General features: G+C 37.3%; 2 protein-coding genes across 3 annotated transcripts; one reads left to right on the forward strand and one right to left on the reverse strand.

Annotated features, from left to right (window-relative positions):
* Positions 1-16309: 16309 nt before the first annotated feature.
* Positions 16310-17331, forward strand: LOC131061658 (glycine-rich RNA-binding protein GRP1A). The gene is made up of 2 exons (XM_057995463.2): positions 16310-16556; positions 16660-17331. The coding sequence occupies exons 1-2, from the start codon at positions 16443-16445 to the stop codon at positions 17095-17097; spliced, it is 552 nt and encodes a 183-aa protein (XP_057851446.2). The 5' UTR covers positions 16310-16442; the 3' UTR covers positions 17098-17331.
* A 30804-nt stretch (positions 17332-48135) lies between these two features.
* On the reverse strand, positions 48136-112370 carry LOC131061656 (uncharacterized). Of its 2 annotated transcripts, XM_057995461.2 has the most exons (17): positions 112170-112365; positions 111890-112003; positions 110549-110599; positions 110238-110413; positions 110054-110131; positions 109838-109949; positions 109613-109697; positions 109460-109511; positions 109259-109320; positions 109030-109145; positions 108706-108827; positions 108517-108585; positions 108363-108420; positions 108052-108125; positions 49524-49590; positions 49352-49431; positions 48136-48464 (listed from the first exon to the last, which is right to left on the reverse strand). In XM_057995461.2, exons 1-17 carry the CDS (start codon positions 112186-112188, stop codon positions 48396-48398), a joined length of 1404 nt encoding a protein of 467 aa, XP_057851444.2. In that variant the 5' UTR covers positions 112189-112365; the 3' UTR covers positions 48136-48395. The 2 variants fall into 2 exon arrangements, with proteins under 2 accessions (XP_057851444.2, XP_057851445.2); XM_057995462.2 differs by lacking the exon at positions 49352-49431 and having other exon boundaries at positions 112170-112370.
* Positions 112371-144179: the final 31809 nt, after the last annotated feature.

A 144179-nucleotide genomic window follows, 5' to 3' on the forward strand; every position in this document is an offset into this window, starting at 1 on the left:
CCACATAACAATATCTGCAATCAAGGGAGTGCCCAGTCTCTCAATCACAAAAACAAAATAAAAAATGGATGTAATGGTGAAAACCATTTAATGGTAGTGTTAGATCGCAAAAAATAAAAAATAAAAAATAAAGGACGTATCTGAAGGTGAAAACCTTTTTGAGGCACCTAAAGATGGGAGACTTGACACTCTTCCTGAACATTACTAGGAGAGATCACCAATATTGATTGAGCCAACTCAATCAATAAATATCAGCATTGAAGTGACAACCAAAACCATACATTTGGCAGAATTACTCACAGAAAAAGAAAAACCAGATTTTGTTAAATTCTTCATGGAGAAGCATATCAATTTTGTTTGGTCTTATGCTGACATGTCAGGGGTAGATCCGAATCTAATCATGCATCACTTGTCCATCACTCCTGGAGCTAAACTTGACAAACATAAATTAAGGAAGATGAATCCACATATAGCATTATTCGTCAAAGCAAAACTGAATAAGTTATTAGATGTCGGATTCATCCAACCTATAGACTATGTCAAATGGATCTCAAACATTGTACCAATTTCTAAACTAGATAAAAGCATAATGATTTGTACAGACTTCAGAGACCTCAACAAGGCATGTCCAAAGGATGAATTTCCTTTGCCAAGCATCAACACCATTGTTGATCTAACAACAGGGCACGCAATGTTATCTCTCATGGATGGCTTCTCTAGCTATAACCAAATCAAGATAGCTCCAAAGGATCAAGATAAAACTGCATTCACATGTCCATGGGGAACATATTGCTAGAATGTCATGCCTTTTGGCTTGAAAAATGCTAGTGCAATTTATCAAAGAGCCATGACAATAATTTTCCATGATATGATGCATACTTTCATGGAGGATTATGTGGATGATTTGCTAGCTAAATCATTCACAAGAGTTGAACACCTGGACATCCTAGATAAAATCTTTTGACGATTGAAGTAATTCAATGTCAGATTAAACCCTAAGAAGTGTGTCTTTGGGGTCACATCCGACAAACTTTTGGGCTACATTGTATCAGAAAAAGGCATCAAAGTGGATCCAACAAAGGTTCAGGCTATCATGGAGATGCCACCTCCTAAAAAAATTAGCCAGCTACGATCTTTGCAGGGCAGGCTACAATCCATCAGACGATTTATTGCTCAGTTAGCTGATAAATGTCTTCCATTCAATCATCTGCTTCATAAGAATATACCTTTCAGATGGGAAGACAAATGTGCATAATCATTCCACCAGCTCAAACAATATATGATGAATCCACCAGTTTTGGTACCATCGATAGCAGGCAAGCCACTCATCCTCCATATATCAACAATAAAAGTATCTTTGGGGGCACTGCTAGCACAAGAAGATCCAGCAGGCAAAGAAAGGGCTATCTATTACATCAACACAACTTTGAATGGATATAAACTCAATTATACATTCATCAAAAAGGCTTGCTTGGTAGTGGTGTTTGCTTCTCAAAAGTTCCACCACTATACGTTAGCCCACACAATCAAGTTGGTATCAAAGATCGATCCTCTCAAGTATCTACTCAACAAGGCCACTCTCATAGGAAGATTAGCTAAATGGGTTATGATCCCAAGTGAGTTCGACATTCGGTACACAAAATGACGGGCTATCAAAGGACAAGCAATTGCAAATCAACTGGCATAAGCACCACTACCAGACCAACACCTACTACAAGTGGAATTTACAGATATAGATGTACTCACTATCACATCCAAGCAATGGACCCTATATTGTGATGGATCCTATACACAAAATGGATCGAGTGTCAACATCGTGTTTGTCACTCCAGAAGGGCACATAATTTTGAGATCTTACAGACTAATGTTTCCATGCACCAACAACATTGCTAAATACGAAGCCCTGGTAACATGAATCAAAGTAGTTGTAGAATGGAGAATCACAGAATTAAGAGTCTACGGAGATTCTCAATTAGTTATCAATCAGATCAATGATGACTATCAGATGAAAGACAATAAGCTAATGGCTTACAAGAGAATGGTGGATGACTTCAAAAAGTACTTTGTGCATATCACCTTTGAGAAGATTCCAAGATTGGAAAACAGAGTTGCAGATGCAATGGCCACTATTGCCTCGCTTCTACAAATTCCAGATAAACATAATCGTTACGAATTCCTGGTGGAGCAATTGTTTTCCCCAACTTATGACAATTCAACATCCCAAGTCATCTGTGCCCTGACCGGTTCTAATTCCCCTCTATACGGGAAGATTTATTACTATCTTAAAAATAATAGCCTCCCACCCGACCTATCTCGCAACCAAAAATGAAGCTTCATCTGAAAAGCCGCCCACTATACCTTAACCGCTGATACAATTTATTGCTAAGGTCTAGATGGTACTCTTCTTCAATGCATCGATTGTAACGAATCTGACTCCACCTTACACGAGCTTCAATGAAGGTATTTGTGGTACACATTCAAGTGGTCCTACTCTCGCCAAGAAACTTCTGAGAATGGGATATTACTGGCTGACAATGGAAAGAGAGTCCTATCAAATTGCTAGGAAATGTCATAAATGCCAGATTCATGGTAACCTCGTATATGCATCAGCACAGGAGTTGCAACCATTCACCACATCTTGGCCTTTCTGTCAATAGGGACTTGATCTAGTGGGAAAGATTCATCCTTCCTCTTCAAATGGACATAAGTTCATTATCACCACCATGAAGTACTTCACCAAGTGGATTGAAGCAGTCCTAATGATCACCGTGACTGGAAAGCAAATCTCATCATTCATCCTCAACTATCTCATTTGCAAATATGGCATTCCTAGTTCCATCATCACAGATAATGGATGTCCTTTCAAGAATCAAGATGTGCAAGAGCTATGTGAATGATTCAAAAACCAACATCGCTTTTCCACACCATACTACCACAAGGGAATGACCAAGCATAAGCATCAAACAAAACAATCCTGAAAAATCCTCAAGAAAATAGTGAATGATGCTGGCAAGGATTGGCATGTACAACTCAATCTGACACTTTGGGCCTATAGAACGAGTATCTGCACACTCACAGGGGCTACACCATATTCATTGGTGTATGGTTCAGAAGAAATTTTGCCTCTTGAGGTGGAAATCCCATCTCTCTGAGTGTCTTTGAAGGGCCTCATACCAAATGAGGAATATCAAGTGAACAGGTTGCAGGAACTAGAGCTTCTTGATGAAAAATGACAACGTGCCTATGACCATCTCAAGGCGTGTCAGCAACGAATGTACAAAAGCTATAATCACAAAGTCATCCCAAGGGCTTTCCAAATTGGTGATCTAGTCCTAAAAGAAAATCTCAGAAATCAACAAGACCGAGAGAAGAAGGGGAAATTTGAACCTAATTGGTTGGGACCCTTTGTCATCATATCAGCCTATGGATCAGGAGCATATCAGTTATCAAATTCAGAAGGGGACGTGCTTGACGAACCAACCAACAACATCCATCTAAAGAATTTCTACACTTGAGTCATCCAATACACGAATCAAGCAAAAAAGCAAAAAAAAAAAAGTATCAAAAAATCGTCACTATGGTAAAAACCTGGCAAACAGGCGCCTTCTGACACAAAAAATAATAATAATAAATCAGAAAAATACAAAAAAAATGAAAAAACAAATTAAAAAAGTGCAATAAAAACAAGTGGTGAAAACATGGCAACAAGTGCTATTTGTGAGAGAACAACTCCTCTATATATTGGTACTCACATCGTATATTTAATCCATCTGATCTCATCCCATAGCCATCACAAAACACTTATACACACAACAATATCCCAGGCATACTTAGTGTAGTCACTATCCTTTATTATCTAAACAATTATCCATATCACATCCCACCATGGATTGGTGATCAATGTATATATCGACATCAACAAGTGTCCATAACTAGGGGCATCATTCATCTCTCTTTAACATTCAGACAACAAACAAGGATCGCAGCATACTAAGGAACCCAATGTCAAAACTGCTTATCTAACTGGAAAACAGGATCATTATCCAACTACAACTTCAACACACACACGATGGATGATTTATTCTGAATTATGATTTGTTTAAATTTGGCATGAAGTTTTGACTATTTGTATCTTGAATTCTGAATCATTAGATCTCCTGAGCTACTCAAGGATGCACTAAGCTAGAGAAGCAATGAAGGAATCTAATATTTTGTTTTGTTTTCTATCTATGAGGCGATCATTTGTAAGGTGCAAATTTGTCTCGAGACATGATCAAAAACATATCATTGAAGACATTTTCTATTTTACACGTAAAAATGGTTAACTCTTGTTTGTTTTACGCAAGCAAAACTTAGGTCATCTTGGTTCAATTATACCTCAATGCTCGTGTCATCTTGCAATATAAAAAATCATGTAAGTTATACTCTAGTCATCATGGTTTAAATTCTACCATGATGCTTGTATTAACTTTCAACATATCAAAAGCTAAATGATGACAAAAAGAGCACAAACAAAGTGACTAATAGGAATGACAACGACAAGATTACAATGATGAAAGTGATAGAGTGGATTGGGATTTAATGATGAAAGTTCTCTTGGCTTTTGGTTTTTGCTCTAGAAGTATTAGTCTTGTTAGGCAATTAGTCTCTTCGACTTCTTATCTGTCTTAATTAATGGGTCTCCTTTTCCTTTTTTCAAGTCCTCAAGGGGACTTAGACGGGGAGATCCTCTATCTCCGGTTATTTTTATTATCATGGCAGAATGTTTGGGGAGATACATTGGAAAGCTGGTTGAGAAGGGGGAGTTTTGTGGATTGAAACCATCTTCAGCCGATCAAGTTTGCTCCCATCAGCAGTTTGTGGATGACTCTATAATTATGGGGAAGGCTTCAGTGCAGGATTCTAGGAGTTTAAAGAAAGCATTGGACAGTTATGGGTCAGCTACTGGGCAACTTATTAATTGGTCTAAAAGATTTGTTTATTTCATTAATACTCCGGAGAGAAGAAAGATAAAAATAAGAAATATTTTTGGGTGTCAACTGGGGAGTCTTCCTGCTTCCTATTTGGGGCTCCCCTTATGCCAAGATCCTCCTGATACTTTATGGGGAGCTTTGGTGGACAAATTCCACAAGAAGTTAGCTGGTTAGAAGGACTCTCTCCTTAGCCAAGCTGGTAAGGTTCAGCTGTTGAAATCAACTCTTCAAAGTATTCCTCTTTATGCCATCAGTCTTTTTAGAATTCCTGCCAAGTATGCGGAGACTATTGAAAAGATCCAAAGAACTTTTTTGTGGACAGGGGTTGAGGAGAAGAAGAGAATGAATATGATTGCATGGGACAAGGTTTGTAAGCCTATAAGAAAGGGAGGTCTGGGTCTAAGAAGAATAAGAGACATGAATGAATTCCTTATGGCCAAGCAGATTTGGAGAGGGTATAATAACTAGGGAGAATGGAAAGTGATATGGGACAACAAGTACAAAAGGCATTATCCTACACTCTTAAGTTTCCTCAATGCAGAAGATATCCCAATTGGATCCAATATCTGGAAAAATGTGTCTAAAACAAGAGATCTTATTGCCAAAGGTGTGAAATGGAAGATGGGGAAAGGGAACCTTATCAAATTCTGGGAAGACTCTTGGTTACTCGAGTCCCCTTTGAGTGAAAGTCCAGAGTGGAGTAGATTTCAGAACCAGTGCAAGGAAAAATATGGATCAATGGTGGGTGACTACTGGCAAGAAGGACAGTGGAAGGATTTATCTCAAGTTGATCCTTCCTTGGGAAGTTTGAACAAAATTATGAACTCCATGGTGGTGGTGGAAGATGAAGATCAATTAATCTGGAAACTCACAACAAATGGTAAATTCACTGTGGCCTCTCTTTATTATCAACAAATTTCTAAAATGGAGAGGCCTTGTTGGGATAAGGCCTGGGTGAAAGGCCTAACCCCTAAAATTAATATTTTCTTCTGGACAACCCTTCAAGATAAAATTCTAACTATTGATAACCTCATAAAAAGAGGAATGTGCATGCCTAGTGTTTGTTTTCTTTGTATGCAGAACGAGGAGACCATCAACCACCTGCTCTTTCATTGTTACTTCTCTAATGTTGTCTAGGGAAGATGTCTAGATCGCTTCAATATCAGTTGGAGTTTCCCGGAGTCAGTTCAAGAGGTTTTTAATTCTTGGCAGCACCCATCAAGGAATAAATCCACTATTTTGTTGTGGAAATTGGCTTTACCCCATATGTGCTGGGGTATATGGAAAGAGAGAAACGGAAGAGTATTCAGAGAGAAGGTGTCTAAGGATCAAATTGTGTTTGAGAAAATAAAAAGAAGTATATTGGAAAATATGAATATCATAGGTGGTATTGATAAGCCTCAAGACAAGAATGATCAAATTATCTTCAATAAGTGGGGATTAAAAGGTAGTAATCATGTTCAGACCAATCCTAAAGAGGGTGTGATATGGGAATGTCCTCCCAAATGGTTGGATGAAAATAAACTTTGATGGAGCCTCAAAGGGTAAAGGGTAATCCTGGTATTGCGGGATGTAGTGTGGTCCTAAGGGACGAATGGGGAAAATGCAAAATTATTAAATGCATACCTATAGGAAATCAGACAAATCATGTTGCTGAGGCTATGGCAGCTTATCACGAGATGGTCCTAGCAAAGGAAGCTAATTGCACCAGAGTCTAGTGCGAAGGAGACTCATTGAATATAATCAATTGTTTGAACAAGAAGTTCCCGCCATCATGGTCAATAAACAATGCTATTAAAGCAGCTAAGAAAATAAGTGAGACATTTGAAATGTGTGTTTTTACACACGTGTACAGGGAAGAAAACTCGTGTGCTGACTGGGCCGCCAACCTGACCTGTCAAACGGAGGAAATCATAACTATTAATGGTGAGAGCGAACTCGCATGTGAAGCAAAATCCTTGCTCGATCTGGATCGTATCTAGACGAGGCAATGTGGCACCATCAACCATAATTTCTAAATGCCTCTTCCACTCATTACGAAGCAAGTTTACAACGGAGGTGATGTGCATTTATTTAAGTGTCTTTTCATAATTGCTTGGCATGGATTTAGGGCAACTACAGAAACCAGAGAAGAAGACTCAGAGCCGAGAGAAGGAAATTCAGGGATTGCGAAGGTAAAATGGGAGGGAATAAAAAAAGGTTTGAACCTACCTCTTGCCTGGAATGGAGGAAGAATAGGGAAGTTTGGGAAATTCTTCAGGAGGGGGATCTGAGTGTGTTTATGGAGAGACTTAATGGGAAATATCCTATGGTCACTAAACACTTTATCCAAAATTGGAAGAATGGCAAAATTTTGTTGGGGAGCCAGATGATGACTGTGGACAAGGAGATTATTGTTGAAGCCACGGGGATGATGACAAAGGGTATGAAATTTTATAGAGACCGTAGCATCTTTGATAAGGCAGCGGACAAATTTCCTATCATGGAAGGTGAGAAGAAGAAAATGGTGAAGGTCGACAACTCCTATCACTCCCCAAAACGTATATGCAGGCCATGGAGGTTCGTTTTATTTGCTACAATTACCTATATAACTTTCGATGGCAGGTTCATGAGAGCTTACGGACACCACTTTGTTTTGCTCAATCATTTTCGCTATGGGGAAAAGGTGAGTTTGCCATATCATCTTGCATGTTCCATGGACAATACTATCAAAGACATACAAAAAGATCCCAAGGGCGACCATGCTCTTCACCAAGGTCTTATGGCTCTTGTTTATAAAGTGTTGAAAGGTAAATGCATTGAAAAACCTATTAAAGGTAAGAATGCAAGAGATGAGGACATAGAGAGTGAGGTTAGTGGTTTTAACTTCAACTCGGAGATTGAAGGCGATTCAGAGGAGCCAAGTAAAAAGGGGAGGAATAAGGCAAAGAGGAAAAGTATTGTGGTGGATTTAGATATTTTAGAGTCTGAGGCCGAGTCCTTCGAAGGTAAATTCATCAAAAATAAGAAAGGGAAAGGTACCGACAAGCAAACCCAGGGGAAGAAGAACATCAACAAGCGAGGGAACAAAGATATTAATCAATTTTTGATTAATTCTGATGAAGAGGCAGAGGAGAATAAAAATGATGATGGGAAGGATAAGGAGGGGGGAGAGATGTCGGTTGTGGGCAACAACGAGGATTTGAGCACTCAAGGTCTGCAGAAAGAGGATCAAGAGGACAAAAGGGGTAAATCTAGGGATTGTGTTGGAGAAAATGCGAGTATTAAGGGTTTCTATGACACTGTCAACACAATGGTGAAAGACATTGGCAACCCGAAGAAAGATATGAATGTTGTCAAAAGAGCAACGATAGGCGACAAACCCTTGACTGAAAATGTTAAAGAGTTGGCAGTAGCAATTAATAATGTTGAAGCCATTGAAAGCATGGTGAGTAAAATTATTGCAACTGAAAATAAGGTTAAGGAGATGGCAGAGAATAAGGGGGTGAAAGGGATGGAAATTTCTATGAACAATCTGGGCAACATAATTGACAGGATGGAACTCACTGTAAAGAAGATAGTTGAACATAACTTCCAAATTATCAAAGCCTTAGTGGACAACATGAACATTTTGATTAACGGATTTGACAACATCAAAGAGAAAGAAGGCGACAAGGATCAGCTGGACAAAAAAGGTCATGAGAAGAGGACCAGAGCTAATACCAGGAATAAGGGCGACATCAAAGGTTGAGAGTTGGATGATTTAAAGACCTCTGCAGACAACATGAAACAAATGGTGGTCCATGTTGAAGATATCATGAAAAATATCTAGCTGTTTCAGTTTCGATCTCAGTCCAGGTCTCTGTCTTTGTGCTGCCTTTTTGCTTTCCTTTCACTGTCTTTTTCTGGTTCTTCATGTTATGTGTGTTGAGATCCCTTTTTGTTCGAATGGGATCAGTTTTTGTTTCTGAAGTGATCAGGCACGATTTTTTCTAGTTCTTTGACTCTCCTGCTATGTAAAAGGTTCGGGTTCCTATCAAAAACCTGTTTTTACTTAATCAAGACAAGATTACAATGATCATTTAGTGGCGTTTCATACTCAGTTGCATTCATTTAGCTGCATTTATACATCTCATATCATTATCATTATCATTATCATTATCATTATCATTATCATTTACATCTCATTTTCAAGATACATCTCATCATCATCATATAGTCACATTCATCATTGCATCCCTCACATGCATATCTATCAAATTATCATGGAATTTTTCTTCACTTTCATATCTTCATCATTCATCCAACTCTCATATATCATGTCTTATACAGGATGTATCTTTCTTGAAACCAGACGTTTTGATCAAGTCTTATATAGGATATATCGTTCCTGAAACTAGATGTTTTGATCATCTTTGTCTTATACAGGAGGTGTCATTCTTGAAACCAAACTTGATCTCAATCTTATCAATTCTATCAACCCATTTCATCTTATCCATTCTATCATGTCTTATACAAGATATATATTTCCTGAAACCAGACGTTTTGATCAAGTCTTATATAGGATATATCGTTCCTAAAACCAGACGTTTTGATCATATTTGTCTTATATAGGAGGTGTCATTCCTGAAACTAGACTTAATCTCAATCTGATCAATCTTATCAATCCAATCAATCAAATCAAAATAATCAAACCCATGCATGTCATCAACTATCCACTCTTCTATCTTTCAAATAACTTTCTTCTTCTTTCGAGAGATCATTCATGCCTTTAGTGCACGAATGATCTCCCGAGGGGGCATTATCATATCAAATCTCCATATCAATTTCATACCAGTTTCATATTGACACTAGCTTCATATCGACTTTTCATATCAAATCAATTCTTCATATCTGGGGCATAATATCGAATCTCGACATCAATTCCATATCAGTCTCATATCGACATCAGTCTCATATCAAATAAATTCTTCATATCTGGGGCATCATATCGAATCTCAACATCAATTTCATATTAGTCTCATATCGACATCAGTCTCGTATCAACTTTTCATATCGAATCAATTCTTCATATCTAGGAAATCATATCAAACATTTTGACACACAACATCATATCGATAAAATTTTGGCAGCATATCCAACAATTTTCTTTGAATCAACATGTGGTCACACGTTAAATCATAGAGGGGCAAATTGTAGACGTATAAATCTGACCACCTTAAAATAAATATTTAATATTTATTTTAACCCTATCCCTCCTATTAATTAAATCCTATTTAATTAATTTCTTCATTTTCATCTATTTGATTAAGTGAATTACTCAATTTATTTAATTAAATTCACCTAAACCTTTTCTAGCCTTTAATTAAATAAATTACTTTATTTAATTAATTCCTCTTTCTTCCTTTTAATTAAATTTACATTTAATTAAATCCCCCCACTTGCATTTTCCTACATCTCCCACTTGCCTCTTAAACCTCTTCTAGAGCCTTCTAGATTCTTCTAAACTATCTGAATTGGCCTAATCAACTCCTAATCATGTCGTTTCCCTAAATTCGAGGAAGTCACTTCTCAAGTTTGGAGAAAAGTCTTCTAAATGCATTTAAGGCTATATTTCTTCAACAAGCTAACTTGTTGAGTTCCCCCAAATTTGGAAGGACTCTTACAAATTTGTCCCCAAATTCTTCCAAACTATTAATGGTTAACTCAACCCTCCCCTCATGGTTAGATAATCTCTCTCTAACTTAACCCTCATCTAACCCAAGGGTCTCATCAAAGCACTTATGGCTTTGACCCTAGTTATCCTATTAACCCTTGCACAAGAGTTTACCCCTTGGGTAAAAGCTTTATCCAATGGATAACTCTGACCTAACCTTAACCTTACCTCTTAAGGTAACCTTCATGTATCCTCAGGCATTTAATGCCTCTTACATCTCCTCTCAAGCCACCTGTTGTTGACAATTGTCACCATTTCATTAGTGAAAATTGTAAACATGGATTGAGTAACTTTCAATCCTATCCATTGTTAAGATTATTCAATCTTAACCATCCATTGCCCTATTTTCCCTGTAAATAGAGCTCACATTCCTCATTCTCAAGATCCAAGTTTCATGCATCTACATTATAGTCTAATTTACTAAGAATTTTAGCCTCTCTTTGTTAAGATATCATCATAAACATTTAGAAGCATTTCATTTCATATCATATAATATCCATGCTAGTATATCATATTAGGATAATTTGTTAATCTTATTATCATATTACTATCTTCGTCTTAACTTAATCATCATAGCTTTAATGTATCATATAAATCTTAGAATGCATTCATGCATATAGAACACAATATCATTCGTTCTTGGAGTTGTCATTCCTAAGTCATTTGCTCAATGATCTGAGAGCAAAACACCGGCTTTAGGGATCCTGTGAGATAGAGAACAATGGGACACCCCTGGTGAAGTTAAACTAGTTTAAATTAGTTTATACTTGCACTAAGAGTCTCATTGGTATGCAGGTCATCTGATCTCGATTTATTCATTTTGATCACCATGTTTTCCTAGGTACAATAGCTATTTATGGTTAACTCACCTTTGACCTTTGGTTAGAGACTTTCCTCTAACTTAACCATCCTTTTAACTCATGGGTATCTTCAAAGAATTTATTTCTTTGACCAAGGTAACCATTTAACCCTTTCACATTCATTTATCCCTTGGATAAAAGGAATATCCATTAACCTAACCCTAACCCAACCTCCTAGGGTAACCATCATGTCCCCTCAAGCATTTAATGCTCCCTATCTCTCCTCTCAAGCCTCCTCATGGTGACACTTGTCAACATGGGATTGGGTAGAAAGTGTCACGTGGATTGAAGATCATTCAATCCCAACCCTTATTAAGATTGCTCAATCTTAACCATCTAACTCCCCATTTCTTTTATAAATAGATCTCATTTCCTTCATTATCATGATCCCAGGTTTTTGCATCTAGGTTATGCTATTTTCTTGTGTGCAAGTTATCAAGGAGTCTCATTTGCCTCTCTTTTCAATATTAAGCATTTAGGAGCATTCTAGTATTAGAATTATCATGTTAGCATAATATAATAGCATTATCATAGCATGTTAGTTTCTTTATTATGACTTAGCATTATCATAGCATTATCATGATAGCATACCATACTAGCATAATCTTCATTCTAATCTCATCATCTTGCACCATATCATAGCTTTTCATATCCATATCATGCTAAGATCTTATTTGCACTTGCATTTAGATCTTTTATCATATATCCCCTGTTCTTTAGGTAGTCATCCTAGAGATCAAGTGCTCTTCCAAGCTGAGAGCCACCTTGATTTGAAGGATCCTTGGAGATAGAGAACAATGAGATGTGCTTAGAGATTTTGTTTCATTTACTTATGTTTTATGTTTCATTGATCTCTAGCGTAATGTTTCATTGGTGTTCTTGAGTTGTTTGTGTCTTATTTTGTAGATTGCACACTTTTTCAGGTATACAGGTACTATCAGAGATATTCTCAGACTCATCTCTGGTCTTGACTCTTTTCGCATTAGCCATGTCCATAGAGAAGGAAACTAGGTTGCTAATGCTCTTGCGGCCCATGGGCTCCTGGAATAGTGTCTGAGATGTTAGAGGAATTCTAATTCCTTGCCTCTTAGTATTACCCCACTCCTGCAAGGAGAGTTCACTAAAATTATCCCCCATGGATAAGCCCCCCATTGATTCTACCCGCCCTTTCCTTTGGGCTTTCAAGGGCCTAAAGAGGGATTCAAATTTAAAAAATCTTAACCTTTTACTAATGGGCACTAATGGTCAAATGAGGTGGATTGCCAACGAGGCCAAGAAATGTGTTGTTTGCATCATCATCATTAATTGCCATAGTTTCCTTTTATATCTGCTCATAATGTAGTTGGCCTGTGTAATCACTCATGTGAGAACTACGAGAAAATGTGTGTTCTCTGAATGAATTAGGCCTAATGTGACACATGGATCTTGCATTAATGATTATTTCTCATGCCCTGACCCCAAGATGGCTTTCTTCATGTCCAATGCCACATCGAAAGGTTTGAGTTACCTCCCACACGTTTTTCCTTGTCCAGAGGATAACTATGTCAATTATTTCACCAAAGGTATGCATGATCGTCAAATATCCATCAAAATCTCTAGCATTTATGTTAAGTGTAATTCCATTTTGTTAAAGCTTTGTCTTTTGGCTAAGTTCTCTACTTCTACGCATATGCCTCGAGCTTGTGAAAAAACTCTGGCTATCAATATCTTCCATTTGGCTATGGGAGGTGATAGAGTCTGTTATGAACCTAATAAAATTGACGAATTGAAGCAAGATGTTGTGGTCTGGAACTACTATGTGGAAGGAGGGGTGGCAAAATTCATGGAAAATTTGCGTGGTCATGATGAGCAGTTATCTATCCAATTTGTGGTTTCCTGGAATAATAGAAGGGTTATTGTTGGTGGGATTTCTTTTGAAGTCACTGAGGAAACCATTGCCCGGGTGACTGGCCTTTCTCTGGATGGAAGAAGTGGAAAAGGGCAAGCCATGTTGCCAACAACGAGGGGCTGAACACATTTTTCAAGGGTAAGGAAGAATTGGTTAAATTGTAAAGTGGGTTTGCTAGAGAAGAGCTCAAATACCTCGGGACCTGATTTGCCTGATGATTATGAAGTATTTCACTGTTAAGGGTTGCCACAAGGTATACTAATACTACCATTTGCCCTTGTCGAACCATTTCAGAAATAATGATTTGTTATGTTTGCCCTTTTATCCTTTGCGTTCCATGGAAAATTATATCAAGGAGGCCCTTAACTTGAAGAATGCCGATAAGCCTCCCATCCCCCTTCAATAGGGCTTGATTTATAGGCTTTATTGCTACCACTTGTCTCTTTACCCTCCTAGGAATATCATGCTCATCCAACCTCCGCTACCTGTCTCTCATCCTCTAGCTACCTATGTTAGTGGCTTGGCCCCCCCTCTAGACTGTTTCGATTTTCAAAATGAAGCTTTTGTTTCCTCCCTGATTCCCTTGTCCCTTGTTTCTATTATCAAGCTAAGCCCTCCCACCTCCCCCTCCCCCTCTACCAGGAAGGACAAGAAACCCATTTCCTACAAGGTAAAAGGAAAGTCTCTTATGAAACACAAGAGAATTATCATTGATAATTCTTCCTCTGAGGAATGGGAAGAGGAAAACCCGACTCCCAAAATAGATGCTAGAAGAAGATCTCACAAGCTTGCCTCGAGGGGTTCAACTGAAAAGAAGGCTAAACCCCAACATGCTACGGATACCGAGGAAGACCTCGAGGAGGGCAAGGGTGGTGGTAATTTGAATGAGTTGGTGGGAGAAGAGGCTGCTAATGCTTTTATGGACATGGTTGACACATATAACCTTGGGCCCCCTCTGGGTCCTGAGAATTTGAACCTAGACATTGAGGAACCTGTTGATAAAATTGACCTTGTGGACTCGGACCAAATTATGGATACAACGGACCCTATTATTTGTAGGGCTTCTGAGCGGGATTCTGGGGCTCATGTTGATGTGAGGGTTGCTATTGATGATGAGGTTAAAGACAAGAAGATCGATAGGGATGGAAAGGAAAAGGAAGGTGGGATGGGTTCACCCAAAAAGGAGTAGCATAAGGATATGTAGAAGGAAGAGGTTGTGGAACCCAAGGATGGATAAGCTATAGGCCCTTAATAACTAGGTCCGTGAGTTGTTGAACTGCATTGATAGCTTGGGGCCAGATTTGGAAACTAAGAAGCTAAAAGAGGAAATCAATGAAATCAAATGCAAGTTGGATACTAGAGACAAACAACTGGTCAACATTAACAAATTCAGCATTTGGGTACTTCGCAGCTCTGCGCTGACGCTCTCTCTCTCTCTCTTGCGTGACAAGATTGCTATGGGCGAAGTGGACAAACAAGCAACCAAGGAACTCTACAGGTTTCTCTCTGATGATTGGGAAAAAAGTTATAGATATGATTGAGATTCGTAATTCGGCCCCTTAGGTCTTAAGCTGTTGGTCTTTGTGCTTTTTAATTTAGATTTGGGATTTGGCCCAACTATTTTTTTTCTTGCAAACTCTCGTTGCTCTTTATGTTTTTGATTTTTTGAAATTCTTCTAGTGTTGTTGATAGCTTATGGCTATGTTAAGGGTTAATGCCCTAGTTAACGTTGCTTTTTTAATAAAAAAACATTACAATCTAAAAAGATTATAGTATGTCATCAAAGGGCAACAATAACAAGCAGTTGAAAGCAAAAACATCACAAAATGATAAGGATTACAAAAGGCCAACAAATGACATTATATATAGGGGAAGCGTACCCGTAGTCATTATAGCTAACTTCATGCATCCACAAGTCTTAAACGATACATCAAATTTCAACGATATTTGTTGTTGTTTGTGTATGCAATTTAATTGCTTATAGCTATTGTTTTGCCATGGTAGTAATGACACGCAAGTGTGACATTTGTTATGCATGCAAGAGTAAAAAAGTACACATTTCAAAGCGTCACTCAATACCTAAATTACCAATACTTATGCACAAATTGGCCAATTATAGTTAAAAAAATGCTAAAAAATGAGCAACTATTAGTACATGTAAAATTTATGAGTTTTTAGTTCTCTTTTTTTTTTGTTTCTTTAAAGTTAGTAATTGGGAGGTTGGGTGCACAAGGAGTAAAAGACTACTGGAAGTATAATGACTATTGGTGCTCTTCCCCTTAAAGACATTACATAACCTAAACACTTAACAAAAATCTATATTACAATTACTAGGAAATTGACTACCCTAATTTTGAATTTGACCAAATTATACCATAAAAACTGTGAAAACACAAAATACCCTGTAAAACTTAATTGAACAATTTTAATTGTACATCTCATTGATTCAAATTCTACCGTCCCATTTATCACATGGACTCATTTATTGACAACTAATACCTAAACTAAATCATATGAATTCTTGCAACTAAAAATTGAGTAAGTTGCAAATTTTTCTCCCTCCACATTAACAAATTAAAGCGAAGGATGGTGGCCCCATGAAGATTAAACTGCCTTTCTTTGGGCCGGCAGGGTAGGGAATTGAAATGGATAATACCTAATTCTCAATCTCACAAAATATCTCACAAAATATCAGGAAACTTTTTCCACGTATGCATCATTTTAACACTGGTTAAGAGCTGATCAATGCCTCTATGGTCTTTTTAACCACGGGTTGAGAAGTGTAACGGTTCTAGCGGAAGGCCATAAACTAGAGTTGTACGAGTTCCTTGGATTGCGTTGATTTAAACCACAGGTCACGGCGGGTTAAGAGTTAGGGTTTTAAATAGCGTGGAGGTGAAAGAACTAAGGCACGCTCTCGAGACTGGCTCCTGCCGTCTCATACTTTGTTCTCTGGTTCGGATCCCCAATAGTTAATAGTTAAAAGTAGTAGAATAGGTCTGTAGGATTCTCTATAGATCTTAAGTATGGCTTCTGCCGATGTTGAATTCCGCTGCTTCGTTGGTGGCCTTTCCTGGTCCACTGATGACAGGAGCTTGAAAGATGCCTTCACGGCTTTCGGCGAAGTCATGGATTCTAAGGTCATTTCGAGTTCTTTATTTGCTTGTGGATTGTCTCTTGAAGTTATGTTATAAATCTTTAGTATCTGTGATTAATGGATTGTTGTGTGTGTGAATATTGCAGGTTGTGAGCGATCGAGAGACCGGAAGATCCCGAGGATTTGGATTTGTAACTTTTATGGATGAGCAGTCCATGAGAGATGCCATTGAAGGTATGAATGGACGGGATTTGGATGGAAGAAATATTACTGTAAACCGTGCCCAAGCCAGAGGAGGCGGCGGCGGCGGCGGCGGCGGTGGCGGTGGCGGTGGCTATCGTGGAGGCGGTGGTGGCAGCGGAGGATATGGTGGTGGCGGCAGTGGTGGCTATGAAAGTCGTCGAAGTGGTGGTGGAGGAAGTGGTGGTGGAGGTTATAGTGGAGGAGGCCGTGAGCGATCTGAGCGCGGTTATGGTGGCGGAAGCCGCAATGGAGGAGGATATGGTGGTTATAGCGGTGGCGGCGGCGGCGGCTCTCGTTACGGGGGAGGGGGTGTGTCTGATGACGGTGGCTGGAGAAGTTAGTTAGGGTTTGTTCATTTTTAGCTTTTTAGCATGTTTCTGTAGGGTTGTGGTGTATAGGATGACTATGCTGAATGAAGTCACTGCTATCTCTTTCTGATGGTACATCGAGGAGTGCCAATCTATATCGGTTTTTGATATGGTTACAGTGAGCATATACTAGATCTATGATGAGATTCTATATGACTACCTTTATGTTTTGATTATGGTTCAAAAAAATTTCCTGTTCTGTGATTATGAACGCTTGCGGTTTTTATGACGTTTCAGAATCTGGTTTTTGGCTTCCACAAATATGCCGTTTAAACGGCTGGGCTTTATACATGCATTTCTGGTTTTAAACAAATATGCCATTTAAACGGCTGGTTTTGTATACATTCATTTCTAGGGTTACTTGCGTAGTTTGTATGGTGGAAGCTTTATGGTCTTCCTGTTGTTCTGAACCGAGTCTTTGTTTTGATTATACACAATCCTTTATTTCTGAAGACAACCTTTTTTAAAGCTAAGGCTTTCTGATGTTCGCAAGATCTTAGGGTTTATACATAGGGCTTTATCTACGTAGCTGTTGCGTGTGTAGTTTGTATGGTGAAGCTTTATGGTCTTCCTGTTGTTCTGAACCGAGTCTTTGTTTTGATTATACATAATGCTTTATTTCTGAAGGCATAACCTTTTTTAAATCCAAGGCTTTCTGATGTTCGCAAGATTTAGGTAGCTATGTAGCTTTTCAAAGCCAAAAGCCTTTATTGGTTTAAATTCAACGAACTATTTTCAAAGCCAATTCCAAAACTAAGGTTGTATTTAAATGATGATTTTGAATAGAGAAAATATTAATAATATTAAATGACTGTTAAATCGTAAGTGCTGAAAAATAATGTCGGCGCTCTAATCTTAGTATTATTAGTGAAGTATTGGAAAATAAAATGGGCGCTCATTCACGAACCCTTGAGGTCAATATTCTCACAAACAACATTTTCACAAACCCTTGTTTAAGGGTTTTGATCAAGGTCCTCGAAAGGAGGGTTCCTTAGTAGTAGACGCGCTCTTCTCTGGAAATAGACGATATATTTTTCGAGTGTCGCTTGGCTCGTTATTTGTCTGTATATTTGTTTTCAGGTTCTAGTTTTCATTTTCCTGGTCGTTTGTTGGGTTCTTCATATACTCTATTTTGAACCAGCTTGAATCATTATCATAAGCATTGTTTTTCAGATATCCTTGTTTTGAAATAGTTTGAATTATTGTTGTACCTAAAAGGGAATCATATCCAAATTTTTGAACAGCTAGCTTGAATCATTATTATAGCTGTTAGTTTGTAGATCCATATTTTAAACCTATAAATTTAACAGCCAAGACATTTCTGTATGGTGTTGAAGGGACCATGTTTTAAGTTAGGTTAAAATTCTTGGGAGGGGGTGGGTATGGAAAATTTTCGTGACAACAGGTTTTGAGAAGGTGTTTGGTATTTGTGAAAGGGATGTAGGGTTTTGAAAAGGGCTGTGTATGTAGTTTTAGGGAAGCAAAATTTTGAAAGGGGGACTAGAAGGGAAGTTTTTCAAAAGGGTTTGAGGCTGCGGTCTTCTGAATTTTTGTAGTGTTTTTCATTTCAAAAATTCTTTGAAAGGGATGTAGGGTTTTGAAAAGGGCTGTGTATGTAGTTTAAGTTTTAGGGAAGCAGAATTTTGATTTCAAAAGGGATTGAGGCTGGGGTCTTCTGAATTTTTGTAGTGTTTTTCATTTTAAAAATTCTTTTTATATTTAATAAAGAAGTCTTCTGAATTTTTGTAGTGTTTTTCATTTTAAAAATTCTTTTTATATTTATTAAAGAAGTGGCTCCTAAATATGATATCTTTATAGTGCATAATGAAGTGAATAATTTATTTCATTAGAAAGTTAGATGTGCATCTCTAAACCTCCTCTAAACCTCTATAAGCTGGTGAAGTTTTTTATAGATTTTAAATGATTTTTAAATCCTCTTTCTAAATCTTCTGTAAGGAAAGTTTGCTTTTTGCGAAGATTCCATATTTAGTAAGTTTTACTAGGTAAATATCACTAATTATAGGGAAGCTTTAATAACAAACATTGTCATAAGGTTTCTGATATTTTTACTAGGGTTCAATTGTAAGGGAATGTTTATAGCTAACAGGTCTCTTGGAAGGTTAAGGAAGGTTTTTGTCAGTGGAAGGGAAAATTTCAACCGTGGTTGCAAATATTTCTGAATTTTGAAACAGTGAGTGATATATTTTTAAGGGTTTTATTTTTGAAGGAAAAATTTGCATCTGTTAGTGGGTTTCAGTGGGTTTCAGACATGGTTGCAAACATTTCTGATTTTTTAAAGTTTGTCTCAGACTTGGACATCTTTGGGATGATTTTGGGATGATTTCAAAATTGGCTGCAAACATTTCTGATATTTAAAGCTTGTCTCGGAGACTTTGAAGATTCTAGGATGGTTTCAAACATGGTAGCAAACATTTTTAAAATGTCATTTCTGATTTAAAAAAAAAAGGTTTGTCTCAAGACTTTGGAATGAGTTTGCCTTGTATCTCTCAAAATCTCACCTTCATATGTAGGTCTGGGAAGGTCCAAACATGGTAGCAAACATTTTAAAAATGCCATTTTTGATTTTTTTAAAAAAGGTTTCTGAGTTTGGAATGAGTTTGCCTTGTATCTCTCAAAATCTCACCTTCATATGTGCTGAATCATATGTTCTGTAGGTCTGGGAAGGTCCATATGTACTATACCTTGTGTGAAGGTTTCTGATGTGGTATAAACATTTTTTATTTTTTGAATCAGTGAAATTCAGAGATTAACGTGATTTTTGGTTATTCTGTTAATAATTTTTTTTTTTTTTAAATTCCTCGAATCCATATTATCTCGGTAATTCAGTAAAACAATTTCTTAATAGAATGTAATTTATTTTTTGATTCTTATTTTTCTTTATTTCTAAGTTTAAGATGACAGGAATAAAAAATAAAATTTAAATCAATTTAATGATTATTAGCTAAAATGTCTTAGTGTCTATAATCTTAATTAAATAAAATCATCAACACGAATATATGTTTCAATGCACCTATCTTTTTAAATATAATTTGAGGATTTTTCCTTATTTCTAAGTTCAAGGACAGGAATAAAAAATAAAATTTAAATCAATTTAATGATTATTAGCTAGACATTTATAATGTCCAAGTGGCTATAATCTTAATTAAATTAAATCATCAACACGAATATGTAGTGCTACACTATAGGTTTGACCCCAGCAAAACAATTTAATAAAGTAAAATTGAATAGTGTAATAGTGTATGGCCACTTCAATATATGAGTGATTATCTCACTATCATGGTTATAAATAATATTTTTTTAGGAAATGTGTTTATATATTTGTTTATAAATTTTGAAGTAATACTGAAAAAATATTGTATGCAATAAGTACATTAGATAAAATTTATCTTATGATATCATGTTCATCATTAGGTGCTGTTTTATATGAAGAATAGATGACTTAAACAAATTAGTTTTTTAATGAAAAATCAAGTAATATAAAATGTATATCAATATATAATTATATGTTTTTTTATTAAAATAATTTATAGTATAATATTGTTATATTCATATTTATTTATTAAAATAAATTATATTGTTTTTTTGTTTGGATTAGGGTTATAATAAGAGTTAGGGTTAGCATCAATGTTAAGGTTTGGTTTTAGCTTAGGATTATGGTAATGGTTAAGGATATGGTTACAGTTTAATATTAGGGTTAAATTTATGGTTAGGGTTGGTAACATCAAAGTTAGGGTAAGGGTTAGAATTATAATTGGGGGTATGGTTAGGATTAGCATTCGGTTTATGGATATGTTTTGGATTAGAGTTAAGGTTAGTATTATGGTCAGGGTTAAGGTGTACATTATTGTTATGATTAGGGTTATGGTTGTGGTAACGGTTAGGATGTATTTCATGGGTAGTGTTATGATTAGGGTTAGGGTTTAAGGTTAGTGTTATGATAATGGTTAGAAGGTATATCATGGTTAAGGTTAGCATCAAGATTAGGGTTTGGTTTTGGTTTAAGATTATGGTTAGGATAAGGGTTTAGTGTGAAGGTTAAGTTTATGGTTAGGGTATAGTGTCAAGGTTACAATTATGTTAGAGGGTTAACATCAAAGTTAGGGTTAAAATTAGGGTTATAGTAAGTTAGAGTTAAATTAGTGTTAAGTTTAATTACGATTAGGGTTTGAGCTAGACTAAAGGTAGGAATAAATTAGGATTGAAGTACAATTTGGGTTAGGGTAGGATTATTGTTAGGTTAGTGTTTTTGATTAAGGAAAAACAAGTTTTTAAGGGACCATAAACCCTTTACAAGACAGGTTTTAGGAGGACCTGAAACAGAAGACAAAAGACGCTGCAAAAAACCAGCAGTCCTAATCCAACCAGGAAGGATCAAGAATTTGTCCCAACCAGGAAGGATCAAGAATTTGTCCTATTGTTGTGGAATCGAAGGGTCATATCAAAAGAGGACTGGGACAATGGATCCAACATAGAGGCTAGGATGCGGGAGAGTCATCCATTAAAGGAGAAGATCTAGCATTTTTAAGATCTAGCATTTTTCAAACGATCAATCGAGATGCCACCGCAAGCATCCACACGTTCCTGAGGAACAAAGGCAACAACCAGAGGCTCATCGACTTGAGGAGAAGCTTTTCTTTTTAACCAAATAGTGTTAAGAGGATGCACCCTTTCACCAAGTAGTAGCTCTTTTTTTCTTTTTATCTGTTTTACACCGTGCAGCAACATGTCTAGCAACATGTTCAATTGGAACCCTTTTAGAGACATCAATGTTAACCAAAATCTGAGCATAAGTAGAGTGATAAATTTGGAAAGAATCTTTATCAATCATTAGGAATTCGCCTAAAGCCTCCCCCACTTCCTCTAGCAGAGAGTTTGTCCATAGATGAAGAGGAAGGTTAGGGAGCCTAACCAAAATAAAATCTCATTAAATGAATCAGTAGATGGGTTAAAACCCTGGTTGGTTAAAACCCGACAAATTTGGCAATGAAAAAACACCCTTGGCTGAAGGAAAAATGTTAACTGAACCTTTTATGATCGGTTCCCAGCTTTGAGAAATCCAAGTGTGCAGCTGAGGAAGGCTTGGCCAAAAACCTCGAAACTTGCAAATCAAACCATGAGCTTCAAACACAGAGGAAGTGTGGATGATCTCCATATCAATATCAATGAACACCTTGAAAACCAGAGGTTTGCAAATAGTAACAGCCACAGGCTTCAAGCCACAGGCATCCCGATCAGCAGCAGAGGGCGCTGGAAGCACCATATCTCCATCCTTAGAGGAAACCCCCGCAGAGCCCTTCACAACACCAGGCGAAACCCCCGCAAAGCCCCTATTCATAGCACCGGGCAAAGCAGTCTCACCAGCCGCACCAGGGGGAACAAGGAACGATGGTTTCGCAGCAACAGACTACCTTAGGGCAGCGGTAGCAGCAGACACAGGCGGCCTTAGGGCAACGACGGCAGATGCAGATGCAGACGCAGACGACATTGCTTAGGGCAACGATAGATGCAGAGTTGTCTTTAGGTTAGTGTTATGATTAGGGTTAGGGTAAGGATTATGATTGGGGTTATGGTTAGGTTTATTATTTACATCATGGTTGAGTTTAAGGTTAGGATTATGATAATAGTTAGGATGTATATCATGCTTAAGGTTAGCATCAAGATTAGGGTTTGGTTTTGGTTTAGGATTAGGGTTTGGTTTTGGTTTAGGATTTAGGATTATGGTTAGGATAAGTATTTAGTGTGAAGGTTAAGTTTATGGTTAGGGTATAATGTCAGGTTTACAATTACGTTTATGGTTAACATCAAAGTTAGGGTTAGAATTAGGGTTATAGCTCAATAACTTTAGAGTTAGGGTTAAATTAGTATTAGGGTTTGAGCTAGACTAAAATTAGGAATAGATTAGGATTAAAGTACAATTTGGGTTAGGGTTAAGTTTAGGGTAGGATTATTGTTAGGGTTAGGGTTTAGGATTATGCTTAGGTTAGCGTTATGATTAGGGTTAGGGTTATGGTTAGGTTTATTATTTACATCATGGTTGGGGTTAAGGTTAGGTTTAGGATTATGGTTTACATCATAGCTAGGGTTAGGGTTAGGGTCATGATTATCATCATGGTTATGCTTAGGGTTAGGGTCATGGTTATGGTTTGGGTTAGGGTTTAAGGTTAGGTTTAGTATTATTGGTAGGATTTAATCTTAGGATTAGGGATAGGTTTCGAGTTATGGTTAGGGTTAGGGTTCAGATTAGGTTTTAGGGTTAGGGCTAAGGATTATGGTTAGGTTAGGGTTAAGGTTTAGAATAATGGTTAGGATTACGGTTAGGGTTATGGATTAAATCATGGTGGGGGTTGGAGTTAGGATTAGGTTTATGGTAAGTCGTAGGGTTACATTTATGGTTAGGATTATGGCTAGGGTTAGTGTTTACATCATGGTTAGGGTTAGGGTTAAGGGTTAGTGTTAGGATTAATGTTAGTGTTTCTGTCATGGTTATGGTTAGGGTTAGGATTTGCATCATGGTTAGGGTTTAGGGTTTGGGTTATAGTTAGGTTTAGGGTTATAATTGTGGTTATGGTCAGGGTTAGGGTTAACATCATGGTTAGGATTAGGGTTAACAGGGTTAGGGTGTACATCATGGTTAGGGTTAGGTTTAGGGTTATTTTTAGGGAAACAACTATCCAACCCTTAGGATGCACCAAGATATTAATACCCTTCATATATTATTAATACATTGTAATAGATTATTGGTGCATCCTAAGGGTTGTAGAGTCATTCCCTATTTTTAGAGTTAGGGTTTAGGGTTATGATTCGGTTAGGTTAGGGTTAGTGTTAAGGTTATGATTAAGGTAATGGTTTAGAGTTGTGGTTAGGACTATGGTAAAGGTTATGGCTTAGATCATGGTTTAGGTTAGGGTTAGGGTTAACATTAGTATTATAGCTAGGATTATGGTTTATATCATGGTTAGGGTTAGGGTTAAGGTTAAGGGTTACACCATGATTAGAGTTATTGTTAGGATTATGGTTAGGTTTAGGGTTCGAATCATGGTTAGGGATAGGGTTTAGGATTAGGATGATAGTTAGGGTTTACATCATTATTAAGATTAGGGTTTTTTAGGGTTTTGGTTACGATTAGGTTTAAGGTTATAATTATGGTTATTGTTAGGTTTAGGATTCACATCTTGATTAGGGTTAGGGTTAGTATTACAATTTATTTGGGGTTTAATTACAGTTAGAGTTAGCAAGTATTCAAATAGGGTTAGGGTTTAAGGATAAAGCATGGTGTGAGAGTTAGGGTTATATAATAAAGCTTGATTTTAAGGTCAAAGTTAAGGTTTAATTAGGGTTATGGTTAGGATAAGTCATGGTGAGAGTGAGGGTTAGTATTAAATTAGGATCAATAAGGGTTAGGGTTAGATTAAGGTTGAAGTTGTAGGTGGGGTTTATTTCTATGGTTAGAGTTAAATTTAGGGTTAGGTTAGGGTTAGCATTCAATTAGAGGGATTAGAGTTAAGGGTTAAGGCTGTCCTTAATTAGAGTTAGGGTTCAAATATGATTAGGGTTTGATTATGGTAAGGGTTTGATTATGATTAGAGTTTAATTAGAGTAAGGATTAAGTTTAGGCTAGGATTTAGTTATGGTTAGATTAGAGTTCAAGTTGTAGTTAGGGCTTATTTGTAGGGTTATATTTAAATTTAGGGTTAGGTTATGGTTAGGTTTCAATTATGGTTAGATTAAGGTTGAAGCTTAGGATTACGTTATGGTTTAGGGTTGAATAAGGTCTAGATTAGGGATATTGTCAAGGTTAGGGTTTGATTATGGTAAGGTTTTAATTATAGTCAGGGTTCGTATAAGAGTTTGATTATGGTTATTGTTAGGGTTAGCATTATGGTTAGAATTAGCTTTAAGATTCAATTACATTAGGGTTACATTTAAATTAGGATTGAAGTTTAGTTAGGGTTAGGGTTTGGGCTAGAATTTAATTGGGATTAGGGTTTAATAAAGAGTTTGGATTAGGTTAGGGTTTAATTAGGGTTAAATTAAGGTTGAAGTTGTAGGTATGGTTTAATTCTATAATTAGAGTTATGCCTGGAGTTAGGTAATGGTTGGAATTCAATTAGGGTTATATTTAAGTTTAGGGTTATGGTTTGGGTTAGGGGATAGTGCTAGGATTAAGATTATTGTTTGGGTTTGCATCATGTTTAGGGTTTGGGTTAAGGGTTAGTGTTAGGATTAGGATTATGGTTTGGGTTTACATCATGTTTAGGGTTTGGGTTATGAACAAGTTTATGGTTAGAATTATGGTTAGGTTAGGGTTAGAGTTTGGGTTTAAATATTGGTTAGGGTTAGGTTTAGGGTTTACATAATGGCTATGTTTAGGTTAGGGTTAGGGTTAGTGTTAGTGTTAGGATTAAGTTAGGGATATGGTCAACATCATGGTTAAGGTTAGGAATAGGGTTAAGGTTAGAGATACATTTTGAGTTATGGTTAGGGTTAGGACTAAGGATTATTATTAGGGTTAGGGTTTTGGGTTATGGTTAAGTAAGAGTTAGGTTTAGGGTTAAAGGTCAAGGTTATAGTTGATTAGAGTTAGGGTTCAATTACACTTAGGGTTTGATTATGGTAAGGGATTAATTAGGATCAAGGCATGGGGTGGGTTAGGGTTAGGATTTAATAAGGATTAATGTCCAATTATGATTGAAGTTTAATTAGGGTTGAGGCTAAGCTTAGGGTTAGAGTTCAATTAGGGTTAGGGTTAAATCTAGGGCTGTGGTTCAATTATTGTTAGATTATAGTTTAACTTGTAATTAGGGTTTAATTCTAGAGTTGTAGCTAAGTTTAGGGTTAGGTTATGGATATTGTCAAGGTTAGGGTTTGATTATGACAAGTGGTTGACCATAGTTATGATTAGTATTAGATTTCAATTAGGGTTAGAATTATGATTATGATTTAGTATATTTAGGCTTAGGGGTAAATTAGGGTAAGGGTTTGGCCTAGAATTCAATTAGGTTAGGGTTCAACGAGGGTCACTTTTAATATTAGGGTTAGATTAGGGTTCAAGTTCTAGGTAGTGTTTAATTCTAAGGTTAGAGTTAAGTTTAAGTTTAGGTTTCAATTATGGCAAGATTAAGTTTAGGGTTAATATTATGTTACAATTAGGGTTAAAATTGCAAGATTATGTACATTTTTTCAATACTTATATAAAATAAATACCTTTAAACATTTTTTCTAATAAAACTAAGACATTTTAAAATAGCTTAATTTTTTTTTTAATTAAAATTATTTTCTTTTAACCTTTTAAATTTTTGATAATTAGCATAATTTTTTTTTTTGACCTTTCTAAATTAATATATGTTATTTTTGAAATATTTTTATAACTCTAACTAAAATAGAAAAATCGCATCTATATGATGAGTTAGAAACTTTTAATACTAAATATTTTATCTTAAATATTATAATATTTGCTATTTCATTCTTCTTCTTTTTTAAATATTGCTTTTCTATTTTCAGTATTCCAATCATTTTTAATCTTTTTATTCGTGGTGGAAAGGGGTGGAAAGGGGCTTCCGAACAACATTATACACTTGAGAAAGAATCTGAGCAACAGGGTTTTGCGGCTTCCCCTTCGGATGCCACAAATGGTGGGAACGCTAATGTGACATCTTCTCTAGATGTCACAAATGGAGGGAATACTGATGTTGTGCTGGTTGTTCACGTTGATTCCCCTAATGAGAGTGGGAATGGGCCTCAGGCTGCAAAGTCTTGTGATAGCGTTCTGGCTATCACATCTGTTGGCTCTTCTGACATTGTTATGTTTGTAAGGAGGAATACCGATGATGAAATGGTGGATGCTCTTTCTGCTGACACTCATTCTTAGGATGAAGGTGGATTTTCGCTAGCTTGGCACAACTTTCTAAACCCTCTTTTGACAGGACTCTCTGTTCCCACAAGAGTAGTGCTAAGTGTACATTTTGATGGTTTTAGGTTGGGAGAGCCTTGGCTGGAATTTTTCTAGTCTTTCTCACCCATGTATTTGGTTTTGAGAGTTTCAAATCCCTGATTGTTTGGTTATTTCATGTTCCTTCTTTATGACAATTGTTTGTTTGAGGGTCGGTTATGTCTCTACCCCATTGATGTAATATTGAATATGTTTTCTATGGGATTGTTTAGTTGTAGTCATCTGTTTTGACTTAATGTCTTGTTAAGTCCAAACTGATCTTTTTTTGTAAAAGGTTTCAGTCTCTTCAAAACCTAATTTTGCTTTTAAAACTAAAATTTCTCGTTATCTTCCTATATTATTTTGTATAATTGAAAAGTAATTAATATTATTTAAAGTTGATTTGTAATGTAGATAGTGATATACATAAACATTCTCCATCTATCAAAATGCACATTTGGTTGATAAAAACAATCATTCTTGTAAATCACAAATTTTATATTTGATTCATTGCTTGATTTGCAAAATTTGTAATACTTAAAAGTACATGTTTTTAATTTAAACTACACTTTTATGCATTTGAAATATTTTATTCATTAATTAGTTTATTTTTTGTTTGAGGAATAGAGAAGATGAATGGGCAAAATAAATAATAGAATAAAAAAATGAAACTACAAAAATCTATAAGCCCCCAAAAAACTATTCTTAATCCAACTGGAATAGTAGAAGTAATTTTCTTTTGCAATCACCAATGGCAGAAGTATTCATTACAGGAGAAGTCACAGACCATAGGACACCAAAGTCAATGTTATACTGATATATAGAAATTGAAAAAAATAGGATAAAATTGGGCAAAAGATTTATATGAATTTGAAAATTGAAAGCTGTGACTGCTTAATAAAATTTCAATCTTTGCATATTCTGTGAATTCAAATTTCAGCGATACAATCTTATTTCCCAATATTATGTAGATTTACCAACTCTAGCACTTAATTGCCAGATATTGTGTTAGTGTATATAGATCATGTCTGAATCGTCATCAATTACAAAATACCAGCGCTGCATGAATATAACGTTAGATCATAAGATGTAGAACAACTATAAAGATTTTATGCTCATTCTTCATCTTGTAACTGTCAGAATATGAATTATTTTTCTTTTTCTTACATCAATGGGGTTGGTGACTTCTATTTGGTGTCATTGTAGATTATGCTTCTCCATCTAATTATTCAATTTCATTGTTTAAGTTTATATTTTTGAGTTAACATTTTAATAGAAATAGTGATATTATTGTAATAATTTTATATTTTCATTGTTGATGCAATTATATGTTTTAAAATATTTTTAACATATTCTTGTCTTGATAATTTTTGTGTTTGGATTTTGGAATTGATTTTGTTTTATAATTAATATTGAATGAATTATAAATAGTTGTGTTATGGTCTCATAGTGGAATTTTTTTTTATGTTTGTTTAGATGTGGTCAATAAATATTGTGTTATTTGAATCGTATAGTCAATTGCATGTCTATGTTAAAACCTCATATAAAAATTATGGCTCGTTGTAATTTAGTTTTGATATAACATGATATATAGTAAGAATTATGCTATTAATTGGTTTTATATTTTTATTTTTGTTTTTTAATTAAACCAAAGCAAAAATATTACATATAAAGAGGCAACTAGCAAATTGTTGAGAATAGAATGAATAAAATATTGATTACAAAGTCTAAAAGCATAGCCCCAACATTGGAATATATAATTACAATTAAAGCATTAATTACAAAGCCAATTTACACAAACCAAAACTACTCATATCAAGGATTGCAGTAGGTATTGTAACCTTCATGCAGTGTAATGCATATTTACATTTACATTGAATAGACTTAAGACCATTGTTTTTTAGCATGTAAACAATCCTAAAATATGTGTTTCATACTCTCAAAATGGGTAGCTTGCTAGTTGAACCATAACACATTTCAACCGATCACCAACAAGGAGTTTGAAGTGTATTATTTTTCAAGCCAACATTTGGGTATCAAAATCAGTTGTAGATTTCCAAACTTGGGCACTCAACTTGTTCCAAAACAACGTTAAATCTACATTTCCATTTATAATTTAGTTGTGGAGTGAGAGGCCAATTAGGCAGAAGATGAGAATACACCCTCTTCAAGATAATATAGTTAAAGTGGTTTAAAGAGAGTCATCACCAATCTTTAAAAAATTGCATTCCTTTGGAGTACATAGTTTCACAAAAAGATCTAGAGGAACAAGAGACAGAACAAAGATCAAAAAGTGTCTATACTTATTGTTCAACCCATAACTAGCTTTGATATTACCCCATGAAGCCCAGTTAAGTGCATTGAAATCCCAAATATTCTTAAACTGTAGCACTCCTTTTCACGTATAAATAAGAAGCATGTTTTGAAAAACTAATAGCAAGTGGTTGATTATGCTATATGTTTATTCAACCATATTGAAGCTAAAGCAAAACTAAAATTATGTTGCAAAGAAGAACCATTCCAATTTAAGAACTTACAAACTTTTTGCCAAGCTTGCCATATAAATTGTAAAGAAAATGAGGCTCTAAATTTAAAGAAAGGAGACATAAGTAATTTATCTGGCCAATAAATAGCTTGCCACTTTTGCTTGATTGAAGCCTCCATAATTTGATGACGGACTAAGACTTTCCAAGGTTCATCTCCACTGGTTGCTCTAACAATCCATTTAGCAACAAGACATATTACTTGGGTTTTGGGATCTATAATCCCAAGGCCACCTTTTTCTCTTGGTTGAATGCAATGAGTCCATGAAGAAGTAATGAAACTAACATTGCCATCTCATTTGGATCAAAAAAAATTGCGATTTAGTTCTTCATATCCATGTTTGGATAACATCCACCACGATGAATAGTATACGTGAGTAGCAATAAGATTTTTGTTAGCAACCCAAATCTTGCCAGCCAAGGATAAAAATTTGTTGCCAAAGCTGAACAACTTTTTTAGTCTATTTAAGAATCAAGCCCAGATTTCAGAAATTGAGACTCCCACATCATAGGGAATGCCAAGATACCTAATTATCTCTCCATGTCTAATTAACTTCCATTCTATTGGAATCCATGGAGGAATAGGACCATGTCGAGACATACGAAAATCCGGTCTTGTTATGAGCTAAATAAGATCCAGAAATGTAACAGTACAAGTTTAATATTTCTAAAGTATTATACAACTTTTCTTTAGAATTTTGTAAGAACATGTTATCATCAACAAATTGAGAATTCATAAAAGAAGAATGGTCGCGGTCGCTTCCTGCTCGGTGGGTGTTTCAAACGCTGTAGTCGCTTCCCGCCCAGTGGGTGTTTCAAACTCTGCGTCTTCTGCTCATGCTCCTTCCTCTAAGATCTGTGGCATCTTTGGGCCGTCAGTTGTTGCTGGGGGTGTTGGGAATGTGGGTTTGGACGCAGAGCTTGCTGCAACCGCCCCCATTTCGAAGGGGATTTCTTCCCGTTCTACTCCACCTCCTGGGGGCAGCCGCCCTTATGTTGGGGTCTTGAAGAAGGTTGCTTCGGCTGCTGAGCCTTTTCCTGTCTGTAGGTCCATTGCCATTTCTCTGGAGGAGGATACTGTGGTCGAGATTGATCATGCTACTTCCGTTTTTGCTGCTCATGGTCTCATTTGTAGATTCAAGAGTTTTTGGCCTAGCCTTCTAGAACTTCATGTGTGGATTTCCAAGCACTGGGAGCTCCTCATTTATGGTACAATTCATATTTTCTCTTTAGCTAAAGGGTTTTTCATAGCAAAATTTGACATTGTTGAGGACAAAAATTGTATTGTGTGATCATTTCTTCAGTTGGGATGACCGTTTTGTGTTAATGGTTAAGCCTTGGCACAAAGATTTCAATCTCTCTTCCAAAACTTTCAATAAGATGCCTCTATGGGTTAGAATCCCTAACCTTCCACTTCATCTTTGGGTGGATTCTCTTCTTGAGGAAGTGGGTGAGGCTCTTGGGGACTTCCTGATGTTTGATTATGATTCCTTTAATATACGCCATTCTATCTATGCTCGCATCTTGGTGGACATTGATGTGTCTAAGGGATTGCCTCCAGAGATTAAACTTATGTCTCCTAAGGGCCATTGGATTCAGCCTTTGGACTATGAAGGGATTCCCTTTAGGTGCAAAAGGTGCTTTAAAACGGGTCATGTTGCTGCCAAATGTGGTCTTGGTGTTACTAAGAAACGCTCTATGTCTTGGTGGAACGGTGCTTCAACTCAACATTATTTTGTTGTGAAGAATTCTTCACAGCGAAGTTTTTCCCAAGTGGTTACTCATGACAACCCCACTACCACATCAGTCCCGTTGACGAATGGGGAGGCTTCCCCCATGGTGGGTGGCTTTGTTTCCTTGTGGCCTGAGGTGGTTGATGGGGGTTCTGGGTTGTTGACTGGTGTTTCTTTTGTTGAGGTTGTCCCTCCCGTTACTGTTAGGAAGGAAGGTGATGTTGCTGGTTCTTTGGTTACTGGATCTGCCTTGGTTGTTGGATCTGACCGGTCTGTTGGGGCTGTCCCTGTCTCTGGGGAGATTGCTAGTGCAGTCCCTTTGCTTGGTTTTGTTACCAGGGCTGTTTCTGGCTCTAGCCCTGCTGGTCCTGCTAGAGCTATGTCGTATGCTGGTCACTCCATGGTTGTTGGGTTTCCAACGCTTGATTCGTTGGAGTGGCAAGATGAGGGTGCTAAAGTTGAAGACAGTTGGATCAATGTCAAAGGCAAACATTCTAAGCGGTCCTCACCTTCTTTTGACATGACCCTTCGATCCCAGAAGAAGGGTTCCATTGGGAAATCCTAAGTTTGGGGGGTTGTCTTTACCCCTGTGGGCAGCTGGAACATTCTTTGCTTTATTCTCTCTGCTACCCGTTGTTTGTTTTGGTCTGCCTGCAGCTGGTTTTTTCTTTTCAAGCAACTGTTCTCTTTGGAGTCTCTACCCTTTCTTTGTTTTGTTTTGTTTTGTATTGGTTATGTTCCGTTTTGTGAACTTGATTGAATATCTCATGTGGTGGGTTGCAGGAGCTCATTTTAAAACATGTTTTGTATAGGGTTTCGGGTCCCATAAAAACCTGTTTTTGCTTAATCAAAAATAAATTGAGAATTCATGACCACTTTGTTTTGAGGAATGAAAATGCCTTTGATAAGATTCATTTGATTAGCTCTTTGGAGAAGATATCCTAATGCATCAGCTGTAAGTCTAGGATTTGATGGTCTTCCAGCTGAGTTCTATCAGGTTATGTATTAAAGTTTATTTCTATATGCTTCATTCAGAATCTCTTCAAAGTGTTTTGGTGATTAAGTTAGACTTTGACAAAGCATACGATAGATCTCGATGGAGTTTCATCCTTATGAATATGCTTTTGAATGCTATTAATTGTTGTTGTGGGTACAAAGTATATATTTACAATTGTAATTATAATTTTTAATTACCATATATGATATTGCTACATGAAAAAATTTGCATGTATTTTATAATTGATTTATTTTCAATTCATGTGGTAATTTTATGCATATTATGGTTGGTAATGCAAGAGAAATGTTGTAGTGCATTAGCAATGCCTTTGTTGGATTCCAAGTATAGGACACTGGCTTTCATTAAATTGTAATCACACAAAATGTCTTTTGTGTGTTTCTAGGATACAAGTAGTGAAGACAATCAAAATAATAATTGGAGATAACAATTATATTTGATATATAATTTAATTTATTGCAGCAATTACATTATCAATAATTGCTATACTTGGTGCAATATATATTTTCAATTGTAATTTGTAATTACCTTATACAAATTTCTATTATGATAGCTTTTGTTTTGTAATTGGTATTGAATATAACAATTTTAATGACACTTGAGTTATGTCTATTTTCTACCAACCATGCGTTAATATTTTTTCTAGTAATTGTAAAGGTAATTATGTTGGTTAATCCAATATATATTAATATAAGATAAATATTGTGGCCAAGTGTGGTGAATAAGTGTTTGTGGTGGATAAGTGTTTGTGTATGCAATAAGAAAAAAATGTTGTCGTTCATATGGGTTTCTAAGATCCTAGCTTTCAAATTTGGTTCTTGTATATAAATTGGGATATAGTTCAAATTTATATTTGATATACTATGGTCTATAGTAGTAATTATGTTATATTAACTATTGGTGTTGTCATATTTAACAAAATATACATTTACATTGTTTAATATAAACTTTTTTCATGATAGCTTTTGTGCTTCATCATTGGGATTAGGTAAGTACGTGAAGGGCTTGGACCCATTATAGTTCAACCATAAAGATAAATGTAGCGAGTTTCACAAAATGTGAGATTGGAAAAATAAGTGATTAGAGTTTTTGACTAAAGGAACTAATGGGAAACAAGGGTCTTGATCCTATATATAAGGCTTCTCTTTTGTAGCACACGAAAAAGAGAGAGATGGTGCAGATCCTCCTATTGATAGAAGGCTCCTCTTTTGTAGCAAACTAAAAAGAAAGAGAAGACATAGATTCTCCTATTGATGATAGTCCAAGCAAATACTATTGTCTGGAACCCCATTACTATGAGAGACAGAGGTGACTCACTCACTAGGGAATTAGCATCAATTGAGGGGGGACAACATGGGGCTTTGTAAAGGGTCAGCGCCCTTCTTAACGCTGCTTTTTTAATAAAAAACATGATGTTTAGTAAAGAGACACGTAACAAATGTAGGAAAGGTTTGAGGTTGAGGGAAAGTAATGGAAGAGTTGAACACTTACCTGGAGGATTCATTGTGGGGCAAACAAAGACGAGGTAGGAAGAGCAACAACATGAATAGTAGGGAACCCCACCACAGCCAGAGATAGACAAGAATCCCCCTATTTTAAAGAAATATTGCTCTAAACTCCATTTTTATCACCCCCTCCCAATACATAGCCTGAATTTAAAACCCCCTATTTTCACCATATATTATATTTTTTCATATCCCAAATTAAACCCCCCAATATGAATGCACCTGATATAATATTGCCTAGCTAGTGAAGCCCCCATGAGGGTAGAGCCATCATTAGAGGAGGTAGGAACCTCAACGGTTAAATGATCTTCTTTGCATCCTTCCATCAAGTAGTTGAACCTTTCTAACATGATAGAGAGCAATTCGAAGCTCGATGATCTTATTTGTTTTTTAATTGTTGTTTTTTTCAACACACAATAATTTCTTGTGCATTGTAGTTGTTAATGCAAGAGAAATGTTATAGTATATTAACAATACGTTTGTTGAAAGCATGCATCTCTTGCAAGTATAGGACATTGACTTGTATTAAATTGTAGTCATGCAAAATGTCTTCTATATGTGTTGTTAGACTATAAGTATTGAAAGACAAAAACGAAATAGTTAAATATAATTCAATAGAATAATGCGTACTTTCTAAGTTCCAATTTACTTTATTCCACAAATAGAACATTTCATTTCTACTTTTTTAGATAATTTTTTTTTTTGTTGTAAGCACATTTAACAAAACAAAGAGTCCATGTTTCTCTCACATGACAAGACTATATAAATCAAATCATGTTTACATATTTTATTTGGATCAAATGTAATTTCATCCAACGTCCATCCTTCTAATCTATGAATTATTCTTGCACATGCTAATTAAATCAAGAATCACTTACATATTTTTCTCTGTCTCATCTTTTCACATGTTGCAAATGGTTTAGCTATTTGTAAGATGAGAGTCTATTTTGTATTGATTTCAAGTATTTGAGTGTATGATTAAATATGCATTAATCTATTTGCACATCATACTTTTGAGAGAATATTTCAACTAATCCTTTTGATTTTAAAATTATTTTTGATGGTAGTATGTCCAATACTACTTAAAATCGTATCAATTTTATCATTTTACTAATGAGAATAAAATCTCTAAAAATAATTGAAAGCATAATATAATTATGCATTTGTACATCTTTATTAAAAATCTATATTAATTATGGTTTAACTATCTTCCAAGAAAATTTCATTGCTATGCAATTGTGAACGCTTGTCATTTTCACAAGGTTTCAAATATTTGATTTGAGTTTCAAACTTGTATGCACTTTATAACTAAACGGTTGGGTTGTATGCATGCATGGCTAGGTTTGGTATCCATACCCATAAGTACAATGATCCTGGAGTTAAGACTTGAATTTTTGTTTGATTATGTTTAGGGTTTTATTTTTGCATCTATAATTATTTTCAAAGACAAAGCCTTCTAATTAACAAAGGAGTTATGGGTGTATTCCTAGTTTTTAAATTTTTGTAGTCGTATACTTTTTTAATAACAAAGGTGTTAGGGGCGTATTCCTATTTTTTAAAAATCTTTGTAGTCATACTTTTTTTTAGAACTTGTAAGTGCTATAATTTTAATTTGAGTTTAGAGTTGAATTATTGTTTGAAAATGTTTAGGTTTTCATTTATGCAAGTCATAATTATTGAATGTTTTCTTTAAAAATATCATATTCATTATTTTTTTAAATTATAATTTAAAATGAACTTTTAATAATCTTATTAGAGTAAGTTCATAAAATATTTAGTGAGATTTTTTTTCGTCGTAAAATAAATTTAAAATGATTTTCTTATAAGTTATTTTGGCTTTACTTCAAGTTTCAAAATGTTAAATTATACTCTTTAGTCCAAGTTCTAAATTTATATCTAAATGTTCATCTCAAAGTTAAATGAGATATTCATTTTTTGAGTTTTTATGTATATTAAAAAGTGTTCAATGATAATACATAAAATGCTATAGTATTTTAAATTTCTATTAATCAGACTTTATGACCCATCATCAGAATAAAGATTTTTTTTTTTTATATTTGATGTTTCATCTTTATAATAGATCATGGAGTGTGATCTAAAATGCTCATATAAAATTATAATTTCCCTCCTCGAAGTTGAGCATAATGTGAAATAATTAATTAGCAGCTAAGTTTTCATCTAGGCAAATCCCTAACGGTCAAGAATTAAATGATAAGACCACAAGGCAAGAACTTTTGGAATACCTCAAAGAATATTACTTTCCTAATGCTACATTTGAAGAGATTTATATGTAGTGGTGGCTACTTCAATAGAATAAGGACCAATTTATTCAAGACTACACCAATACATTTTATGCAATATTAGAAAAGATTGGCATCGAAGATAAGGAGAAACATCAAGTCGCGAAATACCATAGTAGGCTTAATCAATTTATTTAGGCTAAGATGGCCATTTTGAATATTGAGGTCCATTGACAACAAGCTTCAAATATACAATAAAGATAAAAGACATATTTAAACTAAAGGGGAAGAAGGACTATTTTATAAAGAACAAATCAAAAGGTGAAGGTATTAATAAGTTTACAATAAATAAAAAAACCAAGAAATTCTCCTCAACAATGAAGAAGGGTAGCAAAAAGAAACAATAAGATATAGGCATGTGGTGTGAAATTCATAAGAGTCCTTGGTATAACATCTATGATTGTTCTCTTGACTCAACTGATGATATCCATGTGGTGTCCTTACCGCTTGATCATTTTCCTGATGGTCCCAATAAAAGTATTGCCTAGATTGTTGTTTATTTTAGCCAAAAGGGGAAGTTCTCCTCGCCCCCCCAAACCCCTCCTTGTCAAGGTTTGGGTGTTCGTACCCCTCCTTGAGTTGGTTCTGGTTTTTTGAAGGTTAGACAAATTTATTAGTCGTTGTTAATGTGTTGTTGATAATCTCTAACTATGTTAAAGGGTCAACACTACTTATTAATAAACATCGATGATTGTTGAGTTGTCGAGACCCTAATAATAAGGACACATGAATTGGAGACTTAAACCTTAATAATTACCTACACATCTTTTTCAATAAAATGATAATGATCAAACCATTGACATAGACTCCTATACAATAGTTGTCACTTCCAAAATATTACCTTGCGAAGATGGGGAACGTCTCCTCCATTTGTCGATGTGGGTAAATAGAAAGGCACTACATTCCATTATTAATAATAGAAGCTATTATAATTTAATCATTACTGATACTATCAAGAGGTTGAGCCTACAGATAAAACCCCATCTATAGTCATACTCTATGGGATGGGTAAATCAGGTGTGAGATATTCAAGTAAATACAGTGTCATTTAACTTGTTCCATCAAACCATTAAAAAATTAAGTAATTTTTGATGTGGCATCTTTGGATGCATCTGATTTACTTGGAGTAACCATACATATATAATTGTCATGACATCTATGAGTCCAAACTTTGTAGTGTCATCATCAAGCTAGGTGAACAAAAAATCAAATACCAAAGGTAAGTCTTGCAAAATCTACATCTTTAATTAATGCAAAATAGTATAGGCATTTGATTACCCATATTAAAGTGTTTGTAGTACTAATGATTTGACATGAGGATTTAAGGTTAGTTATAGTCAATTCTCATACTAAAATAGCCACCATCACCATCCAATAGAAGTAAATGGGTCATATATTTACTATATATATTAATGTACTTATCTCACCAACAAGGGTACCATTGTATATTCAAATCAAGCATTTCACTGATCCAATTACAAGGACACCATTACCAAATGGGCCACAACATAAAAAGTGAATTTTGGAGAATGATGAAATAAAGTGACAAATCCAAAAATTAATTCAAATGGGACACATAAGGTTGAGTTACTCACCATGTGGAAGCCCAATTATTCTTGCTAAGAAGGATGTAACATGGTGAGTTTACATTATTTATCAAGCTTTGAACATATCCATTGTAAAGAACATGTATCCAGTTCCTCCCATTGATGATCTATTGGACCACATTAGGTATAAATGGTATCTAGTACTTTGGATACATTATGCACAATAATGGTGTTCATGTTGATCTTGAAAAGATACAAGCAATCAAAGTAGGCCATCTCCCAAAAATCTCACAAAAATTCATAATATTTTATATTTGACTTATTTTTGTAGGAGGTCCGTACTTAGATTTTCCAAATTGGCATAGCCTATGAATCAGGCACTCAAGGGAGGAGAAAAAGAAAAAATTAGTTGGAAAAAGGCACAACGATGACAATTCATGGAACTAAAAAGGAGGTTATGTGTAGCACCAATGTAGGCACTTATAGATCTACAACAATCTTTTAGAATTGAGATCGATGCTTCGAATCATGCAATTGGGGTAGTGATCATGCAACATTGACATCTAAATTCCTACCATAGTGAATTTTTTTTTGATAAAATACATAGTATCCTACACATGACAAGGAGTTGTATGACAAGCCTACAAATAGTGGAAGCACTATTACTTAGGGAAGAAGAACATTGTTGATATAAACAATAAGCCTCTTCAATTATGTAGACACAAGGGAAGTTGCATAATGATAGGCATCAAAGATGGTCCACCTACTTGTAGCAATTTCACCTCAACATTTTTCACAAGAAGGGAAGCAATTAAAAAAGAGTTGACTATTTGAGTAGACCTTTGATCATAGCTCCAATAGTAATATTAAATTCTTGTCACCACCAAACAACACATTGGCCCTAATTATATGAAACTAACATTGTTTTTTCTCACATACAATAGGCTAATAGAAGGTAAGATATTACTTGATCTCTACTTGCAATATGGGATTCTTTTTCATATGGGTCGCATATGTGTTTTGAATAGGGAACGATTGAAGATGATATGGGAAGCATATAATAGCCATGTTGCAAGACACTTTCGAGCAACAACGATCATCATTATATTTCAAAGGTATTTTTGTTAGCCAAAAATGCATCATGACATTACTTTTTATATTCATTCATGTATAGCTTATGCCATTGCAAAGCCTACAAATCACAAACAAGGATTGTATATGCCTTTTCCTACTCCTAATAAGCCTTGGTACTTAGTTTCACTAGTCTTCAAGTTAAGCCTTTCCACTAACAAACATGGTCATGATTGTGTATGTGGTGATATATAATTTTTTTAAAAGGCCATCATAGTAGCCTACAAGAAGGGGATCTATGGGGATGAAACAACCAAGATTTTATTTGAGCATGTTTAGGTTTGTTTTGGTTTATCTTAGAGTATTATCTCTAACAAGAATAGTAGGTTTCTCAATAACTTTTGGTCATCACTATGGACCACGATGGACACTAAGCTAAGAAAGTCTATTGTATCCCATACACAAATAGATGGGAAAACTGAAGCAGTGAAATGAATGATCATTCACATCTTGTGAATGTATCATTTAAAGCATCATGGTGCATTGTATAAGATTCAACCATGTGTACAAAATAGTTATAATTGTGCACTACATGGCTCCATAAAGCATAATCCATTCAAAGTATATCTTGGATACCAACCTTTGGTTTGCATGGATGTGGCCGCTATGCTACATGACCTATCGCCACACGATGAGGAGGTGGACAATACATCAAATTTTGTTTACAGGACTCATAATATTCAACAAGTTCAATAGATACTAAATCATGCCAATTAGAAGCACAAGAAATGGCATGATCGACAACATATGCCTCATCTATTTTAGGTTGGGGATAAAGTGCGCCTTCACATATAAAAGATCAACTTCAAGGACCAAACAAAAAAATTAATCCTCTTTGATATGGGTCATATGCCATTCTTGAACAAATTGGTAAAAAATCTTTTGAGCTTAATATAACACCATTTTGAGGACATCTTATTTTCAAAGCTAAGTTGTTGCATCCATATTTTTTATAATTATTGAACACCTCAAATGTTTCTAAGCACAATCGCAAAATGAAATTGGATCTCAAAACTCTTGTTCCAATAACAATTGGTGATGTCACTAATGTTGTCAAGAGATTGAAGAAGCAACAAATCCCTCTCTACCATATGATACATGCTAGACAATTTCCTCAAAAAGAAACTTGGTTCACCAAGGATCAAACTAAAAAGTAGTTTACTCATTTACTGCAGAGCATAGAGGCAATGGGGCTCATTAATTATCAAAGGGGAATGAATTCTCCTATATAAATCCAAGTGCACTTGGGTGGCATCTATACAACCAAAGATGGAAAATCCGAATATTTTGGTACTTTCTATGTTTATGTAATTAGTATTTTTTGAGGCTTTCAAAGTGGAATTAGCCTCAATTAATTTAATTAGTTGCTTAGGGGTGCCAAAGGTTTCCTTCCAAGCAACTCAAACTACTACTCTTGTATATCTTTCCAATGATCCCAAGAAGTTTTATTTTCCCCCAATAGGCTAGGAGTTATGACCTTACCAAGTTGGGGTACCAATATTAAATAGCCTATAATTTCTAAATTTTAAGTTTTATATTTAATTTGTCCTCATCCCACTATTTATTTTTTCCAAGGATGACACAAATGTGGCGACCTTTCAAATCCTTGAAAATTTAAAATTACTAATTTTGAAATGAATAAACATGGTTTTGGAAGGCATACATCTCTTCGAATGAGTTTTCTAATTTGACATTATTCTCATATTGATTGTTATATGTTCTATAATATCATTGGTCCCTCACTATGTATTTCCCCACTCCCCTCCCCAAATTCTTAGATAAATTTGGACTAGATAACAAAATTGGCACTAATCAACTAGTATCTCAACCACTATCCACAAATTTTGACATAACAATCAATTACAATAAGCCAACAATAAACTTTTGGGAATTGTTGGTTAACATCCACTTTTTGTTCAACATTATATCTACTACAAGTACTTGGCACCTACTTTTACCTCATTGTAGGACAACTTGCCACTTGCTCTATGATTTTTGTGATTTGTTGCTAGGTTATCTTTCTGTATTACTACTGCAAGTAAACCCTTATATTATAATGCACTATTCACAAACTACTCCTAATAGACATTTGCTATAGTATTCATGTATGTTTTAGAAGGTATTATTTTGACATCACTACTATAGGCTTACCAATAGTAGTATAATGAAAACATCTTTTGCAACTATGAGATTTCAATATCAATATATTATAAAGTACTTCCTTGCCTCCTACCTATAGTTCGTTTCTTCTATTTGGTTGACTTGACTTCAATTTCTAATCACCGCTAGTCTCCACCACACAAACCCTAAGTTGCAAGTTCTTCAATTTCATCAATCTCTAGCAGTAACATCATTGCCTTCAACTCCACCATCAACCATTGCATCAACATTTCTACCTCACTATATCTTCTTCCATTTGTATCACATAAAATTATCCTCTAATCATCTTGCATCAAAATGGTAGTAAAATTGTCATTCTAAGATAGCATGTTATATATTTTGGTGATAATTAATTTTAGTACCATTTAATTCCACTTACATTTAGTTAGTGCTTTATACAGTTTATTGATTATAGTTTACACACATCCCTCATCTTCTACCAATTACCAATCACCCCCTTACTTGCCACCATTTTATCATTATCCATGTACTTGTAGACAAGTGACTATTTGACGGGGGATGGTTGGCATACCTAGCTTAACTAGTCATTATATTAGTTGTTAATATTTATAATTGGATAATAATGACATTGCAATTTCCAAAAGCTACAACCTTACTCCTATGATACTCCCATATGCATGAACTATTAAGACTATATGACCTCTATAGTGACCATTTAAAAAAAAATGTGACTTTTTTTTGCATACGATTTATATAGAACTAGTTACAATTTAGGCAAAAAACATACAATAGAGCCACTATAAGTATCAATCTAGTTGCATAACAAGACAAATCCACCAAAAGCACGGGGGAACAACGTTAGTAGTAGAATTTGTCACAAAAGGTTCTTTCACACTTGCAGATTCATTGTCAAGAGATGGTTATCTTCATGTGATTGGAGATGTTGATTACTAGTTTAGGGTGTGTTTGGTATTGTGTCTTGTTATACTATGATAATAGTTTGAGTGTTAACATGATATAGGCTCTCTTGATACCAAGATGTATGTGTTGGAAACTTGTTGATCAGAGTGAGAATTTTGTTGTGTTGGCAATGTATGTTGTCATCATTGTCAACACTAATGTTTGACAATATGTATTGTCATTTAGTTTGGGACAAAAATGGATGTGTGAGATTTTGCCAAGATCTAGAGGCAATGGAAAGCACAAATAAGAGAGAACAAAATAGATGATAGAAATAAACTGTATTCTATCAAGAAAATACTGATCAACTGGATCATCAATCATTCAATACAATGAATATGAGCTTGCTTATATAGGCAAGGCTTTATGGATATGTGAGCACACAAACATGACATGTCGCTCAATAAGAAACAAGGGTAGGTAGGAAATAGGTGTGGGTAGGTAGAAGAAACAATATAATAGTCCACATGAGGTGGATCACCCATTGAATGTGGAGTGTAACAACAAGATCAACACCATAAAAGGTGGAAATTCTCCTACGCACACTATCCCAATGTGGCACAAACACCCAAGTGTCTCATACCCAAACTACTATGAAATGCATTTCCTAAGTAAACTTACGTAAGGTGTAATAATATCCAAGATGAATAATTATTTACACCAACACCCCCCCTTAAGTGCAACTTAGGGGAATGCACTTAAGTCTCCAATGCAACTAAGCAATGCAAGATGGGTCCTGACTACGAGGCCATGATAGGTACCCATGTACAAATGCAAATGCATGCAAACCAGTGCAATGGAATCTCTCACAAAGCGGGGAAAGAGAGAAAAACCCAATGGGAAAAAACCCTCCCCCAAAAGAGAGATGATGAAAGCACAGACTGCTCTCAATGATGAATGAGAAGAACAAAAAATATGTCCCCCCATAAGAGAGAAGAAGAGACCATGAAGTCCCCCCTCAATGTTGAATCTCCTGCAAGGATGGTCCAATGATGTTGACCAAAAATACCTCCCCTTAAGGAAGAAAGAGAGCCAATGTTGCACCAATAATGTCAAAGTGTGACAAAACCAGGTACCAATATCGATGACGATGAATCACTCGCTGCAACAAAATGAAGATCGGGCATGGAGACGACCTGCTGTGAGTATCAGCTGGATACTCAGAAATAGCAAAAATACCGGTACAATCAAAGTCTCATGGGAGCCATGCACAAATGTGTACAATCTAAGTCTCAACTGGAGCCATGCACCAAGTCTCACAAGATATTCCTAATCTACGTGTATAAGAGGATTACATCAAATAGTCAACAATGACAAGATACAAAGAGGTGTGGCACTTTATGATAGTGTGAGTACAACATTGCTCATGCAAGAGCATACATCATGATAGTGCAAATATGGAAACATGAAGATGATGCCACCAAGAAGCCCTGTAGAATATTGCAGAAAAAGACGCCTCCGATTGGGATGTGGCCAAGAGATATAAAGGAGCAAATCAACCCCCCCCTTGACTGCCGGTTGGAAGCACTGCAAGACAAGTGTGAAGTGACAAAAAAAAGTGTTCCCAATTTGACTTATTAAAAGATGTTTGTATTTTTAAAAGATTTTAAAAATCTAAATAAAAACAATTTATTATGCCCCAAAAAAACTTTATTAAAAAATAAAGAAAAACATAAAAACAAAGCAATGTTTTTTTTTTTAAAATGAAAAAAACTTTAATAAAAATTATTAAAGAAAAAAAACTTTAAAAACTTTATTTTATTAATTATTAAAAAACTTATTTTAAAAAATAAGAAAAAGTTATATATATTTTTAATTAAAAATTAAATTTTAAAAAATAAATCAAAGTACCCCCCATGCGGGGAGGGGTCCGCAGTGCCTGCAGACACCTGCAGGTACTCTGCGGGGCCGTAGTGCTTGCGGTGAACCACAGGTACACTGCGAGGCCGCAAAGCCTATGGTTACCCGCAGGTACACTGTGATGTACCCGCAGTACCGCGTCACCCCCCCAAAAAAATTTCGCCTCTTTTTTTTTAAAACGAAAAACAAAAAATGCACCCCCCCCCTTCAATAAAGCTAAAAAATTTGATTTTTTGATTTTCCGAAATTAATTAAAAACGGAAAAAATAAAAAATAAAAATTCAGACCTATACCTGCAAGTCCGTACGGCGGGCTAGGAGGGGAGATTTTTTCAACTCGGGGTAACGGAGGCCGATTTCGACGAATTGACAATCGATCTTGGGGGTTTTTGGGCCTTCTGAATGCAATGGCGATGACGGATTTGGCCAAAAATGCTCCAAAATTGCAGATTGGTGCCCGGACAAGTCACCACCCTCCACCTTCAAACGACTCTAGATTTGGCCTCGGATGTCAGATTTGGATGAAATAAAAGATGATTCTTAATTGCTCGAACCTCCTCAATCCAACCGTGACCCCAGATTAGACCCAACAAGCTCCAATAATTACCTGCAATAGAAAGCTCCAAAATGCAAAAACCAAAATTTCTCTCAATTGGCAAACCAATGGCACTCTAATGGCTCTGATACCATGTGAGATTTTACCAAGATCTACAGGGAATGGAAAGCACAAATAAGAGAGAACAAAATAGATGATAGAAATAAATTGTATTCTATCAAGAAAATACTGATCAACTGGATCATCAATCGTTCAATACAATGAATATGAGCCTGCTTATATAGGCAAGGCTTTATGGATATGTGAGCACACAAGCATGGCATGTGGCTCAATAAGAAACAAGGGTAGGTAGGAGAAACAATATAATAGTCCACATGAGGTGGATCACCCACTGAATGTGGAGTGTAACAACAAGATCAACACCATAAAAGGTGGAAATTCTCCTACACACACTATCCCAATGTGGCACAAACACCCAAGTGTCTCATACCCAAACTACTATGAAATGCATTTCTTAAGTAAACTTACGTAAGGTGTAATAATATCCAAGATGAATAATTATTTACACCAACAGGATGTGCTATGATTTTTGGTATAACAGAGGATAGAAAGATGAGTATATGAGATATTGAAGACAATATTTCTTATGGCAGTATGTTGAAAACATGGTGATAGGTTTCTCTTTGGTGCTATAGTCAATCTAGAGGCTTAACTGATGTTTGCATACCTTTCCAGAGCCCATGACTTGTGTTGCATCTGGCGATTTGTCATATGTTCATATTGGTGATACTTGTGCTAAGCGTACTTGATTTGGAGAAGACCTTGTGATTGTGTTGGTTCAGTTTCACATCTGGTAGTTGAAGGAAAATTGTCAAGTTTTGAGTTAGTAAATTTATCTTTGACTACGATCAATATTTATGCTCCACATTTCTTCGCATTGCATTAGTTTGTTATGCAGATCTAGCATGATATCAAGTTTTTAGTTGATTTGATCTCCTACAAAATAATTTATGAATGTTTGATCCTTCGGTCTCAGTTTCTCAAAAGTACAATTTTAGGTCACACATTCTTCCCCATGTACAGTTGTGATAGTGTGGCTTTGGTAAAATGATATGGATAATGCCTTGGACCCATGACAAGGCTTTCAGGTCTTTTGGTAAAATAATGAAAGGTTTACCACTTACAGTTGTTATACAACCTAATGTTTTTACAGAGTGTTTGTATGTTCTATGATCTTCTACTTGTACATTGCATTCTTATGATCAGTTACCTCGAGAGATGAATGGAGGATGTTTTTTGTTGGGTCACATGTCCCTTTTGGTGGTCTGCATGCTATTTTGAATTTTTTTTTATGCCGGAGATTAGTTTGTGAGAAGCGGTTATGTTGTTTGTGGCTAACCCACTGTGTTCCTATGATTGTGGATGGTTCAGACCTATTCCTTTTGGGTTGGAACACATTTTGATGATGCATTATTATGTTATTGAGGCCAACATGTGTTGGGTTGATCTACAACATATTTTGGTGAAGTTATATTTTGTCTTGAGGCCGACCTATGTCTTATCACATGTTTTGTTTATGGGTCCTATCTAGACGACCTAATAGAAGTTTTTGGATATAGTGAAGGGTATATATAAGGAATGAATCATTTGTGACTATAGTAGTTGTGTGTTTGGTGGTCACATAGTGCAAATATCATAATTGATGTGAAGTTTATGAAATGCATAGAATTAATGTGACAAAATCACATTTGAGCTTCAAAGAGGACTATAATTTTAACATTTGAGATGCTTCATCTACAATAGTTCAACTAGTATTGTTCATTGTAAATTGTGATAGTTATGTTATTGTACCTTGTCCTGAAGAAGTGACATTCAGTCTGCAAGTCCTTGTATCTTTTCATAGGGCAATTTGCCTTAGCTTGCAAGTCTAAGTGACAGTGAGCCTCCTTGGTAGTGTGCCTAAAACATATATTGTAACAATTGTTTATATATATGGTGAGTTTATCCTCACGTGGTTTTTCCCTCCTTGGGTTTTCCACATAAAAATTTTGGTGTCTTTGTGTGGTGCATGCTTTGTTCTATTCTTTAGTTCTACAAATCTGGATTCAATGCTTTAAGAATTAATGAATCAATGAATTTTAGTATATGTTGATTCCCCCCCCCCCCCACCTCTCAGCATCTGGGTGTGTTCAACAATACACATTGTTGCACGTGATCTCCTAGGAAGAGATGGTTAGATCATGATCTCATGGTTGGGTTCTTGATTCAATGATTGAAACTTTGGCAATGATCTTGTAGGTTATATTGGTATTGAGTATGTTGGTCATTTGTTTGGAGCTTCATGATAGTGCGATGTTGCATTAGGAGTTTAGCATGGAGTGATTGGTTTCAAGTGCTCGTGGTACTTGGAAACTTAGGTGAGGTTGGAGTTCTCTTGGGATTAGAGAAATTTGTTAAGATGGGTACTTTGTGATGAGGTTTCAATAGGAAGATTGATGAGCCTTCATCTAGATATGGAGACTTGAGATTGTTCCTAGAGCGATTCATGATGACTTGGCTATCCTAGAGGAGCATTCTCATTCCCCACACTTGGTCTACTCAATGGTTTATCGTCTGAAAGGCATTTGTGCATTCTTGTTTCAGATTTGTTTTGTGATATGCTTTATCTTTTATAGATATGGATCTTAATCTATTGAGTGATGGTTTTGGAGGATTCATTTTGAGAGATGATTAACATGGCCATCTCCTTGCATGTGCTATTTTATGATGTTCATGACGATTATAGGAGATGGTTATTGGGTTGATTTTCTTAGTTAGAGATGCTAAAATCCATGTTGATACTACATGATACATATGTTGCATTTGATTATGAGATTGAATGGTTGGGTGTTGTTAAGGTTTTTCATTTGGGATTGTAAGTCTTTGAAGTGTTGGTAAAAGGACAAATGACCAACATACTCAATGCCAATATAACCTACAAGATCATTGTCAAAGTTTCAATCACTGAATCAAGAACCCAACCATCTCTTCCTAGGAGATCACGTGCAACAATGCATACTGTTGAACACACCCAAATGCTGAATTATTGAATGTTTTAAGAGGTGATTGATTTTTAAACAATGATGAATTGATTTTACACAACTTCAAAATCATTCCTATAACTACATAACCAATCCCTGCCTTTTAATTTTTTTACATTATTAAATCTATTTATCACAACTTCATTATCCTTATTAATTTATATTTAATTAAATTAATCTATTTATTTATGTGAAATCAAATTCTTAACTTACAAGATTTCAATGTAGATCAAATATTACTTTGCATCTAGTAATCTTTATCCACATCCTTATAATATATTTATGAAATGAGAGTCCTATTCCTTAATTATTATTATTTTTTAATATATTATAATATAATAATTTTAATTTTCAATTACATTCAACGAACTTTATTTAATTATTTTACACTGAATCATTACATTTCTAAATTATAATCAAACATGTATAATCTTATTTTGATATAATTTTTAAAAAAATAAATAAATTATTTTAACGTCCACCAGGATAAAATCACGTTTAACTTATTAAAGCTAATTACTTCGGTCAAGACTAATTCAAGACATAATGTTGTAATATTAGTAAATAGAACACACCAGTCTAAATCTGAAAGTTTATTGATCATTGCCATGAAGTCTACCGTTTTGTCTAAGAGCAAGTTGCACTGTACAAACATCCATAAATCCATCAAGAGCATAGGTTAACCAAAAAGAACAAAAAAAGTTGGTACAGATTTGATTTTTAAACTCAATTCACATTGCTGGAAATAACAAATGGAAAAAAGTTTTACATGGCGTTGCAGAAAATATCTGTAAGCTGCTCTACTAGATATATTATTTCCAGCAAGAATGTTCCACCCGAAACATTTACATTACAAACTATCTCAAAGAAAGTCTGTTTAATTGCAGGGATACTCACATTAGCACTGGCCTACAACACATTAGCCTTGATGATGAATACGGGTTTCTTTTCTAGCCTTCCACCGGAAGTGTTTTACCAGCGTAAAGAATCCCTCACTCCAGATTCATGCAGCCTTGTGTTGTATGCGCTTTCCAGCTCAGCCTGTCAAGCATAAATAAGTAAACTGATGTAATTTCTAATGGTGACAATTTATATCGTAAATAGATTCCCAACTCCACATAGGAAATGCACAATCTGTGAAATGTCTCGATAAAAAGATGAATTATTTTCGGTCCTGCAAATCAAGATGAATTAATTCCATCCCTCTGATGCATTACAGGCAGCCCCAACTCTCTACATATGTGCTATGCCTTAAAAAAATTCAGTACGACCACCACAACTCTAATGCAGGGTGAATTTTTGTTGTTGCTTAGCACAAAACCTTGAGCATGCAAATCGCAGCTCAGCAACAAGTTTGGCAGTTTGAGAGGGATGAATTTTATTATCAATAAACAGAAAGTATGCAATTAAACCAGGGTCAGGACGTGTTAGGAGCAACCAAGTTAATTCATTGAGCTATCAAATATGTACAGTACAAATACACCAGAAAAGAAAAGACAAAAAACCAACTGATAAAATTACATTTCTAAATCCTAAAACATAGTGATAAAGAACACTTAACATACAAGAGAAGCTTCATAAAAAAGAATTCCATACAAAATATATACCCAAAAACATTTGAGAGAAACTTGTGAATTTCAAGTTTGGATCAAAAAAATCGAACTTATTGCATGAAATACTGTATTAGAAAAGTGGAAGACTGATGTCAATGCAAAATGACCTCGGAGTAGAAAAGATGGCCCTTAGAAGTGAATATGAGAAAGATCATGGACATCAACCACAAAAGTCATGCATGCAGAGCATTTATCAGATATGTTATTCAAGTCATCCCTAAATATTGAAGATGTGAAAACCCCCTTAGGTTTATTCTCATGCAGAGTGTATATGGTAAATGAATTTCTACTTCTCCTGGTGGAAAGCCTACTTACCCTGCATGATTTCAGAAATGGTTGTAAAAATACTGATCTGAAAAGATAAACAGACTTCGCAATCGATGTTCTCTCCCAATCTGCAATAGAACATTTGGAAGCATTTGATTCCATTTGCAAAATGCTAACGACACAGCTTCAGGTGGCATTGAAGCACTAAGAAATCACATACCTTTTCCATCCGAATTAAAACTACCTCCGGAAGCAAGAACTCCTCCTGTGTTCAGTTCTTGAAGCAACTGCAAAATTATATGCATTGTGAATTATTGCTTGATGACAAGTACCAAGCATATAGTAAAGCATTTCCTGTGCTATCAAAAATTGCTGGAATAAAGAGAAAGGAAAGCAAAATCTCAACAGAGATAATTTAATGAGGTATTCATGATAAAATACCACTTGCAGGATATTTAACAATACCAATGAGGGCTTGATCCACTATAACTTGACCATTGCCCTACTCTAGTGCCTGATTCTAAGCAGTTCAAAAATATATAGCAAATTTTATTCCTGTGAATGCTTCATTATTATCCATGCGGAATGATGCTAGTTAGAAAGCAGAATATAATAATCTTTTGCCATCAGCAAAATCATTTCACAACAAATGAAACTCTGATATATGTGAAACTGCTAACATCTGCAGCTCGACAAGTAATTTATGGCTACAAACAATGTGTCAATGCATTTGGAAGCACCACAGTTAAACAGATTGATTCAGACCAAGAGAAATACACAAAGAAGCCTCACAAGATCAACACTTTCTTGGAATTCATTTCTCAATTCTTGTTGTGGGGAGCAAAAGTGGATGAAAATACAAAAGAGAATGAAGCATCTTGCAAAATAAAATCACTTTCAAGATCAATTTGCCAAACGAAGAATCTGTCAAAGAGGATCACTGGAGGAAAGAAGACGATTAGGAAATCGCATGAATAGAATTGATCGTTGTCAAAAGACAAGTCTCTTGCAAAGAAAAGAAGTTGCAGTTAAGAGTGAAACTTTTTTCGAAAGGGGAAAAGAAGATGAAGAAGCCACAAAATGTTTGCAGAAAGTGAAGCCATTAATATGAGGTGAATCATAGTTTCAGGCAGCCACACAAAGAAGAAATGTAGTAGAGTTTGTCACAGAAAGAAAAGAAAAGAAAATTGACATAAGAGAAGTTGCTACCAAGGCCGCAAAACTCTGTAGAGTTGATATTAAGGGAGAGCCGCAAGAACATATTGCAGCCAAAGAGGACTCACAGTTTGCAAAAGTGAAAGGTAAAGAATGTAAGATGTTGCAAATGGTGTTTTTTAGATTTGCTGTTTGAATATGTCATAAAAAGGTATTATCTGCAGATATTGAATTTAAGTTTCAAAAGTTATCATTATCAGTCTGAGAAAGTCCATACAGAGGTTTTATAAACAAAATACAAAGTCAAAACAAAATTGCAGAACCTCAGTTTATTCTTTTTAAGGACATTACTGAATTTGAGGACAAGAAAGAAGTTCCTAAGGACAGTTAAGGATTTGTGCAGAAATATTGTAAAGTAAGATTGTGAAAAAGTGGTTGATTAAAGGCATGTGAAGTTGTCGAAGTAAACTAAATCATTGCATAAGCTGAGTCGAAATTGTTTATTTCAACGAGAAAAATAGGAAAAAAAGTGAAGAAAGAAAATGAATATTTAATTTGTAAATTAGATGTGTTAAAAGGAGAATTAATTGAAGTAAACATATACAATTTAAATACGATAACAGTTACCAAAGAGAGGACAAAAGAAAAATATCAATTGTTGAATGAAATTGATAAAGTAATGGGAGAATTAGATAAAATTAATGAGAAAAATAAAAAGTAGAAACCAAAATGAATTGTTCAAGATTGGGATTAACATTGTAAGTATAAAGAATTCTTGTATAAAGTCCAAATGGTATCGAATGCTTTTGTAATTGGATGGTGTTTTTGAAGGGTCCTTTTGCTTTAACGTATTTATTTTTCAGAAAAAAAACAATAACATCATGAGTAGAATCATTTTTTATTTTTTTTTGCAATATTGGATATGTTATCGAATTCTAGAGGTTTCTTGATACCAATGGCAAGCAGGGGATTGAGCCAGTAAAATGTGACAAGCTCAAATAAACTGGTTTTGGCATACACTGATTCATTTTTTGCAGCTACATATTCAACCAGATTGGAACCCAAAAGTGGTTCTTCAATTGCCTTTGTAGAGGTATATATTCCTGTGTTTTTTGGATGGTAATGCAAAAAGAAATACGCTCAATAGTGAACTAAAACAATCCATGTATAGGTCAATATATACCTTCCAAGTTCTAAGGGCTAAATCAATGTCAAGTATAAGTGTGAAGATTGATTCAATGCAAGAGAATATTAACAATATCCGTATAAGATTTTGGATTCTTCTAATAAATTATCCTTGTAAAAGTAAATATGCTTAAAAAGCATGCTGGACAACGTTAATGTCTGTACAACATTTGACATGGTAACAGTAGCATTTTAGGCACATTTTGTTTGATATCAAATCCACATGACTCTGCTATTGATTGAAAATGTTGACTGAGTGACTGATAGCTCTGGAGCAGCGAGAAATAACAATCTTGATGTAATGCTTTTTGTCAAAATCCAACTGGACAAAAATGCACCCGAATATACAATATGCATGCTTCAAAACGAGTCTTAGAAAACACAATTTGGCCAAAACTGGACAAAACATTGCTAGTTCAAATGAGGTCTTTTATTTGAAAGCTTTAATACTACATACTAGTCTGATCTTTTGTTCCTTGTGCTGCTTTTAAACATTCCTTTGCCCTGTGAACCTTTGACTGTAAGATAAAAACTTCCTGATTTTGCATTCCTTTCAAAGAGAGTATCATATTTCTTTAAAAAAAAGCATGTGAAATGAGTGTTTGTTGACTGTGCAACATCAGCAAAATATTAACAATTTTACAAACAAAAGAAACAGATTCTATTCACCTCAAGATTCTGCACAGATAGTGTCATGCAACCAAAAATGTCGATGAGGGAAAATGTGTACAATTTGCAAGGAAAAGATTACATAACCCTAAAAAAGAAGAATTCTTTTTAAAATAAGAGGAAGAAAAAACAATCTTTTCACAATAGCTTCTTCAATCTATTCACAATAAGCAAAAAGGAGGGAAAATATTGGCATTGTACAGCTAGCCCAAGTCAAAAGGTGTTCAAATTGAAACAGGTGTTCAAAGGTAGCAGTATTTTAGGAATTAAAATGCATAAATACTACCATTAGCGCACCCCAAATAGTTAATCATCCCTTAGAAGGATTAACTGAAATGCATTCAATTCCCTTCATTTTATGCATATTCTCACCTATGGGAAAAAAACGAATGCAACTGCTTTGTCCTTTCTCTGTAAAATTCTGGAGCTCTCAAGAAGGGCTATGTCTTGATAAGCTAACTTGCAAGATCTATCATAGGTTAGAAATTTAATGAGAAGAATAATGCTTCCAAGAGCAACTGTTTTTCTGATATGTGTTGTTAGGCAGCCTTAAAATAGTTTGGTTCCATGTTTGGCTTTAAAATTGAGATACATGCCAAGTAAAGACCCTTTGGTGTCTTAGATTACATTCAATGTGGAAAAAGTCCAAAAAAGACTTTATCCTTTGTTTTCATTTGATCTCTCCAACAATTCGGACTTTATCCTTTGTTTTCATTTGGTCTCTCCAACAATTCGCAGTGGTCTTGCTCTTCTGACGGCAATCTATGGATTACTGTTTTCTTTAACCCTAAATTTTCAGTTTGTTCAAGATAAGACTTTTAAAAATTAAAGGGTTTTGTTTAGAAGATATTCTTTTGATGTTGTTCCCAACTTTTGGGAACTTATGAAATGTTCTTCTTTCATCTAAAGATTCCAAGCAATCTTCTAAAATGTTTGTAATATTGATATATGAGACAAAACTGCTTACATGAAAGAAACTATTGTTAAAATGCAAGCTGATACCATTTCATGACAACTCTTTCTTAGTTTGTAAAATAGAAATAACATTTACCATCATTTGGCTTCTTCACAAAATCGACCCCAAGCTTTGCAAACCTTTTACAGGCTTTGTATGTATCATCTACAGTAATGCCAATGCCTACAGACTAACAAGACTTTTAAAAGTTAAGGGCCTTGTTCAAAAGATATTCTTTCTTTTGAATGAATAGATATATGTATATCGTTCCCATCAATATATAGTAAGGATAAAAGTGGACAAAATGAACAGGCAGTTCGTTACAAGAAAGTTATAGTCATAACGGCTAAAGAGTCGTTCATGATGATTAACAAAAATATTGTCAGTTCAACGCACTGTGTCAAATGATTTCTCTTCCCTGAGTAGATCTTGTTGCTGAACAAAAATTAAACAGTTTGTACCAGAATGAACAATCAAATTGGGAAACTTTGTTTTGTAGGATCTCAAAGGCATGAGGTGTCTGGGTAGGAATGATCACAATATTTTATAAGTCACTTGGCCAACACAAAAATGTAGAAATGGTTGTTAAAGGCTTAAAGCATTAAAAGGCACATATATACCTTCATATGAGCTTCAGGCTGAGTGACATACCAAAGCCAGTTAAACCTTTAACAATGCAATTCGTAAAGCATAGAGTAACTTCCCTTGGCATGGTTAAAATACAAACATTTGCCAAGATCAGGGTAAACTTTCTTAAGGGAAGCAATCATCTCGGAATAATAAAAAACCATGCACAATAGCCTAAATACCTACACAGATGAAACTATGCTTATGCTCTCAGTTTCTACACTAAAGTCTTAATTGGCATTTATTTTTACAATCTCTTTCGCAAAATTTACGGTGTGCATATTATAAAATTAAAACTTCAATTAGTCCCCTGAAATTACCTCCCTAAATAGCAATATTTGCAGAAGAAATGTATTCTGTGAATAAGTGATCATTTAGAAAAGAGTGCCAAATATATTCAAAGGTATAGAGAAATTTGTCACTTCATGTAGGTGATTGAAACCCATTTTGTGCGGCAAAATGAAGATATAAAAGGGAACTGAACTTTAGAATTGTACTGCTCATTTTAAAGTTAACACACAGTTATTAAGATGTCTGAGCTCAAAGTTCTGCTGTTGAAAATTTCTCAAATAGAAGAATATGTAAAGGTTTCTGAAGGCCAAGACATCCTGGTCATCTCAGAATTAGACATGATTGTAGGAGGAATTACTTCATCACTTTGAATCTTAGAAGGTCAATTGTCTCTATTCTGTGCACCTAGAAAGAGGGTTTGTCCTGCTTAGTTGGATGGGTGGTATCTCAAACTTGTAGTATCTACTCAAACAAATTAGGGGTCTAGGATTAGGAAACTAGAAACGTTTGCGTGGGGCATGGTCAATAACAATCCAATGCTTAACTTTAAAGCTTGGTTGTGGAGATGGCAACTTGATATTCAAGGTGATACTGCATGGGATGTGAGTTTCATTTGTTGTGAAATGATTTTTTCTGAGTTTTTATGGCGAGTAGAAGTAGTAAAAACTCGCCTTGAAGAAAAACTCGTGAGTTTTTAACTACTCGCCGAGTTTTCGGCGAGTAGTCTAACTATGTGTGAAACCATAGCAGCAAAAATCGTTTGGGGAAAAAGTCAGCAAACCAAAGTATAAGATGTTTTGAAAAAATAGGAAAAAATCGGATTTTTTTTTAAAATTGTAGAAAAAAAAATAAAATAAAAAATTTAAAATTTAAGGGCATTTCCATAGCTAGAGTTATAGAGAGCAAATAAGATAGAGTTTAACCCATGAATTGTAGAAAATAGGATTTTTTGTTTATATTCATATCACTGATTATATTGCATTGCACAAAGCATACTTCACAGTGCATAAATAATATCTAAATAGTTACAATTGACAAAATTTTGTTAAGTTTTGGTGATCAGATTATAATTTCAAAATTATCCTCCAAAGAACTAGATACACCTCTTAGGACAGTTCCTATACAGATCAAACCAAGGATTCAATCTGCCAAAATGATGATCTGCTGATCAACAGAGGAATTTCAGAACAAAGGAGAAACTCAGACAAATTGTTGATAGTGTAATGTTGATTATGAGAAGATAGAAAATCTGTAGAACAGAGGACACGATCTGTTGTTGATGTTGGGCAACTTGATTCGTTAGAATGTGGGACTGAATGTCATATGCTTCTGTCTTATGCTAAGTTCGATGTCAAAGTGAAGGAAGAGATTGAATAGATATATGTAGCATTATATCTAATTCAAACAACACGTCTTCCTTAGCCATTACGACTCTTCCTAACTATCATGACTCTCCAAGGTCAATTAGACAACAAACACATCTAACAGCAAGTTAAAAACAAAACGATTAATCATTACATCGGTTCAAGTGTTAACACGTCCAAGATTGATTAGTTAACACAGATTAATTATGAATCAATTCACACTTTGACATTTGCATAGAATCGATTCATATGTAATATGCATTACATAGAATCGATTAATATATTAATCGATATATGTTAATTGTCTAACAGAATCGAATCATATAATAGTCAGTTCAAGAACAATGTATATTAATTATTATACTAACTATTTAGATGACTCAGTCAGATCAGATTATTGACTGACACTAATCTTCAACAAATTTCAGTTACAATATAGTTTGTAAAAAGTCAACCTATTAAAAAGTTTCAAAAAATCAAACATAGCCAATGACTCTTGCTACTACAGATAGAGCTAGGCTAGAAGGTTGCAAGTCATGCTGATGAAGCTCCTGGTTCAAAGTCTCTCCTAAGTCATTCAACCTCATGACTATCCAAGTTGGCCTCCATGACCTCAAAATCTTTAGGTTCAAGAAAGTCATTAAAAAGAGTATTCCCTTGCTGAGAAAACATCATTAAATACAAAACGGGAACCAATTGGTTTGTATTTGTGATTTAAGAGTACTTACAATTTGAAAGAGAACTATATTAATTGTGTGAAAGGGAAATTATATGACAATGGAAGCAACTACAAAGTTCAACTTAATAGAATTTGAATCAAATAGGTCAGGATAGAGTAATAGAAAATGCTTTTGAAACAGAATCTTACATCTCAAAAGACCATTAATGATATCTGTTACCATATTTTTGGCTCTTGAAGTAAAAAATAGCCTACACAGCCCTGGGTCTAGTATGGATGATAAGAAAAAGTCCTAAAGTGTTCAGGCAAAAAAGAAAATTTTACTTACAAGGCTTCTAAGGTTTTAGTTCATATTTCCAAGTGAATGAGTAAAAGCAATGTCTTATCTTCCCACTAAAAGCTCAAAAATAAACCATCTTCCACGTTGAATGAAGTCTAATGTTTAAGCTTTTTGACATTTGAGAGGGAAATTAATGTTCAAAGTCGTAGTTTTCACGTTGTAAACTAGGGCCTTTTTTGAGTTTACACGCAGTCCCCTTCTTGTTCTACTCTTTCATCATGGAAATCAAGTTTTCACAAGAAATAAACCATGCATGCCTCTGATATGTCACCAAGGAGTCACACAAGGGCAGTTATCTGAAGTATTCAAAGGGGCATGCAACAAAAGAGCATGGGAAAACTTCAAAACTTCAGAAAAAAATCAGTCAAAGAGCAAGTTATAATCAAGAAGTCCACGATTTGAGGTAGGGTTTCAAAATAAAGCCCTACTCTTCAAGAAAACAAATGATTTCATTATCATCTTCATTGTTCAAGCAATAAGACTTTCATGCTTTGAGTGTGAGTTTGCAGTCCTAGGCAAGATATCATGGGTAGAGTATTGTCCATAAGTAGAATATTGTCCATAATCTCAGACTTGGTCATGTTTGCAACTACTATCAAAGCCTTCATTGCAATCATAGAGCAGCATTAATGATATTGATAGAGCTTGAGAAGTGGAGATTGTAAATCTCCCTAAAAGAACAATCTCAGACCAATATACAAATCAGAGACAGTTTGTGCTTTGAAGCAGATCTTAAGTAATGTGAACACTGTTAACAAAGCACAAATAGCTACAGCAGGCAGGTCTGAGACACTAAGATCAAATCATGTAGCAAACAAGACATCCATGTAATAGCAGTCCATCCATCAATAATAATGAGATCACTGCCCTTTAAAGGACAGCCCTAATGAGCAAATACAGTCTTGAAAATCAGAAGCACAGAGAGCATGTAATAATAGAGATTTGTCTTGAGTACACATAGCAGACATATGGTACAGCAAAAACAAAGAGCAGCAAATCAAGTCCTAGCAAGATATGTTAAAGAAAGCAAAAGATGCCTTCAAACAGAGCTTAAAAGCATCAGATATACAGTCATAAAACAGTGAGCAAAGCTTCTAATAGAAGCATGTATGAAGAATATTTGCAGTCATTTGAGATATACTGGACAACGCAGTCCTCAAAGAAGTCTAATAACAGTCCTCAAGGGTATGCGTATGACTCAGGGTCATGAACCAAAAAGCATGCAGTGCCCTGTGTCTTGCAAAAAGCAATGATAGGTCCAAAACACAAATATAAAGAGCAATGAACAAAGATCACTGTCTTTAAAAAAATCACCAGCATAAGCAGTACCAAGAAGCATCAATGATAAACCTATGGTGCAAACCCCAAATAGTGCAAATACAGTTTGAATCACACCCTAGTCATCAATAGGATAGGGGAATTGATGTAAAACAGAATATGCAATAAAGTGGTGAAAGATTTGAAGAAGTTAAGATCGTTGATATAAGGAGATCACTGTCAAACATGGCACAAAAAATAGCTGCAACAGTTATCACAGCAGATCCAAGGAAAACGGTGAATAGAAAAAGAACAGTGAGGTCTAGAAGGCAGGAAGACATGACAGTTTTAATAAACAGAGCATGCATATGACCTGAGAAGATAAGAAATGACAGCATTATTGTGTTCTACTTCTAATGACATTATGACAGTGTATTGATGGCTGATCATGGGATGTTTCAGTATTGAAGGAGAATACAGGATGTAAGGGAAGGATATATAGTCATAACCGAGCTTCACGATCAGTATAAATAAAGATCAGATCAAGTACAGTAGCACCATGAACTCAAAATCTACTTTTGTCTCAGTTATAGGCCAGGTTAAGCTAGAAAACAGTGAGATAACTATAGTTGCCATAGAAGACAGCCCCATTGAAAAATCAGAGAAAGAGCACTATAAAAGACAGTAAATACGCAGAGGTTCAAATAACACAGAGATCATGAAGGAGTAGAGCAGCAAACAGTGAAGATTGCAGTGATAGGTAGACCTTTATATCCTTCACAGTCCCGGCCATTAACAGAGAAAGACAGTCCCAGCCTCAAAAAGGTGGAAAAAACAGTAAAAGCAGTCTACAACAGTCTATGAACAACTGAGCCAAAGAAGGAATACACAGTCTCACTCAGTGCAACTCAATGCAAAGAGACATCACAGTGTCAAATGGTAAAATACAGTACAAAGTTGCAGGTGTTAGGCCACAGAGAACAATAAATAAGAGCATTCAAGGATACTCAAGGAGAATCATAAGATATTGGTGAATCATCTTTTGTTCCAGATTTAAGACCAGAGTTCCTAGACTCACCGTGAGTCAGGCGAGTTCACCGAGTTGGCGAGTCGAGCCTAGCTCGGCGAGTTTTGCTGACTCGCGGCTTGGACTCGGCGAGTTTTGCCAAAACTTGCCGAGTCCGAGCTCCAGGACTCAGCCGCGCGAATGGGCAATTTCGATTTTAAAAAACAAAAAAAAAAAAGCTTTTTCATTTGTTTTTTTTTTAACTTTCTCTTTCATATAACCCTAAAAGGTCTTCTAATTGTTAGTTGTGAGAAGAAGAGAGGAAAAGTGAGAGAGAGGAAGGAAAACAAGAGGCCATAGGTTTGCAACCAGCAAGGAAGAAGAGCATCAAGGAGACCACAAATCACATTGGGAGGCCATAATCTTGCATTGAGAGCATCAAGGAGTCCAAAGCAAGACTTCTCAAGTCATTTGAAAGAGGTAAGGTAGATTTTGCTGGTTTTTTTAGGTATGTTAATGGATTTTTTTCATTTGTTTGTTAATTTTTTTTTAATTTAATAGTTAACTTTCCAAATCTTGAATGCTTTTATTTTTTTTAGCTTAATTTCAATGAGAGAAGTAGAATAATAGCAAAGTGCAAACCCTACATTTTTTAAGAAAAAAATTGTAAACATGTATTTACAATTTTATTTTTTTTAGAAGTAGGGTTTGCTGATTTTTTCTATTAGTTTATAACTTTATTAAATTTTCTTATTGCAGCAGCCTTCGCATTTAAAAAACATTCATTTTTCACAATGCCTAAAAAGGATGAGGCTTGGAAATATACTAAAGACTTTATTGGCAGACAAAAAAATCAAATAAAACGTTTTTTTTGTAAAGAAATTAATTTTGGTGGCATCAATAGATTTAAATATCATATTGCCGGCATACCTGGCCATGATATTGAAGTATGCAAATTACAAACTCCTGAGGCAAAACGTTTCTGTTATGTCCAATTAGAAACACATGAACAAGAAAAGTTAACTAAGAAGAGGCAATTGGAAGAGTTAAGTGCTATTGGCTCCCATGCACCCACATCTGCATTTGCATCCGCATCCACATCCGTAGGCTGTGTTGGAGAGGGTTTTTCCATGCCTCCCTTTCGCCCTAGTGCTTCTGCTAGTGCTAGTGCTTCTACTTCTACTCCTCCTAGTGGCACTATTACCTTTGGCCCTAGAGTTCGGAAATCCAGGTTGGATAGTTATTTTGTGCCACGTAGTACTCCTGGGGCACAACCCTCGCTTGAGAGCATGGGTTGGAACAAGGAGGTTCATGATGCTGCAAGAAAACAAATTTGCAAGTTTTGGTACTTTTGCAACATTCCATTTATTGCAGCCAGGTAATTCTTTTTGATTTGATTGCTTTAAGTTTAAAAGTAAATTTATAGTTTGAAGTTGAACTCTACTTTGTCTAATCATAATCTATTTGTGATAGGTCTCCTTATTGGCAAGGCATGGTAGATTCCATAACCATTTGTGGTGCGGGGTTTAAAGCCCCTACCGATGCTGAGTTAAGTGGCCCCCTCTTGTTACAAATGGTTGAGGATATGAAAGTTGAGCTAGAGGACCACCGACAGTCTTGGAGCCAAAAGGGTTGCACCATCATGACAGATGGTTGGACGGATAGGAGGAATAGAACACTCCTAAATTTTCTTGTTTCCTGCGGAGGTGATTGATCATGATTCATTCTAATTTGTACTTCCCTAAATGCATTGAATAAATTAAATTTTGATTTGTTAAAAGTTTGAAACTCTATTTTCAAGAAACACCATGTTCTTGAAGTCTATTGATGCTTCCTCACATGTGAAAAATGCCACATACTTATGTGACGCTATTGAGGAAGTCATACAAGAGGTGGGGGAAGAAAATGTGGTGCAGGTGGTGACAGATAATGCAGCAAGTTATGTTGCTGCAGGTAAATTTTGAACTTTTCAAGTCTTGATGGAGAGGCATCTATGATTATTTAAAATTTTCTTAACACATCAAAATTTCTAATTAACTTAAAATTGCTACAGGTAAACTTTTGATGGAGAGGCACCCGAAAATTTTTTGGTCTCCTTGTGCGGCCCATTGCCTTGACCTCATGTTGGAGGATATTGGTAAGCTTGAATGGGTGAAATCAATAGTTGAAAGGGCCAAAAATATCAGCAAGTTTATCTACAATCATGCATTGGTCCTTAGCATTATGAGGCAATACACGGGGCAAAAGGAGTTGGCTCGTCCTGGTATCACGAGGTTTGCCTCAAACTTCCTCACTGAAATCCTTGATGAAATCAAAGGCGGCTTTGAGGCGTATGTTTGTTGGTGAGGAGTGGACTTCCTCGTCCTATGCTACGACCATTGCAGGGATAGATGTGGTAAATTGCATTTTTGATGAGCCAGGTTTTTGGACCCCCTGTGGAGAAACCGTGCAGGTAAATTTATTACAATTTAACATTTAGTATCTACTATTTAGTAATTTAATTTTAATTTATTAACAATTTAACTTTGCAATTTTTCTTTTTTTTTAATTTAATTTGTGACTTAATTGTTTTTGTTTAACATTATGTGTAGGTCACTGAGCCCCTCGTAGTTCTCCTACGAGTTGTTGATGGGGAGAAGCCCTCTATGGGCTATATATATGAGGGTATGGATAGGGCCAAGGAGGCCATTAGGTCCATATATGCAAGAGATGAGGATAAGTATGGCCCCATTTGGGAGATTATTGATAGGAGATGGCAAAACCAGCTTCACAGGCCCATCCATGCAGCAGCTTATTACCTCAATCCGGCATTTCGATTCCGTGATGACTTCAAGGCGGATAAGGAGGTTGTTAGTGGCCTGTATACAGTGGTTCAGAAGTTGTGTACTGATGGCACGGCCTCAAGTACAACGCTCCAGCTGGATAAATATAATAATCGAGAAGGGGCAATCTTTGCAAGCAGCATGTGCATAGAGGCTCGAACACAATTGCAGCCAAGTAGAAATATATGTAAACTTAAGATTCTTAAGTTTATGGCTTATGCATTTTAATTTTTGATTTTATAATCTAGCCTTAAAGTTGGAAATGAGTTTGATTTTTTTTTCTTTTTCGTTATTTCAGATAGATGGTGGCAAATGTTTGGGCCCTCAACCCCAAACCTTCAAAAAATTGCTATCCATATTTTGAGTCAGCCATGCAACGCTTCTGGATGTGAGCGCAATTGGTCCATGTTCGAGCACATCCACTCGAAGAGGCGTAATAGATTGTCTGTGGAGAGGTTGAATGATCTTGTTTTTGTTCATTACAACCTCCGTCTTAGGACCAGACAGATTTTGGACACTGACTCCTCTCCGATCACTTTAGCGGAGATCGATCCAGAGTCTGAGTGGATCACTGAGTCTACCGATCCCCTCTTCACTGAGGAGGACCATGAGTGGGTTGACCAGGCAGACAGAGAGGCTGAGGTTGTGGCTATGGCAGAGGAGGAGGATAGAGCACGATCCGGCACAGGAACCTCACAGGCGGAGACTATGGCTTCTCAGTCATCCAGGACCTACCTTAGACGCATTTGTAGGAGGCAGACAGACTACTCTGAGGCTGAGGATGAGCTAGAGCCTGAGCCATAGACTTGTTTTTGTTTACAATTATATATATATGTTTGGGAACATTTGATGTCATGGATTTTATATACATTTGACAACATTAATAACTCTATATATCTATGTTTTCTATTTCCTTCAGCTACAATTTACATTTCTACGCATGTGATGGATGTATGTTTATGTATGTGATCAAATTAGCTTCTATTTGATGATGTTATAGTGTCTTTAAGCTTTATTCAATAATGGGTGCATGAAACAAGTTTTAAATCGTTAAAAAACTCTAAATTTCAAGGGTTTTTTATTTTGCCGAGTCATAGCCGAGTCGTCGCCGAGTCATAGCCGAGTCACGAGTCGAGTCGGCCTTGCCAAGTCCAAGTCCGAGCCGAGTCCGAGTCTGGGATCTTTGTTTAAGACAGTCAAGCTAGCAATGGTGAGAATTTGATAAGCAATGGCAAAGTGCATACATGAGCAGTCGTATAGGGCCAAAGAAACAAGTGAAAAGACAGTACAGACAAAGCATATCAAATGAAACAAAATCAGTCAAAACAAGGCAAGATACAGAGGTATCAATCAGGCCCGAAGGTGATCTAAAGACAGGGATAAGAAGTGACAGAGTATAAGTTTTGCAAATCTGAGAGGATGCATCAATAACAGTATGAGAAGACATTGTTCTCACTGTCAAACAAGACAGAGGTACACCCTAAGAAAAGGAGACAAGAGAAAAGATAGTAATGAGGAATCATTCAGTCAAAGAGCAGTTTTGAGAAAGAAGTAGTCCATATAATGAACATCTACAGTCATGAACAGGAAATGCATTTGTTATCATAGTTACAAAGAGTCTTCAGTGATAAGACTGCCAAAATAGTTCAGCTAGCACATCACATCGACAGTTCATGAACAGTTAGAAAGATAAGAGGTTGAGTTTTACCTCATTCCTCAGTTTTGAGCTTAAAGGGTGGAATTTTCAGAGCAAGCACAACTGTCAAACTTCAGTTAAGACCCCACAAGGGTTGGTTACCAGTTGAGGCAATCTTAGAAGCAATTCACATTCAGTTAGGATCAGTTTTAACTCCCTTTTTGCCTCCTTTTTGGTCAAATTAGACCCAAAGCAAAGAATCATGCATTTTGGAGCTTCATTTAAGGAGATCAACATCAGTTGGAGCAATTTTCAAAGGATCTCTTTCAGTTCATTCAAATGGATCTTCAAGGTCATCTTCAGTTCTACCTTTCAGTCAAGAAGAGCTTCTTTTCTATAAGGCCTTCTTTTCTCTTTCTGAGTCAGTTCCTTTCTTCCTTTCAGCATGTATTGCAGACTAATTTGGTCTCTTTCATGCTTAATGGCAGACCTGTAGCTCATTTTCTGAGTTTGTAACAGCAGCATTCCTCTTTTTTTCAATAAAATAGCAGCGGATTCCTTCTTGATACTTCTTGTATTATGTGATGAATGAATGATTTGATGAATTTTCTGTGATTTATGTATGAAATCCTTCATTTTTGTCTCATTCAATCAGCATTTGGCGCAAGGAGATACATGATAGTTGCAGGTCTTAGATTGTGTTAGTTGATTTTGATAGCTTGTAGTTGTGAAAACCAGTGGTTTTCCTTCAAACAAGCATTAGGTTCAGCCCTTTCTAAGAAATACTTATGCATCTCATGTTTAGTTGAGTTGTGAGATATTCAGAGCTATTTGTTGAAAGGTTTTGTGAGTTAAATAAGTTGCAGATCTCAACTAGATATTTGGTGCATCACCTCTTAGGATAGGTTTAAATTCCAGTTATCCTTCTATCCCTTTTCCCATCAAGTTAGTTTCAAGAGGTATTCATCAAGAGAACCAACTCACTCTGAAGATTGATCCTCAAGATAGGCAACCCACAAGCCTGAGGATCATTCCATGTTTCACGGGATTGCTGAGCTCCCAACTTAGCAACACGGCCCAATCCTTCGTGACAACAATATCGAAATGTTCTCATTAATAACTATTTTAGCAGATTTGTGAAATAGTAAAGGGAGGGTTAAATATTTTTCCATTAGATAATAAAGACCCACTAGTACTAAAGAAGAGAGCAACTGTTTGAGCCAAAATTTTAGCTATTATTGTTCAAGTAAACTGTCCTTGATTTTGCGTATAAGTGGATGGAGTTAAAAACAGTGATGGACTTTAAGTTGAGAATTTGAGAGAAGTACAAGTTTCAAGGAAAAATTAATACACGAGCAACATTCCCCTTCAATGGGATAGTTGCTGCTGAAATCTATCTAGATCATTAAAGAGAAAAAATATGAGGCCTGCTTCGGGAGGGACTAAGACAAGCCCACAAGACTAGGGCATGACTTCTCTCAGGGCATGTGTTAGTTTGTCGGATACCTATTTAACATGCATGGAATGCTACACTATATATGTCTAAAGCTTTCATGTACTGCTATTGTACTCCTTGCAAGCCTTCTGAACCTCCATGCATATGACAAACCTAAATGGAATGTAGTTTCCTAACAAGTGTAGGGCATGCATTTAAGTAGTGGTTTCATCAATTAACAAACCATTAAGCTTGCAGAATATATAGGAAATTTAAATATAACCAAAACAATCCTTCATTTTGATATAAATATTGCTACAGTTCATTTTTCTTAGCACTACAAGCTGATTTATATCTTTGTGATATGAACCATTCTACTTCACACTTGATTATACAATTGTCTCTACTGTACCCACTTGTCATAAAAACTTGTTGGCCAGCATCAAATTGAAGCTTCAAATTATCACACTTTTTTTGCATCTAAAAAGGAAATTCGTCCTAACCTAACCTCAATAATCTAAACAACCACCTTGGTATTATTGTTGACAATTGAAATGTTAAAATTCTTTTGAATAGGCAAGATCACAAGAATCCCAAGAAAACAAACCTCTTTAGGTTGATATCAAGCCAACAGAGTTTCATTTCAGTTTAGTTTGGCTTTCTATATTTACTTTTGACAAGTACTCATAAGGTTCGGATATATTAGAAAAATCAGATAGAAGCCTTAGTATTTATGATATTGTCTACTATTTCCCACTAAATTGTCTTTGAATTTATATACATGGAAAGCATTACAATGAACCTTGGCAAATGATAGTAGCATGGAATACTAAGGAAAAAACAGCACATCTCTTAACCATTCCATGTTAAAGTCCTTAACGTCTATGAAATATACGTCCATTCAAGGTCGCCTACCTACAATTTGCCTCAACAACCCAATGAAATTTGGCAAACCTTTGATGGTCAACCATGTTCCAATAGCCAGAGCTCAATTATGTGCTAAAAATCAATGAAAAGGCCCAATTAAATAGCGATTTCGCGAGGTAAGGGTTTCGCAATGAGCTGGTGGGCAATAAATGCATTTCCCAAGCAATTTTCCCCACGATTTAAACCCTTAAAAATTGTTAAACATTGTTGAAAATAATTGAAAATCACAGCTGATTAAACCAGGATTTTTTGGGGAAAAATCGTTTTGATCAAGGATTTTTTAAAAATTGCAAAAATCAGGATTTTTTTGAGGATTTATGTTTCTATTTGTGAAACACCAAATGTAAGTAGCCTAGATAGATAGCATGGCTTAATGTTTTTGATTGAGTACAAACTATTTAAAATATAGTCCATCAAGAAATAAAACCTATATCCCCATTCAAATTTAGAACTCAAATTTTTTCGAAGTGGTCAATCTGAATCCAAAATCACTGTCTTACTACTATTGAAGTACAAATTTGACTCGTTTAATCACTTCTTAATATCAACGAGAAATTGTAACAAATTCACCTTCTTGCTCCCTTCACCCCACAGCCTTCCCCATCCCTCTCTCCCTCTCCCTATAGAGAATACTAGCATTGACAAAACTTATAGTTGGCTAATTTTGACAACTTTTTTTGGATAATTCTCCAAAAATTTATACCATATAATTCTTAAATTGATCAATTTGTCTGTTCTATTATGTTTTAAGTGAATTGGTAATGGATCCACCTTGTTTCTGCTCATTATTTGAGCCCAAACGCTATAAGACAATTGACCAGTTGCCCTTAACATATTGAGAACATTCGGGAGGCCACGGTCATATGAAATGTGACATGTTCTTTAGTACTGTAACTGCTTGCACTAAGACTGAAGTTTCTAATGTTCATTGACAGGTTTGTCAATTCTTTGTTATATCTGTTAAGTACTCCTAAAACTAGCATCATGTTTGAGTGACTATGAAGTGTTGATGGCTTCCATGTGCCCTAGAATGGACTGGGTAGTCATGAACAATTTGACACCTGTCCTTTTAACAAAATAAACTGATTCGGTCCTTATGATTAATGTTTTTGACCTAAAGCTCTTTGATAGTGTAATTTTTATGGATAACTTATTATCATAATTGTTGAAAAGACTGTGAGAGAACACTAGTTGAATCCCTATTAAGAATGACCAAATGACTGTTTGAATGATCTATCTTGCATCTTAAATAAATTGGTTGTTAAATTTTTTTGATGAAGTTGTCAGTGGAATTGTATTTTGTAAGTTGCAAAAGATCTCCAACAGGGACTGTTAGATTAATAAACTTGCAGCCATGCATGATTGAATGTATAGGAGAACTCAAAGTCACATATGGATGACTGTTGGACATCCCTATACCTAGAAAAAAAGGAAGTGAATATTTGATTTGACTTAGATGCATTCCTTGTTGCTGTTGTTGAGATGTGTACTCATCTTGAGATATATATTTATCTGCTTTTCTCTACTTTATTTCTGAATATATTTCTTTTTCTGTTTACTGATTTCCCTTGATCAATGATGGATTGTTGTTGAATGATTGATATTTGTATAAATGATTGATTGATTGATTGAATCAATTCCTTTGATTGTATCTTTTGAGGTATTGGTGAGTGATGATTATGTGATTGTTGATTAGATGATTGATGAGTGATAATGTAATGAATGTTGGTTTGATAATGAATGTCGATTTGATAGAGTGATTTGCTTATTGATTGTTTGCTTGATTTGATAATTGGTGATTGCTTTTGTGGATTCATGAGTGATGATTGATAAGTGATCCTTGAATGCTTGGAATGATTTGTTGTGATGTCCCCTACCTGATTAACATAATTAATCTATTTCAATATACTAAAATTGATTGAGAGACTAATCATGAAGCCAGTCATTGATATTCTTCAATTTATTAGTTGTTAACAAGTGCTTATTTATTTTCCTCATTAGATGATTAATTTCATTATTCATAGTTCTTAATATAGATATCACACAATGCTACTACTTCAGGTTTAAGGGAGAAGGGTCTATGTATGTTACCAAAACGCTTAGAGACCAAATACAATAGGTTCCCTCAAAGTTTACAGATCCAAGCCCTTACCTATCTTGGGTCTATACCCTCAAGGCTTATTGGTCGCTGATCCCCACCCTATCTTGGGACTTAACCTATTGCTTGGATTTAGACTGCCCCTCTTTGGAACATCTCGTCCCCATCTTCTTAAATACTGACAGTAATAACATGATTTAGACTATAAGTATACTAACTTCTCATGTATTATGAATATATATAAAATTAAGTACGACTGTCATACATATTGCAGTCTAAATTGATATTACTATTAAATTTTGCATAAGAATATTATCAGGCTTCATATATTAAGCATACATATTAAGTACTTCCCCATGCATACCACCAAGAACAAGGATGTTACTGCCTGCAACTTAATAGCAGTTCTGATCTCATTTGATCCATGGTGATGTCACTAGATGCTTTTGATTCCTTCCCTTTATATCTCTCAATGTGAGGGAGAGGTCACACCTCCTCATCATGTATGTCCTTTGGCAAGAGACACACCCTTTCACCATTAGCACCCTTTGAAAGAGTGCAACTCTTCTTTCTTTCTGCCCTTTGAAAGGGGGATAGCCTTCCAAAATCAGATCTGCACTTATTTATTTAAATCAGATCTGCACTTCTCATTTTCCAAATTGTCCCCCTCTCAAATGAGGTTCTCTTCTCCCTTTTATTTCTCATTGTTGAGGGAGTCACAACTTCTCCTTCCATGTCTTTTGACCATTCATTAACTTAATTAAATTTAATTATATTCTTCTATATTTTTTTTATTTTTTATTTTTATTCTTTCGTATTTTAATTTATTATTATTATTATTAAATTATATTTCAAAGTAGGGACATTACATTTGTCCTATATACTTTATTGGTAAAAGGGTCACCACCTTTCATAAGAATTGAGTCACCACCCTCCATTGCTGCTTTTTTATAAGAATAACTTATTTTCCAAATTGATCACTCTTGCATCTCCTCCTCAAATGAGACCTTCTTCCCTTTATACCTTCCATTGTGAGGGAGAAGACACACCTCTTCATCATGTCTGCCCTTTGCGAAAGTCACAACCTTTCATAATTTCTGCCATTTGAATTGGTCACTTCCTTATTTTCTTCCCATTCCTTTCTATTAATCCTCCCTTGATTCATATGCTCCATTATTTCTTCCTTGACTATTGTTGGATGAATGATCCTTGGATGTCCTCCAAGGATGAAATGATCTCCCTTTTATATCTCATGTTTGAGGGAGACACAACTTTTCATTTCATACCCTTTGATCATTCATTAAACTTACTTAAATTTTAATTATATTACATTTTATTTTGTATTTTTACTTTGTTTATATTTCAAATTATTATTATTAATTATTAATAATTATTAAATCCCATTTCAAAAAGGGAACATTACAGAATCTGATAGAAAGCACTTCCCCAACATTTGATAGACTCATTTGACACACTTAGTAACTATATTTTGCATAAAATTTGTGTTTTTTAAAGACATTTAAGTTTAATTTTAAGTTGTCAAGTTTTGCCAAGTCAAAAACTTTTGGTCTACCGAGTTCAAGTTGAGTCAAAGTATGTCAGCTATGGTATCCATAAACTCTAGCAATGTGTATAACTTCATTAGCATCGATAGCCAAGCAATTGGAATGTCAAGTGAAAAAGTGAGGAGACTCAAATAGGTGGTAAGAATATTCAATTTTTCAAGATTTCATGCTAACCATGGACAAATATGTGTTGCATTATGATTTTTATATTTTTGGGCGTGGATTAGTTAATGCGAAACAGAAATAGAATTCAAATAATCTTAGTGTGTATCTACTTCCAACCACAATGTGATTTTCTTTGTTTGCCCAGAACCTAATGCAATAGCCATAACAGAACCATTTGACATGTAATTTCAAATTTTAGATGAAATAAAATCACTAAGTTGAGGTTGCACGAGAAATAGTTAAAAAATAAACAAGAGTTGGACAACAATTAGTAGTATCTTGCTTCAAACATTCATGTCTTTAGGTACCACACTCTTGTCCTTTTGGTGCACTAGTATTTGCTAAAAATGCTAGCATCCTCAACAAATGGTCAATTCAAACCTACTCTCTATTTTGCAAGAAAATGGGCGAATGGGTGTTTGTCGGTTGTTTCTAAGATCCTAAAGTTCTGCTTCATCCAAATCCCAAGATTGATTCAACAATTTTGATATTGAAGTTTGGAGTGTGTGAATGATCGTGTAGATGTGAGAGAAAATGGTGTGTGAAATAAAGAGTGAATATCTAATGGAAGTCTTGCTGACATGGAGTGTCCACAACAATTTGCTCAGGTGTGTTTGGTCAAATGCTCCTTCTTATGCCCTAGATTCATTGTTCATTTTCCTATAAGCATGTGATGTGTTTACTAGCCATTTCTAGTTGTTGGAGACAAGCTAGGGTTAGGGTTAGGTGAGAGAAGGAACAATTAAAAGGAAAAGTCAAATTTGAACATGAGGAAAATTAGTTTATGCACATGCCCAAAAGGAGTTCAAGAAGACACAAGCACGAGCACTAATGTCTTCTTGGAAAAGTGGACATCAATGTCAAGGTATGTGGCGATGCAAGAGTGAAGCAAGCCTAAGAATACTTAAAGGGCATGAGCTAGGGTGTAATGTCCCTTTTTGGTCCATTCCAAGATTCTTGGAAGGTTCCAAGATTCTTGAAGAATGCCAATTCTATCGGATACAAATTTTGACAATGGCAATGTGTCCAAGAATTCAAGTTGAGTCCAATGGTACTTTCTAGAGGCATTTTCAACATTTTGAGAGTCCTCCAAACTTTTTGGAAAAGTTTGCTATTTTTGGAAAGCATCAATTTTCAAAAGGTCTGATATCCTAAGGACTTAAGAATATTTTGGCATGGTCAAAATTCATATTTGATCCATTTTGATATTTTCCAAAACCTTGGGTGAAAGTGCAAAAAAAGATTAAATTATTAAATAGTTAAATATTAAATTGTCAAAAAAGAAAAAATTAAAAAATAACTTACATATAATTATTTAAGGCAATCAAAAGTCACTTTTTGGAGGTAAATTAAAAGGACACAAATAATGATATTTTATTATTTAAAAAAATGCTAATGAAAAGGGTTTTGGAGAAAAGAAAGCTCATTACTGGCATTTGATATTTTATTGAAACTCCAAGTTGTGGAGTTGAGTAGATTTTGACCACCATAGGACGAAAACCTCGAGCGAAGATTGGTTTTGGGCATGATAGATTTTCCCTATCCAATATGGGTGGATTTACACGAGACCCACATTGGAGCTGAATGTTGAAATTTGAAGATTTGTGTTGAAAAGAGAATTATTCTTCCAATTTGCTATTTTTTTTCCAAGTGTTGGAAGATACAAATTTATTGAAGATCCGTGTTTCAAATAATAAAACTTGTGGATTACAATCTTGCTTTTTCCTGACCATACTAGCTTGCAGGAGATTCCAAAGCAATTGCTAATGGTTATTGATGTGTTGCTATCTTTGGGAAGAAATAAGGAGGTAAAAAAGGTTGCAAATCAGTCCATCATTAACACTAATATGAATGTAAATTATTTTCAGCTGTTAACGTACTAAGTTTGGTCAAGGTCACTTCTCCATTTTCTTGTACCTGCTGATCACTATACTAAAAACAATTTGCAAAGTGTGCGAACCAATTAAGGAGATATTAATAGCATGCATGGTGGGAGGAACTCAAAGTAATTTGTTGGTTGATGTGTAATGTCCCCTTTTGTAAATGCCCTATTTTTTGCCCTAAAATCACAATTCCAAGTAAAACAAGAAATAGAATAGAGTTAGTGATATCATTTACCAACTTACATTGTTGAACAAGATAGATCGTGGTTGAGACTTGTTGTGACGTATTCACACATCGCCCCATTACAGATGGGGACCCCTACTTTTTTTGCTTTCTAGGGTTTGTTTCTAGGTCTTTTAGGGTTTTGTCTATTAGCCTTTGCATGCTGAGTGTTGCCAAAGGGATCACTAAGATAGCAGGCTCTGTTTTAACTAAAGGTGAGTCAATGGATGCTCCGAGTTAGGGTCATCTTTGATAGTCTTCCTTAGGACAAAGTTTTGCTCTTGTTGCTAATTGTGTCTTGTTTGAGTTTGAGGAGGTCAATGAAGCTTGGTGAGTGAATATCCTCTTTGAAGGTCAAAGTTAGGTCAAGTTGGTGAGTGATGAAGTCTGGAATGTCATCCTGATCTTCAAATGTCCTGAAATTTGGCGTTGTCTGGAATGTCATCCTGACCCTGAAATTTGACTGTCTGGAAAATTGAAGAATCCTCCAAAAACTAGATCTTGCATTATAACTCCTAGAGGTCCGAAACCACTCTCAAACATCCTGACAGTATATATGGAATATAACTTAAAGTATAAGATCACTTATACTTAAATGTTATATTCCATATATGAATCCTGACGGAGAGACCAAAATGTCAAATTTCGCTCTTGACTCTTCCAAAGGGTCCAAAGCGAATTCCAATTTTGCTCCTGACCCTTCCAAAGGGTCCAGAGCGAATTCCTCTATAGGACATTCTACTTTGATCCAAACTTAGAACTAACTCATTCCTAGGCATTATTGAGGGCAAAACACTTATTTGGAGTGAAGAAATATGAAAATGAAGTCAGGATTTGAGCATAAGGAGGAATTTCGCTCCTGACCCTTCCAAAGGGTCCAAAGCGAAATTCATATGAGACCCTTTTTTCTTCACAAAACCTTGAAGTGAATGCTAACTTGGACTGGAGGATGATCAAGAGAGGCCTAATAAGTTATATCCAAGCCAAAGAAGGGATGAAAAAGGTGAAAATGAGCCTAAAATGATAATTTCACTCCTGACCCTTCCAAAGGGTCCAGAGTGAAATTCACTTTTCCTCTATTTTGCTCTTTGATATGGCCAAGTTTTGGATTTTTGAGGCATGGTTGAGGAGGCTTTGATGCATATTTGCCTTTGAGAATAGGTTTGAGGCGATGAAGTGGTAGAAATCAACCCAAAAGGAGAATTTCGCTCCTGACCCTTCCAAAGGGTCCAAAGCGAAATTCCCTATAGGTCCTGTCCTTGGCCTAGGTCCAGAGCGAAATTCTCAGTTTGACCCCCCTATCTTGCCTAAAATGATGAAAACGACCTTGTCTTGAGCTAGTTTGATGGTGGATTCACTTAAATGTGGAGAAAAGAGCTTGAATTTGATCAAGTTTGAAGGAGAATTGGATGAAGGAAGTGGAAAACCAACCAAGAATGTGGATTTCGCTCCTGACCCTTCCAAAGGGTCCAAAGCGAAAATCCCCATAGACCTCATTTTCTTCCTTGTTTTGGCCAAGTTCTTAGTTTCTAAGGCATGTTGGAAGGTGGATTGACATGTTTTTACCTTAGGGAGTGACTCAAAGTGAAAATGTGAAGGATTTTTGCCTAAAATAGAAATTTCGCTCCTGACCCTTCCAAAGGGTCCAGAGTGAAATTCTTGGAAACTCCTATTTTCTTCTTGGATAAGGTCAAGACAGTGGTTCCTATGGCGTAGGTGCAAGTAGAGTGGTGTATTTTTGCCTTGCAAGGAAGATTGGAGGTGAAAAGATGAAGAGTTAAGCCTAGAATGTGGATTTCGCTCCTGACCCTTCCAGAGGGTCCAGAGCGAAATTCCCCAAAACCTCCCTTTTTTCTCAATTTTCTGCCAAGCCAAGTGTGGGTTAGGGTGAATTAGGATTGGAGATGTCCTTAAGCATGGCTTTGAGTTGCTAGTGATCACCAAATGTGAAGGATTTTGGCCTAGAAGGAGAATTTCGCTCCTAACCCTTCCAAAGGGTCCAGAGCGAAATTCTTAAGAGCACCTATTTCCCTTTCAAAACAAGTCAAGTTCTTGGTTTTTATGGCCTGGATAGGAATAGATTGATATGTCCTTGCCCTTTTGAGGTGAATTGAAGTGGAAAAATGATGAAATAAGCTCAAGAAGGTGAATTTCAATCCTAACCCTTCCAAAGGGTCCAGAGCAAAATTCTTAAAATCCACCTTTTCCTTTCATTTTTGTGTCAAGCTAAGTGTGGATCAAGGTAGATTGAGCTTGGAAGGACCCCTAGGCATGCCTTGGAATGGACTGTGGCCACCAATGGCCAAGATTTTGAGCTAGGACAAGGATTTCGCTCCTGACCCTTCCAAAGGGTCCAAGGCGAAATCCTAAATAGGTCTTGTCCTTGGCCATGATTTTTAGCGAAATTCTCCTTTCTAGCCATTTTGAGGTTCAAGCAAGTGTTACATGTATGGGAGAGGGATCCAAAGATGAGAGTCCAAGTATAGAGAGTGAAAAGGGTAGACCTTGGTGAAGGATCCAGAGCGAAATTCTCAATTTCACCTAATTTGCTCATGATGAAGGTCAAGAGATGGATTCCTAGGCTTTGGTGGAAAGAAGACTAGTGTATGCTTGCCTTGGAAGGCATTTTGGAGTAGAGAAATGATAGAATTTGTCCTAAAATGTGAATTTCACTCCTAACCCTTTAAAGGCATCCTTAGACATGCATTTGAGCAAGTTGTGGTCCCAAAATGTGAAGATTTTATCCTAAAATGCAAATTTCGCTCCTAACCCTTCCAAAGGGTCCAGAGCGAAATTCCTTATAGGTCCTATCCTTGGCCAAGGTCCAAAGCTAAATCCTCTCTTTTGGTCTTTTAGGAGGTCAAATCAATGATGTCTTCAGGAGAAAGCAATTCAAAGGTCAAGGGAAGTTCAAGGCAAGGAGATGATGAAATTTGAGCTAAAATGCAAATTTTGCCCCTAACCCTTCCAAAGGGTCCAAAGCGAAATTCTTATAGGGCCTGTCCCTGGGGAGGATCTTGAGCGAATTTCATTCTAATGCCTTTTTGTTGATGATATAAGGTAAGAAATGCTATGATCGGGATAAGTATATCATGTGTCCTTAATCATCTTTTGGTTTGTTTTGCAGATGGAGGAGGATCAGACCAAGACAAGGACGACTTGTTCTAGTCCATCATCATCAAGGACATTCCAAAGGCATAAAGGTGGACTACATGTGTTCTAGGAGTTGCCATCTACCTCCAAAACCTTCACTTCACCACACTAAGGAACCACAGGCTTCGCCAGCACTTCAAGGCAAGGTATGCTACCGGAGAAGGAAGACTTGACGATAAGAAAGCCTCATCAAGCACTTGGGAGTAAAAGAGGTACATCATTCATCAAATTGAGACAGAAAAGAGATCAACCAAGACACAGACGTCAGACAAGGTGGCATCCCAATGACTACTCCTCCAATCGGATTGGTCCACCTCAACATGTCCAGATTCAATGTAACTGACTCATCGGAGGCGATACAATCTTCGGTGTACCTACCCCTGCTTCCTATTGGTCCTCGCTCCGGGAATGTAATTTTCTAATTGGCTGAGGAAGTTTGTTGTAACAAACCCTAATTAGGGTTTCTATCTTGTAATCCTAGCCATTGATTCTAAGTCAATCAGAGTCGTTTGTTTGCAAAGGGTTCTCTATATAAAGCCCTGGCTCCTCATTTGTAAAGGTTAATAGTTAATAGTGAGCTAATAGTGAATAGTCAAAGAGTAGAAAATAGTTAGAGTAGAGTAGAAAGAGAAGGCAAAGATTGTTGCCAAGATATTGTTGCAAAAGACTTGTAAACTTCATTGAAGAAATGGTGAATTCTATGGGTCGATTCAACAATTTGCATGGTCTCTATACTTCTCAAATTTGATTTCATGTTGTTAGGTGAATGGAAGAAATTTGTATGATCAACGGTGAAATTTGTATATCCATACTACTAGCGGTTTGTTGATTGCAGACTTGCCTTGCGTACTCAACTGGAATTATTCAGCTTAAGCTTAACTTTAAGTATCGCTTCTTCATTGATATGCGTAACCTGACGGTGTCCATGCTTGTAGCGGTGATCTAAACATCATAAAGCTTTCCTCAGAAGATCGCACTAATCTTGTGGAGATGATCCTAGGATGTCAAAGCAAGACTTAGTTAGAATTTCATCAAAGGTCATTCATTGCTCTTACGTTCTTAGTGTTAGAAATAGATCCCGTTCCAACCCTTATCCTTTTTCCTTTTTTCAAAATCAACGGCTAGTGAAATTCCACGTTCCAGTAATATCCAGAACAAATCAAACATTCAAGTCGTCGAAAGTAAGTCCCCTTGTGATTCCAACAAAATCACATCATACCGCAAAGAGCTTATCCACACGTAGAGAACCTACATATCAGAACCTTGGTGTTACTTCGACTGATCCTTTGGCGAGATCTTCAACACTCGGGAAACTTTGTTCAAGAGAGGAATAGGTACCTTTAGGTATTTTATTATGTGTTCGCATGTGCATAAAAAATACATCAACAAGACCCTACAATCATGTTAGATGATCATTGAAAGCACAATACATGTTTCCTACTAGGAACAATATCCAAAGCATAGATCCTTCCTACTAGGGTTAGGAACATTAACTTAATCATTTGATATATCTAATTCATTAATGGATTTCAACCATAAAAGGGTAAGGATAAGAAGGCATGATAGGGTGCCCAAATCAATCCTCCACTCTAGGCCCAAGAGTGGATATACCATCCCTCTTGGCTTCATGTGGCCTTTCACCATCCATGTGAGGGGGTGTACCTAGTGAGGAATCCTATAGCAATTCCCCATCTTCTTGCCACCCTTATTCTCTCCCCTATGATTGGGACTCCTTAACCCAATAGTCAACCATGGTAGAGGTTTGAGGAGAAACTACAATAGGGTGCCCGAAGTAACCTTCCTTTCTAAGCCCAAGGGCAAGGCACACCTTGCACCCCCTTGATCTCATGGAACTATCAGTCATCCACCATGAGGCGGTGTGCTTAGAAGAGGACCTCATAACAGTTCCCCTCCTTGTATTCCCTCACTATCCCTATCATGGTTGTTTGCAACATTTAAACAAATATATGAGGAATCCACATTATTGTCTATATTCTATATATAAAGGATTAGATAATAATATAATATCATTAGGTTGCACACATATCATTCCTATGTGAGTAATTATACATAGAATTACATCGTGCTGGATACCACAAAGAATAATGATGTTATTGCCTGGAACTTAATAACAATTTTGATTTGATCCGATCGTTGATCTAAGGTCATTGGAAGCTTTCCATTTCTTCCTTGGTACCTTCTTCATTGGGGTTTTTCCTCTTTTATACCTTGACATCTCTTTAAGGAGAGACAACCCTTTTGGAGGTGGCTGCCCTGTTAGAATGGTCATACCCCTTTCTTAAACATGTCCCTCCAAATGATATCCCCTCACTAACATTGCCCTTAATCACTTCTTAATCCACTTAAAGATCTTTAATCACTAAGTTCATTGGTGGATGCTTGTGCGATTTGGTAGAATGTCTCAATTGCTCAATTTATTAATTACTGCTTGTGCGATTGCTAGTGTTAACCCTTTATCACTATCTTTTAAGAATTTAAAATTTGTGATGTCTTATAAATAAGACAAATCTTCTATCCATTAGAATAAGCTTAAATTGATTCTTAGGGGGGAGCATGATAGTCCGCTCTTCCCGAGATTGCTTGCCCTCAAGCAATTTCAAATTTGAAGATTTCACCTCCTTTAATTGAATGTGAGTTATGACCAATAGTTGGAAACTGGCAAGAATTAATTTAAGACAAGTTTTCTCTCATCTTCCAGAGAAAAGGACCCAGATCATCTTGTAATAGTGCTAATTGCATTTGCAAAAACTGATTAGATTGACCATGTGTTTCTACATTGTATATCTTTGTGAGCTTTTCCACACATTAAGATGAGGATTAGAAGCATGACATCTATTTATGTAATGTTTTATGAAGAAGTTTCAAGTTGACATATTACAATTTTTATTGTGGAGATCAATTGGATAATTTATTTCTAGATCTTGAGGAAGTAAGAGCGTCATAACTACTACATTTGTTCCTCCACAAAGCTCCATTTGTTTATCATCCCTTCTTCTTTTGATTAGATTCTTTTAAGATCTCCTTCATCGTACCTTGTTTTCTTGCTTGGATTTCCTTTCCTTCCTTTCCTATTTATTTATTAGAAATTGCTTCAATATTATGGGCTTGGCTTCTTTTCCCACATATATGTCTTGGTTCCCATTTTTCTTTGCACTTGTAGCACAACTTTTTCCATTTAAGGATGCTCTTCTTGGTCATCTTTAGAAAGGAATGCTCTCTTACACCTATCCATCCCATAGAAGTGCTTATCTTTTGATGTCATCTTTTTAGAGTGACCCTTTTCCTCTGTTTTGGTGGTATCAAGTCATGTGGCTTTTAGGATTGCCTCTTGGAGTGCGGTAGGGTCAAAGGCACTTACTAGGCCACGGATGCTATCTGATAATAATTCTACGAATAGGTAGGTGAGCCTTTTCTCGAATATTTTGGGAGCTATAACTGCTAGTCTTTGAGACTCTACCACATAATCTTCAAGGGTTCCTTCTTGCCTTATTCTTGTTAATTTTTTTTTTAAAAATTCGAGATGTTTTTTATCAAACCTATCAATGAGTTTCTCCATGAAAGCGTCATAGGTTATTATGCTTTGATGGTTTCAGGTGACTAAGCCATGGTACCACCAATCATGGCGACCCCTTCTAGATGCAATATGGCAAATTTAATGGTGTCTTCTTCTAGCAATCAGATGTTAATCTAGTTACCTAAATTATAATCAGACTGAGAATAAGCAGAAATAATTAATAAAGTACACAACACAAGACGCAAGTACCCTGGGAAAACCTCCCTCTTGGAGGAAAAACCCAACATCAAAGATTCAGACCAGTTCCTTTATATATATGCAGATTACATGAATCAGATTACTTATCTGATTGTAGTGCCAATCTAGGGCAGACGAAACCAAGTATATGCAGCTGTAGTATATCTTCAGAGAGAGCAGAATATATGTTGGTTGAAAATTTTGTACACTTGGGGAAATATACAAAATTGTGGTTTCAACTATAGCACACGAGTAAAAACTCTCCTAATTAAGGGAAGGCTCCCCCTATTTAACTACAACTTTGAAAATAAAATGGGATGGGACAGCAATCTTTCTTCTTTTTTCAAGAAAGACAATATCATTTTCTCTTCACAGAAAAGGATAGCGATTGAATATGAACAACAGTAACCACTTTCAAGTGAAATGAGAGAAAGGAAATGAAGTTTCCTGAAAGCGCAAAGACTTCCGTCACTTCCTTCGAGACGGGACAGCAATATCAAGCTCAAAGACTTGATTATGTGAAGTCCTATCTACCCTTTGCTATACTAAATTTTACAACGAATAAAAGACAACAGCTCAAAGACTGGAATAATCTATTCTTTCAACACAAAGACAAGAACTAATGCAAGCTCAAAGACTTGCTGCTATTTCTTATCAAACAGTAGTTTTTTCTCAAGAATAGACGCAAGCTCAAAGACTTGCTGCTCCTTCTAGAGATTTTCCTATTTTAATTAATCTTCTCTACTTGCAGCTCAAAGACTTCAAATCAGATTAGACTAAGCTCCTTTTAGAAACACTTTGCATAGAAGAAATAAAAAAGATTCAAACTCAAACATGTAGCTCAAAGACTCAAAACTTGAGTAATCCTTCTTTATTATTCTTCAAAAACTTTCAATTCACATACATAAGCTCAAAGACTTCTTGCTGTAAATTTGGCAGAGTTTTTGCTTGTTTTCCAAAAAGATAAATATTACAATAGACCCCTCAAGTATTTATAGAAGAGGAGCCTTGAGAAAAAGGTGGGAGGATCTTAACTAACTTGAAAAATTCTCTCAACCACCAAGACTTATTCAATAACTAACTACGACTTCATCAACTAACTAAGACTTATTCCAACTACAGTCCTAATCGGACACAACATGTAGTTGCCTTACATGTAATTACAAAAGTGCAAGTAATGTGTAACTTGCATTTTACAAAAAATACTTTTACATGTAACTTGTCAAAACAAAATTACAACTAAAGATTACAAAAGAGGGAAAGTTTAACTAAGTGTTGAAAAACACTTAAGTTGCATTTTGTGAAGACACAAATCCTTGAAATTTCTGGATGCTCGTTTGTAGTTCCTCGGGATTCGGTTCATTGGTGTTCTTGGCAACAACCATGGTCTTCACAATAGTGTCATGACACCAGAGGAGCGCAGAATTGTTTTTATCCAGGATAGATTGGATTTCATGCAGAAAGGCTTGGTGTTTCATCAATGTCTGAATTGAAGCGGTCGTGAATTGTTCGCTCCTCCATTCATTATGAATCCTCATCTGTAAATCAGCAAGAACTTCTTCTTCTAGAATCAACTCTCCATCCTGACTTACTATGTTGCAAGAGGCCCTTTCACAATGTGAGACAATATCTCGGAAAACTTCACCTCGGAATCTCTTTGCATCACCAATCTCCTCAATGAGGGATTTAAGAACAAGGGCCTTGTTTTCCAGGAGCTCTTCAAATTCCAAGTACATGACCCTGGAAGAGATGATGGCGCGCTCCTATAGAACACTTAGCTGTTGTTGGGGCATGGTACGCCAGATTGTCAAACTTTCTTCAACACTTCCCATATTCTTTTTGAAAGTATCAGAAGTCTGATCCAATTTCTCCTCAATGGCCTCTAACTTAGACATTATCTGAAAAATGTCTTTCATTACCTGTGCACATAGATCATGAAGTTGATCAATCCAGGAATCCAGTGCTTGTACCTTTTGAGCAGCCCTTTCCACTCCACGAATTGATTCTTGGGAACCAGAAGAACCTATGGAGTTACTCCCTTCAGCAGCAGGTTTTGTGATTTTATGAACGACTGCCATAAGTTGTCGGTTTTCATCTTCTAGCTTGTCTTTCTTTGCTAGATGCTCATCACACCTTTGCACCAGCGAAGCAACAGAAAACTGAGCATCATGTTTAAGGACCTCATGCGTCTGTTTATCCAACTCTATCCTTGTAACCTTATAATCAGCAGCTGACATTTCTTCAAGTGGCTTATCTGCAATAAGTTCCACAATTTCAGCTACCTTCATCTTGTTGTTGTCAACAGTTACTCTGGAGATAGTCTTGGCCTTCTTAGCAACTTTGGATCTAGACTGTTTCAGTTGCTAGTAATCAAAGGCATCAAGTGAGATTTCTTGCTTCTTCCTTTTTGGAGTAAAAGAACTAAGCCATGGAGGCAAAGTCATCATCTCCCCTCTAGTAGCAGCCGTAGGCAAAGGAGAAGCAGTTTCTGTTTGAATCACCGTGGTCATCCTGGGAGGAATATCTGTTAGGACAGCGACCACGGTTTTCTCAGTTACCAATGGGCATGAAGATTGCCTCATGAATTCTTCAAAACCAAAAGTGGAAGTATCAATTTCTGATAACTGGATACAAGTAGGAATATCCTCAGGAACTTCCAACACACTCTCTTGTTGAGGATCAGGAGATGGCTCGTATGCTGAAATGGGAATAGCATTCTGAGGAGACTCATTCACATGCAAATCAAGATGAGAAAGAGGCATCTCAATGGAAACTGGAGGAATGATCTCATGAGGCAAGTCTGAAATTGGAGACTTAGGAGCATCATCAGATTGCTACCCCTCTTCTGGATTATCCAGATCGATCACCTGAACATGAAATCGTGATTTTTCCTTCCCATGAACTGTCGTCTCCTCAGGGGGAAGCACTACAGCACGACTGACTCGCAACTTGATCCTTGTGCCCGAAGATGACGCACCCTCCTTGTTGTCAACCTGAATCTCAGACTTACGTCCAAGAGGCCCCGTAGAATCATCTTCTTTACCAACCTTGATTTTTATAAGTCTAACACCATTACTTTCCAGTCATGCGTTGGTGTTGGCCAAGATAGGCTGAAATCTCTCAAGGATGGATATGCACTCTTTGTGCGACCATTGGATCAAAGGAAGTGGAGCTTCCTCAACCCTCCGTGAAATGTATTCAGGATCAAGTATGTGCCCATCATCAATCATCCCTTGTGGGATATCCACTAAGTTCAAATCAACAATTTGCTCAACAGAGAGCCTGTTGTAATCCATCTTCAGAACTTCGGCTTCTGTGCGAAGATCTACCCAGATGTCCTCAATGCGATGCACGTGCACAAAAGGTTTCTTGATCTTCTCCTTCATACCCCTGTAATCAAAATCAGCTCTAGGTTTAAACCTTTTGAGCTTGATTTCTTGTAGTTCAGTCTCCATGGCCTTAGCTTTCACAGATGTGACAAGGGAATACCGGCCAATTTTCAATGGGTTTGTGATAGAGATCCCCATTCCAACCTTGTGTCTAGCAGACTGAAAAGTGTGGACAGCCATGATTTGTCTTCCCAACTCCATAAGAATGATCTTATCAGTTGGGTATCTGGGAAGCATATATGGCTGACCACCATAGCATTCGATCCTCATATAGGTGAAGGTGGGAAACTGCAGAAACAAACATCCATACTTGCACACCTTATCCCATGCCTCATCTGATACTCTCTTGTTCCTGAGAGTTTTGTCAAACTGACACATGAAATATCCGAAGAATGCATCTTGGACTCTTTTGAAATACAGTCTGTTGGGTTTCAATGGCAACTGGTCATAATACTCACAAACTGGTATAAGTGAGCGATCACCCTTGGTAGAAAGACCTGGAAAGTGTCTAAGTGATGCTGCCAAATATACCAAATATGAATTCATGAAGAAGGTCATGGTGGTAGGAACTGCTGCAAGTTGTTCGTACAAGGCATCGTTGATGACTTCTCCCCATGAAATGTGATGAGACTGTCGTATGAACATGATGAACTGGTACATCCATGGCTCAAAGACATTGGAATGCTCAAGGCCCATCATCCTGCTGAGAAGAGTTATGGTGTCTCCTATCTCCCATTTGAAATCGCAGCGGTACAACTTTGCCCACCTTGAGAAAGAGGCTCGTGGCTCTTGGATCCACCTATTGATGTGTCATTTGCAATCTTTTTCCCTCTTCACATAATACTCCGCTGCACTTTCTTTGGAGATTTCCATATAAACAGGTGCAGGAGGTATTCTGAAGACCTTCTCGATCGTATTTGCATCAAGACGGATTATAGCTTCGCAATCATCATTTTTTATGACTCTTGACTCTTTGTCAAAATGATGGGCGCAGGCAAGAACGAACTCAGGTTCTAGGGCAGCCACCGGGAAAGATGATGCATGGTGGATATGGCTGTCCAACAGCCGCTGCAAGTTATTATCCTGTGGATCTTCTACCCTCTTGACGAATTCTGACATATCAACGTGCCCTATTTCCGTGTCTCTGATACGATCCAAAGGGGAAGAAACTTGGGAAGGTGCTACCTCATTCTGATACTTGTCATATTTGTATTTCATCTTCTTTGGAGCTGGGGATGCTGGCAAATCTGACATTGATTGTGAACCTGGAATACTGTGATGAAGACTCAAAAGAGTGAAGGCAACATCATAGTCAGCTGCAAATATCATTCTTCCTTCTTCAAATGGGAAAAACTTTGATTCTTGAACTTCACGATTTTGTGAGAGGAAGAGGGGAAATATATGGAAATGGGAAAATCTTGACTCTGACCAATTTCGGATCTTGGGGGAATTTTTGCAAGTATACAAGTTGAAAAGAACATACATGCAATCGGGGTTTTAAAACCCGAATGCAAGTACACTTGTAAATTTGCAAATGGAGAAATGGATGGAAAATGAGAATTTGACTTGCGGAAAATGATGGAAATGGAAAGTACGGATATGGGAAAAATGAATGGATAGAAATGGGAAAATCCGAGAATGTCATTTTCATGAAAAAGGGAAAAACTCTTCAACATGTAATCCGGTTTTTAAAACCCGAATTTGAAAGGGAGGGGTATTTCACACTTTTCAACTTGGAATTTTAACCAAAAATGGTTAAATTATTTAACCGTAAGGGAAGAACAAGAATTTCCAGCGAACTTGTAATCGGGATTAAAAATCCCAAATACAAGTAAAGAGGGAAATATGGGAAGAACAATGCAATCCAAAAATTGCATTCCAAGGAGAAGATTTCTCTCACAAAAACCGATTTTGGGGGAAGAACAACACATTTCCAAAAATGCAACTAAGAAAGAAAACTAAGAAAACAAGAAAATAATAAAATGAAGAAAAGAAAGGAAAGAGAGCATACCTTTCTTCAAACTGAAAATGCTTCTCCAAAAATGCAACAATCTTTGGAATGGAGAAGACACACCAATAAAAAGAGACAAACCGAGATGCCAAACCCTTGCCACGTTTTGGAAAAACCGTTTTATGTGGAAAAACGTGGCAGCAAACAAGTGCAAAATGGCATAGAAAATGTTTGAATCCTTCTTAACCTTCAACACCTAGGTAAGAGAGGTAGAATCGAACTAGGAGATTGCAGCTTGATGGAGGTTTGATCAACCAAAATGTGGCATTTAAAAAAAAACGTGATTGCTGATTTAGTGCGAAAAACCAGTAAATGCAACCTCCATATGGCGTGACAAGTGGTTTTGAACGCACAAGAATAGGGTAGAAACTAAAACACCTCTCCTTCCTAGAATTCCTCCCCAAAAATCGGTTGAAATCTTCAACAATTTTGCTTCCAACAGAAAATCGGGTTTTTGGAAGAGAAGAACAAGTTCGAAATGCACAAATATGTGAAAATCGGGTTTTTTAGAACAAATGACAAGTTCTAATTTCACTTTTTCCTCATATTTAGTCAAAATCGAGATTTTTTAGACAAATAGGAAGTTTTATTTTTCACTTTTTCACTTACAAAGCAAATTCAAGTTTTTTAGGACAAACTGCAAGTTTAAAATTGTCAAAAATGCACTTTATGCATAAAATCGGGTTTTTTGGAGAGAAATGCAAGTTTTATATACTTGTAAAAGGAAAATAAAATCCTTACAACAAGTTATACTTGCTTGCACATACGTAATGGGGATTTAAAATTCCATTTACATGTAAAAACCATTAAAGTAGGGGTTTTTGGAGAAAACTACAAGTTTACTTGTAATTTAGCCAAAAAATTCCTATTTTAACTAAACAAGACCAAAAACAATAAAAATGATAAAGCAAACAAAAGGGAAATTTAAAACAATTTACAAGTAACATTTTTAAATAAAAGTGCACATGTAATAAGCCAAAAATTCCCCTACAAAGACCAAAACAGTGAATATCATTAAAACTTGCAGTTTGAAGAAAATTCTCCACCTGCAGTCGAGGTTTTAAAACCCGAAATTGAAGGAAAGACATAGCAAACGAACCCAAAATTTGACGAAATTCGAAACGTAGTTCGAGGATGGACTGAGGATTAAGCCAGTCCAAGGATTAGTCGAAATTATGCCTCGGGAAGCATGCCATAGAGTAAAATAAATTATTTTTTCACAAAAATTTCATGTAGTGGTCCTTCTTTTTTGGAAACAAAAATGAGGACAACAATATCGACACCACTTGGAGAAGGAGATCGTTGAAGGATAGAACACAACCTTTCTCAGCAAGCTGTCCAATGGATTTGCTCAAGGATCGGATAGACTTCCAGCAGCATGAAGATTTATATCACTTTCTTCCTCTAAGTTCGTTGACTGAATTTGCATAAGGCTAACGGCACTTGATGAAGATTATTCATTGTGTGAAGTGTAGAATGAATCTTGTTTATATACAAGATTCATGTTCAAGTTTTCCAGGTCGGCTTTAACCAAATTGCCAATATTTTACATATTTTAGTTTGCACTTTTGGCGCCCAATTTGGGGCCTACATAACTTGCAAGATGTAACATGTTTCCTTTTTGGGCCCAGCCCTATTAGACATGATCACTTAACCACACATTGCATTTTGGGTCCAGCCCTATTAGACATGAATCGCTTAACCACACGTTGCATTTTGGGCCCAAGCCTATTAGACATGAATCGCTTAACCTTATTACAATATGATAATATTTTAATTGCCATGTTAGTAGCCTAAGTGGATTAAGTTGCAGCATACAGAAAGCCAGGATCCCAATTATAATACCAGAGCATAATAAAACAATTTCATGGAACCAATCTACATGCAATACAGTATATCGAGATATATTTATGCAACACAAATGTACATTATATTAATATCCCCCAAAAAGTGTCTTCCAAATGTGCTACAAGCTTACATATAAAGAGTTTGCGGTTGGTTAGGCCATCAACCGTCAGACAACCAACTACCCCGTACATATAACTTAATACTATAGTTTTAATTTAATACATTACCAAAAAGCCTTATTTACTAATTAACCGGCTTACATCATCCCCCCCCCAAAACTTGTCGTCTTCTTCCAAACGACACAAAACAACAGAATAACAACAAAAACTACTAAGAGGGACAAGAGGACGTCCTTGTTCCCATCGTGGCACACTCTCGGAGGGTCTTCAGATCTCTTTCAGCAATGAGTTGTTTCCCTCGAGTTGCTTTAAGAAGCCTGAGTGCATCCATTCAGTCTTTCTCAGAGGCAGCCAACTCCTGTTCCTTTTCCAACCGCGTGGTTCTCTCTCGTGCCACTTCTTGTTCCAGAGCATTAATTCTTTCTTTCAGCTCACTCTCTCACTGTAGGAATAAGGTGTTTTCTCTTTCCATTTTGCCCGCTTTCCAGGTCATCCCCTGGAGCTGTAAGAATGTAGTACGAAAGGTCCGCTCTATGGTAGTGAGAGATCCCATTACCTCCGGATCTCCTCCTGTATACCTGCTAAGGATCTGTGGTGCTCCCCAGTTTGCTACCATCTCCAGAGTGTCCTTGTCGGGCCAACCTTGGTTCCTCATTTTCTCCGAGAACTCCCTCTCACAGCCCTCTGCCATAAATGCCATTAGTGCTTCCATTGCTTTCACTATAGCAAGCACATCGGATCTTCGAGAATGATCTATCATCCTCTGTGTGGTTGTCCTCATTACTTCTAACTCCGAAAGAAAATGTTGTGCAACAGCTTCCAACCCTCTGGCACCCTCTGCTGGTGAAGGCGTGTTGTGCCCTTTCCCAATTTCTCCAATCCTCAAGCTCTCCCCCTGTTGGTCAAACCCCAATGATGGTGATGGAGGTGGAACCTCTATGTCCATTTGAAATCTGGCGAGCAGGCTGTCCGTTTCGGCCTCCATGTCTGCTTCCTCTGTCCCCTTCCCCATGTCTCCTTCTGGCTCTTCCAGGTGCATTTCTTGTTCTGTGTTTTCTACATCCATGGCTGTGAGGGGATCAATTATCGGTGCCACTACCAATGCGATAGCTCTAGCGTCTTTTACGCCCCTGGATGTGTTTATATGGAGAGTGTGGGCCCCTGCACTATGTCTCCTCAAGTCTATTAACTAGGATGGGGTCCCTGCGACCCCTGGTACCAAGTGTGTCGTGGTTGAAATCTGTGCTAGTTCGAAAAGTACCTTTCTCCTTACTCCCCATCCTGGTACAGCTGGTATGCCCCCCATAGGGTTTCCTGGCTCTACCTGCGGCAAACCTCCTACGTGTCCTCCTTCCATGCCCATTGGTTCCAATGTTGCAACTTCCGGCCCTGCCCTGTCCTCCTTGTCACCTTCTGATCCATGCATAGTGTGGCTTTGGTTCATACGGAATTCCCCTTCGTCTTCATCAGATGAAGATGAGATATATGTTTCCTCTTCCCCTGTCTCTGCCTCTTCGTCAGAGTTGTCATCTTCCTCCTCTCCATCTTTCATGCTCCCTGCAAATTCTTGCCTTGCTTTCTTCCTAGGTGTCTCTATGGCTACTACTAAAAAAGTGTCCAAGTGTAGCCAATAGTACATGGCTGGCTTATAGGGCTCCACCCGATTCGAGGCCACAAAAACTCCTCTATATTCCAGCGCCACCTGGGTTCTCAATGCTTCCAAGAAGAGGGCAATGATATGATGGGGCACGTACAGGGTTTTGTGTTTAAGGAGCATGGCCTCCTTCACCCAGCTAGAAAGGACCCGGCCCCAGTTGTATATTTTGTCGTTGCTTAGTCCGTACATGAGGCGTAGCATCCATATGGCAACATCGAAGGCTCGACTTGTTGTTGTTAGCTTGCTCTTCAGGATGTCCATAACGCATCTCCACTCTGGTGAGGTGATGTAGGATTTTTTCAGGCCCCTTCTATTACTATTCTGCCACAAACTGTCCCATTGCTCTTCTGTGAGCGTATTACCGCAGATGTGTTCCAACAGCCACTTCTTTTCTTCTGTAGACATTCTTGCTGATGGTTTCATGGCTGAATCGCCGCTACTTGGAATTCCAAAAACCTTCCTGAATTCCTTGGGCATAAGAAATGACCACCGTTTGTCCCAAATAGTCAATTACTGATCTATACTTGTCCCGCTCATATCCATGGACCATGGCGCGCAATATGGGTTCGAATTCTTTTAAATTGAAGATAGGCACAAAAATGATTTTATCAACCTCTGCTCTCCTCAATGAATTTTTTAGGGGGTGATCCTCCTCATTGCTTTCCCACCACCTCCTGCACTCACTTCCAAGAACTCCTTCAAACGTGAGGTTCTCCACGGTTACCTATTCTTGTGCCCTCTCCTGGCTTTTCTTGCTGGTTCCTGGCATGGCCATTGGTTGCTTGTTAGAAGTACGGGCCTTATAATTTATGTCGTAACTTCCCGTTATAGGGTTGTGTTGTGACCATTTCACACATCGCCCCATCGCAAATGGGGACCCCCTCTTTTTGCTCGTTTTTCCCTCGTCTTTCGCTTTCGTTTTTAGGATTTTGTTAGTCAGTTAGTTGTCTGGATTTAGGGTCAAGCCTTAGGGTTTTTATTTTTGTCTTTTCAGGCCAAAATCCAGTCGTTTTTGAGAGCTTTTGAGCTTCCTTTTCTAGGATGCAAATTTTGAATGCAATGATTTCGCCAAAATGGTCTAATGTTCAATTGGAATGTTGATGCAGAGCTTAAATTTGTCTAAGTGTTGAGAGTGAAGTGTGAATTTTTGTCCGATTGAATATTTTGACTAAATTTTGACTTTTTTTGATCTTTGATCCTGGGCATTGGAAATGGTTTGTTTTTGCCTTGTGAAGTGTTAAAATGTGAAAAATCATGTTATTTTGCCCTGTAGGAGCAAAATCGCTCCTGTCCCTCAGTGAAGGACGGGAGCTCATTTTCAAATATCTCACTATTCCTGCAGAGTCCAGACGAATTTCAAATTGGAAGTGATGGAGAACGGCGAGATCTTTCTATTGAATATAAATTGAAGATTTTCATGAGCACCGAAACGCCTCCAGGAGGAAAATCGCCCCTGTCCCTCAGTGAAGGACCGGAGCTACAAATCAAATTTTGCCTTGTCCTTGCGAGATTTCGTTGACTTGATGATTTGAAGAGGTCCAAAGGAAGATGCTTTACCAAATGAATATAATTTGAAGTGCTAACACAAAGGAGAATGGTCCAGAATGCAAAGTTCGCTCCTGTCCCTCTCCAAGGGACCAGGGCGAAGTACCTTATAGCTCCCGTCCCTCTCCCAGGGACCAGAGCGATGTCCTTCATTGAGCAAAATCCAGGCAAAAATCAAGACAAGTTTACGTCCAAAGGCAAGGAAGAGCGTGAGATGAACTCATTGAATACAAATTGAAGATTTTTAAACGTCCACAAGGGTCCCAAAATGCCCAGTTCGCTCCTGTCCCTCAGGAAGGGACCAGAGCGATTTTTGTTATAATTAATTTTCTTGCCAAGTTGCGGACTATATCAAGGCATGGATGAATGGAGTAGAGCATGACGAATCCGTTGAATATAAATTTGGAACCTGACAAAATGAAATGAAGGCTACAAGAGATGGATCGCTCCTGTCCCTCTCCAAGGGACCAAGGCGATACAATGGTTATATTGCCTTTTACTTAAGTTTGAAATCGATCTAAGTCAAGGAACGAGGGTGGCAAGGACATTTCAAGACATCTTCATCGAGCACAAGCACTTAAGGGTCATCACAATGAAGAGATTTACACCCTAAGACCCAGATCGCTCCTGTCCCTTGGGAAGGGACCAAAGCGATATCTCTATAATGGCGTAAATTTCAAAAGGCAAACAAGTTTCGAGCAACCAAGAGGGTCGAAAGGACATCATTTCACGTAATGAAGATGATTGCAAGTTGGTAAAAACAAGAACAAGCACATAATGATGAACTTCGCTCCTGTCCCTCAGGAAGGGACCAGAGCGATGTTGGATATATTGGCCACTTCATGCAAGATTTACGTAAAGTCAAAGTTTTGCAAGGTCTTAGAGGGTCCATGGTATGATAGGAAGGTGATACACGAAGATTTCAAACGTAAAATAATCACCAAAATGAACATAGGGACCATATCGCTCCTGTCCTTTGGACAAGGACCAAGGCGATCCCATCAAAGGCACTCATAATCCTTCACAGTCAAGGCAAGGCGAGGATGAACATGGTAAAGGACGGCGTTTGGAGGACATCACAACGAAGATTGAAGTTTAAAGTTGCTAAGATTATGGAGAAAGACATGGATCGCTCCTGTCCCTCTCCAAGGGACGAGGGCGATGATCCTCTAAAATGTCCCAACACTTCATGAAAACAAATGGAACAAGCGTAGAAGAAACGAGCAAAGATGATATTCGCTTCACAATGAAAGATCGAAGATCAAAGATGCATATTGAACGTGAAAACATAGAGATCGCTCCTGTCCTTTGAACAAGGACCAGGGCGATGAACACCCAAAGGCACTCATGAACGCATACATGACGATCAAATTCGAAGGATCCATCAAAATGATCGATATTGAACGTGGAAAGGAAGGAGATGAACGTTAAAATTGCAAGAATTATGACAAAATCTTGGATCGCTCCTGTCCCTCTCCAAGGGACCAGGGCGATGAGGTACGTCCCTTTCATTTTCATAATTTTGGCGCCAAATAAACATTTCAAATTTTCCTTAAATGCTAAGTTCGATAAAATTGAAAATCCTATTTAAATTAGCATTTAATATGGCGTTGATCATTTATTAATTATTTTGCCTTTATTAAAAAATCGAAATTTATAAATTAAAAACGAAAGGCATTTAATTAATTATTAATTAATTATTAAAATCGAATGGAGCGCTTTGATATGGAGGTCGGCCTTGTTATTTAATTAAAAAATCATTTAAAAATCGTTTGAAATTGTTATATTTTACCAAGTCGGCCTTAGTAAATGGAGAGGTGCAAGCGCTATATATGGAGGGTGAAAACTATTGTTTTCACATCATTATTTTTATCCCTCTACATGCGAATTAAGGAGAAGGAAGGAAGTGCGAAGTGTGGGGTGCGAATTCCATTCAATTCCAAGGTGGCGCTAATACATCAAAGGTGGTGCGATACTTCATTTGAGTGAATTTGCCAAGAGTTGAAGACCACATCAGAGGCGATATTTGAAGATCACGTTCAATCCAAAGGTGGCGGAGTTGATCTTTTGAGGAGATAACTTTGAAGATCATTTATACATCAATTTTGCCTAGGCGAATTTTGTCTTTTTGCATTCTAGAGCTAGCTCTCTATTGAGGTATGGCGATTTGATTTTATTGCTTTATTTATTCATCGTCATATTTTAAATTTTGAAGTTTTGAATTTTGAATCTCTTAGCTCAATCATCGTTGTTTTTTTAGGAAATGATAACTCTAGAGACTTATCATGATGTTTCCTAAAAACTTTATCTCTCTAATCTATGTCGTTTATTGCAAAATCTAGTCCTTATAATGAAATGTTGTGTAGGTATGGCGACCCCGAAGGCGGGAGCATCCACCAGTCGCTCAGCTCTCATGAAAGAAGATCAGAAGACCGGAGAAGTGGAGACCAAGATCGTGTCGAAGTGGAGCAACATTGGAGATACAAACTTGGGGAACTTTAGCACGAAGAAGTTTCGAGAGGTCCCTTACATTGGCAAGCCATCACCTGTCGCCCGGAGAATAATAGAGAGTGGCATCATCAAGGCGGCCGGTTTTTCTCCAGCTATTCAGTGCCACGAGTTGATGATCGAGTGTGCCCATCACTACAATCCACAGTCCAGGACAATTGTGTCCAATGAGGGAAACACTTTGGCGTACCTTTCAGAGGAAGCTATAAGTGAAGCTTTCCATCTTCCTAGCAGAGGAATATGATATACAGACTTTTGAGTTAGGACCATCTACAGCAGAGCAAACTTTAGATGATGCCACCGACACATTTGAGGCATTGAAGGACAAGCTTAGAGAAGAAGTGGAAAAGAATAGAAAGCTTGAGAGAGAGGTCGGTGCATGGAGGACATATTTCAGTCACATCAATGAACCTTTGGGACGTCAGGATCCAGTTAGATCACCAGTGCAGGCATTGCCCCTTCAATCGATCAATGAAGCAGAAAGATTCAGGAACCTGGTCCAGCGTACATGTAGTTGGATGGATAGATCTCATACAGTGGCCATAGAGTTTGTTACAAGGATGACGAAGATTATTCATCAGGCTATCCAAGTTCTTGAGATAATCCACAGATTGATGGTAACAGTAGCTGCATTTGCCCATACCAAGGACGTTATCATCCCTGTCTTGAAAGTAATAAGACATACATCCAGAAGAATTTTAGCGCAGGAGAGGATCTTGGAAGGTGATTCTCACAGTTTATTTCAGTGGTCAACCTTACTCCATATAAAGAGTGTTCTCTTCGAGGACATCAGTGTTAGATGTGGTCAAGTTGAGGAGGTGATCAATCCGATCCAGGACAGAGTATTTGAGGTACTTCGTACCATTCTTGGCAGAAGGATCGAGGTCGAGACAGATGTGGATATACAAGAATTTGAGGATAGAATCAAGATCATCTTTCGCAAGGACGCAAATGTTACAGATGAACAGTATGATCAGATGTATGCCACCATGCTCCTGATTGATAGAACGAAGGAACTTGAACCTACTTGGGACGCAGCTCTTCTAGATGCATTCGATCAGGTCATCCACTTAGAAGAGAGTATCAAGAATCTTCCCGAGATTCCAATCACAGAAATCGAAGGAATCGTGACAAAATTCATTGCATATGCTAAGAAAGAGAATTGGAAAGGGAATAAGATTCTAGATGAAAGGTTGTTACAGATGACATGACATCTTATTTCTCATTGGTTGATACCTCCTAGGTTTTTGTGCCAAATTTAATATTTGGCTATGTATTTAATATTGTTCAGTAAAAAGGAGGTCATTTGTAACAAACCCTAATTAGGGTTTAGGTGTCATGATCTTGTCCGTTGATTTACTTTCAATCTGGACCTTTCATTGTAACTGGGGATGCTATTTATACCCCCATTTTTCATTTCAATAGTTAATAGTGTAATAGAGAGTAATAGTCAGGTAATAGTCAATAGTTGATGTAAGAGAGATTAGAGTTAGAAGCAATTTTATTTTGTAGCAAGATTGAGTCTTGAAGAGAGAAATTCAAGCAATTGTTGTACATGATGACTTGGAAATCAATAAAATATTGAAGTTATGGTGTTTTGTTGCAAATTTCTTGAGTTATCTTCATGGTTGTTTGATACACTTGAATCGTGCTCAATCGAAGTAGTTTGTTAATTTGAAAGACTAAGTGTGAGATTTGATATTTGGTAGGATTCGTAATCCAAACCACTAGCTTCTTGCTGATTGTAGGAACGCCTTGTGTGGTCGACTGGAGAACACTTTGAGTCCTTAATCTTCAATTATCATTGTGTCTTGGATATGTACCTTCGTAGTAGTGTCCTTGATCTTTGATGCATTGAATACCATTATATTACCTTAGAAGATCGCACTAATTTCAATTGAGTTGTTATCTTATGGCAAAATTGAAGTTGGTTGAGTCTTGCCAAATCTCGTCCATACTAAGTCATTCATAGGGTTAGGCTAGATTAGACCTCTTTAAACCCTATCTTTTGCTTTTTTTTGAAAGTTCCTTTTAGTTTAGTAAAATCTTCGAGCTTTAGAATGCGTAAGACCCCTTGGAGGAAACAGCAAATCACATCATACCACTAAAAAAGCTTGTCCACACGTAGAGACCCTACTAAAAGAACCTTGGAGTCTACCTAACTGATCCATTACGCGAATCTTCAACAGTTAGAGACTATTTTCTCAAGAGAGGATAAGATGCCTATTGGTATTTTATTCTGTGTATGATTGTGTACAAAATACACGTCAACAGGTTGCCGTGACTCCCCTTCACCATATCGTGCCTTGTTGTCGTATGCTTCTCCTTCACTGTGCAACTTTAGTGGTACGCTGCGACTGGGGGCTGCGACTGTGTACGTCGTGGCTGCGTACGCCTTGGTTTGCGTACTTCGTCGTGGTCTCGGAGGGAGTCACCACGCCTGTGTGCAACATGGCAACTAAGGCGTACGCCATGGCTACTGGGAGCTGTGTATGCCTTGGCTCGCGTACGCCGCGCCTTTGGCTGGGTGCTGCGTACGCCTTGGCCCGCGTACGCCCCCTATGCCCCTTCCACCTTCGCTTCCACCTCTTTGTGTGCCCTTCGTGCCATTGCGTGCCTTCGTGCCGCCGCTTCCCCACTTCGCACCACTGCTCCCCCTCGCTTCTTGGCGTACGCCGCGTCTGCCCTTTGCGGCTTCGCATACGCTCCACCCGCTCCCACTGATTGCGCATGTGCCCCTTGCGCACCCTCCTTTGGCTGTGTGTACGCTCTGCGTGGTGCGTACGCCCTGTGCACTTCTTTTGTCTTCCACGGCGCTACTCCTCTGAACTTCCCCTTCGTTGCCTTCGCAAGAAATTATGTGCCTTCTTGCCCGTTTGTTATTTTTCTTAACATGCTGGATGTTTTTTATCCTCCCCTTAGTTTTTTTCAAACCATTCCTTCCTTTATTTTGTTGGTCCCATAAAAAAAAAATTATATTCTTTCTGGTCTTTATTATCTTTCTATGGCCTTCTCTTTTCATGCATAATGTTTTTATTTGCATTCTCTTTTTTCCAATCTTTCCTTGTTTTTCCAATTTCTTTGAACCCATGCTCCTAACTTTCGTGACTTAGGGCCATCCTCGTCTGCCTTGGTCCCACATTCTGTCAAGTCATACCCCAACATATTCGCGGCAACAATTTCTCTCTCCTGGGTAGTTTCTCTCTCCTAGTAGACTTTAAGTTTTGACCCATTCACTGGGTCTTTGATCGGATTGCCATCTATGGTAGATAATTCTATAGCTCCGTTTGCCCCTACTCCCTCTATTTTATAGGGCCCTAACCAACGTACCCTGAACTTCCCAAGTCAGGGTTCATTCCGGCCATTGTATTTGAGCACCAACTGAACCCGGTGCAAATTTCATCTATCTCAAGTGTTTGTCGTGCTAGAACTTCCTTCTTCTTTGGGCTACTTTTGTGGCCCATTGTGCCACTGTCCTACATTCCTCCGTCTGAAGTAATGTATTCAGCCACTCCCTTAAGCTCTCCTCATCCCCCTATCGATTTTGGACCGCTATTCTCAAACTCGGTACAGTGTACTCTACTAGCATCGCAGCTTCCTGTCCATACATGAGCTGGAATGGGGTATGCCCAGTAGTGGCTTTGTAAGAAGTACGATAGGCCCACAGCACCGCACCCAACCTTTCTTCCCAGTCCTCTTGTTCTACTCCACAAGTCTTGTATAGAATGGACACCAACACTTTGTTTGTTGACTCTGCTTGCCCATTCGCCCTTGGGTAGTATGGACTTGACAGCGTGTGAAAAATTCCGAATTCTATTGTCATGGTGCGTATCACCTGATTCACAAAATGTACGCCTCTATCACTAGTGACTTGTATCGGTATTTCGAACCGAGTTACGATCTGTTCATATAGAAACTTGGCGGTGCTGAGTGTCGTGTTGTCTGGAAGAGCCCTGGCCTCGGCCCATTTTGTAAGGTATTCTGTAGCCATGACTATGTATCGGCATTTGTGTGCTTTGCTTGTCCTGAGTGGCCCTACAAAATCTAGCCCCCATCTCTCAAACAACTCCTGCGGTTGGGATGGAAAAAGAGGCATAAAGTCTCGTTTGAGTGGCTTACCCGCCCTTTGGCAAGTATCACAACTTGACACCCTTTCCCGCGCATCTGCATAAAGTGTAGGCCACCACAACCCTGCTAGCAATATTTTTCTTGCAATAGCATCCGGGCCCATATGCCCTCCTGCTAGTCCTTCATGTGATTCCCTGAGAACCCCAGGAATTTCTTCCTCTAAGACACACCTTCGTAGTACCCCATCAAGGCCCATTTTGTACAAAAGCCCGTGGATCAATTGGAACGTTGTGCTTTTCAGTGCCAGCTTCCTTCTTTCACTTGGGGGCATCTCCTTCGAGAATGTTGCTCTAGAGAGATATTGTCCAAGCTTCTCATACCAAGATGGTAAGACTACTATTTGGAACAAGTGGCCATCCGAAAAATCCTCATTCACTCCCCCTTCTGCGCGTTCCCCTGATTTTATTCTTGATAGATGATCAACCATTACATGGCTCTTTCTTGGTCGCACCACAATGTTGAAAGTAAATTCTTGAAGTAAGATCAGCCATCGACTTACTCTCCCTTGGATGACCGGTTTGTTGACCAGATACATGAGTGCCTGGTGATTCGCGAAGAAGGTAAAGGGCATGGCCAGGAGGTAGTGACGGAATTTTTGCACTACGTACACCATCCCCAAGGCCTCTCGTTCTGTGGTGCTATAGTTTCTTTCTGCTTTCGACAGTAGGCGGGTGGCAAAGTATATAGGGTGATCCAAGCCCGTGGCTCCCGCCTGTGCTAAAGTGGCGCCAATGGCAAAGTTGGAGGCATCTACATGCACATGGAATTTATTATCCCAATTTGGGTATATCAGGATAGGTGCACTTACAAGTCTGGATTTGAGTTCCCTAAAGGCTTCTTCTTGCTCTCGGTGCCATACAAATGGCTCCCCCTTCCTTGTGAGTTTTTCCAGCGGAAGGGAGACCTCAACAAATCCCTTAATAAACCGCCGATAGTACCCTACATGGCCAAGGAAGGATTTTACTCCTGTAACATCCATTGGGTTTTCCATTTCCATGATGACTCTTATCTTATCTGGGTCAGTCTTCAACCCTGCTTTGCAAACTTGCTTGCGGAACGAGGAACCGACATTTCTTTGGATTGAGGGCAAGTCGTGCTCGACGGCACCTTTCCATGCACTCCCCCAATATTTGCAAGTGATCCTTCTTCTCGCTGTATACTGACCAATAATCCAGGAATGCTTTAAAATTTCCAGTCGCCATCTTGTCAAAGATATGCAGTATGATCCTCTAGAATGTGGCTGGGGCGTCACATAATCCGAATGGCATCCGTTTATATGCATAGACTCCATCCTCCACAATAAATGTGGTTTTCAGCTTGTCTTCCTCTGCTATGCTGATCTGGTTGTAGCCCGAAAAGCCATCCATGAAGGAATAGATTTTGTGTCCGGCCACTTCTTCCAGTATACTATCAATAAAAGGTATGGGAAACAGATCTTTCACAGTTACAGCATTTAAACATCTGAAGTCTACACAGATGCGGATGTGATTCCCCTCTTTCTTGAGCGAAATGACAATAGGTGAGACCCATTCGCTGGTTTGCACCCGGAATATGATTTCGGCTTCTAACATCTTCTCTATTTCCTCTTGCACCTTTGCCGCGTAATTTTTGTTCATGCGGTAGGGGCTTTTCCTTACTGGCCTAGCCCATGGTATTAATGGTATGTGATGTACGCATTGTTCTGGAAGCACTTCTTTCAAATCCTTAGATGTCCATGCGAACACATCTTTGTATTCGAGAAATATTTTAAACGTTGCTGCCTTTAGTACGAGGTCCCAATCGTCTCCCACTAGTATTACTTTTGGGTCATTTTCTTCCCCAAGGTTGGCTTGTCGTACCTTTGGTTCCACATATTGTACAACCCCATTTTCTCCAAATTGGTGAGCCAAGGCCCCATCTACCCGAGCCTCCCCTTCCTGGTATTCGACAAATTGTGGCAGGTAAGTATTGTCTTCCTCGATCTCCAGGATCTCCAACATGTTACACGGGTGGAAGATTTCGTAATCCTACATCTGCCAGTGGAATAACCCATTGAGAAAACTTGTCTCATCCTCTGAGCAATTCCCTAAGTGGAGGACTCCCTCTTCATCAGGTTCCATCTCACCATCCTCCCCCGGTGCGTCTTTCTCAAACCCGAAGTCCGAAGCCACTTCCAGACTCACTACTTGGTTTCCTAGATCAATGATATATTTCTTTCCTTCACTTTCAATTGAGAGAGTGCTTTTCTTCCAATTGTGGTCCGCTTTGGCCATGATGAGCCATCCTCTTCCCAAGAGTGCATCATATCCCTTCCTTGCTAAAGATATAACCATAAAATCCAAAAAGAATTGTTGGGTTCCAATGGTTACCTTTTGTCCCATGAATGTCCCAATTGGTTTTATCCCTTGCTGGTTTGCTCCTACCAGGTGGAATGCGGGTGGCCACAGTGTTGGTTTCCCCAAGGCCTTCCATGTCTCCTCCGATAACACATTTACCGCTGATCCTCCATCCACAATCGTATTCGTGAGTTTGTAGCCCATGATTTCCATTTCTACTACGGCTGGTGTTCTGTCCAAACCTACTGTCATCAACATGGGGTGAGTGGTCTCCTTTGAGCGGTTCCTTTCTTCCACTTCCTCCTTGTGGCCTGGCGTCTTTTCCTCTTTTCTGGTCCCCTCCACCTGGTTTATGGCTATCCACAGTTGTGCTAGTGTCTGCAACAAATCCACTACTCGGACCGGCACGGTGGTTTGTAGCAGCTGCTTCATTATGGTTGCTTTAGAGTCGGCTCGTATGGTGTTGGTGGGTTTGTGGGATACTGTATTTCGACGTTCCTCACTCATTTCCCATTCTACTTCCTTTTGTGCCTCCTTCAGTCTTTCCTTTTCTGTACTCGAGTCAAGGTATGATAGTTTCTTTGCATGAGATCGGGTAATGGCCAGTACTTCTGGTTCCGGCCAAACTACCTCCAACATGTTCACGCCTTTCTGTCTTGGACACTCCGCATCCTCGTGGTTGCCTGGGCCACACCATTTGCAGAGTAGCCCTCTTCCTTGTCCAACACCACTTTGGCAGTCGCGTGCAAAATGGCCCCATTCGTTACACCTTCGACTTTGTATCATTGGTCTGCCTTTTGCATCATATTGGATACGGCCCTATGGGGTATTATTATTGCTATTATTGTTACTCCCCCTCCGACTGTTCCTATAGCCACCTGGTGACGCGTCTGCATTTGTGTTCTTGGAGGGTGTAGTTGGTGGTGTTGCTTGTTCTTGAGTATATAGTACCTGGGCACTCCTTGCCTTCAAGTTGTAGGGGCATTCCTTGATGGAATGTCCCAACACTTGGCAGATATCACAAAAAAATTCTTTGAGCAGTTGGTTTTTGTGTGTCCCTCTAGGTTGCACTCTGTGCACCATAGTTCCCTGCCCTCCCTACTTTCTTCCTTCTGAGTCCGCATTTCCCACATCATCCGCCTCATATCCTTCCGGAGTGCTTGTATCGTCTGGGACTCCTCCTCGCTTTCTTGATCACTACTATCTTCGTCACTTGCGCGCTTCTTACCCTTCGATGTCTTGTTCTTGCTTTCAATGTCCATGGCTCTATTGTACGCGTCCATGAAAGTTGATGGAGGTACTACCTTCATTTTTTTCCGCAAGGATGGATTCAGTCCCTCGATGAACCATCGCTTCTTCAAACCATCGGTTGGGGTATTGTCCATTTTCCCAATCAATTCTTTCAGCCTACGGTAGTAGGATCTTACTGTCTCACTCTTGCCTTGTTTGGTGTTGTATATTTCTACTACGATCTCGTCATCATCCCGAAGTAACCGGAACTCCTCGAACGCCTTAGCAAGATTTTTCCACGCATCCTTTGAAGTGGCGGGCAGGTCCGTGTACCAGACAATGGCAATTCCACAGAGGGTGGTTGGGAATGCTTTTAGCCAGTTGTCCTCATCATTCTCACCATTGGCCTGCCATATGGTGACACAAGTTTTACAGTGACGGGCGGGATCCTCTTATCCTATTCCATTGAATCTGGGAAGTTTCTGCTTTTCAGGGGTATGTGCCATCTTTCACGTATTCCCCGGGTTACTTTGGGGATTGTCGGATGGCTCGGTTGGTGCGGTTGTTTGGTCCCAATTATCACTACTCTCTACTGCTAGTGGGCTGTTGTGACTCTTGGCCCACTCTTGTGTATGTTGCTGAGAACCTTCTACGAGGCTCCCTCCTTCAACTATCCGATAGAGTTTCAAGCGCCTCTCCAGTTGCTCCTAGATGCACAGGGATCTCCTCACTATGTCTTCTTGGCTCCCTTCTTGCTCCTCCGTGGATTGTCGTCCTTGATCTTTGTTGAGTGTATTTGGCATTAATTATTCGAACTGGGGGGTTGCGACGCTGTGTTGAGTCCCTTTGTTCTTCTTCCCTTCGATTCCTTTCTTTGTACTATCGGAGCACTTGCTGCCTACGTTGCTCCCTTCGTACGTTCTCTTGTTCCTCGTCACGTTCCACGAGTACACGTGCCAACAACCATGGAAGACTACCCAGGAGATCATGTACCGCCTGGTTCACGTTGAGTTCCGCCCGTACCGTGTCAGCCGAGACAGCACTCAGTTCCGCTTCTCACTATACTACCAGTCCACGGAAACGTCCCACACGTGAATCAGGTCTTGTGTCAACTGATCCTCCTTGGTTACTTCGTTGTTATCCTCTACGTCACTGTCTGTTACCAGGATGCTTTGGTCGAATGAACGACCTATTATGCTTCCATCCCGCCAGCCTTGCCTCCTAAGACCTCCGGATTCGACTTAGGCAACGACGCCAAAATGTTAGTAGCCTAAGTGGATTAAGTTGCAGCATACAAAAAGCCAAGATCCCAATTATAATACCAAAGCATAATAAAACAATATCATGGAACCAATCTACATGCAATACAGTATATTGAGATATATTTATGCAACACAGATGTACATTATATTAATATCCCCCAAAAAGTGTCTTCCAAATGTGCTACAAGCTTACATATAAAGAGTTTGCGGTTGGTTAGGCCATCAACCGTCAGACAACCAACTACCCGTACATATAACTTAATACTATTGTTTTAATTTAATACATTACCAAAAAGCCTTATTTACTAATTAAACGGCTTACATGCCACAAGGCAACATTAAAATATGATCCGAACTAGCTATCCATTTCAACAGTTGAGACCTTGCAATCATGTTAGATAATCATTGAAAGAATAATAGATCTTTCCTACTAGGAACATTATCAAAAGCATAGATCCTTCCTACTAGGGTTAGGAACATTTAGTGATATCATTTACCAACTTAAATTGTTGAACATGATAGATACTCGTTGAGACCTTGCAATCATGTTAGATAATCATTGAAAGCATAATAAATCTTTCCTACTAGGAACAATATCAAAAGCATAGATCCTTCCTACTAGGGTTAGGAACATTAATCATTTGACATATCTAATTCATTAATGGAGTTCAACCATAAAAGGGTTAGGATAAGAAGGCATGATAAGGTACCCAAATCAATCCTCTACCCTAGGCCCAAGAGCGGATATACCATTCCTCTTGGCCTCATGTGCCCTTTCACCATCCATATGAGGGGATGTACCTAGTGAGGAATCCTATAACAATTGCCCCTCTTCTTACCACCCTTATTCTCTTCCCTGTGATTGGGGCTCCTTAACCCAATAACCAACCATGGTGGAGGTTTGAGGAGAAACTACAATAGGGTGCCCGGAGTATCCTTCCCTTTTAAGCCCAAGGGCGAGGCACACCTTGCACCCCCTTGGACTATCAATCATCCACCATGAGGTGGTGTGCTTAGAAGAGGACCTCATAACAATTCCCCCTCCTTGTATTCCCTCACTATCCCTATCATGGTTGTTTGCAACATTTAAACAAATATATGAGGAATCCACATTATTGTCTATATTCTATATATAAAGAACTATATAATAATATAATATCATTAGGTTGCATACATATCATTCATATGTGAGTAATTATACATAAAATTACATCGTGCTGCATACCACAAAGAATAATAATGTTACTGCCTGTAACTTAATAACAATTCTGATCTGATCTGATCACTGATGTGAGGTCACTGGATGATTTCCATTTCTCCCTTGGTGCCTTTTTCCATTGGGGTTCTTCCTCTTTTATACCTTGACGTCTCTTTGAGGAGATACAACCCTTTTGGAGGTGAATGTCCCATTAGAATGGTCATACCCCTTTCTTAATCATGTCCCTTCAAATGAATCCCCTCACCAATGTTGCCCCCAATCACTTCTTAATCTGCTTAAGGATCTTTAATCACTGAGTTCATTGGTGGATGCTTGTGCGATTTTATAGAATGTTTTAATTGCTGAGTTTATTAATTACTGCTTGTGCGATTGCTAGTGTTAACCCTTGATCACTGTCTTCTAAGAATTTAGAATTTGTGATGCCTTATAAATAAAACAAATTTTCTGTTGATAAAAATAAGGTTTATATTGCTTCTTAGGCAGGGGCATGACATGATGCCATTTGAATTGCTTATATTTTGTGTCGGCACTCTATTATTGTCACTATGGTACCCTTTTATTATCTTTTTCATTAAATTACTAAAATGGCATTTTTTGTTTAAGACCCAACACAATGCAGCATTTTTGAGAGTGTTGACATATGCTTTTAGTTATGATGCAAGTTATTATTTTTGTTGCTGCAAGTTTGTGTTAAGACACTTAGAGGGCAATGCTCATAAAAGAGTCAAAGATCCATGATGGGCAACATTTGTAAGACCTCATGTTGAGAGGGCACATTTGTTGAATTGTTAGTGTTGTTGTAACATTTATCAGACACACTCAGGGCACCATTTGTAAGGTCCCAAGATGAGAGAACAAGTTGAAGACCTATAAAAGGCACTTGGTAGTTATTTTCCATTTTTCATGCTACTAAGTTGCTAACCTTTCAAAGACCAAAAACTTTTATATTGGGGAGGTGTAATTCAGGAAAAAAAAATCCTTACGTACAAAATTAGAGGCCATAGAGGTTGGAAAAGGTTTGAGATGATATGAGACATCTTGATTCAAGCTTCGGCAAAGACAATGTGATGTAGTAATTGGTTCTGGCCACTTTTGGCCACACTACAATTGTGTTATAGAGGCAAAAACAGCACATTTGTGGCATAAAAACTTGAATACTATTACATATTCAAAGTCCTCTCTAATAGTATGCACTTTAGAAAAGACAGCACCTTGTTTCAACTCTATATGCAAACATTGTGGTTTCCGAAAGTTGAAGAACAAAAGTTCTTCAACTGCTAATTAAAGATAGTTTCACAAGTGTTGATGGCAATTTTGAAACCTATAGGGTGGTAGCAATTTTGTAACCATTGAGGCAAAATTTCAATTATGCAAACCAGCAGTTTCGCCCAAACAAAATGTGTAAGAGAAAACAGCTAGGAAGTGTTTTGTGTTCAGTTCCTTGTCATTTAGGCTTCTATCTTTTGCCAAATTCTTTTAATGTTAATGTGACCTTCCAAAAGACATAAGATAGAATTAGCAATGATTAGTTAGCATTGCGAGCATGCAACAAAGTATTTAAGAGACATTTTATCCTTCATTCACCATTCTTAGAGTGACTGGGCTAAGATGTGCATTGCTTAAAGGTTGTTTTAGCTAGATGAAGTGTACACAAGACTGGTTGGAGCATTGGTGATCTTTTAGACACATTTTTGCACTTAGTTGCAAAGAGCGTTTGCAAGTATGAGGATGCTAGCATTGATTGGACATCATTATTTAACCTAGAAGAGACTATGAGCTTGCAAAATTGAATTATTGGTAGATTTTTTTGTTCGAGATCTTTCCCTATTCAAATTTCTCCAAGTAGGAAGAGCAAATAGCTTCCATTGAATGGAAAACTATGTTTGCATTGAATGGAGCAAGCAGATTGAACATGTGCAAGTTGTAGATTTGTCCAAGTTGTTAAAATGGTATCTGTGGACTTTTTATTCACAGTGCCCGTCAAGTAGTTAGCTTACTGTTTTTTGTTAAGTCCCCGCTCGATTTTGGTTTTCGGCGCTTTCGCATTTGCCACGTGTTGGCACAGCTCGCATCATTCAAGCCTTTCTTTTCCCTTTGCTCAAAAGTTGCAATCAACTGACGCGTGGCAGGGCTCTTCTTTGTTTTCACATCGTTGGGCCCACGATTATCAAGTTAGAATTTGTTGTGATACGTGGCAGCTCTCCGTTGGGTTTCTAATTTGCAATTTTGCTAGTTTCCGAGTCTGTCCCTCTTGCTGCCATGTGTCTCTTGTAACAACGGTCGGGAGGTCTCTGCATGTTCTTTCCAAGTAGTGGAGTGTTTGCATTCCAACAGTAAGCAGTTCAAGAAACGGCCACGAAGCTTTCTTTGGTCCAATTAACAAAAGATTTAGAGGCGGTTGCGCTAGATGCCGAAAACGGTTTTTTCCTTCACTCTCCTTGCTGTTTCGTGAATAGTGGTGCTGCTGCTAGTGACGCATCTTGGTGATGCCTTCTCTCTTTTCCAGCACCGAGCCGTTAGGTCCTGCTCTATAAGAAGATCAATTTTTGCCTTGCGAAGGGTTCAAAACTTTTATTTTGAAAAGATATAGATAAGTATTCTAGATAGGAATTTGCCTTTAATCTGTGATTGTAATTCTGAAGATGGGATAATCAAACTATTCTTTCGGCCTCTATGATTACTGTTGTTCAATATGCATTAATAGTTTTATGTGCATCCTTGAAATTCCAACATAACTTTAGGAATATTTGTTTAAGACTCTGTCAATTAAACTATGTTTTTGCACTTGTTATTTGGTGGATGCATGGTGTATATTGCTTTATGTTTAAAAGGATCTTTGATTGTATCTTGATCAGTGTTCTGGGCATGTAGATTGTTGAATGGGCCTCTAAATGACATGTATGTGAAGTTTTTTGTGCCTCTTAGTGCATTAAAATTAATTCAATGTATTGCTTTAGAATAGTTTTTGCTTTTGAAGTTTCTTCTTCCCCTTTTCTCTCCCAAATGAACGAAGAGTCGACTTCTAAAATCCTGGAGGTCACTCAATGAAAATGCGCAGGTCCCCCATCACTAAGTTTCCCATAAGGCTATATTCCTAGAAGCAATTCCATTGATAAACAGTATCCAATGAAAAAGTTGAAGATTTCGTCCTTTTCTTATGTTTTGTCTTGCATATTGGGCCATTAGGGTTCATGCAACACCATTTCAAGTGTATTTGTTGTTGGTGAAAGTTAAGTGGAATATCTACCACTTTTTTTCAAATCAACTTACCTTATATTTTATAATATCTATTAGTCACCATACTTGATGCTTCCTAAAGTTCTAATTTTATTAATACAAAAGGATAACACTAGACTAAGTAAACAGATTACAAATGCTAATAGAACCCAAAAACAAAATATATATAAATTGAGAGAAGAGAGAGAGATAAGTAAAAGTAGAGCCTATCTACATTCACACAACATAATGTGGCTGGAGTTATATATAGACAGTCACCTGCCACGACTTTTCAATATCCTTTCTGCTCCAAAACATAATGACATATCGTGAGGTCTTCTTGGTACAAGGCAAGAAAAGAAGAGTAATCTATGTGACCAATGGAATGCTAACCACAACAATGATTGTGGGAAACTACTTACTTCTATTCCATTGTCCCAACTGAGAAATTTGTAAAATAAAGTGAAATGCAAGCAATAAATAAATCTATACAATGTTTGAATGCCAAATGGCTTCCTTCTATAGTATTTTTGTGATATTTGACACGCTAGGTGGTCATTGTAAAACCACTTGATTCTATCAAATGGCTTCTAGTGTGAATATTTGCTTCTATGGAGTGTTAGTCTTCTAGTAGTGTCACATAAGGTCCCTAAGTTAGTGCTTGCCTTCTAATTCAATAACACTTGTTGGGAACTAGACTCTCTTTTCTCAAGTTCGTAAGCATCCAACTTTACAAATAGTGTGATATATTTGCCTAATTGTTAAATTACTAATCTTGTCCTTTGCTCAATTGTTATTATTTCATGCACTGGTCTTCATGGCTTCCACATGATGATATTCAGCCTTGGAGTTAAAAAGGGTATTGTTGTCTTGTATTGATTTCCCCTATTCTTTTTACCAGTGCCAAAGATTATCCCACCACCTTTTAAAAGTTGAGGTAGCTTGTAGTAGCACAAGCATCATTATCTCTTCAGCAAATAAATCATTCATTGAAAAGTATGACCTAAATTAGATTTAAGCCAATTGTCTAGTGCATCTTTAGCAGTTCCCCTTCAATCGTAGAGACATCCAAATTGACTTTAACTTTGGGGGGTGATTGGATCCCAAAGGTTGATCAAAGCCATTTGATTTGGTCAAATGGCTTTTAAAGTGAAAATTTATTTCTATGAAGTGTCAATCTTCTAGTAGTATCACATAAGGTCCTTAAGTTGGTGCTTGCTTCTAATTCAACAACACTTATTTGGAACTAAAATTTGTATCTTAATGTTGCTGCATTCACTCATCTATGATTATTGTATCTTACTTTCACGTGGCTTCTTATCAAAACAAAGTTTTCTTTGGCAATCAATTTGATTATTGCTTGTCCCTTGCTTGAACTTCTCAATAAGAATTGTATATTAATAAAATCCTCACATTTTCTGAACTTTCATTAATCTTGAAAGAAAATATGAAAAAATTCCTGCTTAATCCTGCTAAGAGAGATTTCACAAGTTACCCAATCTATACAAATTCCAATAAGATTCCAACATAGTAACAATGCTAAAGAATAACAATAAAAAAGAACGAATATGTTAATGTAGAAAACTTCTTTTGAGAAAAACCCAACCTCCAAAGCACCAAAATTAATGTATTCTTGACAATAAAACAGTTACAGTATAATACAAGGCTTTGAGCCTTCACACGAGATCAACTTCCAATCAAGGAGGAAACTATGCAAGAAATGGCCTTCTTTAGAAGTAGTGAACACCCAAAGTATCCTCATAAGATTGATCCAAAAACAAATAAAATTCAAACATGACACTGCGTGCTCCTAGGAAACTCATCAACAAGCAAGTAAAGCCTTCAGATGTGTACACCAAGCTTCAATCACAATGAGCATACACAAAATGATGACCAAACAAAAGATGACATTTAACTTTCATCCCAAGCCTTTTACTTATAGGCAAGAAAGCAACAAGAATGGAAAAACTTTTTTATACCCAAATTTGATCAGTGCACCCAAGTACAACTCCAAGGTGAGTGCCCAAGTTTGACTATAGGACCAAGAGCCATTACAACCTCCAAGGCAACCCAAATACTCTCTCCATTCCAAGTGCCCAGGTGACTTGTTTCATGCGAAACTACATTAAATACTATTTACAAGACATGCAATAATTAAATGCATTTCTTCAATGTGCCTCCCACATTATATGCATTTGCCTAATATGCCTTCTAAATTAAAACATGAGCCCGTTAAATGCATTTGCCTAATATGTCAATTCTCCCTTCAAACAAGGAGAAATACGAACTAATTTAAACTTTGGAGGGTAGTTGGATCCTTGGATCTCAAAGGTTTACCTATTGCGGATGGCTGAGCCAAGGAAGTAACTTGAAGATTTTCAGTGAACTAGCTGAATAGATCAACTATTTACTCATGAAATGCAATCTAGAATCTAGATTACATTTTCTTGATCATATTGTACTTATTTTATTTCTTGCTTTCTTTAATAATTCATACCTGATTTAATGCCCCTGTATTACAAAGCTCCACGAGCATTTGATTATGTTACATTTTTGGACTTACATAAAGCAAAAGCACCACAGAACATAGTTCTATAGTTCTTCCATTGCAGTACAAAAGACATTGATGACTAATCATACATAAAGACCACAAGATGCATAAGAAAAGTATTACACTTGACAACAACCAAGACTAACAGGGGATGCTAGTTAAGAAACAGCTGGATGGGAGAGAGAATTTGTAAGGTGGGTGCTAAGCAATGTCAAGAGTACAGAGCTTATAGAACATATTCTTGACCTAGTCAAGCTCTTGAACAACTTAAACAAAATTAAAATACTACCACATACATGAGACGTAAAGAACTTCCAATATCTGCAAATTTCTTCATTAATGACGAGGCAGACAAAGGAGAAATACATATAATTGTAAAACAATTCATAGTCCAGTAAAATTTGTTCTCAATTTCTGTTCAATGGACCTCAATTTTATTATTACACTGCATATCTATTACCGTATTATTATTCTGGTCTGAGTCCTAAAGAAGTAACTTCAGTTAACCATTTAAAGTACTATAAAATAAGGTAAGACTTTTACTTGAGAAAGAGTGGGTACACTTGTAGGATCAAAGTTCTCACAATCATCGGGATTTATTGGCACACAGACACAACCTGCAACATATGAAGCAATGGATGACCACAAATTAGCAAAACAGAACTTAATCTGTGACTGGATTGCAAATTGATTGATAGAAAATAAGACTACTTTCAGAATCAGATCTACATAAAAATTATGAGGTCAAGCTACTGTAATCATCAAAATAGATGAAACGTGCAATGGAAAGAGCCAAGCTACATCTCTAGAGCCTAGAAAAAAAAATGAAATAAACACAAGAAAAAAGAACAAACCAGTTTTTGGATGAATACAAAATGGTGCCTTCAGCAAGTGATTCATATGCTTTGACACCTGGCAGGATGTTAAGAAGATTTTAGTCTTCTTATTGGAAATTAACTACTTCCATTAAAAAACCCAGAAAGTTCAGCTAGAACCAATATTATATACCTCCATGTCTAGCCGAGGGTAGGTGTAAGAGAAAACAATTTCCTCAATGCAATGTCGTAATCCTGGTGCCTGTAACATAAGTTCCAGACAAACAAAACACACAACTCGAGATCTAAACATTAGATTGCATGAGATGTATCTACAAATCTAAATAATTTTTCATGAGATTCAGATGAATCAACGCCTTACCCTATGTTTTCCTGACTCAAGTAGCTGTCTCAATTGTTTCCAGCGACCAATATTATTATCTTCTTTTGAAACAGATGAACGCCTGTTTTCTCGCCATTTCTCTCGAAATTGGGATGCAATTGCTGCCAATTTCATAAACCACAACATAAAGAAAAAACATAATAACATCATCAAAAAAGAAAAATTGCAGGACCCAAAAGTTTAGATAGGCAGTAAATCGGAATGAATATACTTAATGAAAGAGCAACAGCATATCACTAATGACCCAGATTCAATAAAGCTATAATCTAGTAAGACAAAGAAACTGGTTTAGACAAACCCTACAATCATCTGGTATCAAATCCATTATCTTCTGATATCTGTCTTCAGATGAAAATAACTTTTGGCTTGGAAGTATTTTCTCTTCAAAATAAACCCTTAAGACATCTGCATAAGCTCTTCTGCAGAAAGAATTTATTGATGTCCTTACACATAGTAATTGAATCCACTAACATTGAAAATAAATATTAAATTGCAATTGCAACTGATTGAGAAAACCATGGAAGGAACATACGTCAAGGAAGGATGCAGCACAGGCCCACTCAGAGAGACCATTTTATTAGTGTTTTCACTCCCCTGCATGAATGAAATGATGCCTACAATCAATATTGGTCTAGCATGGAGAATGTAAAAAATACTAACTACAGAGACTTAATATTATCAAACTATATTGCAAAGTTTCATTTTAGTTGATACAGATACCAAAGAAACCAACCTTGTACACACGAAAATAGGAAGCAATTGCAGCTCTTTGCTCATTGCTAAGCCTATTCATAGCAAGTGCCACTCTTAGTTCTTCATCACAGAAAAATATGCATGCAGACGTTGATACATTTTGAGTGTTTTCAAAAAGGAAGGAAACTCTCACCTTCTTGCTCTTCCATCACAGACCCAGCAATGGACCCCACGGCGACCACTATAAACCCAGAGAATGTGCTCAAAACCAAAATCCTCTGCACATAGATAAGGGCATAAATTACAAATTATTGACAATAATACATAGAATAGCATCAACGTGGCTATTCAACAATGTGTTCTTGATACCAAGATCCAATTTCAACTCATGTGCATTTAGCGTTCAATATAACCCAACCTCGGAGAGAAGTATCTATGACTTTAATAGCAATAGTCATCAAATGCCAGCAGTCTACGCAAACATCAGCTCCCGAACAACAATATCGTACATCATCATAGTCAGTCATATCCTGTTTAAAAATAATTTAGAATGTCAATTATCAGCCCAAAAGACAACATCAATGTAACATGCAGTCCACACTTTTCAATGCATTTTTAAAAGCAAGCAACTCACAATATCAAAAACCAGCTCTCTTTCTATAGGACTGAAAACCTTGTCTCCTAGTTGAGCATATGCGTGTCTCTTTGCAGGCTGAGACAAAATAGAAACAGCGGAACCATACATGATAAAGATCATATCAATTTCCTAGAATTCAAAATGAAAGGAGCAAATATATGCGTAACAGAGTATCCCATACATCAACATTGTACACAGCTCCAATATCTATTTTATGTGGACACTTCTCTCTGATAGAATTCTCCATATCCGCTGCATCTTGAAAAGACTGAAACCGAATATATATATCATGTTCTAGAGTAAAAGAGAACTCCCTTCGACCATAATAAGATGAATCACAGGCTGGATGCTTGCCATCTGCACATAAACTCGTAAGATTTAATGCCAGTACATTTAAGCACGATATCCAATAAAATGATACAGCAGTTTGCATAAATTGGGTAGGGAGTTGTATCATAATTTAGTTGTGTTGTTATAGAGCATTAAACTTACCATGTCCACATGACAGCCACTTGAATATTTCAGCATATGGAAACAATTTTCCTGCACAGTTCTAGAAGTCATACTCCAAACTAACCTGAAGTTCAAACTGTTTTGGCAAATATCGATGCTTACCAAAACATATCTTATAAAAAAAGATTTTAATTATATAAAACACAGTAAGAAGTGTAGAATCTCTGCCCCTTTCACTTGAAGGTATATTTATGCAATCCAAAATATCCAATTCTACAATGCAAATAACAAATATGCATACAGTAGCACAGTAAAACACAATCAGTACATGCCCATGGCCATTTAGTCATATTCCAACGTACAATAGAATGTATGTTGATATAATATAAAAGGAGAGCATAATAACTAAGCATTTTCTAGGAATCAAGCAACTTAGATAGACAATGCCACATTTGTTGCTATGTCCCCTGAGAAACGAGAGCATAATATAAAAGGAGAGCATAATAAATAATATGCTCTGTTGCTATGTTGCTATAATATAAAAGGAGAGCATAATATTTGTTGCTATGTTGATACAATATAAAAGGAGAGCATAATAACTAAGCATTTTCTAGGAAACAAGGAACTTAAATAGACAATGCCACATTTGTTGCTATGTCCCCTGAGAAACGTAACCTTGTTGTGGCAAGCAGTTAGCATCAAAGATTAATTTGGTGGAAAGCCGAACCTCGACTGGGGTGTAAGTCAGGGTGGGAAACGATGGGATCAATACTGTCCCCAGGGAAAATAAAACCATATAGGAACAAGTAGATAAAAGCTGGTATTGAAGATTAGTTTAGAAAAAAGCCATGACCTCAAATACACTGTAACTTGAGTTGGAATTGAAGATATCAATCTACGTTCCCGGAGAAAACGAACCCATATAAGGGCAAGTACTTTAGCGCCATCATCGAAGGTTACTTTGAGGAACAGCTAATACCTCAACAGGATTTAACTTGTGATAGGAATTGATACGGAGCTAGTTGAAGGCGTCAATCCATATTCCAAGAGAGAATCGCATAATGTGGGGGTAAGTACCTTAGTGGCAATGCAAAGATATTTTATTTGAACGCCTGGAATACCGTAGAAACCTCTTTGGTTATGCAGGTGTCCTGAAGGGAACGCACAAAGTAAACAGGCACCTCTAAACAATGCCAGGATGGTAACACATCAACATGGGTACTTACACTCCAAAGTCTTCAGTCCAACTTGACTGAGAACAGACTTGGCAAATGAATGTGCAAAAAATTGTAGCAGGAGCTGAGGGTGAAATAAAATTACAGCAAGGGCCATATAGTATGTGTTGCTATATTTATTCAAGCCACAAGAGGAGGAACATACCATAGTAGACCCTGAGGTGGTCGGCATTGAATCCTTGAGGGATGTGTGTTACTTGGGGAGCATGATCAATCTGCATGGCATCTTGCCCCTCCAAGGATTTCTCTTCTTTTTCACCTGCACATCCCCAACTTCATTAAAATTCCAAAAGCCTAACTACACGCATCTCTAAGATGCCCTGCCTGGGAAAGCTGTGATAAGTGCTGTGATTTGCGTAATCTACAGATATTTCATAACAAACATAATACCACCAAACGCTCTGCGGAGAAGAAGATTGCCATACCGAGTTGTTCATCTTCCATGGCTTCTGGAAAATGACAGAGATCTGAAGAGTTGATTTAAAAAAATATTGTTCCAGCAGAAGTCCTCTCTTTCTCTGTGTTGTGGACAGACTTCCCATCTCTGATTAAGTGATACACAAATCGGGCATATCGGGTGGAATTGGGGATGAGCGTTATGGCGGGAAATGGGATAGCCCAGCCTTGGCTTAAATTTGATGGCAGGATGACCGTATTTAGAGAAAAAACATAATGTTTATAGAAAGAAATGAAATCTACGGATGTGTAATGGTGGGATTTGAGAAGGATGCAGCTATTTTGGCTCCAAAAATGTTAGTGTCGTATCGAAGGCATGCATAACATACATGCATATCCATGTTTAGTTGGAGGTGGTCTCACGCACGAGAAGTGACGAGGTGGATAGGGCGGGACATCGCATACGTGGATTCGTCGAAAAGGATGTCCTGCACGTCATGTCGTCGGATTTTGGGGTGCGTATAAGACGCGATCGGTCATTTGCAAACTGCTAGGTCGCAGACCGCATAAGGCTTGGTTGGGTAGGCGGGAAAGTAGTGGGAGACCGTTGTCTCCCGCTGTTGTTATTGTACGATAACACGTAGGGTTGGGTGTCAATAACTTAGTTAGGTCAATAACTACGCATTTTAAGTTTATCCACTCATATGTTGTGGTCAATAATATGCAAATATTAACTTGGAAGGCAAGAAACAGAAAAACAAGAATTGAGCAGATATCTGGGAAGGTAAAACGCGCATTATTTGACCGACGGCATCAGCGTGGGCGAGGGTTTCGTGCCTGTGAAACTTGCTAGGTATATTAAAAGATTTGTTCACATGACTTTCCTTTGCCATTTTCATTTCCGAAGTCTAGCAAAAAATGAATGAAATTAGCTTTCATATGTTGCAAAGGGTTTGACGAAGAAGGCTAAACGCGCATTATACGAGCGGTTGCAGCGGGGCGGGCGAGGGTTTGGTGCTTGTGGAACTTGGTAGGTATGTTAAAATCAAATTTGTTGAGATGATTTTTTTCTTTGATGTTTTCGTTTCTGAAGTCCAACAAAAATGAAAGAACTTAGCTTTGATATGTTGCAGAGGGTTTCAAGAAGAAGGTAAAACGTGTATTATACGAGCGACAACAGCAGCGTGGGTGAGGGTTAGGTGCCTGTGGATTTGTGAAAGGTATGCGAAAATCAGAACTCGATGGTTGGCTCTTATTTGCTTGAATACTCTCCACTGTGAACTTGCAATAAAAACCCACAAGGGGAAATGTTAAAACAAGTGTTTTTATGCATTTGGTGAGCAAGTGGGTTGATCAAAAATAAATCTTTGTGTTTACGCATGCATTTACACTAGTTCCAAAATTGGGTATCATTCTGGTGTTTACATTTTCTTGCTCACTGCTTATTATAGAAGATCGAGTGAATTAGATGATATTGTTTGGCTTTCTTTGTCGAATTCGCAGATGGTTCATGGAGAGATCTATATTTTTGTAATACCTGCCTTTGTGTTATACGAAAACCAACAGTCAATAACGTGCATATAACGTTCGTGTTATACACAATTCGTGAGTTTTAGGAGCCAGAATAGCTGGCTCCAAAAAGGGGTTATAAAACTCGTGTTATTGACTTTCTCAAAAAAAAATTAAAAATCAAAGCCGCAGCAAAATTTATTGATCACGATCAATGATCTGTAATTTTTTAAATTTTTTGTGTTATTGACATGTCATTTGGAGCCAGTTTAGCTAAAGTCGAATAGTTGCAGAGTACTCTTGTCGTGTGTATAACACGAAGGCTTTCTGAGTACTGACGTGGCGAAACTGGCTCCAAAAAGGGGTTATAAAAGTCGTGTTATTTATTTTCCCAAAAATAAAAAGCCACAACTTGTTATGCTCATCACACTCAACAATCTATAATTGTTGGAAAAGTCAATAACGCGAGTTTTAGAACCTTGTTTTTAGTCGCAGCCCGCCTGTGCAAGCGATTGCTAAATTAGGGGTTAGAAAACTCGTGTTATTGGCTTTCCCAAAAAATCAAAGCCGCAGTTTGTTTTGGTCATCACAAACAAGTATCTATAATTTTGAGAAAAGTGAATAAAACGAATTTTAGTAAAAAATTACAGATGCTTATTGTGATCAGGAGAACTAGCTGTGGCTATGATCGATGGTGTTGTCGATTGCATATAATGTTTATGCATGTTTAATATATATGTATATACTCATGATATTTGAGCAGCAACAACTGAATAATGATTATAATATTTGTTTATAGCAATTGTTAATATCTTTATTTGGATATGTCTTTGGATGGAATTGAAGTTAATATTAAATGCTCAAAATCAAAATCAATCATAACACTCAAAATCAATCAACTTAAACATATTTCATTTTCTTTAATTTGTGTGTTTTACTATCATGTATAAACGTGCATAACAACACAAGAGGTTTTCATAAAGCATACTTTCAGATGGTTTAATGGCAGGTTATTTGTTTAATAGGTGCTCATCCTTATATGTCCAAGCTAACAAATAGGTATATTATTACAATTTCAATGAGATTGGGACACCAATTTTGTATGCAATCACCAGTCTTGGTGGTTCATGAATCCTACCCATTATTTTTTGTTAAAAATTTGTAGAATAAATGAATTGATACAACTCATCACTACAATTCTCATATTGATGTGTGTTCATTCACTTTATCATGGAATTTTTGTTATTGTTCACAATATATCATATAAACAATTTCCACTTACAACACAATGAAATCCTTGTTACAATATGTTATCGCAAAAACATTGTTAGACTTTGGATCAGTGATAACAAAGCAAAAATTTGTTGTCCCATCATTCCTAGTTACTCTTTATCTTTGTACACAGTCATAGGAGATCTAGTTATAACACCTTACCTCTTGCTCTATGTAATGTGTTGATTCTACTCTACTCCATAGGTTTTTTCTATCAGTATCATCTGAATTTTACATTTCCATTGACCAAAATTCTCAATTCCAATTTTCTCATTCAGAGTTCTTCTCATAAAAGCATAAACTAGGAAAAAATTGTGTTTTTTTTACTAAATTGTCCATGGTGCTTTCTCCCCAAATTTATCAACAACTCAAACACTTTGCATGAATTATTTGTGTATCAATGGTTTGGCATTAGTCACGAACACAATGATGTCGATATCAAACTTCAATATTATTTTGAGAGGATTTGGTTTCGATTGTAAGTGCATCCCTGTTGTAAGTTGTCATGGACCAAACCGAATTTGGCTCTTTACAGTTATTACCGTGTCTATGACTCTAACAATGTACCGACTCTTTGTATGCCCTATGTACTTGCCATTGTTTGGGAATTGGTGTGTAATTCAACAATATTGGCTGATATGTACTTCACTAGGATGCCAATACACCGAAAATGACAACAGATGTTGGGATTGGAAGTGCAAGATGGTGGTGAAGGTCTCCATCACTTCTCTTCTAGGGATATTTGTTGGGCCCCAATTTGCATCAACGATGATTCAACGAAAGACCTTTGTACGGTGATTCCACTTGCTAGATTGGATGCATTCATCAAGGGGGAATCGTTGCTTGAAGGTGTTGAAACCACGTTTGTTTGAAAGAGGTACACTGAAGACGATAATAGTAGTGTGCACAACACCCATACGAGAAAGATATACAGCCGGTTAGTAGACACATTCTTTGCTATGCTTTGTCTATGTTTAATGACACATCGACTCTTGCTGATAATATGACAATTTTTATCTTTAAGGTATTGGTGTTCTTATGGACTAGAAGACAATAGGAATAAGCCGCCGCCTCAGAAGCGGGATCATCCGTATCAGAAAAAAATGAGGTTGTATGTGCCACTTCATTGTCAAGGTGTTATATGGTAGGCCAGACGTGGCCATCTTGTCATACAAGCAACTGTTGCATGTAGACAACAATGGTGCATTATGTCATGGTGTGCATGATACCAAGAACAAGTTGCGCTCACAATTTGCACCAAACATGTCCGACAAATACAAAGCTTATAAAGAGAGCTTGTTGGCGATGGATGTCAGTGTTGATGCTATAATGGACGGACACCTTGATAATCCCATTTTTTGTAGTATGTTGAGGAAGAGAGATTCATTCTGAACACGCAAGGATGTTATGAACGCGGCGGGAAGGGTTTGCTCCATTCGTTCACGAAAGCATGCAAAGGATGCCACGAGCATCTTAAAAGGGAAAAATCAAGATGAGTCTAGTTTTATTTTTTTCCAGCAGCCACAAGGTCCCGAACACCTTTCATTATGGGAATACAAATGTCTTGGATGCTCGACATGATGGTTTGACACTCACATGACTCAATCATCTCGATGGATTCCACATTTGCAACGAATAAATATGGGGCAAGTCTCCTCAAACTCCTTGTAATGATTCTTCCTCATGTATTGAAGTTGCCCATTGTGTTTGTAGATGCTAATCATTTTTGCGGTTGTTGCTTAAAATAGTACCAATTGTATTCGTTGCTCGTGTTTGACGAGCAACAATCGGGGGTGCCCATTGCATGGACAGTGACATCGAGGAACAAGATTGAGGACATTGAGGTGTGGTTGGTGGAGTTGCAAAGACGAGCAAAGGAAAAGAGGCCTGATTGGAGCATCAATGCATTTATCATAGATGATGCAAGTGCAGAGATTCAAGCGATACAATATGTGCATGTTTCAATTGTTAGTCTTCTTTAGGTCAAACAGTAAGATATGTTGCTCTACCATTTGTTGTATATTGATCAAGCACAATTAATCGTTGGCTTCGAAACAAGACCGTTTTTCAATGTGGTGTAATACTTTGTATCTGGCACGTGCATCGAGCATGGTTGAAGAATGTCTACAAGTATGCAACAAATTAAAGAGAAATGGACATTTTTCACCATTTAGAGCAGATAATGATGGCAATGCATGAAAGTGAAGAGTGCACTATTCAACAAGTGCACACTTTCTTTGTTGAATTTAGTGATCAACAACGTTTTCTAGAGTACTTCTACAACACACGGTGTCGAGATGGCCGTATTGGTGAGTTTTGTGATACTTTTGATTTGCCTTCGTTGGCTTGTTAACTCTTTCGTTGTGACAATTGTTGCATTCGTTTGTTAGTTGACATCATACATTTTTTATTTTTTGTTGGGTAGCGATGGCGAAAAACTCCAGGAATTTCCCTTATGCTAACCAGGACACAAATAATGCCATCGAATCATACTACAAAAAATTGAAGGTGCTGCACCTAAGAGACAATAAGAAGATGTGCATAAGGAGGATGGACAGTCTGTATCACAAGCTTGCATATAAAGTGGAACCATACTACAAGCAAAAGCGATTGTTGCAACATTATGGATTCATTAGAAACTATAGGTTGTCACATTTGCGAAGTAGCATGGAGAGGGCAAAGGAAATTCCTGATGTCGATTTTGTTCCAGATGACACGAGTCTTGGTTTGTACTGGGTGAAAAGTCAGTCCTCTTGCAATTGGTATGTGGTTATGAAATGCGATGATCACTTGTACGTATGTGAATGTTCGTGGAGTTTGCAAGGAAACACATGCAAGCATGCTTTGAAGGTTGTTGCAATGGTCGACAACTCATTCAATGATTCATGTCTCTCGGGTAAGTGGATGTCAAATGCAACTCAACTTGTTTGGTTCATCAATGTTGATGTATGTTGATTTAAAAGATCTACACTTCACTCTAAGATTTTGTTTCGTCCAGAACCTATTCCTATGTCAACTCCAATATCTACTAACATTAATGAACACCCAACGCCTCGGGTGGTTGTTAATACCATTTCCAGTGCAGAAGCACATGTAGAGGATGCTGACATCGTGACGTGGAACGAAGCAAGCAGAAAGTCAAAGATGGTGTCATGAACAATGCCACAATCACGTGAAAAAATAATGGCATTTGTAGGTTGTGTGGAGAGGTTCATGGTTGATCTTGACATTTCCGGTGACATGGCATTAGATTTTAGTCCCCGTATCTATCCAGTCGATACAAGCATTGTTCGCATGCGGCCTTGGTTCAGTGCAAGTAGGGATCGTGGTCGGATTCGGAGGCAACATAGGCAGAGTACCTGTACTGAGATCTTTCATTATGTTATGCAGCCTGACACCTTTGAGTCCCCCTCGGAGACTCCTAGGAGGCGGAAGGGAAAGAGACAATTGGACTAAGTATCGAAACAGCATGTCCTTGCCACAAGATTTGTTGCATCTAATACAGGTTGGTACACAAGTGTCACGTTTAAGTGGTATCTAAACATGTCAATGGTGCATGTGATTATTTAGTCATTATGTTTTACAGCTGGTGATAGTACTCCAGAGATGGGCGCGACAATGTTCACTACACCCTCGACATCTAGGCAGATGAGTCATCACCGACGATTGGCTTTTGATTTTCCTCAATGCGGACAAGGATCACACAATGTCACTCAGTAACACAACATTGGTATTATTGGTTCAGATTTGGATATCTGTTTTTTATGTATAACATGTATGCGGACGACTACACGACATTTTCATATTCGTGTTTTCAGCTAAGATATGCTATACAGGTCACTTGGTTCATTTTTTGCAACTAATTACACGTCGCGTTATGGTGCTTTGACTGTGAAAGTTTTTTGTGTGGCCTTGTCTGGGAGGTGGTGATCGCTATTTTATCTATATCTTATTTGAAACCATGTGTCAGTCATTGCCTTTGTACTACATTTTTTTTAGCTCCATGTGTAGCTTTTTATGTTTCAACATGTTGAGTAATATGGACTAGATTTGTTTGTTGTACACTTGTTCTAATGCTCAGTAATATTGTCCAAAATATTTTTACACACTATATCTTTCTGAGCAGGTGCCATTATTGATATTTGTTCAGCTCATGGTGGTCAATGACATCCACATACACTTCTGCCGACAAGAGGAGGTTGTAATTTTGATTATGCCACTTTATTTTCAGTATTTTGCCTTTAAGTCTTACATTTATTGAATGGTGTAGTTAAATAAGTAAGACTCTTATTGTATGAATATGTCTTACAATTATTGAATGGTTTAGTTAAATAAATAACACCCTTATTGTAGGAATATTTCTTACATTTATTGAATGTTATTGTTAAATAACAAACAATCTTGTTGTATGAATCTGCAGGTTACGACGGACTCTGGCAGAACGTAGCCAAGAGGTTGCACTATGCTTGTGCCTGGACAACAACAGGATCGATACCATATTGCTAAGGATGCTTCCTCAAGTTAGCATTGGGTGGTGGGTCCATGTCCATGGACATATTAATAGCAATACATTTTATACAGTGCACATTACTGACTTATTATTTTCGTTTCGTCTTTGGAGACGAAACGATATCTATGGGGTGCTATGGTTTGTATTCTTGGCCTTCGTGTACTGGTGTGTTGCTCTCCCATGGGTGCACATAATGTGCGCAATTAGCCCATATACAGACCGACGAAGGGGACTGGTTCAACTGCCACGCTCTGATCATGACATCATTGCTACCAGTCGGCTTTTTCCCACCAATCTGGTGGTTATCAACTATACACACCTCTTTACGGGAGATAATAGTCCTCGCCCAGCAGTGAGGTTTGGTAGGATTCAGAGAAAGTTTTCATCACGAAGGTCTTCTCCGTAAAATTATATTATCTTTGTCGGTCATATGAGTTTGGTTTTTTAGAAAACAATTAAAATTTATGTTTACAGAGGGACATGATGGTATATTTGTGTGGACAAAATTTATAGTTTTGGTATTTTCCTACAGTTTATATTTATTTATGCTCGAAGATAGTGAGCTTGGTCCATATTTATTTTGTTTTCTTACATGTGCATCCTAGATCACAGTTAAGATGTCAAACTTCAATGTATCATGCATTATTAATATTAATTTAAAAATCACTCCATGTGTATTAAAAAGAACATCAACAGACAAACCACACCACATGTCCCTATATTGCATACATCAAACTAACACGATATGCTATATTACATACATCACACTAACACGATACGTTAAATTACATAAATCACAATAATGTGATATATTATATCTTTCCTTTAAAGCATTATGTTATATCGCAACACCAAACACTCTTATGATAGAATTTAATTCATTTAGTTGAAGACGAGTTTTCACATGCTAGCTCCAAAACAGTACAACATGGATCAAAGACCATCATGTTATTGACTACATCCCAATAACATTTGTGTTATGTCTACGTCTCAATAACATTCATGTTATTGACAATGACTCAAAAACCTTCGTGTTATTGAACAGGATAAAAAAATCATTATAGGTTAAAGAACACTCCACACATACACATTGCAGTAATGTAATGTCCCCACTTTAAAATAGAATTTAATAATAAATAATAATGATTAAAATTTAAATATAAAAGAATATAGTTAAGTATAATTAATTAAAAATTAATTAAGTTAATGAATGCTCAAAAGACATGGAAGGAAAAGTTGTGACTCCCTCAACAATGAGATATAAAAGGGAGAAGAGAACCTCGTTTGAGAGGGGGGTGATTTGGAAATGAGAATTGCACATTTGATTTAAATAAGAAGTGTAGCCCTGATTATGAAAGGTTATGTCCCTTTCAAAGGGCATAAATAATGAAGAGTTACACTCTTTCAAAAGGTGCTAATGGTGAAAGAGTGTGTCTCTTGCCAAAGGGAATGCATGATGAAGAGCTGTGACCTCTCCCTCACATTGAGAGATATAAAGGAAAGGAATCAAAGCATCCAACAACATCACCATGGATTGGATCAGATCAAAAGTTTATTAAGTTACAAGGACTAGCATCTTTGTTCTTGGTGGTATGCAAGGGATGTGTTGAATATGTATGCTTAATATATGAAGCCTGATAATGTTGTTATGCATAATTTAGCAGTAATATTAATACATAGTACAATATGTATGACAATCATACTTAATTTCATATGTATTCATAATACATAAAGAAAATTATAAATACTGCCACCAAGCATAGGAAAGGAGATCTCAGTGATCTTAGTTAAATTAGCAACATTAATATGATTAAAGTTGAAAAAACAAATAATATATAATAATTCAAAGAGCATTCATGTGTGTGTGTGTTAATAAATCCAAGAATTAATAAGGTAATCAATTTCAGTTTGCACAGATTGATAAAAAAATGCAGTAATTGTAATCAAATAATGGCAAATAGTGATTAACACTGATAGAAAGTAGTAATAACTAAAAGCACTGATGACAATCTAATTATAAGGCACCAATGTACTATAATGGAAACATAATAACTATGTCAAATACAATTTATTATCATAATTAGTTGAACGGGATAACAAATGTGACTTCATTAGAATATCGTAATTGGTTGATGGCATATGAAGGACCCTTTCTTAGGTACACCACTCCAAAGTGGATGCCTAACCTCTGCCACATGGAGCCAAGAGGGATGAAGCATCTTCTATTGGGCTTAAGAGATAAGGTGGTTGCAATGAGGGGGAACGACTAGTGTCCAAGGTTTCTCGTTCTTCAAAACCTAGTTCAATTTGTCTTAGTTTGTACTTTCTACATTTGCATTTCTTCTCTTCTGAACTTGTCACCTGCACAAAAAAGAGAGAAAACGTTGTTGGGTTGATAGGGTTTTTCACATGTTGGCTCCAAAATGGCACAACATGGATCAAAGACCTTTGTGTTATTGATTGTGCATCAATAACATTCGCATTATGTCTATGACTCAATAACATTCATGTTATTGACAATGGCTGAAAAACCTTCGTGTTATTGACTAGGATAAGAAAACATTACAGGTTAAAGAATACTCCACACACACACATTGTTGTTTTTCATTCAAATTGGTTCCCATTACATGATAGTAGACAAAATGTTCATTCACTCGAAAACACACAACTTCATGTGTTATCACCATCAAACCTTCGTCACAATCTCTCACACAAATATTGCAGTGTTCTTGGACAAAATTTAATTCATTTGCTTCAAATGAAACCTATCAAGAAGACACATGTTCTCCTTTTAGAAAAGAGAAGTAAAAATGTATTTAACATTCAAACTCATACAATGAATTACAAATAGGACCAAGAAATAGAGTGTTTTCTTTATTGATTTTCAAATAAGGATTGATACATTCATGAAAGTCGCTCAATGCAATCAGATCTGTAAAAGACTAACTATCTCATATATTGCTCTCAAGATTTCTAGTACATGCAAAACAAAAATTTCAGAATCTGTCTTTTGGGCCCTGAATTGCCTTGTATAACACAAGGGAGCAAAACAAGCCTCAGGTTGAGGAAGACACTTGTCAAAATTCTACTTCACTAGAAAGTAAACTAAGGCCTCTATCCTTGTTTCTTGCATGCTATCTTCTTTGGTTCAACTTTGGTTCATTGATTGCAGACGGTTGTGAAGTCATCATCTGAGACTGCAGACTTGCAAGAAAATGGTTTTTGATGGTACTTTCGTGTTGCCTTTATCAGGTCCAAAAGGTGTACTTTGGTGTCTGGATGTGAATATCTTAAAGATTGGGCTTGTGGCAGTTGAGTACTCTTATCGGCCTTCCCAAAATAGATATCCTGCTCAAATTTTCCAAGGGAGACAAAAATGGAAAAGAGAGTGACTACTCCTCTTCCTCTCCAAACTGTTGCTCTAGGACTACACAATGCTCCTTATGCCAATATTCTACGCTATCAATAGGCGAAGCAAAGGATTTTAGGTTTTCGAGCCTATTCATAACATCCTTTGTCCTTGGGGCCGACACACTTGTAGCTTCTACAATGAACCTATGGTACAGGGCATCTGCATCCATTATCCTATCAATTATAGTACAATAAGAGCTTTCTTGATCAGGCTCATTCTTCAAGGCTTCTACAACAACATTGATTGTGCTTTCAAAATCTGCACGCCATGTAGCCATCTTCTTTACCTACTTTTTTGAGGTCAAAATTATGGGAATATCCCACTTCTGCAACCCTTTGAAAGACTCAAGTCTTTTAATCATTGATTTCTTCTCCCCTTCAATAATTGGGAGCTCCTTGATCAACGCGTTGTAATTTTTTCACGTCAACCCAATCTCTTTAGGTGCAACTGGCTTCCTTTGGGTTGGAAGAAGAATATCTTTCAATAGTTTTGCCTTTGGGAACTAGGTCGCCCTGATTGCCTGGAAGAATGAAAGAATCGTGTCTAGCTGGTCACTTAATTGTGAAATTAAATAATAAGAGGCGTGAACCTCCTTTAACTTGTCCATAACTCTATTGGACACTTGCAAAATTGAAGATTCCCTGATCTCACAATATCTTCTAGTTGCCTCATCCTTAGCCTCATGTAATTATTTCCTTGCTTCCTCAAGCTCTTGTGATCCAACACCTCCCAGAGCCAATGTGCTCACTTTTACTAGTTTCTCCCTTAATGAATAAACTTCAACAAATAATTTGTTGTAATTGTGGTTGAGATTTGCACACATGTCCTTGAGTAATGCATGTTTTTGCTCAAGGTCCTCCACAGACAATTGAGTGAACTGAGCAACATAGGTGGTCATAGTAGCTTCCTCTGCAACAATAATATATTCCAATGTCATTATAACAACCTCTCCTCTTTTGTGCTCCACACCTCGTAGGACTAAAGGTTTGTCAATGTTAGGGGCCCTTATCCATACTGCAAAGGCTTTTATGCTAACGTTTACTCCTGATCCATGTTCATCAAAATCTTTAGCGAATTTGGGATCCCTTTGTCTTATGATCTGATCTAACATGACGATCCTCTTTTGATCCCAACTTGGAACTAGGAGTATATCACTTTTAGCTATCATTTCCCTGCCTTCTTCAGGGGGTGCACTGGAAGTTCCCTTGATCAAAATTTATGATCTCTTCCTCAGATAAGTTCTTGAGTTTCTCTCTAACCCAAAATGACCTAAACTCTAGGGTATTTACAAAATTGTCATCTGCATGAATTCCCTGGAAGCAGTTATTCTTTCATCATTTGCCCCCTCAACAGGAATTATACTCGGACAATGGCCCGATCCATATCATCCATCTCTTATACTGCTTGGTCCTCTTGGAAGGTGTCTCTAGGGGGAGAGGGAGGTGGGACATTTGTATCAAAATCCTTTGGTACATCCACAAAATCATAGATCTTGTCCTTCCCCCTCTCAATCCTTCTGACCTATTTTGCCAAAAGCTGCTCCTTTTGTGGTGCTCGTTGCTGAGAAGATTTAGGGGGTCAGTCCTTAATAATGACTGAACCTCCCTTCCTCTTGTGAACCTTTGGGGAGTCATAAATAGGTCTCTCTTCATATTTCTCCCCCTTTTCCTTGATGTCTTTTCTTTTCATCTCCATTTGAATAATCTCATGTGCCTTCCTAACCAGGAAGGACATTCTTCCAATGTCTATGCAGAAAGTTTTTAGTAATCCCTCATATTCAAGGTCTTCCTATTTTCTCTCCCTCTCTATCTTCTTTAATATATCCCATTTTTTTAGCCTTTGCTGAGCCTCAATTGGGAAATCATTCCTTACCAAATCTTCATTTTCATTAAAAGAGTGGAAGCATCCCTTTTCTTTTAACTTATTTACACTTAGCTCATTGATATAACCCTTAGGGTCATAATTCCTAGCCTGAGCAACCCTTAACCTGTAATTTTTTACCAAAGAGTCCTGCACCTTTTCTAAAGTGTCACACCCCGCACTGAATTCTCTGTATACAGTTGCCTTGGGTAGGTGCTTCCCTTTCTTGTCAGACTTGATTTGTTCCCTATCCATCCACATCATCTGCCAGATGAATAAGAGGAATGCCAATCTAGGGGATACAAAAACAAGCAAAACATGGGGGCCCTGTTCACATCCATACACCTTGATCAAAGTGCAGTCACCATAGAAAAAGTAGTTGCCAAACTTATGGGTAAACGCCCCTTCGGGGTATACCACTCCCTTAGCTTTGCAAGCCTTTATTCTTAGTACTTTAACAATGTGTTGTGGCAGCCTTGTTACCACTACCCCTAAAACTGAAAGGACCCTCATCACAATGTGGTCAAAGAACTTGCAGTAGTCTCCATATCTAGACCCTTTGTCCCATACTTGTGTCCATATCTGCACTGGCCAGCCAAGGCCTGTGCTTGGGTCATTTACTCTTATTCTCAACTGATCTCCCCACATTGACCTGTTCTGATATAAAATCAAATGACAAAGCAAAGAATAGTGCTTGAAATCCAACTTTGCACCCTCATTCTTAGCCTTTATTAATCCATCATGGAGCTTGTTGTGTATGATGGAGGTAAAATCATACAATTTGTTGGTAGAGGCATGTTGAATTTTGATTCCTAGCATCATGTAATCTATAGGCATCAGAGTTAGCCCACAAGCATCTCCCAAGACCTGACACAAGGCATAGTATGTCTTATTGAAATAGGTCTCAAACCACTCCAGACTGAAAGGCTCCTTCTCAGAGGGAATAATATAATTATGTGAAATCTTGTAGAGCTTCTTCATGAACATAGGAATAATTGTCTTCCTACAATCCTTCCTCTTATAGTCATATTCATTCTTTAGAGCAATCCTATTGATTCCCTTCAATGTTGACCCATCCAAACCAAAGTACTGAATGATTGCCCTCTGTGAGATGTCCACCAGAATGTGACCAGTCATTATTCTCACAACATAACTAGGTGGATCAAACCTCTTGGCTAACTCCCTGATCAACATTGGTTCAACAAAGACGTTGGGGACCACTAGCTTACCCAAATTCAAATTCCCGAGGTTTGAGACTAGGATGGGCTTGTCCCTATTCCCATAAAAGCAATGGAAGATATCCCACCCCCTCTCATTTGTGAGCACATCCCTACAACCATCCTTTTTATCTCCAAAAGATGCTTTGAATGTTTCTTGCATAGTGGAGCCCTCAAACACCTCAATGATATATTGGTTGAGGGTCCTTGTTTGTCGGGTCTACCTATGAGCCATTTCCTCCAGTCTTCTCTCATTTTCTCTTTGCAGCTCCTCGACAATCATGGTGGGAGTAGTATGTTTCTCAGGCTACTCGGCCTGGGCAGAGGACTCTCCTTTGGCAGGGGTTGGCCTGGGTCTCTTGGTGGCCTTAGTCTTTTCAACTGGTGCATCCTCCTTCCTTTTCTCTTGGGAGGTCTCAACTTGGGGTTCCTCAATAATATGCTTTTCAACATCAAGAGGGTTCTCCTCAGGGGGTGGAACTTCAGTAGAAGTAGCTACTTCAACATCCTTCTTAACCCTTATTTTTTGTGTGGCCTTCCTAGCCTTAGGAGCAGCGGTTGATTTCTTAGTTGGTTTGTCATCAGAGACTACGATTGTAGTCTTTTTGGATGTTTTTCTTTTCTTAGTCTACATGGGCTTCTTTTGCGGGGAACTTGTCTCCACCTCTGTAGCTTCTTGAGGAATAGGTTCGGGATTTGGCTCCATAACAGGGGTACTGGCCAATTCTTGCAATGGGGGAATCATATCAAGGGGAACAACAACATTTATTTCTAGCATGGTGGAGCTAGCCCCTGACTTAGGGATGTTTTCAGAAGTAGGAGTAGCATATTCCTTAATAGGGGAAGTCATTGCGAGTTCTATGGTGGAGAGGGTTTCAAAACAACAAAAGCACACATTGCACAATCAACTATACAACCTAAACATAGGGGAGAGGATTGAATTGCACTTACTGGTTTTCCGCACAAATTGGAATGCACCCAAACACATCGGTTGGCTTCAACTCACTTTCTTCTTCGCTCTGCAACTGCTATGAAATCGCTTGAATACAAGGTGAGAATCAATTAATTCAACATAATTATCTTTTATGGCATTGCCATTAATTCATTCGTGTTGAGCGAGTCCAGCGAGGTGGTCATTGGCCCAGAAGTTTAAATTTCCACCATTGATCAAGAGATGTGTCACCACATCCTTCGGCCACGCGGGGTAATAAAGGTCTTGAATTCCTTGAGTTTAATTATCCTGCACAACTTTTGACAGCCCCAATCGTCCTCGTGGGATAAACATTCCTCATTTTTTGCTTTGTTTTCTTATCCTGTGACCATTTGAAACATACGTTTTACCCCCGTGAGATAAGCCCTTTAAGTCATGCTTCTATCGATGTTATCATCTCTTATCCCACCCATCATCTCTTCAACCTATTCAACCTTGCAGGATAAGCCCTCTCTGTGCTTTGCTTAGTTTTCTCCTTATCCCGCATTACATATGTTTCTTAGTTCTGTCTGAGAGTACCCTTTTGTTTTCCCCCATTCCCACGCGGGATAAGCACTTTTCCTTTTACCTTTAACCTTTTCTTATCCCACAACCCTTTCACGGGATAAGGAAACCCTTCTTTATTCTTTCCTTTTCTTATCCCGCAACTCTCCATCCCAGCCTCAAAAACCATACGGGAAAAGCCTTTCCTTAAGTGCTTTCTTTGTTATCTTATCCCGCGTCACTTTCCTTGTTTTATTTTAAACCTGCGGGCTAAGAGTTCTAACCGTTTTAAGCTTATCATGTTAACCACGCAGGATAAGGATTTCTTTATTTTCATACTACTACGAAGTTATCTCGCAGCCTTTGGACTAGGCCTTAAGAATCATGCGGGATACAGACTTCTTTGGTAATTTCGAGTTTCCTTGTCCCGCATTGCTTTCTTATCCATCTCTTGGTCTTGCGGGACAAGAAAACCTATCTTGTGAAGTTTATTTCCTTATCCCGCAAGATTTGCGGCTTTCTTTTCATCCTTGTGGTGGTGCCATTTTATCACGTGGGATAAGTATTTTTGGCGGATTCCCTTTATCCTCCTTATCCCGCGATCATTCATTGAAGCCTTAAGACCTGTGCGGGATAAGCAATTCCCTTTGTTTCTCATTCACTTTGCTTATCTCGCGCTACATAGACATTAAGGCATATACTTAACTGAAATTATTTGGCACATGGGGTTTTATTGAGGGGTTTTCATCATGTTGCGGGGCCTTGCCTAGGGACCCATGTATCTATTCGCTAAATTGGATCCAAAAAGGGGTTATAAAACTCGTGTTATTGACTTTTTTGAAATTTTTCAAAAAATCAAAGCGGTAGCTAAATCTACTCATCACGATCAATGATCTGTAATTTTTGAAAATTTTGTGCTATTGAATTTCCGTGTTTTTGATGTGTCTTTTGGAGATAGTTTAGCCGCATCTATTATGACTCCAAAAGGGCACGTCAATAACACGAAAAGTCAATAACACAAAAATTTTCAAAAATTACAGATCATTGATCATGATCAGCAGATTTAGCTACGACTTTGATTTTTTGAATTTTTTTGGAAAAGTCAATAATACGCGTTTTATAACGCATTTCTAGAGCTAGAAGGGATTTCTAGCTTCGCTTATTGCCCCTATTTGTATAAAACATGGCATATTATTGACCCTTTTCCTTTCAAACATGCAAGATTATTGACCCTATTCGTATATAACATTGTTGATTAATGACCCTTTTCGTATTAAACATCGCAGATTATTGACCCATTCGTATAAATCATGGCAAATTATTGACCATATTCGTATTAAACATAGCAAATTATTGACCATATTCGCAATAAACATAGCATATTTTTGACCATATTCGTATAAGTTAATATCAATTAGGTTAAATAAATCATAATATAACCTAATTGATTTAACCTAGTTGATATTATCCTAATTGATTTAACCTTATTGATTTAACCTAATTTTAACCTAATGTCTTTTATTTATTTTATTAAATATTGGGTTTAATTTTAATAAATTTTATTGTGATGGATATAAAATGGTTTATGAATTTGAGTTTTGTATCTTATATTCATCTAGATACAACATTTGAATAATCATTAACTATGTAAAATTTTGATTAAAGCATTTTATGATGAGAGGTAAATTATTACATTGCCAACTATAGTGAGAACGTGATGTTCTATACTTCATGATGCATTGTAGCTTTAGCAAAGCACTCTAATCCAAATAGAAGAAAAAGTCTTTCATACCTTTCAAACTTGATAATTTAAAAATGAAAACCACCCTTCGATGACTAATAAGATATCCATTCATAGATTTTTTTTTACTCTTATGTTGTTTCTAAATTATTTCATTTAATTGACACTAAGCTTCTATATTAGTTAGATTGTTATTTTGTTGTCACATTATAATATCTTTTTGTATTTATTATAATATAACAATTAATTTGATATTGAAACTAAACTAACCATGCAAGACATGTTATAGTTAAATAAATGTGTCTCCAACATTTATCTTTACAATGTGCCATACACATTTTTGTCTCTTGGTGTGACTAACACGATGTGTTATATGATGTTTGCAACAATACTTACCTCTCTAGGTCTCTTAGTCACTCCCTACCCACCTCTCCTTCTCTTCTTAGATCTCTCTTTCTCTTTATTCTTCCCTCTCTCATCTTGTACTTGTACTTGTACTTGTAAAAGCATATAAAACATATAAAATGTGCCTCAATGTATTATCAAGTACAAGGTTATATTAGAAACATTCCCTATTCAAAACCTTCTTGATGGGTGTTCAGGGTCACTCTTAAGTTACCAATAAATTATAGGCCTGATAGGCAAAAAATTATTAAGATCTAACTATGAAAACCCCATTTATAAATCATCAAAGAAAGTATTAGAAAAACTCTTTGAGGTAAATTATACTAGCCTTAATTGAAACCACTATCCTATGGATCTTTGTTATATTCAATAATTTGAAGACTTAAATAATGTTATAATAGTTTCGGAATTAGGTAAATTTTTAATGTTGTTTTTAGTTGTGTTTGTCCCTAATTACAATTGGACGTGCTTGTCCCTAATCACATTTGTTGGGTGATAATGATCGGATATGTTTATTCTTAATCATATTTGTTGATTATGATTGGATGTGTTTGTGTCAATCATAATTACTATGAATAGAAGTGTGTCCTATTCAAAAGTAATGACAGATAGAAGTGTTTCCTCCTATCCAAAATTTGTGTATGACCTCAAATAGATGTGTTTATCCCTATTCTTGGTTATATGAGAATATGTGTTCTTCCCTATTCTTGGATGAATTCCAATAAGGTCAATCCTATTAAGGAAGCATAGTGAGGGTAGATCCACTATTTCTTGTCACGAGTAGTGTATTTTTATGAACTAATGAATGTTTCATCAAGTATTGTTAGTCCACTTATCCCAATTGGAGAATGATGTAATAAGGGAGGTATTAGTTCAAATATGGTTAGCCATGAAGTTTCACCTACAATAAATCCCACTTTGCTTACTACCACATTTGGGAAGTGCCTTATCAACATTCAAAATAGTGCTCCCTAACTCCATTTTTGTGTATTATACTTTTGAATTATTTAATTACTATTCTATTTTACTTTAAATTTATTTTATTTTATTTATATTATAATAAATAATGATTATTGATTATAATAATCATGTCAATACAATTAATTATAAATATATTATAATTATGGGGTTGTCCTCGTATCGCAGCGGTTGTAGGTTGCGCACCTCCGGGTGGAGGCCTCGGGATCGAAACCCCTGAGCCTCATGTCATGCCATCCAAGTTGGGGGGTATGGTGAGGTGGAGGTTTATCCCACCCCCCGCTGACTGTGACTGTTTGTAGGTCCCCCATCCCGTAAAAACATCTACTCTGCCCCGCTAGTGCCGACAAACCAATCTAGTAGCACGTACTGCGAGGAAGGCCTTGCACAGATGTAGGGTAAAGTTCGATGTCAGCTCTCACTGTCAGCGACTCGATCGATGGTTTGTCTCTGTTCATTGGCCAATGAAAATGATGGCTGGTGCTCTCAAGCCGTACAGGTGCTTCATTGAGGATGCCTTGGCTCACGACATGGAGATGAGGTCCTCCCATGTGATCTCACTGGTTCATAGCTCCAGTCAAAAGAGCTTGCCCTTAAAAAAAAATTATATATATATATATATATATAATAACAATTATAATTATAATTATTTGTATAATAATAAATATTAATATCAATATATTAACTACATTATTATCTATTTTTCTACTTAAAGTTATTTACTTGTTGAAGAGTTGTCATATTTACATAAAAATATTTTATATACTTAATAGTTATATTTTATATATGTTTTAATCTTAAAATAAAATTAAAATAATTAAAATAATCTATATAATTATAATTATAAATAAATATGATCAAAATATCAATAAAAAATTACATACGATTATAATAAAAAATATTTTTATTCACTAATATAAATTAAAAATGTTAACTCTTGTTAAAAGATAAAAATACATTTGAAGAGGGTGATTGTTGTTGTGGAATGTTGTGTAGGAGGAAGGGTAAAGCATGGAAGGTCATTGGAATCATGTTCACGAAAATATGACCAAGCTTAAGTAAATGATTGTTGACCACCTTTTGCACAAAGATTAGTTTATCGTCTTGTAAATAAGCTTGTATAACATTGAAAGTCAGTATAATTGCAAGGTCCCTCACGAGTCTTGAATGTGAAGAGTCCCCCAACGAGAGCAGTGTCCTACAACAACCATAACCTTCTACCTCTATCTTAAGATTTTGCTAAAGGATGATGTAATCTTGGACATAATTTGTGGCTAACATCAACAAGAGAGTCATATTCTAAACAAGCTCCATTGCATTAGAGAAGCTAGGAAGCATTGTGAGAATAGAGAAGGAAACACAATAGACCTTACAAGATTTTAAATTTGGTAATAACTTGAATAACATCTTCCACGATACTGTTAAAATGCAGCCTTACTGATTTAGACAGCTATTTTCAGTTATCTTAAGACAACGACACAGGACAAGCGGGTCAGAAGAAACAAAGAGAAAATTTGATCCCGTAAGTATAAATAAGGCAGGTTTTGCATGTGCGGGATAAGGGGGTGACTATTAGTAAAGGAAAATTTATCTCGTGGTGTCCTAAACATAGAAAAGAAGTGATGCGGGATAAGAAAGTGAAGAAGAAACAGAGGAAATTGCTTATCCTGTTCCAATCTCAAAGCTGCACTAAGGGATCGCGGGATAAGAAAGATAAAGGAAAGCTTATCCCACGTGGGAGATAAGGAGCTAAGTTTCAAAGGAGAGGTTTTTCTTATCTTGCATGTTCGAGAGATGGATGGAAAACTTACGCGAGATAACAAAAGTCACAGTTATTGAAGAAAGGCTTATCCTGCACCATTCTTAAGGCTCGGTAAGGGGAGTGGAGTGCGGGATAACTTGAGAACAATTTTGTGAATAAAAGAGGCTTATCTTGTGTGGTTACAAGGATCCCAATTGTCAGTGTACTAGCATGAGACAAAATAGAAATAACAATGCAACGTAGGATAACAAGAAGGTGATATCGATTGAAGCAGGACTTAGAGGGCTTATCCTGCAAAGATAGAAGGGATGTTTCCAAAGGACGTGTGATAATAAAACACAAGGAAATCTTGTCCCGCAGGGATGATTAAGGTTATGAAAAGTAGTGCGGGATAACAAAACACAAAGAATTTAAGGCTTTTGTTATCCCGTGTGGCCCAAGGAATTAAACGACTATAGTTATTCTGGGTCCAAAAAGGACCTTTTAATTATTATTTAAAAATATTAGTTTAAATTTCTTATTTAGAAAGATTAGATGCAAAGTAATAACATGCAAGGTCATAACACGCAAATTCATAACATAATGAGTCAATAATATGTGAGAAATGCTATTGGAGTCTACCGATCCAATCCAACCTCACAATAAACACTTGTTACAAAGTTTAGGGCACCAACCCAAGGAGCACCAATCCCTAATTTAGGGCACCAACCCCTACATCGAGCTCCAACTCAGTGATTACAATGATATATATCAATACAAAGTAATAACCCAGTTACAAATGAGTTATGTAACCTCTGCAATCTTTCTTCTGATTCTACTCTTCTCAACTAGTCTTCCTCTGCTCTTCTCTCTGTCGGTTCTTTGCTCACTCAGATACACTATTTCTTTCCACCACCGATACTCTTCACTCTGTCGGTTGGATCAACTGTTAGACCATACACCTGCTATTAGTTACTCCACTTATTGGTTTAACCCTGCACTGTTCTTTAGCTTGTCGAATCTCCTCAACCACACACACTGCACTGCAACACCCTCTGTTGCCTTCTTGCAGGTTCTAGCACCACCGGTTCACTTGACTGCAACACACTTTGTAGCTTACCGGTCACTCGGACCTTACCGGTTAAACCTCTACTAAACCCTCTTACCGATTGCACCTCCAACAGTCACTATGGTCTTCGATGAACTCTCTGACTGGTTGGCTCTCTGCTTGCACACACTAATATCTACTCTCTCCTCAAGCAGCCACCAATCTAGTCTTCGATTTGCATCTTTATATCTGAGCATTCCCGCCAAAACGTAACTTCAAACTTTGGTGTGCTAGGGTTCCTTCATCAACCATGAGGCATATCAAATCAGATCAAATCTTGTCCCAAAGATTGACCACTTACAACGGATCACTCAACTCCACCAATCCCGTTGCGTCCAAAACACATTTGCTAACTTTAGCAAACACAACCTATATGTCGATCTACACTTGTCAATCATGATGAATGATCTCACATCTTCACCTACTTTGATCTGCACGTGCACAACTTGCATCAATTGGTGTATGCCATAGATCACCATTGTTTGTTCTGCCTCGAGCCACAAACTTCTACTCTCGATCCATGATTTATGCTATCAACATTAATGTCAACCAATCACCAACCACCTCACTGACAACTTCGATGATGCACTGTTCATTCGCCACCTAGAGACCATGTGGCAACTCAGTCGGTATCCAACTCAACTCAGTCACCTGTGTCGGTTTAGACTCTGTCATTGACCACATCATCCACTACTGGTGCTTGCCTACCGGTTCTCCAACCATATCGGTTATACCCTAACCGGTTAACCGTCACGTCTGCACTCTACTATTCTGTCGGTTGGATCGCATTTGCCCGGTCACTAAAATCAGACACATGTCCATTTGACAGGAGCATATCACTTTACCTCTTTTCTCTTTTACCGGTTGCAAGATACTCTCAGACATCAAACATCTGTTGATATCAGCAACCTAGAGTGAAACCATATCTGCAAATGCTAGACCTTTCCTTCATCATCATTTGGTTGGTTCTCCTCTCAACCGGTTTGCCAAGGTATTAACCTCATCAGTTCATGCTCTTCCTTTTTTTTGTCCCGGTAGCACATCATACTCACTCTTGCTAATCCGATGCACATCTCTGGTTTCACACACCTGAGGAATCCTTGTGTTTCACGAGTTCATCTGGTGTGAGCCTTCAATCACCTACCTTCAACTTCTTTGACTGAGTAGACACAACTTCAACTTGACATATGATCCGATTGAGCACACTCACTATCAATCATATCTTCATCATGTGACAATATCTTTATTCGATGGGAGTCCTGATGTTTCACATCCAAACATCCAACTGCATACTGGTTGTCTGCACATTCTTTATGGATCATTCTTGCTTTCTTACTGGTCATGCATACTGGTTGACAACCATATACTGCCAACACATCACTCACCGATTGGCATTACCATAATGCCAACTGTCTTCAATACCTATTCATCGATCAACATCCCATACCGGTTGTCATCAATGACCACACAATCTGGTTGACATCAATGAAATCAATACAACCAATCTCCCATACCGGTTACCATGCTATACAGGTTGACATCAATGATAACACAATACCAACAATATCCCCCTTTAGCATTGATGTCAACACATGTAGTATCTGACATACTACAGGTTCTCTCTCTCCCTTTGACAACAATGGCAAAGGGTACTGACATAACTTTCTATTGGTTGCTTCTCCTCCTTTGACCATTTCACTATGCATCCTCTCAATTAGCAGCACTTGAGATAGAGAGCTCAGACACCAACTAACACCAATTGCTCAGCCACCAAGTGTATATACAAATCTGATACCAATTGTATATACCAATCTGATATGCAGAAAAGTGTATTAGTGAATTCCACTTACCTGTCGATAATACTGCATCTTCTCCCCCTTTGTTATGCAAAAAGCTATTCTGACTCCAAACTATTGATACCAAGTGTTGAAGCTGACACTGATACCAATTTGATATCACTTGTATATTCTTTGATACCAAATATATGTTCTCCCTCTATATAGGTAACTCTCCCTCTTTACAGGCAACTCTCCCAGTGATCCAATTGCGATTTCTATTAAGTACAAATTGAATAGACATTGAAAGACCTCACAAACAAGGACTGATGAGCACGTCCCAAAGTCTCAAACATACCGGTACAACCATAGACACTTAATCTCCCCCTGAGTTCAATATATCTGATACCAATTAGAAGATATGGTTGTGCACTCCCCTTGAGCCATAGATCTCAGGTCATCTTTGCCTATCAGGTTCTAAACCAGAGCTCCAATCTACACCTTATATTGATCAAGCTAAGTATACATGATCTACAGATGATTTTCTAGCTCCATGATATCCATCACAACTCATGACATGATCTTAGGTGATCACAATGCCAAACCACACCACCATCATGTCAACTATCCAACCGGTTGGCCCATAACAATGCATGCATATATGATCGACTACCGAGCCAACACAATGTCATTTAGGTCTTTTCCAGTATCACTTGAGACATAAATTCCTCAATCTACGCCATCGGTGTTATTGCAATGATCCCGAAACACATTGACTTACATAACCTGCAATACTGGTTAATATCCATACCGGTTGACATACTGCACATACTGGTTTACTCTACCGGACCAACATCTCCACCGGAGCACCTTCCTCTAACCTCTATCCTCTTGTGTCAAGTGCCTCTGATCCCAATGACAATTTAACCATCCATTGACACATGCAAAAGTAATCCATCTCTCATATGAAGATGTGTAGCCAAGGCATCGACTACACATACCAGCATCTCATCTTCTTCCTTATGCCAGTAGCAGCTTGTCCTTCCATTCGTCCATTTCAATTATGGGGGTAAATGATATGGTCAATATGTAACTCCCCCTAAGGTCCTGCATCTCCACTAAGCCTTAGGAGATGTCGCCTGTGCGTTGAATGCACAATGTTGGTCCATGGTTCTACTCTCTTGCTTCTTCCTCCATACCTGCTTGGTCTCACTCTTTTTCTCATTTGTAATCTTTGGAGCAGGTCTTACCTTTTTTTGCTGACAAGTCCTTGCTCTACCAGATTTTGTAGCATGACTGGAAGTATTTCTATAGAAGCAAACCATCTTCATGACAGACAAAGGATTGGAGGATCTTCTGTCAAACCGGTTTGACCGTCTTCTTCTTCTAGCCATGCTGTTGTAGCCAGTAACCGGAACCGGTGGGTTTCTTGATCTTATAGGAACACTTCCCCTTAGGTTCCATGCAGGTCTTTGACTCCCATATGCTCTATAACCATTTGCATATTGAGCATGACTATTATACCAGTTGTCATAGGACTAAACTTTCTTTTCCCTGCATTCATGGCTTCTATGGCCCAAAGCATTACATCTTTGATAGACTGCATTGTTATTCCTAAGAAAAACATTTTGTCTATTCCTAGACCTCACGTTGCATTCATCTGCCCTATGTCCATAATATTTGCAGGTAAAACAGTAACCGGAGAAGGAGGGCATATTATTTACAAATTTATTCTTCCAAACATGAGGGGATCTTACTAGTTTGGCTTCTCCATTTCTACTTCTTTGGGAGCTTGTCTTGTGGGCAGGAACATTTATTTTTCCTTTACTGGTAGAATATTTTCTAGAATGTCTTCTCAAGTCTTTGTTTCTAGTGAATCTGTCTTCTCTCAATTTTCCTTTCCCTTTAGGATCTGCATTATCCCTTCTTGCAGCACCGGTCTTCATCCTTGTATCTTCACTGGTTGTAGTTAGGTCAACCTTCCTTCTTGGAGCATTTCTGACAGTGAAGGTCTATCCTTTGTTGTTTCCATTCATGGAGACAAACCGAATGTCCTTGGGGGAGACATTCTTATTGGTGGAGCATTCACCGACAACAAGACCTAATCCTTCAGTATCCTTGGAGTGTTTTTGCTTCTTCAACATCTTGTCCAAGGTATCACTGTTGCCATCAAACTAGATCCTCACCTTGAGCTCATCTTGGCACTTCTCACAGTATTTTCGAAGATTCTCCACTTCAAGCTCCAACTCCTCACATCTACTCACCTTGGCTTCTAGCTCTAATTGTAAATCTTTGCACCTTACTCCTTGATATGCAAATCTGATTCTGGTTCTTTATTTATCCTTTTAACATCATCCGTTTGTGCTGTTAGATTTTCAATGGTTGACTTTGATTCCTGAAGGCATTTGATCAGTTGGTCTTGTTCCACTATAGAAATATTCTTGAACAACTTGTATTATGTTCTTACTCTGTTGAGCTCCTCAAGTGCACTTACAAGTTCTCCTTCAAGATCACCTTCTTCTTGATCTTCACCATCACTGCCAAACACATCTTGTCGGTAGTATTGATCTGTGTTATCCCTTTTAGATGTGTGCAAATCACTTTCTATCTCTTAAGCCATGAAGAGGTGGGTTCCTTCTTCATCATTGTTGCTAATGCTAACTGACTCATGTGTTCCATTTCTCTTCTTGCTTCCACAAACCGGTTCTGCAGTGGTAGGCTCATTTCCTAAGAGCTTCTTCATTATGTCCCACAAACTCTTTGTTGATATGCATCTGTCCACCTGTGAGGAAAAATCATTGAAAAGCCCACTAAGTATAGACTTCATTGCTTCATCATTGCACATAGATCTTCTTTCAGCTTCAGGACTGATAGGAGGATTGACCGGTCTAGAGAGACAATTTACAACCGACATCCATACATCATACCCCAAAGAGGACAGGTAGACTTCCATCCTACAAGTCCAAATAGAAAATTTTGATCCATCAAAAACCAGAGTAGGGGTTGACACAAAACAGACCATTGTGTTCATAAAACCATAATCTACCCAAGCTGGAGAAAACTTATCTAACCGGGAACCTAGGGCTTTAATACCAATTGTAGAACACAAGATGCCACTGAGAGGGGGGGGTGGTGAATAAGTGGCTCTGATAATAATAAGTGTGTGTGTACTGGTTAGCAGATCTAACACAAGGTGGATATACCGGTGATATAAGGAGAAGATTCAAATGCAAGAACACACAAAAGGAACATCACATAACCCCAGATGTATGAGGATAACCCAACATGGGAAAAACCTCGGTGAGAAATGTTTGTGGAGTCTATTTCTCCAATCCAGCCTCACAATAAACATTTGTTAGAAATTTAATGGCACCAATCCCTACACTAAGCTCCAACTCAGTTATTACAATGACATATATCAATATAAAGTAATAACCTGGTTACAAATGAGTTATGTAACCTCTGCAATCTTTCTTCCGATTCTACTCTTCTCAACCAGTCTTCCTCTACTCTTCTCTTTGTCAGTTCTCTGCTCACTCAGATACACTGTTGCTTGCCACCACCGGTACTCTTCACTCTGTCGGTTGGATCAATTGTCAAACCATACACCTACTACTAGTTACTCCACTTATCGGTTTAACCCTGCATTGTTCTCTAGCTTGTCGAATCTCCTCAACCACACATACTGCACTGCAACACCCTCTGTTGCCTTCCTCCAGGTTTTAGCACCACCGGTTCACTTGATTGCAACACACTTTGTAGCTTACCGGTCACTCTGACCCTACCTGTTAAACCTCTGCTAAACCCTCTTGCCAATTGCACCTCCAACACTCAGTCACTATGATCTTCGATGAACTCTCTGACTGGTTGGATCTCTGCTTGCACACACTTCATCAATTTCACTCTCTCCTCAAGCAGCCATCGATATGGTCTTCCATTTGCATCTTTATATCTGAGCATTCCCACCATAACATAACTTCAAACTTTGGCACACTAGGGTTCCTTCACAAACCACGAGGCGTATCAAATCAAATTGAATCTCATCCTCGAGATTGACCACCTACAATGAATCACTCAACTCCATCAATCCTGTTGCATCCAAAACACGTTTGTTAACTTTAGCAAACGTGACCTATGTCGATTTGCACTTGTCAATCACGATGAATGATCTCGCATCTTCACCTACTTCAATCTGCACTTGCATAGCTTGCATCGATAAGTGCACACCATGGATCACCACTGTTCATCTTGCCTCGAGCCAAAAACTTCTACTCTCGACCCGTGATTTATGCTATTGACATTAATGTTGACCAATCATCAACCACCTCACTGACAACTTTGATGATGCACTGTTCATTTGCCACCTAGAGACCACATGACAACTCAGTCGGTATCCAACTTAGCTTAGTTACCTGTGTCATTTAGACTATGCCACCAACCACATCATCCACTATGGGTGATTGCCTACCAGTTCTCCAATCCTATCGATTATACCCTAACCGGTTAACCTTCATGTCTGCACTTTACTGTTCTGTCAATTGGATCACATTTTCCCGGTCACCAAACTCAGACACATGTCCATCTGACAAGAGCACATCACTTTGTCTCTTTTTTATTTTACCGGTTGCAAGATACTCTCAGACATCAAACATCAATAGTCATCTCTGTTGATATCAGCAACCTGGAGTGAAACCATGTTTGCACATGCTAGACCTTGCCTTCATCATCATTTGGTCGGTTCTCCTCTCAACCGATTTGCCAAGGTAGTAACCTCATCAATTCATGCTCTTCCTTTTTTTGTCCCGGTAGCACATCATACTTACTCTTGCTGATCCGGTGCACATCTCTGGTTTCACACACCTGAGGCATCCTTGTGTTTCACCGGTTCATCTAGTGTGAGCCTTCAATCACCTGCCTTCAACTTCTCTGGCTGAGCATACACAACTTCAACCTGACATATGATCAGGTTGAGCACACTCACTGTAAGTCATATCTTCATCTTGTGACAACATCTTTATCCAGTGGGAGTCTTGTTGTTTCACATCCAAACATCCAACTGCATACCGGTTGTCTGTACATTCTTGTTTTCTTATTGGTCACATGCATACTGGTTGGCAACCATATATTGCCAACACATCACTCACTAGTTGGCATTACCATAATGCCAACTGTATTCAATACCTATTCACAAGTCAACATCCCATACCGGTTGTCATCAATGACCACACAATCTGGTTGACATCAATGACAACAATACCAACAATCTCCCATATCAGTTGCCATGCTATACCGGTTGACATCAATGACAACACAATGCCAACAATATTAGTCAATAACACGATGAGTCAATAACATGATAAGTCAATAACATGAGGAGTCAATAACATGATGGGTCAATAATATTATGAGTCAATAACATGATTAGTCAATAACATGATGAGTCAATATCATGATGAGTCAATAACATGATGAATTAATAATATAACATAATATGCTTACTATTATTTATGTGTTTTTGTCGATTCTCAAATCCATGGACGCCTCAAATAGTGGAGTAACTAAACCCCCGGGCTAGTTAGTTAAGCCCAGGTTAAAAGTTTTTGAGTCGCTATTATTTATGTGTTTCTATCAATTCCCAAAGTCATGGATGCCTCAAATAGTGGAGTAACTAAACCCCCGGGTTGGTTAGTTAAGCCAGGTTAAAAGTTTTTGACTCAATAACATGATTAGTCAATAACATGATTAGTCAAAAACATGATGAGACAATAACATGATTAGTCAATAACATGATGAGTCAATAACATGATAAGTCAATAACATGATGGGTCAATAATATTATGAGTCAATAACATGGTTAGTGAGTCAATAACATAACATAATACACTCACTATTATTTATGATTTTCTGTCAATTCTCAAAGCCATGGATGCCTCAACTAAACCCCCTGGCTGGTTAGTTAAGCCTAGGTTAAAAGTTTGTGTTCTTGCATAGCCAAAACCTATTACTATATTTAAAGGACCTCAAGGTAATTATTTTTCCATATTGAAGATTTTTAAATTTTATATTTCAACAACTAATTCCAGTAAGCACCCATGGCGTTATCTATGCAAGAATATATTCAAGTATGCCTGGTAATTCAGGAAAAAATTATGATAGTGATGTTGTCTGGAGAGATGAATAATAGTCCTCTCATCTGCCAGAATTGATGGGTAGCTTTCGTTATACTGCAACAGAAGCCATTATTCACTTCAGGAAGCTCACAACTCAATTGCCAATTTCACAGTCTCAAATAATCAAATAGAGATTTGGGTCATCTTTGAGGCATTGAAAAAATTATGCAAGTTGAGTTGGAAGAAGTTAATACATGAGATGTTGAGCTAGAAGAAGATAATATGTGAGAAAGACTCCATGATTTTGATTTCCCATACAAATAATGAGAGGTTTCACAAGTCATTTTAAATGCAGGTATTTTATATGAAGTGTCTTTCATAAAAATTAGATTTTCATCTCCTTTATTCTTAATCCTAAAAATGGGAATGGATGTTGTTATATATTGTTTGGTCAAATGAATCTCTAATGTTAATTGCCATTGAAAGGTCAAGTACTAATCCTTGTCTTTTATTCAATTTTGATATTTTCTTCAACTTCTTAATATTGATTTGGGTTGATTATTTTGATCTAGTTTTACTAAAGATTTTATGTTTTGTTTGTTTCATGAATTTTTTTCATTCTTTTAAATATTGGGATTTTTTCTATTGAAAATAGTTTATAAAAGTAAAGATACATTATATTAAGTTGTTGCCTGATAGGGAGAGGACCTCAAGGAGAGTTTGACTTTGCTCAATAGGTAGTTGGGTGATGTTTTAGTGGGCTCATTTCACTCTTCATTTGTCTTTTAACAAAACAAAGCACTCAAACTCTCTTGGAGTGCTCCCTATCAAGTTGTGCTCAATAGTTGCTTCAAGCACGGTTGAGATTCACAAGGGTAAATCCAACCTTTAAACTATGCAATCCTCTAACATGTACTTTAAGGGGTTGTAACGGGTGTTCTAAATGTTTTTCCATGCCATTAAACTGGTTCTTCAATTGGCTTTCCATCGTTTCTCCATCGTTCCCTCTTCCTCCTGTTTTCTAGGCCTAGTAGCCCTAGAGCCCCAATTAGCCCTACCTTGCCGTTTTTTGGGCAATTATTCAAAAATACTCAAAGAACCTTCCAACATATTTGGTGATATGAGTACCCTTTTGGATGAAACTTTGGATCCACTAGGTGAGACAGTCAGGTCTATCCATACTGGTACGGATCCCAAAAATGGCATTTATAGAGGGTTTAGGACTTAGCAGTCTTCTCCAATGGGTTTTGTTGTTTTCTCTATTCTTTCACACCTCCACCTTTTCAAATAGACTCTTCCACACACCACTCTCTCATTCAAACACCTATCACCTTCACAACTGATCATCCCTACAAGCATATGCAATATTTCAATCATTTTCCTAACCGAGCTATGACTGAGATCGCCTAGAAAATGATGGAAAGTTGCTTCCAAATGACTTCCAGGCACTTATAAATCATATGTACACTATAAAAGGATTCTATAACTCGAGTCCCAAGGGTTATTGAGCAAAAATCAAGGGATTTCAAGTTGGAACCATGACTGGGCTCTTGAACCCTTGCTCAGGCCGAGAGCAAAGCAAATTTAAAAACACACTTCAAACCTGCACTAAAAGCAATTACAAACACCTTCTGAGCACTACAATGTCATACACCAAACAATCATGAGAGAACAGTAGCAGGATCAATCCATTTGGTACGAACTACTGCTCCAAAAATGAGAAAATTACAAGTTTAAATCTGGAAAGTATCTTCTAAATCTATTCAAACTTGCTCAAGGCTTTTTACAACCTGTGTACAATCATTCTTAGAGCATTTTATATTCCATATTTATCCTAACCAACTCTTCATTGGTTTCCTAACCACCGATTTGCTCAAAAGTTGCAAAAAGTTGTCGAGCAACAGTGACAACTTTTGCTCAAATGTGCATTTTTGCATTTTATGCATTGCTACTCATCCTAAACCTCCTAGGATGACTACATAACATTGCAATGCCATGCCTAAATGCCTAATGAGGCTTTACAAGACATTTTACATCAAAATACAAATTTATGCCATTTTAGGCTTACAAGGGCTCACAGGCCAAATTTTGAGCAAACAAACAACCTAGGCGACAATCACCCTTCAAATGACTATCCAACACACATGTGGACCTCTAAGTAGTCCATTATTCACAAACCTAATCCAAAATAAGGATTATCACACCAAAATCTAGAAAGTGCATCAACAAAATGGCTAGAAGCTGGGTGCTCCTGCACCATCGCCCCTAGTAAAGTTTGGATCATGACAAAAATCAACCAAAAGAAACAAGGGTTTTACCAAAACCCATAAATGACTCAACAAAGAAGTAGGGTTTCACAATATAACATGTCAAATCAAACTGAAAATACAAGATGTTGAGTCAATAACATGATGAGTCAATAACATGGTTTAAGGTCTTTATTGATTTGGGAACCGAGGCCAATCTATCATAACAAGTTTTTGAGCTTCCTTTACCACCAGAACCGAGAAATGAGAAGCAATTTAAAAAGAGAGAAAAGACCATTAACCCCAAAGCACAAATCTAAATCAACCAACAGAAACAAGGTTTTTACCATAAAAGAATCAACAGAGAAGGGCAATATAACATGTCGAATCAAACTGAAAATTTAGATAACTCATTTCCCGTAGCTGTGTTTAAAAAAAAGAATTGAACTAAGAATTTATCTATATGATGCAATGTGAACTATTCAAATAAAGTGATTCTGATTTATTAAAAATAACCATTCAAGATGTTGATATGAACTCAATCTGATTTATTGTAAAACATAGTCAAAAATTCTATTGAAGATGTTTAAATGAAGTCAATTTGATTTATTATAAAAAAGCAGTAAAAATATCCATTCAAGATGTTTAAATGAACCGAATCTGATATATTGGAAATAACCA

Source organism: Cryptomeria japonica, chromosome 7, assembly GCF_030272615.1.
Source record: "Cryptomeria japonica chromosome 7, Sugi_1.0, whole genome shotgun sequence".
Classification (NCBI taxonomy): Eukaryota; Viridiplantae; Streptophyta; class Pinopsida; order Cupressales; family Cupressaceae; genus Cryptomeria; species Cryptomeria japonica.

Coding starts and splice junctions, on each gene's coding strand:
- LOC131061658 (XM_057995463.2), top strand. CDS start 16,443: ATGGCTTCTGCCGATGTTGAATTCCGCTGCTTCGTTGGTGGCCTTTCC. Junction 16,557..16,659: donor GCGAAGTCATGGATTCTAAG/GTCATTTCGAGT, acceptor TGAATATTGCAG/GTTGTGAGCGATCGAGAGAC.
- LOC131061656 (XM_057995461.2), bottom strand. Junction 110,132..110,237: donor GAGCTGTGTACAATGTTGAT/GTATGGGATACT, acceptor ATTTTGTCTCAG/CCTGCAAAGAGACACGCATA. Junction 108,126..108,362: donor TTGTATTCATCCAAAAACTG/GTTTGTTCTTTT, acceptor CATATGTTGCAG/GTTGTGTCTGTGTGCCAATA.